Source organism: Bos taurus, chromosome 25 (genome assembly GCF_002263795.3).
Source record: "Bos taurus isolate L1 Dominette 01449 registration number 42190680 breed Hereford chromosome 25, ARS-UCD2.0, whole genome shotgun sequence".
NCBI lineage: Eukaryota > Metazoa > Chordata > Mammalia > Artiodactyla > Bovidae > Bos > Bos taurus.
Window position 1 is genome coordinate 34283682 of NC_037352.1, and position 131328 is coordinate 34415009.

The 131328-nt window shown below is 52.2% G+C and overlaps 3 protein-coding genes, 1 long non-coding RNA gene and 2 other non-coding genes across 7 annotated transcripts; 4 read left to right on the forward strand and 2 right to left on the reverse strand.

Annotated features, from left to right (window-relative positions):
• The first annotated feature begins 477 nt into the window (after window positions 1–477).
• SRRM3 (serine/arginine repetitive matrix 3) lies at window positions 478–53629 on the forward strand. Of its 2 annotated transcripts, XR_009492873.1 has the most exons (16): window positions 478–639; window positions 22856–23120; window positions 28275–28376; window positions 34981–35109; window positions 35230–35310; window positions 35815–35844; window positions 36311–36373; window positions 36477–36512; window positions 38568–38618; window positions 39165–39269; window positions 39843–40020; window positions 49811–50166; window positions 50803–51018; window positions 51109–51246; window positions 51578–52504; window positions 52830–52914. XR_009492873.1 is itself a non-coding variant. In XM_024985197.2 (15 exons), the coding sequence occupies exons 2-15, from the start codon at window positions 22888–22890 to the stop codon at window positions 53053–53055; spliced, it is 1944 nt and encodes a 647-aa protein (XP_024840965.1). In that variant the 5' UTR covers window positions 478–639; window positions 22856–22887; the 3' UTR covers window positions 53056–53629. The 2 variants fall into 2 exon arrangements, 1 of the variants encoding a protein (XP_024840965.1); XM_024985197.2 differs by lacking the exon at window positions 51578–52504 and having other exon boundaries at window positions 52830–53629.
• On the reverse strand, window positions 41132–49718 carry LOC107131840 (uncharacterized). Its single transcript, XR_001495122.3, has 2 exons — window positions 45711–49718; window positions 41132–45237 (listed from the first exon to the last, which is right to left on the reverse strand). It is a non-coding gene; the product is annotated as an uncharacterized lncRNA (long non-coding RNA).
• An 8109-nt stretch (window positions 53630–61738) lies between the features above and the next one.
• Window positions 61739–63341, forward strand: HSPB1 (heat shock protein family B (small) member 1). Its single transcript, NM_001025569.2, has 3 exons — window positions 61739–62133; window positions 62860–62923; window positions 63014–63341. The coding sequence occupies exons 1-3, from the start codon at window positions 61782–61784 to the stop codon at window positions 63201–63203; spliced, it is 606 nt and encodes a 201-aa protein (NP_001020740.2). The 5' UTR covers window positions 61739–61781; the 3' UTR covers window positions 63204–63341.
• Window positions 63342–86529: 23188 nt separating this feature from the next.
• On the reverse strand, window positions 86530–108898 carry YWHAG (tyrosine 3-monooxygenase/tryptophan 5-monooxygenase activation protein gamma). The gene is made up of 2 exons (NM_174793.2): window positions 108633–108898; window positions 86530–87681 (listed from the first exon to the last, which is right to left on the reverse strand). Exons 1-2 carry the CDS (start codon window positions 108717–108719, stop codon window positions 87025–87027), a joined length of 744 nt encoding a protein of 247 aa, NP_777218.2. The 5' UTR covers window positions 108720–108898; the 3' UTR covers window positions 86530–87024.
• Window positions 108899–116323: 7425 nt separating this feature from the next.
• Window positions 116324–116396, forward strand: TRNAG-CCC (transfer RNA glycine (anticodon CCC)). The gene has a single exon. It is a non-coding gene; the product is annotated as a tRNA-Gly (tRNA).
• A 1420-nt stretch (window positions 116397–117816) lies between these two features.
• Window positions 117817–117890, forward strand: TRNAE-CUC (transfer RNA glutamic acid (anticodon CUC)). The gene has a single exon. It is a non-coding gene; the product is annotated as a tRNA-Glu (tRNA).
• The last annotated feature ends 13438 nt before the right edge of the window (window positions 117891–131328 follow it).

Genomic DNA, 131328 nt, shown 5'->3' on the forward strand with positions numbered 1-131328 from the left:
CCACTCAGCCGGCTCACTGTCCAGCCAAGGAAACTCAGGCGGAAGCTGTAGGATAACAGGCTTCCAAAGTCACGAAGAGAGTAACCAAAGGGGGACTTGAACTCAGGACTCCAGACAGCCAACGCAGCACCAGGGAAGGTCCAGAGATCCCATTCTCAAAAACCTCCCTCCTTTGGGATGTCTCCCACCGCCCCGCCTGGCCTCGGTCAGGCCACCAGGATGCACGATGAAAGGGGGCATCCCAGAGGGATCTCTTGCCCCGCCTCCGACCCCTAAGTCGTGGAACTGGTCACTGCAGTGGAAATTCTTTCCCCCAATCCCCCCTCCTCCACGACAGACGCCCAGTCTCTTCCCTCGGAGGCGGGCGGCCTCCAGGACTGTGGAGGGCGCTGTAGGTGCTGGGCCGCTCTGGCCGGCAAGCGGCGGGCTGGGAGGCCGCCTCCATGGTGGTGCGCTGTCCAGCATTTCAGCAATCGGCGGCGGCGCCCGCGGGGAGACGGAGGGCGCGGGGCCGCGGGGGCCGCGGAGCTACCCTGCCGAGCCGAGCCGAGCCGAGGAGGCGGCCCGGAGGCCACCCAGACAAGCGGGACCAGAGGGCCTGGCTCCAGCACCCGGCGGAGCTCAGCAGTCAGCAGGAAGGTGAGAGCCCCGGCTGGGGCGGGGGCATTTCCCAGAGGGGTTGGGGCTGGGTTGGATCTTGGGCCTCTCCAGCTGGGCCAGGGCCCAGAGTCCACGGAACCCAGAGCGGACGGTAGCGGGTGGGGGACTGTCTGTGTGTTTGGTCGCGGGGTGCGAGGCACCTGGGGAACAGAGATGAGGAACGTTGTTCATTTCACTGAGAGGGATGAAGAAAGTGAGAACCCTGCTGGGTCACGGGCAGGACTCCACTGAGCTTAAATGACCACGGCCTGGTCCATAAGGATGCTAGAGAGGCACCCGACTGCAGTCTAATTGCCCTCTCGCAATTGAGAAGAAGGACCTGCTCCCTAGGGAAGGGAAAGACCAGTGAAGAGACCCTGTGGAGATGCTGGTCACTGGGAGGGATGAAGGGAGCAGGCCCCCACCTGAATGCTGGGCTTCTGTCCAGCACAGGGTGGCAGCATCAGGGACAGTCTGGCCCCTTTCCCAGCTGCCCAAATGCCCCTGGGGAGGCAGAAGCTGGCAACAAGAACTGGGTCTCACACAGGATGGCATTTACTCTCTCACTGGGGAGAAAGTGAAGGACACAGAAGAGATAATAACCATTAGGAGTTTGGGAGGGGGGTTCTCTGTGGTCTCTCTGGGTGCCCAGGGAGGGTTTCTGGGGCTCACAGTGAGTCCGACCAACCCCAGAACAAATTCTTGGTTTAAAAAGAGAGAGAGAGAGAAGAGACGCAGGCTCCTTCTTGCCTCCTCCTCACCCTCCCTGCCAGAGCTCCTGCCTGGACAGTGTGAAGCCTCCTGCAGTTCCTGCTCCTGGCGGCAGGTCCATTGTGGGGATGGGTTTGAAGGGGAGCAAAAGAAGGGCACCCCAGGTCTGACCTGGTACTCCAGTGTCTGTGCTCTATCCCAACCATAACTTCTCACTCTCCAAAGACCTCACTCACTCATCCACTTCTGGCCTCAAGGGGCCTGGGTTGACCTTTTGTCCCATGACAAGAGAAAAGGCAGGTTCTTCGATGGAGACCTGAGCAGGGTTTGGAGAATTTCTCTGTAGAGGGAACATCTTAAGGTCATGGTCCCAGCAGGTGTCAGATCCTTCCCCAGCCAGAAATAGGACCAAGCTGGCTCAGAAATTGCTCCCACACAACATCAGCTTTTCGGTTCCCTAACTTTATGCCCCATCCCACTCTCCTGTGAGCGATGGAGGAGGAATTCTTGAAGAGCGAATAAAGAGTGGTTTGGATTTTAAAAGGTAGAGCTGAGTGGGTAGAAAGTCATGGACTTTGAAGTGTGAGAGACATGGGTTCACATCTAAGCTGTGTGACTTCAGGTAAACCACTTAACCTTTCTGAGCCTGTTTCCCAATTTGTAAAACAGGTATAGCATTAACAGTATCTACTTTGGCGGTCAAAGAAATAATTCAACTATTTATTGGATAGGAAACTAGTTTTAAGCTGTGCAATGCTGGGCAAGTTTCAGCAAATCAAATGCAAGTAAGAATTTTTAAGGAGAAGCTACGCAAAGAGGGAAAAGTTTTCAGTATTGTTTGAAGCATATCTTCCTTTTCCCAGAGTGGGTGGACACTGGCTGATGGTCTCGTATCAGGCGCCATATAGGCTACAGTTAACTCAGCTCATCCTCATGAAAACTTAACAAGGAAGCCATCAATGTCCCCATTTCACAACTGAGAAATGAGACTTGAATGACTTTCGCAAGGTCATGAAGCCACCCAAGCTGTCTTCCCTGGGACAGGAGTGGAGCTGATATCCTGTCCTGGCCCCTTGATATCAAGACCCAGCTAAATGTCAGTTTCTTGATTCATGATGCCAGCTTTCCAGGTGAGAAGCCTGAGGCATATGGGTGAGGAGGTGTGATGCAGTGAGGAACTGACTCCCCCGAGGTCGCTGGGATATTTGGAGGTGGAACACGCTTTGAATTGTCCAACTGGGTGCCCCCACCACAACCTACCCCTGCCACCCTGACACCTGCCAGAGAGGGAGCCTGGGTCTGGCAGGCCCATCTGCTCACTGCCCCACCCACTCTCACCTTTTCTGCCTGCCAGCCTCTTGCTGACCTCGGCAAGCCTGTGGCCGCCTGTTCCTCTCTGGGTGGTCAGCCCTCACCACTGTGATGAGGCCATGGTCCAGAGCAACTGCCAGCATTGCTGGGGTCAGCCTCCCCTACCAGCTTTTCCTTTGCCTTCTTCTTGCTGCCAGTGGGGCAGAATTGTAGCTCCTCCTGTCCCAGCAGCCAGCCAGGGTGCCTCTGAGGTGATGGGGGAGAGCCCCCCCCCATACCGCCTTCCTTAACTCCTACACACAGTCTGAGCCCCTGCCACGGGCCTGTCACTTCTCACGCATTATCTCATTCCATGCTCACATAACCGGGTGCCAAAGCTGCCACCATCTCCCTTTCACAGAGGAGCAAGACGAGACCTGAAGGTGACGTGATGTTCCCAAGGTCACGGAGCGAGGTCTTGGCGCAATCCCAGGCTATGGCCTCAGGGGCCCAGGTGGCTCCCACAACGCCACTTTGTCCTCCATTCCCAAGCTCTCCTGCGTGAGGATCAGCCAGGGCACTGGGGCTTGGCAGGAGGTGGATGGGGGGCGGGGGAGGGGGGCATGTGATGAAGTTCAAGGATCTTCTTTCTGGGCCCATCTCTGACCCTGGCTGCTTGTGTGAGCTTGAACAGGTTCCTTCCTGTCTCCGGGCCTCAATGTCCTCAACCATAAAATAAAAGGGTTTGACCAGATGACACCCCACTCCGGCCCCCTGCTGAAGGCCCTACCAGCACTAAGATTTTAAGATCTCTCTGCTCCATAAATCTGTGTGTCGGGAACCCTATGGTTCCATCAGCAGAAGTAGAATCCACCCCCAGTGTATGAAGGTTAGGTTTATTCATTGGAACTGAGATTTAAAATTCACCCATTCCCCTCCTAGGATCTTCCCAGGTAGCACTAATGGTAAAGAACCTGCCTGCCAATGCAAGAGACGTAAGAGAAGTGGGTTTGATCCCTGGGTCGGGAAGATCCCCTGGAGGAGGGCATGACACCCCACTCCAGTATTCTTGCCTGGAGAATCTCATGGACAGAGGAGCCTGGCAGGCTATGGTCCATAGGGTCTCAAAGAGTTGGACATAACTGAAGCGACTTGGCCCACGCACCCACATCCCTCCAAATTACAAACCTGGGGTCTTAATTCAGAAGAGGAAAATGTGGCTGGAAGAGGCCCAGTGGTTCATCGGGAGATCGTGGTTCTGTGGCTGAGCCAGGATGAAGCCCTCCTGGCCCAAGATTTGAGGTGACCTGCAGGGACACTAAAGATGCTCTCCACACTCCTTCCTGAGTTGTTCAGGAAATCCCAGGAACCTCCCCCAACAGAACACATATACATGAGTCCTACATCCAGGGGAGCAGCCCGGGTACAGTGGTGGAGGCTTATTTTTAGAATATTGGGGAGAGGAAGAGACTTTGCAGCTGACGCTCTAAAGAAAGGAGGCAGAGCCCTGCCAGGGGAGTGGGTCGGTAGGGCCACTGGTTCTGGTTCAGGCTGTGTTGGGGGAGGAGCAACCGGGCAAGACATGGGGGAGTTCCTTCTCAATTCCAACATCTGGGCTCAGTGAGAGGGGAAAGGGATTGAGGAGAGAAAGGAAGAGGGCCCCAGCTGAAGGCAGGCAACACCGTGGGTCATGGAGGCTCGGGAAGGGGGAGGAGGCACAGGGAGGTGGTACTCAGAGAAAGGAGGGTAACCATGAGTGGAGAGGAGTTAGAAGAGGGGAGCGGGGCTCAGTAGAGGGGAGTGAGATCAGAGAGGAGGAGGGGGTTAGAGAAGGGAGGGGGCGGAGTGAGAGCACAGGAGGAGCCCGTGATGGGGAGGGACTGTTACCGACAGTTACAGACCCCAGCCTGGCCCAGCCGAGGTCTTCACTGGGGTCTCGGGCCCGCTGACACTGCTGGGTTCTTCTGGGTCATGAGAACAGGAGGGCTTCAGCTCTCTTGACTCTGTGTCATCCAGGACAGGGTTCTCAGGGGGCCTGGGCAAGCGAGCCAGGCAGGCCCCGGCTGCCCCTTGTGCCCAGGAGAGAGACCTCAGTGGCCACATGCGCCCAGGCTCCAGAGCAGCCCCCCAACCCCCAGGGTCTCCTCGCTTATAGCCAAAAGCCGCCCGCCCATCCGTCTGCGTCGCTGCTTCCCCAGCAGTCAGCCTGGCCTCAGCATCCTGCCGCCCCCGCCCTGGCCTCCTGCCCACTGCAGAGGCTGCTGTGCCAGCTGGAGCATCCTGCCGGGGCCTGGGAGGACTGGAGGGGGACCTGAGCCCAGGGAATCGGACCCTGAGGCCCAAGCAGCTTACTGAGCTGAGCTGGGGTGGGGTGGGGTGGGAGGGGGGTGCCCTCAGCCTGCCTGTTTCTAGCATCCAGAATGGCCTGTGGCTCTGAGATCTCTCCTAGGACTGAGCCCTATCCCCACCCCCATCCCCCCAAACTCCCTAGGATGGAGACAAGTAAGTTTTGTTGAATTCTTCTGATGTTAAGAATGGTGCATCCTCATTGGGTTAGACTCAGGAGATAGAAAAACCAAGGAGAGAAAGGGCGCGTGTGGTCCCACCTTGAACAAACGGGTCTTTCCTACCAGGACTTTGTCCGTGTGATCATAGATACACGGTGTTAAATAACTGGGAACACCCTGTTGAGCTAAGTGGGCGTGCTGTTTTTCACTCTATAGTGAGAATTTTCTGATATCTTTAAAGATTCTGCAAAAAGCCTACTTTTCGAGGCCAGATGAACACTGGGCACTGGTGGAGAGCTTCACAGGGAGCCAGGGAGAGCTGCGGGGGTGGGGAGGGACTTGCTCTCCTCCTACGCTCTTGGGTGGGGCACACCTTGGGGGTCTGCTGGTCATGGGTTTCCCTTGGGGAGGATGACGCTGGGGCCCGTGCCAGGGTCAGCTGGGGACTGGGGCGGGGAGGGGGGGGCCTGCCTCCCTCTGCCAGGGACCATGGCGGGGGAGGGCCAAGGCTGCCGGGGGAGGTGGAGCAGGAGACAGCCCTACATCCCCCTGGGCGGGGTGAGAACCTGGACCCACTCAGACCTTAGAAGAAGGAGCTCAGAACTGGGAATCAGGCGACTGCCAATCTCCTGGGCTCTGATCGCATCTAGATGCTCACCTCCACAGTCAGGTCTGTTTCCCTTCCCCGTGAAATGGGCACAATAACACCAGGGGCATGCTGACAAGCGATTCGGGTGGTGAGTGCCAAGGCACCCAAGGAGGGACAAGACCCAGTGCACTGCCCAGAGGTGGCGGTCACTTGAGTGAGACCACACTGTTAGCATCCACCGAGTGCCTCCTATTTTCCCGGCATCGTATGAACAGCGGGGACATAGCCGTGAAGCAGACACCCGCCCTCACCTTGAGGAGCTCCCACGCTAGTAGGAGTGGGAGGCGTGAGGGAACTGAGGGATGGCCGTTGAGTTTCTGCTGGGGACTAAGATGTCCACAGAGATGTGGACAGCCAGAGGAGGTGCTAGGGAGAGAGACCTTCAAGTCGGGCTTTGGAGAGAGACAGAAAAGATGCTAGACAGAGAAAGTAAAGATAAGGCACTCCTTATAACAGTGGGGGCCACGGCCCGGGGATGAGAAGTCCCAGTGAACTAAGAGGACAGTCGATGATCTAACTTAGCCATGGGATGCCTGAAGCTAGAGGGCAGCCCCAGGGGTGTGGCCAGCCAGGTCTGGTCTTGAAGGACCTTGAAAACCGCTTCGTGCTGAGCGTTGGTTTGGAAAGGGATGGGAGTCAGGGAAGGCTTTGAAGCAGTGTCATGATCAGACCCGCACTTAAGGAAGCCCGATCTGGCTGCCTTGGGCAGGAGGATGATGGAGAGAAAGACCAAGGGTAGGAGGCTAGGGTCAGGGGGCACAGCTGCAGTGGGGCGGGTGTGGGGGATGTGCCCCAGGAGGTTTGACAGGGGTGGATCTAGGCCAGGCTTACCAGGGGGTAGGGGTCTGGGCATGGTTGGAGTTGGAGTGGGGGGCGGGGGGAAGTGGCTGACACAGCTGTCAGCACCGAAGAAGCAGGCTGGGGAGGTGGGCTTCAGGCCGGGCAGAGGGGCCCAGCCACCTCTTCTCCCAGTGGGTGGCCAGACTGGGATGGAGCGGAAGCTGGGACTTGCACCAGGTCTCGCCTACAGGCAGCCCTGTCCCTGCTCCCTGCCTGGCAGAGTCTCTCTTATGCTTCCTTGTTCTTATGACCCATCCCTCATTGACCCCAGAACACCTCTCTTCCCTGCCTCCCGAATTCTCTCTTCCTCTGTCCTCTGCTCCTCATACATCAGAAAGTAGGGACAGTCATTCATTCATTCATCAAACATGAGCTCAGCAGCTCCTCTGAATTAAAACACTCAGTTATCATTGTCATCTCCAAGCCCCGTGCTCAGTACTGGAGAAAAGCAGGAGCAACCCTCAGTCTAGTGGGGAGTCAGGCCCAAGAGCTGGTGACTATTTGAGGATGGAATACAGGTTATGTGGGACCATCCAGAGAGCTGCTGGGGCACTGGCATTGAGGGCAGGGTGGCCCACCTGGTTGATGTTGGAGCCAGCTTCACAGATGGTCCCCAGAGGAGGAGGACAGGTCTGCCAGGGGGAAGAAAGGGGAAGGGCATTTCTGACAGAAAGAACAGTCTGGAGGTGGGAAGAGTCCCGGGCACTTGGGGAAGAGGGTGGCTGGAGAGGCTAAGGAACGTGGGATCAGGCGGGAGAGGGAGGCCTCATGAGGGGCCTTAATGCCAGGCTGCGGAGTCTGGGCTTTCTCCTGCAGGCAGCAGAGAAACCAAGGGAGGTTTCCCGCAGGTAAGCACATGGCCAGAGCAGTTTCAGGAAGGTCATCTCTGAAGGGCAGGCAGGACTGGACAGATGGAGTGGACGGGGGCCGGCGGTAAGCTTTCAGGACACAGATCACGTGGCCTGGGACCTCCCCTGCCGCAGCTGGGACACCCAGAACCACGGCAGCCACGGTCTCCAGGTTCAGAGTCCCGGCCTCGGTATTTCCAGAACAGTCCACAAACAGCAGGTTCCTGGGACCCGCCCATGTAGAGCCTGATTGTAGGGCCTGGGCGGGGTCTGAATTTTTTTGTTAACGTTTCATTTTATACTGGAGTAGAGCCGATTAACCATGTTGAGATACTGCCAGGTGGTCAGCAAAGGGGCTCCCCGGGGACTACCCATGCTAGCAGCGAGAATCGGGGCCTCTTTGCTTTGCAGATGCTCTTTCCTTTGCCTGCATGCTCTTCTTCCCGCTTTCTTTACCTCCTTGACCTTCAGTCTCTGCTCCCGTGTCTTTTGCGCCATGCCTTGTTCCAAGCCCCCAGGTGCCACCTCTTTCTCACCCCACCTTTTATACTCTGTCCTCCTGGCTGCCTCCCTCGGTAACCATCGGGGGCACCCATTTGGTATCTCGCATGTGCCAGACACCGTCGCAAGAGTTTCACACGTCCTAACTCATTTAGTCCTTGCAACATCTTACAACAGAGTCAGGTCACAGCCTAGGCTACTGAAGCACAGAGAGGTTGTTGATGTCACCAGCGTCACCCAGCAAAGAGGCTGCGCTGTTCTGTGACGTCCCAGATGAGGAGCCCTTTGAGGGCAGCGATCCTGTGCAGTTCCTCATCACAGGTGCCCAGAGCAAGCACAGGGCCTGGCACGTGGGAGGGGCTCAGTTTTCTCATCTGTAGAATGGGCAATTCCGCTCCAAGACTGCTCCGCAGCTTGGGCGCGTCCAGGGCCCTGGTGGGGGTTATAAACTCTGAGGTGTACGGACTGGGGTGGGGCCGGGCGTGGCAGCCGAGGGGGAACTCCTTGCTTGGACTTTGGGGTGGAACCATTTCCCGGACAGGATGCCTTTCTGCCTCCTCTGCTGTGCTGAGATTCAGCCTCTCGTAGAATCAGACTCATTCAGATCTGGCCAGGGGCCGGGGAAGGTGTTGTGGCCAGGGTGGGGTCGAATCCCCTGATGTAGATTCTGGGGCCCAAGGCAGAGCCAGGTGGGGACTCGGAGAGGCCGCAGCTGCCAGAGTGACCCCCATTTTCCCTGTGAACTTATGGGGCTTGTCCTTTCCTAGAGCAAGGAGGGCCCCCCACACCCCCCTGCCATCCCTGCCTCCCACCCACCATCCCTTGAGAGCCATAGGTTATTGTCAGTGATGTTGTTAATTAACTGCTTAATTAACTATTTAGGCTAATCAGATTAATTGACATTAATTGGCTACCATTTGTCAAGGACCCTGGAAAGCAGTGCCTCTCAGAGTTGAAGCATGTGACTGGGTCTGGGCAGGGGTGTGGGGCGGAGTTGTCGGTGCCCTGTGGAGCTGGGGGAGCAGGCAGCAGGCAGGGGCAGGACGGCTGCCCAGGTGCTGCCTCTGCCGGCGGCTCACGGGGACAGTCCTTGGACACCTGAGCCCTGGGTCTTCATGCTGGGAACTGCATCACCTCTTCCTTTCCCATAGTTGCATTTAAACAAAACAAAAAGTCCGATCAAGTACCAGAGGCAAGAGTGAGTACTTTCCATCCCCAAGGGCTGCAAAGACCTCAGAGTGGGGAGAGACCTTAAAATCCTAAATAAGCCGTGATATAAGTAGGTCACCACCTAACAACTGTGGGGATGACGTGCACACATTCGGTTTTTTAAAAAGGGAAAGATGAAGCAGTATAGGGTTTATCAACGATGCAAAATATTAAACTGTGATAAAATGATCCGATTCGCATTATTTAGTCAGTGACAGCCCCCAAAACCCACAGTACATTTTTATACCTGTTTTAAAACACAACTTACAGTTTTAAATTATAGCACTTGAAACAAAAAAGAAAAAACTACTATGAAATGCATCCTACGTTTTGGAGAAAGAAAAAAAAAAAAGGCAACCCACTCAAAACTGAAAGTGTGAATTTGTCTTCAGAGCCTTTCTTTCAACATTAAATGGCTCCCACATCTAGTCCGATGCTGGGCTGGAAGATGGTAGCCTGCAGCTTCATCTGGACTTTTTCACTGACTCCCCCCATCCCCCGCTACTCCAGAGGGTCCCTTCTCCTCTCTGGTGAATCCCTGGCCTAGCTTCCTGATGTGCTTGCAGGGGGGCATAGGAGGTGTGGGTTTCAAGTATTCTGGAGATGAATACAAATGTGAGAGGAGAAAGGAGGTCCATTTTGGTGGGAGAGTCAAGCTCCCGGGATGAGGGGTCCTTCAGGGCATGAGGAAAGCTCCGGGCTTGATGACAGAGATCTCGAGCTTGGTAAGGGAAGACTTAGAGAATGAATGTGGGGTCTCTCTCCCCCTTTACTGCCCAATCCTGCAGCCCCTGGGGAAGGAAGGACCAGAAGAGACTGGAGGCAGTTGCCTAGCAACGAGAGGCGCATCTGGATCGATGGGAATGGCAGACGAGGCTCCAGCCCCCAGCCCGACTCTCTCTTTGATCTCACCCGGCCCAGCAGAAACCTGGGGGGGATGCCCAGGGCAGCCTGCCTGATTAAAGCTGAGTCAATAGAGGGAATTTTCCATAATGAGATTGTGTGGGCAGCAGAGGCAGCTGCACTGTCTCCCTGCTGCACCCTCCCCAGTGGGTGGAAGGGGCTTTTCTGTCTGTCCAGCACACACCCTTCCTGCTGATAGCTCCAACAGGGGCGTGGGGTACATCGTCACCCAGCTTGGACTCCTCCAAGTGTTGGGCTGCCGAGAATTCAGAGCCCAGCCCTGCCCTGGCCCCACTAGTATCCAGGCCCCAGTGCTTAGTCCAGATGGAGAAACTGAAGCCTGAAAAGGGAAAGAGATCTGGTCATACAGCTTCTAGCCCATCTCCCCTTTCCTTAACCCAGCCCTCAGGTGTGAACCAGGGCGGGTCTGACCTTTGTGGGGAGAAGAAGCGGGTAAAGGAAATAATGAAGCTGATGACAACTCGGGGCACCTCTGGTTTTACTCCAGGCCTCCCCTGATGGGTCAGCTGGTAAAGAAGCCACCTGCAGTGCAGGAGACCTGGCTTCGCTCCCTGGGTTGGAAAGATCCCCTGGAAAAGGGAACAGCTACCCACTCCAGTATTCTGGCCTGGAGAGTTCCACGGACTGTCTAGTCCATAGGGTTTCAAAGAGTCAGACACGACTGAGCTACTCTCACTTGCAGCCCTAGAGGCCAGCTTGGGAGAGTCCTCGGAGAGCACGGTGTCCTGACACCTTAGGTGGCTCTCTCTAGGACACCACCCCAAGGCCATCTGGCTTGGACCCTCCCCAGGACACAGAGGTCACCACTTCCCTGGCAGCCCAGGCCATCAGCGACAGCTCAGCCATGATAAGGTTCTTTTCTCAGTCTCCTCCCTGCAACCCCAAATCTCCATTCGAGCTCAGGCAGCCACAGGGAATCTGTGGCTGTCTGTTCCCTGTCTAGAAGTCTACAGTTCTCTGAAGGCCACTGAGGGCCGTGAAAAGAAATAGAGTGGGCTGGGTGGGGGCAGGGATTCCTTTGTTCCACTGAAACACAGGGGAGGGGAGACTAAAACACAGCTTGCTTGTCTGATTCCAGCACTGGTCTGTAGACTGCTTCCTGGATTGACCTGGTCTGTATTGTTTTCAGTGGCCAGTATCGTGAGTTCTGTCTGCTCTGCGTTGGTCTGCATTGGTCTGTGGGTTCCCTACGTTGTTGTTGTTCAGTCGCTTAGTTGTGGCCCACTCTTTGCAACCCCATGGACTGCAGCATGCCAAGCTTCCCTGTCCTTGACTATCTCCTGGAGTTTGCTCAAATTCATGTCCACTGAGTCGGTGGTGCCATCCAACCATCTCATCCTCTGTCGTCCCCTTCTCCTCCTGCCTTCAATCTTGTCCAGCATCAGGGTCTTTTCAAATGAGTCAGTTCTTCACATCAGATGGCCAAAGTATTGGAGTTTCAGTTTCAGCATCAGTCCTTTCAATGAATATTCAGGACTGATTTCCTTTAGGATGGACTGGTTGGATCTCCTTGCAGTCCAAGGGATGCTCAAGAGCCTTCTCCAACACCACAGTTCAAAAGCATCAATTCTTTGGTGCTCAGCCTTCTTTATGGTCCAGCTCCCACATCCATGCACGACTAGTGAAAAAACCATAGCTTTGACTACACAGATCTTTATCAGCAAAGTAATGTCTTTGCTTTTTAATATGCTGTCTAGGTTGGTCATAACTTTTCTTCCAAGGAGCAAGCATCTAATCTGAACTCCTGGTTCCTCTATGGCCTGTCCTGGGTTGCAGTGATCTGCACTGGTCTCATTTAGGCTGTCTTGCTTTTACTGTGGATCACTCTGTAGGGAGCAGACAGCTGAGGCCTCTTTGTCCCTGGGGACCTGCCATCCAGGCCCTCTGCTCTAGGAACTCAAATCAGAGGCAACAGGAACAAAGACAGGGCCCAGGGCTGATGGGCAGGAGCCTAGTGCCAGGCAGGGCCTTCCTATCCATTGAATGACAGAGCTGGACTCCAGGGCTTACCAAGTATGTGACCATGTGGCCTTTGCAAATATCAACACATATAAAGTCTGGGCATAATGAGAGTGGTAACCAGGAAACTTTGCCACCCAGGTCCCCAGAGATGGAGGTGGTAAAAAACAAACATACAAAAAAAACGCAAGTAGTGAGCTCCCCATCAGTACAAACACAGGCTGGGTTTCAACAAATGCTCACAGATGGCTGCTTTGTGCCAAGCTCTGTGCTGAGCAATAGGGGTGCAAAGATGGACACAACCCAGTCCCTGCCCTTAGACAGCCCTCACCAGGTCAGGGGGCACATAGTCACAACAGCGCAAGGTAAATATTGAGGGTGGGGACCACAGGGTGAGGCTCTGGGAGGACCACAGAGGCGCATCTCCCAGTGGAAGTCTGGGAGGGCTTCACAGAGGTGATGCCTGAGCAGAGTCCTGTAGGATGAACCAGAAGGGGAAGAGCACTCCAGGCACAGGGAGCAGTTGGCCAGCATGTTCTTGGGTGGCTCAGAGCCCCATGTGTCTGAGATGCAGGGGGGCTGGACAGGTTGCCCAGGACACAGGTGCCAGCTAAGCTGCCCGGCCCTCTCCTGCAGACAGCAGGCATGCCCTTCCTCCCTGGCTTCCCTCGGACACCCCACCTTGGCTCTGGGAACTTCGCCAACCCGCTGCCTCCATTCCACAGCACAGTCTGAGTCTGCAGGGCAGGAGACAGCTCCAAGCCTGCCTGCCAGGCGCAGCTGCCCCCTCCGCCCCACCCCGCAGACAGTGCTGGAGCAGGGCGGGCGGGCAGGAGTGGGACGTGAGGGCTGCTGTCCCTCCGACAACCAGCCCTCCCCCCAAGCCAGCCAGACCCAGCCCAGGGGCTCTAGCCAGCCTTCCCCTGGCTCCAACAGGAGCAGCAGGAAGCTCGACTGTTGAATAATTGAGAAGGCTTTCAGCTCTCTCCCTGCCCCCTGCAGCGTCTTCTCGAGGGTTGGGTAACAAACAGCGGTGCCAGCGCCTCCCAAGAGAGACTCCAAGGAGGCTGGGAGGAAGCTCGCTCGGCTAACCCTCTCGCTTCCAGCCGTCCTCCCCGGCCTCGCCCCACAGCGTCTTTTTCCCTGTGAACGCTGGTCCCTACTGGTCCGTGTGGGTGGCAGTCTGCTAGTCTTCACAAGCGGATACTGATCTGATGCATTATCAAATGCATCAACCTCTGATTTCTACTGTACGTCTTCCTGATTAACTCATGCCTGTAGTGGTTTAGACGAGCTGGTGTTGTTTGTGGGTAGTATATCACCAACTCAACGGGCACGAGTTTGAGCATGCTCTGGGAGTTGGTGGTGGACGGGGAAGACTGGCGTGCTGCAGTCCATGGGGTCGCAGAGTCGGACATAACTGAGTGACTGAACTGAACTGATGGGTAGTACAGACACTAAATACTTCTACATGGAACTTCCTACGGTCCTGGGCACTGCCACACTGGGCGTATGTTCATTCCCTCACCTCTCATGGCAGGGGGTGCTTGGATTCACCCCATTTTACAAATGAGGAAACTGAGCCAAATGAGGTCAAGTCGCCTTAGGGCCCATAGTGAGTGATTTGAACCCAGGCTGGCTCTTCTGTCACTCGCTGATCCATCTTGGTTAATGCGGACCGAGCTGTCCCTGAGAGTCAGACCTTTCTCCAGGGCGGAAGCCACCAACATTGAAGGCTCCAGGCAGCCAGAGAGATCTTTCTGAAATGCAGAGCTGACCGTGACCTCCCCAGCCCAACAGCCTTCATGGACTCCCTGTGGCCTGCAGGGTATTCCTGGCTCCTGCGGCCCCTCCTGGCCCACTGTGAACAAGCCAGGGTTCTTCCCTTTTTCTCTCCAAGCCTTCTTCCCACACGCCCCACACTCTGCCCAAGACATCCTTCCTCCCCTTCTATGTCCACTAGCTCCTACTTATGTTTCATGATTCCTCCTCCAGGAAGACCTCCCAGCTATGCTCCTCCGTGAACACGCTCTAGCTCAGTTGATGTCTCTGCCGCCTGTCCCCTGCCCCAGCAGTTATCTTGCTTCTTCACCATGCCTCTCCCCCTGCATCCCCTCTGGTGAGCCTCAGACTCTCAGAGTAGCTGTGACATGAATAAGTGACCTGCCCTTAGGGCTGAGAGGCTATCTCCCATAACCCCAGCCCCACCCCCTGGGGCAGGGAGGGAACACAGGGAAGTTTGTTCTGGCCTGATTACCTCTGCCTCCTGCACACACCTCCTGGAGGTCTGGAGAAGGGTCCCCACAGGGAAGGGAGGGGTTGGTTGGAGAACCCCTCCACCGGGCACTCTGGGGACACTCACCAGCATCACGTGTGCAGCCTGGCTTCAGGGCAGGGACTGGGGTGGGGAAGGGGCGCACCCAGATTCCTCGGACGTACTGGAGATGGATTTTCTTTGCCAGATTCATCAAATATCTTGACAAAAACCATTGTTGTTACACACTCATTTCTACAAAGACCCAGACTTAGTTTCACAAGCTAAGTGCCTGGTTTCTTGTGTGTTTATCAGTTCCATCACCTTTGTGACAGTTACAAAGGACTTGTTTTTTTTTCCTCCAGGAAACTCAGGAAGCAAGTCCCTCCCACTCCCTGACCTTGCTCCACACTGGGCTTTTTCTCTGGAAGGGCTAACCCTGGGTTTGCAGTCCCCACCTTCACGGGCAGACTGGTCGCCATCACACACCCCGCTCCATCCTGACCCTCTTAATCCCAGGCCCCCAGACCCCACTATCCCTGAGCCTTCAGCCTGTGCCACACACCCACCCTGCCCCTGCTTGGACCACCCCCTTCCTTAGACTCATCCTTCACAGGACCACTTCAAACACCTTTGCTCTTGGGAAGCCTTCCCTGACCATCGCAGGCAAAGACAGACGCACCCTGGTCTCTTTTTTGCTCCCTTGGCATGGGACAGGGTGGGGACGGGGGTAATCAGGATCTGTCTTCAGAACAAGCTTGTCACTGAAAGAATGAATGATCCCACCACCCTATGAGGGGGGGAATTTTTTTTTTCTTTTTTTCGCCACTCCACGCAGCATGTGGAATCTTAGTTCCCCGACCAGGGATCAAACCCATGTTTCCTGCATTGGAAGAGCAGAGTCTTAAACACTGGACTGCTAGGGAAGTCCCGAGGTAGGGACTATTTTCTCCATTTTATGGATGAGAAAGCTCAGGCTCGGGGACATTTGGTAACATTCCCTGATCGCCCAGGGAGAACTGGTACAAGCAGAACTCTGAGCTCTAATCTTCTGATCCCAAACCGAATGCTGCTTGTTCCTGAGACAGTGGGAGACAACAGAAGGACCTCAGTGGCAAGAAGGTGGTTGAATTGTGTGTGACCATGAGTCGAGAGTTTACGGGAAGCTGTAGGAACCTGTACCTTTGAGGGTGCGAAAGCCCTGCATCCTCCCATCATCACTGGGGAGCTTGGTCTCTGGCCAGCAGCGGGGTGGGGAGAAGGAGCCCCCCGGGGAGTGATGCTGCCTGTTAGGGGAGAGAAGTTTCTAAGCTACAGGAGCAAAAGGGGTCCCTGGGCTGGTGCCGTGTGGGCTGGGGACTGAGACACTGCATGTGAGATGGGAGATGTTTGCTGAGGCCAGTGACGGGGCGGCAGTGGGGAGATGGTGGCCCAGGTCATCCTTGCCCTGGGCTCTGGCCTCTGCCCTCTTCTCCCCCAATAGTCAGCAACCTTGCTCACCCTTGGGTCTCAGTCCCCAGCCCTCAGTCATAGCTCAGCCTTCCGGACATCTGGATGTCCAGGGGCTCCTGGCCCCCTCCACATCCGGAAGAGGACGGTCACCCCTGACAAGCGCCACTGCTTATGAGGCATTCGTGGCATGCCAGGCGCTGTGCTAGCGTTCCACACGCATCAGTCCTTTACCACAGCCCTACAAGGAGGGTGCTGTTATTAGTTCCAGGTCATCAGCAAGGAGGGGCTTCCCTCGTAGCTCAGATGGTAAAGAATCTGCCTGCAGTGGAGGAGACCCAGTTTCGATCCCTGGGTTGGGAAGATCCCCTGGAGAAGGAAATGGTAACCGACCCCAGTGTCCCTGCCTGGAAAATCCCATGAACAGAGGAGCCTGGTGGGCTGCAGTCCATGAGGTCGCAAAGAGTTGGGCACGACTGAGCAACTAATACTTGTGACTTGTGTGATTAGCAAGGAAACCAAGGCACAGAGTTTAAGCTACATGATCAAGGTCACTCAGCTCATGAGTTCCCAAAGGGCACAGCCCTGTTTCCCGGCCTCAAGCCAGGTTCTCCAGGGCAGGACCCAGTCTCCTCAGATGCATGCGTGGCCCACTGTTCCCTCTCCCCCGACCTGGGCTGGTCACTCCCGCCCTCAGCATCTACCCCTCTGAGCTCCGGGGTGAGTGATGAGCTCATTAACTCAGAGACCTCTGTGCCTGTCAGCAGGCTGGACCCTGCAGGACAGATGGGCTGTTGCCCCATCAATTAATGTCTACCAGCAGGGCTGGACTTGCAGGTACCAGCCGCCAGACTGTTCCATCCTGTGCTCAGCCAGGCCTGCTCAGGGGACCCAGGCTGGGGTCTGAGGGAAGGAGGCAGGCCCAGGGACTCAGCTGTGAGGCTTGGAAGTCAGAGCTCAGGCCTTTTAACCACTTCCTGGCTGGCAGAAGGGAGGATGATCCGCCTCCCCCCATGACTCAATCTGCACATGGGTTTGGCTGGCCGGGCATCTGGCCTACCCGCGGACCGACTCAGTGCTGGGATGGCCCCAGGCTGAGCTCTGGGCGGAGCTGGTGTGGCTCTGGCCACTGGCTACAGATGCAGGGAGGAAGTGGGCTGAAGGCTTGGCTTATACCTACATTGCTAGTATAACCTAGACTTCCAGAGCGGGACAAGACTTGTGGGGTCTTTGAGTCCAGCCCCTCATTGTCCAGTGGCGAAGCAAGGGTCCAGAGATAGAAACAGACTCATTCAGGGTCTCACAGCCAAACGGGTAGAGAAAAGACTTCCCATGCGTTACCCTGTCTCCAAGGAGACGCAGTGTCAGTGTCCCCAAGCATCTTAACAAGTCAGGGTCAGGGTCAGGGTCATGGCTCGAGACCTCACAGCTGCCTGTTTGACCCCGACAAGCCCTTAACACAGCCGAGTTTGTCCTCCATATTCTCCATCACAGCAAATGGCTGCACCCGGTCACCCAAGCCGGGGACCCAGTACCATCCGAGGTCCTCCACCCCACATGCAGTCTTGCCCGGTCTGTCCATTTATTTCTAGAATCCTGGTCAGGCCCCTGCTGCTCTGGAGTCCCTGTCTCCAGCTCCTTCCGCCCCCTTCTGGGAAGCCTGCCCTGACCAACTGCCTGGAGATGCAGACTCTTCTCAAATTCTCTTGCGATTACCTATGGTTTCCCAAACAAGCCGGTGAGCTCCCAGGGGGCCAGGATAGGGTCCTGTTTGTCTCCAAATCTCCGTTTGTTGGTGGGGGAGGGAGAGGATGGCAAATGAGTGTGTGCTGTGTTTGTTGAGTAAACATAATAGTCCATCTCCTATTTAAGCAGCTCCTATAATGGGAAACTCACTCATCCTGAGATGAGCCACCTAGCTTTTATTTATATTAAAATATTTATTTGTTTGGTGGCTCTGGGTCTTAGTTGTGGTGCATGGGATCTTCCACCTTCCTTGCTGCGTGCAGGAATTTTTTTTTTTCTTAGTTGCCGAATGTGTGGGATCTAGTTCCCGGACCAAGGATCAAACCCGGGCCCCCTGCATTGGAGTCTTAGCCACTGGACCACACAGGGAAGTCCCCCCGCTACTTAGTTTTTGTAAAGTTTTGATTGTTAGGGGGGAAAATATCCTATCTTGGGCTTATGTGAAGTCCACGTCCTCACAGGAGTCCTGGCTTTGCCTTCTAAAACCATCCAGTTTGGCTAGGGGCTTGCTCCTTTAAGTGGGGTTCAAGGTCCAGCCAAAAGGAAACTTGTTAGAAATGCAGATTATCAGCACCCACCCCAGATCTACTGAGTCAGAAATTCTAGGGCTAGACCCTGGCCATGGGCTCTCCAGGTGCGTAAAGAATCCACCTGCCAATCAGGAGATGTGGGTTCGATCCCTGGGTCAGGAAGATCCCCTGGAGAAGGAAATGGCAACCTATTCCAGTATTCTTGCCTGGGAAGGCCCATGGACAGAGGAGCCTGGTGGGCAACAGTCCAAGGAATCTCAAAAGAGTCGGACATGACTTAGCAACTAAACAACAAGACCCTGTCCATCTATGGTTTAACAAGCCCTTCAGGTGACTCCACAAATAAGATTTGAGAACTGCTGTTCTAGACACTGGCTCCCAATTGCTGTTCCACAGATGGTCTGTATCAGAATCACCTGGAGAACACTGACAATTTCACCCTCAGAGATTTTGATTCAGTAGGTTTCGATAGGAATCATATAAAATACAAGACACTTAGTTTAATTTGAATTTCAGATAAACAATGAATAATTTTTTTTAGTATGAGGATGCCCCAAATATGAAATTCATGAAATTCAAATTATTTTAACTGTGTATCCTGTATTTTTATTTGCAAAATCAGGCAACCCAACCTACTTCTAACAAGCTTCTCAGCAGACTCAGCCAGGTTTGCCCTAAATCCTCCGACCACTTGTGTATTCTTATCACTTCCCCCTTCCAGACATTATATTTTTGTTGATGTGGGCTAAGATAACATGTGCTTTTGGCAGCCACATTATGATATTGACTTAAATTGAGCCTATGACCACTGAAAACCCCTAAATTCTTCCTAAATATGCTCCTTCTAACATATGTCTATCTCACTCCAATTTTAGAAAGTTCGTTTGGGACCCAGAGTCAGGATGTGGCATTTCTCGTGATCTGGTTTCACCTTTTCAGACTCCTCCCATCTTTTCCGTCTGTTGAGTCTTTTTAGATTCTGACTCTGAATTTCTGAACCTTCCCAAGTGGTGGTCTCACTGAATCTGGTCATCAGGTTTTCAAAGTTCTCTCCAGTCAATGGTGAATATACTAGATGGGACATGGGTGAAGACGAAGCCCTGCGGGCCTTCCCTAGATACCCCCATCTGATATGACAGGGACCCATTCATCAGCTCCCTCTGAGCACAGGTTAATCCGCCCACCAATTAAAATAGCACAGAATGTTAGTTTCCACCAACACAGTGTCTCTCCCTCCTTATGAAATCTCACAATTCTGTAATAGATAATATCAGATAAGGGCTTCCCTGGTGGCTCAGATGGTAAAGAGTCTGTCTGTAACGTGGGAGACCCAGGTTCAATCTCTAGGTCAGGAAGATCCTCTGGAGAAGGGAATGGCAACCCAATCCAGACCTGATGTCTGCAATAACTTCCTGGTCTGCTGGTCCAGCAACCCTGACTAGGAAAGAAGTGGGCTCAGCATACAATGATTTGGTCTTAGGGGCCTGGCCGCTCCGCTAGGGGCTCAGGAGTCATTCTTTTAATAACGTGCCTCAGATTCCTGCCTGGCGCCCTCCATTACCAGGTGAAGCTGGCAGAATTCACCATCTGTCCTAGTGGAAACCCAGACAGCATCCATCTTCTGTCTTCCCACCCCTCTCCTTTCCTTCAGTAGCTTCTGAAAGACTGCCCCCGCAGCCTAGCCATCTCGGCCAGGCCTTCTCCTAGTGCTGGAGATAGGATTTCTCAGGGTGTGGAGACCTGAATGCACTCAGAACTGCTCCCACCAGCTTCCCCTGCCCCGTCCTCAAGGAGCTCAGGCCAAGTTCTTGGCTGGGGAGCCTTGCCCACGTCGAGGGCAAGCATGCAGAGCAGCATCACTGAGAACCTGTCTCCACGGCTCTCTCGGGGCCCGAGCACTTTGCTCCCACACCCCCAGTGCATCTTTGGCATTGCCAGGCACTGGGTAGGCTCAGGGGAGCTGGAATGAAGGGCTGGTCCCCTCCCCTCGAAGGGCTAGACCAGGGGTCAGACACAGACAATAAATTGAGCCTCAGTATCTAAAGAGGTGAGGACAAAAGCTGTGGGGGCATAAGGAGGGAACGGCTCATCCTTCATCAGAAGCAGGGAAGGCTTCCGGGAGGAGATGACATTGGAACTGGACTCTGAAGGACGTGCTGGAGTTCCCCAGATAGGGAAGAGAAGCAGTGGAATTCTAGCACTGGGAACCACGTGGGCAAAGGCTCAAAGGAGTGGGAGTGCATGTTTGGGGACAGGTGACCCAGGCTGAGGAGCTGGCTGTTGGCTTCAGGATAAAGTATAGCACTGGATAAAGCTGCAAGATTGTATAAGAAGAAATACAAAGGGGTCTTGAAGGCTGTATCAGGGACCCCACCTATAGTCCTCAGTCCTATCTCCCTCTTTCTTCAAACTTTAAATTTGTACTTTGTATGGGGGTATAGCCGATTAACAATGTTAAAGCAGTTTCCGGTGAACAGAGAAGGGACTCAGCCATACATATACAGGATCCTTTCTCCCCCAAACGCCCCTCCCATCCAGGCTGGGCCATAACACTGAGCAGAGCTCCAGGTGCTATACAATAGGCCTGTCTCCCTGTTTGTCTCTTTATTCCGCTCATAGGCACCAAGCCCCCTGTGTTTCAGACGCTTTGCTGGCACCAGGAATTGGGGCTAAAAAGCCCTCGGCCCACAGGTGGAGTGAGACCTGTGAGCCCACAGTGAAGTGAGGGGGAGAGCTCCAGAGAGCGGAGGAGGGAGGCTCCCAGGAGGTGGCGATGCCTGTGAGCAGTGACTTTGAGGTCATGCCAGAGTCAAGTGCAGAGCATCCTAGGGAAGGGGAGCAGTTGGGGGGGGTGTGGCTGGATGCAAGAGGGATGGAGAATCTGTGTGGGCGTGGCAGTGGACAGGTTGGTCCAGGAAGCAGGTCCAAGCTGTGTCAGGACTGGGAGCCAGGGTGACCGGAAGCCACTGGAGGCTGTTAACTAGGGCATGACAGGGTCTGATTTGCTCCTGGCCCAGTCTCCCAGGTTGCTGATGGAAGATGAACAGAAAGAGGTCAGGGCAGGGGGGTGGGCAGACAGGATGCTGATGCCAGAATGGACCAGAGGCAGAGGCTTGAACTGAGGTGGTAATGAGAGAGAAGGAGATGGGTAAATGTGAGCAATGTCGAGATGGAATATGGGACCAAACTTGATGTTGGTGAGCTGTGGTGGGCCAGGACAATGGAGGTCTCCAAGCTCCATGCATGTCCCTGGCTCAGGGCATGAGACAAGCAGAGCTCTGTGTGGGGTTTGGTGAGTGGGTGATACTTGTGAGTTACCCTCAGAGAAAGCGTGGTAGAGCTAGGGTTGCAGGGCTGGGGTAGGGACAGGCAGGAAGCAGGCAGGGCTTAGAAAAACAGCTTTGTTCTGTAAAGCCCGAAGAGCCTTCCCGAAGAATCTGGATGATGCTTCCAGGCACAGGTTGAGAACAGAGGCTCAGAGAGGGGCAGGAACATCCTTAGGGTCACACAGCAAGGCATGGAGAACCCTGGCCTAGATCCAGACACTTGGGCAGATGAACATATGAAAGGAGCTTGTGTTCCCATTACCACTGTCAGCTCCTGTCACTGTCCCCTTCAAGGCCTTTTTCCTCTCCTGGTCCCCCTCTCTCTTCTCTGCCTTTCATACTCCATGGCTCTGGACACTTTGAGGCCAGTGAGGAGAGTATGTGTTTTGGGGGGTGGGGGGTATTGCAGGAAGGCCCCATCTGGGATGTCCAGACATGCCCGGTTCCTTCTCTTCCCACCTCCCTCCACCCCTTCCCTCCCTCCCATCCCACTCCCTGGGAAGGAGGCCTCCCTGTTGCTTAGCAACTAGCAGAGCCTTGGAGAAAGGAATTGGAAATAGCTCAGGAGGTGCCTCCCCTCTGTTAAGATAAGTCTTTGGTGTGCATGTGTGTGTGTATACATGCGTGTGCAGGGTGCATACAGGTGCACGTTCTACTTTGGGCCGTGGAGCCCCCACTTCTCACCTTCCAAGCCGTGCTGGCTCCCAACCCACCCTGCGCCGGCGAAAGGATGTAGCTGCCTGGAAAGCTAACGTCAGTGCCACTTTTGGTCACATCCTCACAAGCGATGTTTCCAGAACAAAGGAGGGGACGGCCCTGTGGGCTTCAGCCCAGATAAGGCCCCACCTGGAATGCTGACTTTAGAAAAGTTAGCCAGATCGAAGTAGGAACTGAAAACTGCATCTGTGGTGGGAATGGAGCTGAGCCTGGAGAAGGTTCCATCTTCTGGTCTCTGCATGGCTGTCCCGGAGCAGACTGGGATGGGGAGCACGTGTGGTCTGTGACTCCAGGGACCAGAGCCAGAAAAATGGGTACTGGGGAGTGAGAAGCCGGTATTAAACTTAGCCTGAAGGAAAAACAAGAATAAAACCTGGGGAATTGCCAGGAGGTGTGCAGGCAGGGAACAGGCAGTGACCAGGCAGTCAGGCCCAGGCATTGGAACCCGGGCAGAGAGCTTTGTCTTGGATGGTTACTAGGTCCCTGAAGGCGACAAACCTCCTTTAGAGGCCATCTAGTCCGCCTTGAATCCACCCCACGTTACCGATGGGGACAGCCCAGTGTCCGATGCCCCCTCATGCCCTGAGGTGTGACCCACAGGTGCAAACCTGCCACCGCCCGGCTCTGCAGCCAGAGTGGAAGCGGATTAGAGCCATGAGTGGGCCTTTAAATCTCCAGGATTAACCCGCTCCGAGAAGAGCTTAGAAGGTGGCCGAGAAGTGACCATCCCGCCGGGTGTCTGTGTCTGTCCCGCAGGGCCGAGGCCAGCCGCTCCAGGGGCAGCCACTATGTCATCCACCGTGAATAACGGGGCGGCCAGCGTGCCGTCCCCGCCCGACGCGGCGAACGGTTTCCCGCAGCCGGGCGTCTCGTCTGGGGCCTGGCCGCGGGCAGAGGAGGAACTGCGTGCCGCGGAGCCCGGCCTGGTGAAGCGCGCGCACCGCGAGATCCTGGACCATGAGCGCAAGCGGCGCGTGGAGCTCAAGTGCATGGAACTGCAGGAGATGATGGAGGAGCAAGGGTGAGCGGGGAAGGGGGCGGGGCGGGGCTGTGGGCGGGGCCGGGAGGGACTCGAGGCGGGGCCAGGGCGGGGCCAGCGTTGGGATCCCGGAGCCTGAAAGGTCAGAATCTGAGCTATTGCAGGCCCAGTTGAACTTTCATTCATGTATTACTTTATTCTACCAATAAGCTGTCTTGAACTCCTGCTCTATATAAAGTTCTCATCTGGGCTTAGAGTCACAGCAGCCAAGGAGACACAGTCCATGCCTTCGGGAAACATCCAGTCTGGTGTAGGAGAGGGGCATGTAAACGTTAATGACAACTCGAGGCCTCAGTTTTCCCATATGTAAAATGGGTGGTTCGAGCTGCCTGGTCTAAAGCTAGGTGCGGCAGCCAGGCAAGAACGCACAGCGGGCTCCTACTACGTGTGAGGGTGCCTGTGATTTCAGCAAGGGAATTCCAGCCAGCAGCCACATCCAGAAGCTTAGATTTCACCCTGTCTAGTTCGGAGAAGGCAATGGCACCTCACTCCAGTACTCTTGCCTGGAAAATCCCATGGACGGAGGAGCCTGGTAGGCTCCAGTCCATGGGGTTGCTAAGAGTCGGGAACGACTAAGCAACTTCACTTTGACTTTTCACTTTCATGCATTGCAGAAGGAAATGGCAACCCACTCCAGTGTTCTTGCCTGGAGAATCCCAGGGACGGTGGAGCCTGATGGGCTGCCGTCTATGGTGTCGCACAGAGTCGCACACGACTGAAGCAACTTAGCAGCAGCAGCAGTAGTTCAGAACCAGGGGCACACAAGTGGGCCAGATGCTGTGCTGGGCAACACTGGTCCCCAGAGCCGAACTGGAGTCACTTCCTCAAAGAACCCTCTCCCAACCCCTATTCCTTCCCCATCTCAGAAGGGAAACAGGCATGTTAACACCAACTCCACCATAAAATAGGTTAGAATCAGGATTATAGAGAGGACAGCAGGACAGGAAAGGGTCAAGTGCTTCAGGAGCTCAGAGGGGAGATTCTGAGAGAAGACATTTGAATGGGCCTTGAAGGATGAATAAGAGTTCGTCAGGCTGAGAAGGAAGGATTGTGCATCAGTCAGTAAGGATTTAGGGACCTCCCCTGAAAATCCAGTGGAGACGGGACAGCCATCATATGTGGAACTGGAGGCAAAAAAAAAAAAATAGAGAACAGAGTCATTCCCATCTCTACCACTCCAAGGAAAACTGGATTTCCCAAGGCTCCTTTCTGCATCTGCCTGAGTACTTTGAAACTACTGGGCTTGCTGTTGAGGGAGTCAAAGTGGGGAGCAGGGCCTGCCTAACAGGCTGGCACTGTCAGTGAGCTGAGAAATCAGGAGGGCCAGTGCATTAGTGCCTGGAGCCACCTGGGAGCAGACCGCCTGTGTACAGCTGTCCTTCCAAACCACACCTTTGTCTGTTCATCCCCAAGAGGCAGCCAAGACAAGGCTCACTCGTCCCTGTGGAGCCCAGAAGACACTGAGGCTCAGACAGAGATTGTCACTGCCACCACAGGCCCTTAGGAAGGCAGGGCCAAGGCTGCCAGGCAGGGCGGCTTGTAAGAAAAGGGCGCAGGAATTTGGTGTTCACCTCCAGCTGGAGACCAGGTCGGGGTGGGGAGGATCCCTGCAGAGAGGAATGGATGGGTGGAAAGCTGTTGGAGACAGACAGGAGACTTCCAGCTGGTAATGAAAACAGGCTTGATGAGCTGTGGATGTGACCGAAGAAATGAGATCCCCGGGGGTTAGGATGGGGAGTGGAGTATCCTTATACAGAGAGAGTCCCAGACCTTAATTAAACCTGCAGATCCTGCTGAATTGAGAGACTCCAGGAGTGGAGGGAGTGTGGGCGGATGGGCGTTGCTAGGGAACAGACGCCTGGGACAGACGAGAGCCAGCCTTCCGTGCTTCGTTCTAGGAAAATACCCCTTTCCCCACACAAGCCCCGCCCCTTCTCCCTCACAGAGCCCTGCCCACTTCCCCTCACAAGCCCCGCCCTCTTCCGCGCACAAAGCCCCGCCCCCCTCATGGGGCCCTGTCTCCTTCCTAAGCCCCACCCTCTTCACCTAACTTTCCCCATAGGAAAGCCCTCCTCTCCCCAACCTTTCAGAGAACTCCTAAGGGCCCTCACTCACGGCACCCCCTCCCCACAAGTTCCCTATCTCCCCCTGCCGTGGCAGGCTTATTATCTCAGGGGGGCAGCCTCAGGTGAAGGGGGATGGCACTTGACCGTGTCTAATCCCCTGGCATCAAAGGCACATTCCTCGCTGGGGTGTACCCAACAGGTCGTCTCCAGATATTCCATCAGGGGCCCTTCCGCCACCCAAGCCCTCACTCCAGGTGGTCCTTAGACTGGGGTCTCCTATAAAGCCAGCTCTCCGGTTATCAACCCTCTCCCTCTGCCATCTCTTAGCGGCTGCCGCGCCGGTAGACGCCACAGCCACTCTGGAACCCAACAGTCGGGGCTTCCAGCTCTGGCCTGTGACCTTGGGCAAGCCATAGCTACTGGCCTGTTAAATAGGGGGTTGTTCTGAAGAGCCTGTGGACTAAAGCAAGTACAGGGCTCCTGCACCCTACTCCAGTCCCCAGAAAGTGCTCCACAAACACTAGGGATCTTTGCTCTGCTAAAAATCCAGTCATTAATATCCATTTCTAGAAACACTGGTTCATTCGCATTTATTTACCAGGTTTGCAGGCATTTGACAAATATTCCCGCTAGTCATGGAAACACACATTCTTTGGCCCCATTAAAAAGCAACCCCTTTCTTAATACTGATGGATGGTGGCTAATTCACTGGTGATGGATGCTGCCTTTGGTGCCATCTTCCTGGGCAGTCTCTATGGGCAGCCCACAGTCCCTGAGGAGACGGGGACAAAGCCCCCAGCCTCTAGGAGGTGATGTTCCAGGCTTGGCCCCAACCATCCCCCTCCCCACATCCTACCCACCATGCCCCTTCTCATGAGGACCATTGAGCTGGGCTTGGAGCTTTGAGCCCTCCCCTCTCCCTGCTCTATTTCTTCATCTGTAAAATGGGCCACTACCACCACAAACATCCCCCGCCCCCCAGAGCCGTGATGAAGATCAACTTAATGACCAAGGAAGTGATTTTCTAGGAAATGCTGGATCTGGGCAAAGGCAGGCAGAAGGAGACATTTTCCACTCTGGAGACCTCTTTTAAAATGTATTGTCCCCTCACCCCACCCCAGCCCCAGAGGGCAACCCAAGAAGTCCCCAGAGCAAAAATGAATTTGATGCATTTTTCCCAAATGGTGGAAGTGGCAGCGAGGGAGCCAGACTGGCTGGGGAAGCAGCTCAGCCAGGAGGCTGGGGTGCTGAGACAGGCATCCTCGCCCTGCCTACCCTCTTCCCCGTCCGAGCCCTTGACTATTAGCCAGCCGGGCCTCCTGCATGCCCTTGAGTTGGCAGGTGCTGCTACACCCACAGGGCATGGAAGGTTTGGGTACCAGCCTCCTTCTCCATCTCAGCCTTTGCCTCCTGGGAGAGCAGAGGGGAGAGGTTCAGGTGATTATGGATCCAGGACCCTGCTGACCTGGGAGGGGTCTAGGGTAGAAAAAGGCACAGAGCCTGGGACAGTTAGACCCTCTGTCCCCATCGATCTGGGACAAATAATCCTCAATCACCACCATTTCTTGAGCACCTACTGTGTGCTAGGCACTGTGCAAAGTGCTTTTACGTATCATCTCCCTTAATCCTACAAGAATATTGAAAGGCAGGTTACTATCCCATTGCACAGATGTACAAACTCAGACCAAGAGAAGCATGTGGACTTGTCCAAGGTCACAGATCTAGAAAGTGGGAGCACTAAGATTCAAAAACTGTCGCACCAGAATTCAAAAGCATTTTTGGAGGCCCCATGTAGCAGGCAAGGTGCCAGATGCTGGGGACACAAGGTCAATTCAGACAGACAAGGTCCCTGTCCTCGGGGAATTCCCAGGCCAGTGCAGGATGCAAAAGAGTCAACAGATGAAGACTAGCCCAGAAACCACTCCTCCAGGAGGAACCAGGAGGCTGAGGTTGCTATGGAAACACAAATGTTAGCACCTAACCTGACTGGGGAGGCAGGAGGACTCGTCCTGCTGTAAACTTCCCATGAGTCACATCTTTGTGTTCAGCCATGGTTATTTCCACAGAGTAAACCTGGAAGTTAATTTATGAATCAAAAGCTGTATTCCTTTTTTTTTTTTTTAAGGTTTTTGAAAAGAATTGCGAAATTGCTCTCCAAAAAGGCTGAATCAATCCCAAATGCTTGTTGAAGGAGAGGAGGGAAGAAGGGAGAAAAGAGATGGGGTCCCTAACAGGGAAGGATGTACTGTTTTCATGGATAGGGTTGGGGGGTGGGCTTGCTGTGTGCACAGAGAGCTCATAGCCGCATGAGAGAGGAGGTGGGACTCCAGTTCCTATTTGGCCACCATCATTTCTGTCCAGGGCGGCCCAGGAGGAGGAGAGGGTGGGAACTTAGGAGACAAGACTCAGTCAGCAAAAGCCACTGACAGCTGGTGTGTGCTGGGCACAGGGCCAGGGGCTGGGTGAGCACAGACGCCCCAGGGGTCAGCATGGACATGGGCTGGGAGGCCTGGACAGCTGTCACACTGGTGGTGTGAGAGAGGTGACAGCGACCCCAGGATGCAGGAACAAAGTTGTGGAGTAGATGATTCTGGGCTTTGGTCCCCAGCCTGAGACTGGGCTCAGGGAGGGAGGGAGAGCGGAGGAGAGAAGTCAGGAGCCTCCATCCAAGGCCCAGACTACATCCACCCACAACCCCATCCCAAGCTGGGAAGCCATGGATCTACCCCTGGGATCCTGGACTGGCTACTTGGCAGCTTGACCTTGTAGAGGCGGGGATGTGCTGAGGACCTCCCCAGGAGGTCTCCTCACCTCTGGGAACACTCCCTTTAGTTTATGTGTTGGTTTGCCTGGTTGTTGGTTTAGTTGGTTGGTTGACTGGTATGGTGCAAAATGGGTTGGCTTTGAGCTTCCCCAGTGCTGAGAACCTTGTTGGTGGTGTGACCTTGGACAGGTCCTATCAAGCTGGAGAGTGCCCACGTGACTGAGAGCTGGGAGGAGAGGCTGGGGGGGCAGGTGGGGAGGAAACCAGAACCCAGACTGCAGCTCTCACCTTCCCTGTGCCCCGCAGGTACTCAGAGGAGGAGACCCGGCAGAAGGTCAGGACTTTCCGGCAGATGCTGATGGAGAAGGAGGGAATGCTCACCAGGGAGGACCGGCCTGGGGGCCACATGTGAGTGCTGCCAGGGTGGGGAGGCCCAGGGCAGGGGAGGGTGCAGCCTGCGGCCAGCCCTGGGCAGCCTTTCCCAGGGCTCACTCAGGTGGTCAGGGCTGGAGGTGGGAAGAAAGAAGAGGAGGCGGAGAGGCCATGGGTCTTGTCCACCGGAAGCTCTGGCCTGGCCCAGGGCACTAGGCAAGAGCCGCTGGGCACCTGGGCATCACTGAAGTCCTCTCCCTGCTGCCTGGGGTTCTATGTCTGGCCCAGCGGTGGGAGAGAGAGCCCAGATCTCATCTCTGGGAATCTTGGGCTGCAAACCAGGAGACTAGAGAAGTGTTCTGTCCTCAGTGTTGTTATTGGCTGATAGAATAGTCCCTCCGCCCCAACTATTATCACCTAGATAGTGGCCTGCAGAGTAAACACGGATGCTGGAGAGAAATGACCAGCACACCAAAAGCCATCACTGGCTCGGCCAAAGGCCCATCCAGTAAAGAGAGCACAGGCTCTGTAGGGGTGACATCTCTGCAGCTGTCACAGGACAGGAGGAGCACCGGGTGCTGTGGGCTTCAGATAAAACAAGGAGGTTACAGGGAGGCAGACTTCATCTCGGAGAACCATCAACCACTCGAAACCATATAAAGTGGAGCAGCTGCCGTAGGAGGGCGGGGCTGGCCTGTCCCTGCAAGTGTCCCGATGTGACGGCAGGGTGGGCATCTTGCTGAGACCCTAAGTCCCTGGGCACCTTTGTTGGCAGGAAAGTAAAACAGCAGCAGCACCTTCTGAATGCTTTTCCTTGCTGTTGTCTTGAGGGCAAACAGCATTGCAGAAGTAGATGGACCTCGAAGACAGGGAAGCCCAGCCTATAGAAATTGTAGACTGTTTCGGGTTGGGGGGTTCCCCTGCTAACCCCACTTAGCCTCACTTCTCTGGCTTGAGCAAGAGCGCGAAGCAGAGTTGGTGATGGTGATTTTCCCTGATGGTCCAATGGTTAGGACTCCACACATCCACTGCAGGGGGCACGGGTTCAATCCCCAGTCAGGGAACTAAGATCCCAGATGCCACATGGTATGGCCAAAAAGGGGGGAAAAACCCAAAAACCAGAGTCACGCCAGCCTCAGGCTTGTGGGGGTTTGTGGGTGCTCTAGGGGAGCCAGGCTCAGCCGGCCTGCTCTCTCCCCACAAGGTGGGAAGAGGTCACACCACTACCACCGTCTCCCGAGCCTCCCAGAGCCCACAGCACCCCCTCGGCAGGGGCTGTGGCTGACTCAGAAACACCCTGCAGGTTCATCCCCGCCCCCAGGCCAGGGTGAGCTCCTCCCTTCCTTCCCTTCTCAAACCTCCAGACAGCCAGATCTGTCCGCGCTGCCCGTACCACCTCCAAAACCATCAGGTCCTGCCTGTCTGACCCGTGCCCCCTCAAATGCCCCCAGGCCTCCTCTGGAAAAACAGCCACCCTCTCCCCTTCCATCCAGTGTGAGGGCAGGAGGCCTCTTCCAGAACCTACCTTTGCCACCTTTTCAGGGCCCTTCCAGTGATAACCGCCCCTCCAGCCCACACCTGCTGCTCTACCCTCCCCTGGGCTCCTTCCTCTTAGTCGGCTTCTGGTCCTTCCCCAACCCTGCTTTCTCCTCCAGCCACCAGCCCACACGTTTCTCTCTTTTCTCCATCAGATTTCTATAGAGCATGTGGTACACGTTGTCTCCACTTCCTTAAGCCACGGAGATCTGGCTTCTGCCCCCATGACTCGCGTGACCTGCTGCAGCTGTCTGAGTCTTGCTTGGCCTGGCCCGGGCACCTCTGCAGGCCTGGCCTCTCCTGGCACGTGCCACCACTCCATTTCCCTTCTGGAAACCTGCTTTCCCTCTCCCTGGCTTCCAAGAGTCAGCCCTTTGTGACTGTCTTCCTGCCCCTCTGATGGCTTTCTGCTCCTCCCTTCCTCCTGCCCACTTCTAAGGTCTTGGCTCCCCACAAGGATCTGCTAGGTCCTCAGGTCTCCTTCCCTCTTCTTCCTGGGGATCCCATCCATCCCCAGCTGGAACACTCTCCTGTTAGTGGATGACTACCAAGCTTTTTCCAGTAGTCCTAATCTTCTCTTTCCTTGAATGAATGAATAACGCATTTGAGAACCAGAACATGTTGGGAAAGAGGTCACAGAAAGGTTCCATCGTCCGAAGAAATGTCTTGAGGGTCTGTGCTGTACACCCAACCCTGTGCTATGAGGCGGGGAGGGAAGAAGAAAAAGACACGCTCCCTGCTCTCTGGGTGGAAACACAAACCTCCAAGGAGGACTCCTGCTCTGGAAACAGGGGAGAATAGACTTGGCAGGGTCCCAGGATCCTACTAAAATGTCAAAGACATAGAAGACAAGTTTGTTAGCAGTTTGGTTGGTGGCTCGGACAATAAAGAATCCACCTGCAAAGGAGGAGACCTGGGTTCGATCCCTGGTTCGGGAAGATCCCCTGGAGAAGGGATGGCAACCCATTCCAGTATTCTTGCCTGGTGAATCCCATGGACAGAGGATCCTGGTGGGCTACAGTCCATGGCGTTGCAAAGAGTCTCATATATTTGCCCTGTGCTATGAGGAGCTATAGGAGAGGCCCCAGGCCTGATTTATCTCTGTTCCTGCCACCCTTGCCCCCTCCCCCCAGCCCCAGTAGGCCTGGCACGCAGGCTGAGTGAGCAGAAAGGGCAGCCCCTTTGCCTGGAAGCCTCCTTCTCCTCTGTGTGAACTCAGTCATCTGTCAATTGGCCATTAGGCTCCTGGCAAAAGGGAAACAGAACTAGTTAATTAGTGAAACTGCTGTCAGGAGGAAGAGCGTGTGACAGGCATCTCTTCCCAGGTCAGAGCCCTTCCCGGGAGCACCAGTCCAGCAGGAGTCGCGGGTGATGCTGGGTTCAGCCCCGATTGGCCCTTGGTCCCTCTGCAGTGGACTCTGGCTGGGCCTGCTTTGGTCAGCTCTGTGGGGCTTGGTGTGTTCTGTCACTGGGGAAGAACGCCTCCCCTGCCTATTCCACAGACGTAGTGAGGAGTAAACTTGCTAACAAATGTGAACTTAAGAGCAGAAAACACTAAAATGATCTAGAATTCAGCGCAGACACTCACAACTGTGTCTACAAAGCAGGGAAGGGGTGGCTAAGCTAACGTCCACAGTGAGGAAGCCCAGCCAGTAGAGTCTAGGGCCGGCCTGTGTGCACATGAATCTCAAAGTCAATTGCTTAGGTGAACTTGCATTCTTAATCAAAGGTCCCCAAACCATAGATATTTCTTTCCCTCTCTGGGGCCTCAATTTTCTCATCTGTGAAATGGGATCATGCAATTTCTCTAAATCAGGAATTGGTTCTGAGTGGAATGTGAACCATGGAGAACCATTTATACATTAGAGAACATTCTCATGAGTGGTGTTATTTGTGATATATATTATATTATGAGCCAGGAAGGTCAGAACAGGAGAACCCAGTGTTCTAGACCTGAGAAAGCCTGCGAAGTGGGCGTGGTGGCACCAGCTACACAAAACCAGCAGTAGAGGCCTCAGCCTAAGTCTGTTTACATCCCTGGAACTGCCAGGACAAGTCTTAACCAGAAGGTTCTGAGACCTTGTATGTCTCTCCAAACATGCATCTCCTCTATGCCTGTCTATTTCTTTAAAATTTTTTTTATTTATTTGGCTACATCGGGTCTTAGTTGCGGCACATGGAATCTTCATTGCAGCATGCAGGATCTTTTTTTTTTTTTTTTTATCTGCAGCATGTAAATTCTTAGCTGTAGCATGTGGCATCTAGTTCTGTGACCAGGGCTTGAACCTGGGCCCTCCTGCATTAGGAGCACAGAGTCTTAACCACTGGAACACCAGGGAAGACCCCATGCCTGTCTTTCCATGCTTCCAGCAGATAAAAGATCCCAAGTCAGCCTCTTAGAAAGGTCTGGAAAGTAAGAGAGGTCAAACGATAAGGTCTCAGGGAGGGAGGATGGGGTGGGGCAGGGGTGGGGAGCCCTGTCCCCAGCACAGGGGTAGAAAGGAAGGACGTGTCTAGGGGTACAGCCAGCGCAATAAGGAGGGCCCAGTGAGGGCCTGGACTTAGTGGCTAACCCAGCTCGATGTCAGAAGGCAAGAAAGGATTCCCTGCCTTCTGTCGGGATCAAGGGAAGTTCCCTCCTCCCACCAGCTCACCCACACAATGTTTGTGGTGCCCTTAAGTTTTGCCAAATGGGATTTCTTTGGAAGGAATGATGCTAACGCTGAAACTCCAGTACTTTGGCCACCTCATGCGAAGAGTTGACTCATTGGAAAAGACTCTGATGCTGGGAGGGATTGGGGGCAGGAGGAGAAGGGGACGACAGAGGATGAGATGGCTGGATGGCATCACCGACTCGATGGACGTGAGTCTGGGTGAACTCCAGGAGTTGGTGATGGACAGGGAGGCCTGGCGTGCTGCGATTCGTGGGGTCACAAAGAGTCGGACACGACTGAGCGACTGAACTGAACTGAACTGAAGGTGTATGTTGTCAGGCATTTGTGTGGCTGAGGGCTGTGTGGGCATGATGGGCCCTGGGACAGGCTGTGGAGTTGGAGATTTCAGGGACAGGAAGTAGGAGGCCCCTGGCTTCAGGAAGAGGAGCGTGGAGAAGAGAGGAGAGGTTTGAATGAAGGGATGTGTGGGTGTTTGGCTCTGTGGGAGCAGAGCAACGACATGACCATCCATCCACCCAGAAAAACCTCTTGTAACACCTGTGTGACTTCTAGGCTGCCAAGGCCAGGACCATGTTTGGGATCCAAATAACATTCTTTTTTTTTTTGCCGCACTGTGAGGCATGTGGGATCTTGATTCCCTGACGGGGAATCAAACCTGTGCCCCTTGCAGTGGGAGCAGGGAGAATGGACCACCAGGGAAGTCCACCAAATGACATTCTTGACACAAGCCTCAAGGCTAGCTAACCTTGACCAATTTGGGTTACATTCTTCTTTCTTTTTTTTTTTTAAATACAAAAATCAGTCTTCAAAGAGCTACTTAGTGGGTGCTCTGCTGGAGTTTGTGCCTGAAAAGCTCACCTTGTAGCTGTGATCTTGCCCAGTCTGTTTCATGTGTCAAAACCACTTTTCTCCCTGGAAGAGGAGGTGTTGGTGTGTGAGTGTCCAACTGTCTAGCAATGGTGACTGCGCGGAAGACCACAGTCGCGGGCCAGGCCTCCTGTCAGGAGCTTCATAGCCAGACTCATACTTAATCCTCTCCTCAAAGCTGGGCTATTCTTTTCCCAGTTGTATAGATAAGGACCCAGAGGCTCAGTGAGCGTGGTCATGCCTGGATTCAGACCTGTCTGTGTGAATCCAAAGCTCATGTCACATCTTTAATGCTCTGCCATCCCAGCCCTGGCCTCCCTTGCTCTGGGCAGGAAAAGGATGAGCCTGGCAAAACTAGGCTCCATCTGGGAGGGGCGCTGTCTGAGCCGGCGCAGGAATGAAAAATGCAAGATGTGGGGCCATCACCCTGGACCTGGGCCTTTGGAGGGTCCGTTTCTGGGCGTGTCCAGTAAAAAAACAAATTTGGACAACATCAGGACTTCAGGGAATTGTCATAACCATCCTATAAGATAATTAGGATTCCCCTGTTGAAAAAAGAGGTTCAGAGAGGGAGCGAGTGTGACAAGCACTGGGTCACACAGCGACTCAGGGACAGTGCATAATTAGGGCACATGTGCAGCTTCAAAGCTCCCACCCTTGCCTTAAGCCCAGCAGCCTTTAAGGACAAAGCACCCGCTTGTCCAAGTGCCCTCCGGGAGCAAACGTCGGTGGCAGAAGATGGCTGGGGGCTCCTGAGCCCGGGAGTGGGGACCAGATGCCGCGGTCCCTGCCGAGTGAAGGGGAGAGCGCGGCAAGATGGATGGGGAGCCCCGGAGGCGGGCAGGGTGCCGAGGCCGGCGCCCGCTGCCACTGGGCAGTGATTGATGACAGCCCGGCAGCGGGAGAAGAGCCGCCAGGCCTCCGGAGGCGGCGGAGAGAAGGAGGAGAGGCTATGAATATTTCAGAGAGGCAGCGGGGCTGGAGGGAGGACCGGGCCGGGGGGAGGCGGGGAGGGGGCGAGGGGACCGCGGGATTAAGGAAGGACAGATATCAGAGACGGGGGAGCTCAGAGAGGGGGAAGGGTCTCAAAGAGAGAGCGGGGCTCGGCGGCGGAAAAGGGGTGCTGCGGAGGAGAAAGGGGCTTGGGACGAGGCCTCTGGGGTTAAGGGTGCAGGGGGGCTCAATGAGGGGGACTGAGGCGCAATGAAGGGGACCGAGGGGCAAAGAATCCGTGTCGGGAGGGGCCTCAGCGAGGGGAGGGGCACTGAGGAGGAGGGGGCGCCCAGAGGGTGAGAACCTAGAAGAGGGGGCTAAGTGAGGAGGGAGGGCTCGGTGCTCCTCTTTCTCTTCTGCAAAATAGGGCACGGTTGGTTGGTTGAGGATGGGGACAAAATAGAGCAGCGCTGAGGCTGGCGCCCTGTGAGGGAGGCTCCCGGTGTGGTTCCCCAGATCCCCCCCGCCATGACCTTCGAGGGGTCGGGGCCATCCCCACCTCGCCGCCCGGGTCAGCGGGAAGGCGCGGCCGCCGGGCAGCAGGTGCTGAGCGTCCTTGTCGCCGGCAGCGTGGCGGAGACCCCGCGGCTGATCGAGGGCGCCGAGCTGGGCCTGGAGTACGCGCCCTTCGATGAGGACGACGGCCCGGTGGACTGCGACTGCCCCGCCTCCTGCTACCGCGGACACCGGGGGGACAGGTCAGCGCCCGCCGCGGCGGGGGGTAGGGGGTGGGGGCGGGGGCCGCGGGGGCCGCCCCTCCCCCGTCACCTCTGCCCTCACCCCCCGCCCCGCCCCACCCCGCCCCCCTTCTCACCCAGGACCAAGCACTGGTCCAGCAGTTCCGCGTCGCCCCCTCCCAAGAAGAAGAAGAAAAAGAAAGGCGGCCACCGGAGAAGCCGGTGAGAGCCGCACCCCCCCCCACCCCCACCCCCCCCTCCCGGGCTGGAGGCGTCGGGAAGGGCGCGGGGCCCCAGGTGCCCATCCCCGGGCAGGCAGGGCTCTGACACCCCGCACTGTGGGCCCCGCCCCTCAATGAGCCAATAAGCCCCTCCCCTTCACCAGACCCTTTCCCCCACTGAGTCCCCCCTCCCCACCCCAATGTCCAGCCACCCCCGAACTGCACAGGCCTACGACCCAGCCTCACACCTCGGACCATCTGCTCTTGGTCCCCAGCACCCTTCAGCAGGGGTCCTGCACTCCTCCCCAACACCTCCCCCCCGCCTTCCCCCTCCCCCCTGCGAGTGCCAGCGGCAGGGGAAGAGGGGCTTGGCTGGGGTCACCTATGGCTCCCCATCTCTACACGCGCCTTCTCCCTTGTCCTAAGTAAGGCCATGGCAAATGTCTGGAGCCCACACTAATCCCATCCAATTGTCTGTCTCCCCTTCTTTCTGCCCCACCCTCAGCAAAAAGAGGAGACTAGACTCTGAGTGCAGGTCAGTGATGAGGGTGGGGCAGGGAGGGTCCAGCTGGGCGGGGAGAGGATGTCTTTGGGTGGGAGAGGGTCCAGAGCCATCCCCCAGAGGCTGGAGGCTTGCACCTCAGGGCCTGGGCACCAGCCCACATGCCAGCGCTTCCCCGCAGAGGCCAGAAATACCATCACTGGAGCCTCTAACCTTTGGGTTTGAAACAGTCCTGGCTCACAGTGCCTAGGAGCCTGGAAAGGTGACGAGGGGACAACGCAGGCAGCTCCATCAACCTCTCTCAGAGACCTAGTGGACCCTCAGGGCCTTGATTCGCTGTAGGATGGCAGTTGGCTTGAAGCCCTGGAATCCCCTTTCCAACTTCAAGGCCCCAGGTTCCTGGGCTTTCCCAGCCATCTCCACCACCATGCCACCCCCACCCATCCCGGGGCCCCAGTTCACTATACACACCCACCCATGCCTGTCACTATGTCCGCAGCTGTGGGAGCTCCTCACCCCTTCGCAAGAAGAAGAAGAGTGTGAAGAAACACCGCCGAGACAGGTACCCTCTGTCCCCAGGGGCCTCCGCTCACTTCCGTGGGACCGCCCCCCACCATGACCAAGGCTGTGCGTGGGCTCAAGAGAACCCTTCTGTGGCCCTACAGGTCTGAATCTGGGTCCCGGAGGAAGAGGCGGCACAGGTGAGTGGCGCCCCATGGAGGTGGAACAGGAGGACATGGACAGAGGCCAGTGGCTGCCCTGCAGGGCCCGAGGAAGCCACGATGGGAGGAGCGTTGCCAGGGTCCTGTCTGCTTCATCTTCCCACACCAGGGACTCCTCCCCAGAGCCAGACAGAGCGCTGGAGGGTGGGGGAGGAGGAAGGCCATCACAACTCTCATTTGCCCAATGAGTCAGCCTTGCCTTGGGAGCCCCAAGAATGTCCAGACAACACAGTATATCGATCCAGTGTCCAAGGGATATATCTGTGGAGGTGCCAGTCGGGAAGACAGAAACATAAGGACCCCAAATTCGCAGAGAAAGGGCCTGCAGGCAAAAGGATCTCCCTGAAGTAGAAAGGCTCAGTGAGTAGGAGATAGGGCAAGCAGGCTGTGCCTACATGTGAAGTTTCTGGGGGGCCGGTGCCAATCCCCAACAGGCCTAATTGCCAGAATGTGAAACCTCCACTCTGTGGGGCTTGGAGCCAGAAAGGGGCTCTGAGCACGACAGCAGGACAGTGACTTTTTCAGGACGGATTGCAGAGAAGGAGGCGTAAGGCCAGAACCCAGGTAGAGGCAGGCATGTGGAAAGTGGAAGAAAACTCAGCGCGGAGGACAGCAGGCTGTGGGGCAGTCACATCCCCACTGTTGGCATTGGAGCCAGACCCACCACCCCCCAGCACCCCTGAGGAGGGGCAGAGTTCTCAGTTCCATTTCCAGCAGTGAGCATTTGCCCATGGCCACACCTTAATCCCAGAGCTTCCCCGGTGGTTCAGCGGTAAAACAATCTGCCTGTATTGCAGGAAATGCAGAGATGTGGATTCGATCCCTGGGTTGGGAAGATCCCCTGGAGAAGGAAATGGCAACCCACTCCAGTCTTCTTGCCTAGAACATTCCATGGACAAAGGAGCTGGTGGGCTATAGTCCACGGGATCACAAAATAGTGGGACATGACTGAGCGACTAAACAATACCACCACCTAATCCTGGCTCTCCCAATCCCCCGGTTTCCCATCTCCCCCCTCCCCTGCCCTGCTCCAGTCCTTCTGGGCCAATGGGGGCCCCTCCTGCCCCTCAGTGGTCAGCATCAGCTTGCATAGATCCTCTGTCCCATTCCCGTCAGTCCTGGGAAGGACCTAGAGATGAGCTGGAGCCAGACCCGCTCCCCATGGGGAGCCTGAGGCCCAAAGCAGGCAGCCTGGGTTCTAGAACCCAAACCTCTAGAATCCTGGGCCTGCCCCCGACCCACTCTGCTCTGAGGTGAAACACATTCTGGCATTTCTTAGCATCACCTTGTTTCTGGTCAGAAGGAGGCATCTGTTCAGGGCTAGAGGGATTGAGCAGGAGTCTGGTGACATCAAGGAGAGTGGGGCTGAGAGACCAAAGGGTAAGACCTTAGAAGCCTGAGCAGAAGCTTCTTGGTCCATCTTGGTCCATCTCAGTCAAAGGCAGAAGGAGCTGGGCTGAGGGGCTCATCCCAGACAGCAGGATGAGATGGAAGAGGAGCCAGAAGAGTAATCCCAAAGCAGGAAGATCATTAAGCCCAGGGGAAAGCATTTCTTTCCTAAGCACCAGGCCTGGACCACATAAGACAGAGGGGCAGGAGGCCTGGACTCTGCCCTAGAGAGCCCCGTCCGAGGGAACCCGAGGCCCAGGGGACACAGATGAGGTCTGGAGGGGCCACCCTCACCATGGCGACTCATCAGAGGGGTCTCTCCCAAGACCAATGTCAGATGGAAAGGGCAGGTCACCCCTCCTTCTGGGGCCGTGGTCACATCTCCTATGGCACTCCTGGGGAACAGAAGTGGGGCCCAGATGCAAGGTGATCCAGGCCAGGACTTACAGGAGAAGGAGGGAAGAAGGCCTGGCAGAGTAACAGGGACCAAAGCAGTGGGGTGGGGTGGGCAGGTCCACACCAGCCCAAGAGAGGAGCACACCTCAGGACCACACCTGGACACAGCCCAGGGCCCCCAGGCCCCACCCTCCCCAGGCCAGCTCCGGGCTCAGGCTGTGCTGTCATGGTAGTCTCTGCTTTCTGTAGATCTCGAAGCCCCAAGAGCAAACGAAAAGAAAAGAACAAAGAGAGGAAAAGGTGAGTACCCTCTCCCACTCTCCAGACCCTCAGCACGCACTCCCATCCCCCTATAAAAACCCCCTGGCCTTCTGGAATCACAGAATCAGGCCCCTTGAAGATAGCTCATTTTTGTCCCTGCTGCCCAGATGGAAAAATTCAGACCCAGAGAGGAAGTGGAGAGTGCCCCCTCTCCGCCCCCATCGCAGTCATAATACCAGCTGAGGGCTGAGTGAGATCCTGGGAGGCTGGGATTGCCTAGAGAGAAGGACGCCTTTTTCCTAATACTGACAAATGACCCACATGGACTACCTCTGTACCCAGGATGGGCACGGCTTGTGTTATTTTTGTAGGAGACTATGTGGGGGGAGGTATGGGGGCCATGGGAGGAGAGGGAGGCTTTGGAGGTGGAGGTTATGGGAGGGGAGAGTATGGGGGTGCCCCCCATGGGCTATGGGGGCAGGGGTAAACTACATGAGGGATGGAAGCAGGGGCTTCCATCAGGCCTTCACAGGGATCCCCCAGGGAGATGGGGCAGAACGTGAGGGCAGCCGATTTCTCTCCCAGGCCGCACACAGAGTCCCCAGGCCGCAGGTCCCATCGTCACAGCAGCGGCAGCTCCCACAGCCCCTCCCTGTCCTCCCATTACAGTAATTCCAGATCACCCAGCAGGTAGGTGCCAGGCTACCAGGGGGCTCTCAGGGGTGGCCGAGCTTGCTTTCTGCTGGAGAGAGGGTGCCTGCAGTCCCCAAGGCTGGTTAGTGGCGCTGGTGGACAGACAGGAACAGCTCAGTGGGTAAATTTACTAGGACAGCTGTGCTGAGCACATGCGAGGTCGCTTCCGTCGTCTCCAACTTTTTGTGACCCCATGGACTATAGCTTCGCTATATCCCCACCAGGCTTCTCTGTCCATGGGATTCTCCAGGCAAGGAGACTGGAGTGGGTTGCCATGGCCTCCTCCAGGGGATCTTCCCCACCCAGGGATCGAACCCTCACCTTTTACATCTGCAGCTTCGGCGGGCAGGTTCTTTACCCCCAGCGCCACCTGGGACCGTGGTACTGCCCTTGCCCAAAGGCGCCCCCGACTGTGATTGGGGACCAAGGCAATGTGAGGGCTGGCAACTTGCTCTCTCCCTGGAAGGGTTTCCTGGCGAAGGGAGGGGGCAGGGGAGGGGGTGGGGGAGGAAGGAGGGAGGGGCGGGAGCTTGCAGACCGGGCGTCCCACGCCGGCTCCCCCCCATGCAGGCTAAGCCCCAAGCACCGAGACGACGGGCGGAAGACGGGTAGCCAGCGGTCCAGCGGGAGCCGGTCGCCGTCCCCATCCGGCGGTAGCGGATGGGGGTCGCCCCAGCAGAACGGCGGCAGCAGGCAGCGGAGCGGAGCGCACGGGGGCCGCCCGGGCTCGGCGCAGAGCCCGCTCGATGTACGTACGCTCGGCTTTGCGGAGGGTTCCCGCCGCGCGGGCTGCGCCGAGCGGGGTCGGGGGCGGAGCGGGGTCGCGCCGGGTCGCCGCGGGGTAGGGGCCAGTGAGTGCGAGGGGGCCGGCCGCTCCCCGCTCCCCGGGGCCCTGCCCGCACCAGAGCGGCCAGGAAGGCCGGGTGGTTTCGCCCAGTTGGCCTTAGTGTCAGGGTGAGGGGAGTCTGCACCCCTGACCTTGGTACACTGAAGGCCAGAGCAGGCTGACCACTGGGCATCAGCCAGTTGGGTAACGAGCTGAAAAGGAACCCAGGCCTTCGCCCCGCTTCCCGCGGGCGTATGGGGGTAGGAGGGGGCGTGGACTGTGGTAGGGGTCGCAGTTGGGATACAAGGTTCAAGAATCAGGACCGCCCCCCCCCCTACCCCCCGGGCGTCATTGGCGCCCTGAGTCTCCCTCTCCCCACCGATTCCTTTCCTCCTCTGGAGAGCCCTTCCTTCCTCAGCCCCCTCACAGCCCCTCTCCCTCTCTCAGATCCCTCCCTCGTCTGTCCCCTTGCATTTCTGCAGTCCCTGCTCCAGGGAAAACCTGTCCTTTGGGGGCATTGCTTAGACAGGGGTCTCAAACCTGCAGCTTCACTTCCCTCGGCCCATCCTTCCTAAGGCACCTCCCCACACACACGGCTCCCTCAGAGGTGCTGTCCCCACCCAACCTCTAGGAGGCGCACAGACTCCGGGAGACCCATGGGCGGTGTGGTGACTGGTGAAGAAGCCTTTCCTGGGTGGATGGGCTGGGCCAGGGTGGGAGGCTCTCCCAGGACCCCCCAGAGGCCCACATCCCCTTTTGTCTGTCCATCTTAGAGTCCAGGGTGGAGCCCCTCACAGGGAGAAGGGGACTGCAGTGCTGGCAGGGGCACCGGATGGGCACAGGGGACTTGGGGTGGGTAGGCCAGCAGGTCCCCCCCACCCGCCCCAGACCTCAGGTCTCAGCAGCAAACATGTACGTGTCGGTCAGTTTCATTTTGATTTTCGGCTGTTTCCTTTCACTCCTTTTCTTTTCTCAAACACCCTTACTCCCATGGCCTCAGCGAGCAAAGCCAAGGGCAGCTGACAAAAGGCTCTGAGTCTCAAGATGGTTTTTATTTAAGGACATCCCCTGTCTTGAAACTGCCCCACCTGGACAGGGTGCCAGGCTCCTGGGCTCCGAGGGGACTCGTTGGGCTACGTAGGGAGGATCACTCCCGTGTCCCTGGGTCTGTCTAGGTGAGGGGAGAGGGCTCACAGAGGTAGCTGAGGGAGGCCAGGAGAGGGACTGGTGCCATAGGCCACAGAGGAGACATCCAACTCAGACAAACCCCATAGAGCGTCCCCATCCCCAACCCCGTGGGCACAGAGCTGGATTAGAACAGCGCCCCAGACACCTTCTCCTGGAAACTTCCTATCTTCTGACAGGCCAGAAATGCAGGTTCTCTCCATCAGGGCCCTCCATCTCCCCCATCCCCCTACCCCCGGCCCTGGAGGCCCGAACAACAGCCAGAAAGCGCCCAGGGCCTGTACAGACTTAATGGCCAATTAAGTAAAACCCCAGGAGAGGGCAATCACGGAAGGCCGCCTAGCTTCTGGCCGTGGGGAGGAAGCCTCTACAGCACCCCAGTCCTGTCTCCCTATCAAACATAGGAGTTGGCACTGCCCTGGGAGTTTTCTAGAAGACAACACTTTGTTACTCTTCCCGCCAAGCATGCCCCCCAGATCCCTTCTACCCCTTGCATCCTAGGAGGTCTGGGACTTCAGAACATCCCAGGCCTCTCCCCCGAACCTCATCCCCTCTTGCCTGCAGATCCTTTCAGAGGAGTGAAATGACATGAGTTCTCATTCCAGGGAGGTGAGGTGGGCTCTGGGGTCACAGACTTTGGCCAGTAACCAAAAATGTCTTTGGGAAAAAGTACCAGAGGGTGGGGAGGTATTCTTGGATGCTACCTTTAAAAAAAAAAAGAAAAAGAGAGAGAGAAGCAAATGGGAAAAGAAAAAGCTCACCGTTTTTTAACCCCGTCTATGTTTTTGTTTGTTTTTTTTTAGCCTCCCATTTGAAACGTGGTAATACTGTGATTCCATTTCTTGTTTAGCCGGCAAGGGGAGAGGGTGGGGAAGTTTATGTAATTTTTCCTGTTATTTTGTTTTTCTTCGTATTTCCTTTCTTTTTTTCATTTTGTGACGTACAGAAATGCAAAGCATCTCTCGGGTTTTTTTTTCCTCTATCTTCTATGTTGTTCTAGAATTTTGCTTTTCTGTGTGTTTCTGTGGGGATTGCTCCTTCTAATGCAGAGATGGTTTTTGAATCTCAAGTGAACATTAGTCATATACATATCTATATTTTTTTCCTTTGTAATCAGGATTTAAAAGGGAAGATAACTCTTAAAAAAAAAGACTCCTGTACCAACAGCTCCTGCCAAACCTTGGGCACCAGCCAGCCCTCCCCTCCACCTCAGGGCATAAGCTGGGACTGCTTCAGCTTTTAAATTAACAAAAGATGGTGCATCCGTGTCTCAGTCTATAAGGAACCTTGATGAGAAGCTGAGAAACACAGGGAAGGCAAGAGGTCATCATCCATTGCTTCCCAGAGCCCTGAACTTTCTCAGTGCCATTCCTTCCAGGTCTCAGATCCTTAGGAGGCCCTGGAGCAGGGAGCTGAAGACACCCGATAGAGTTTAATTCAGGTGAGGGTTGCAAAGCCAGATACTCTCAGGCAAAAGAAAAAGTCCATCCTGGGCTAGACTGAGTGCTAAGCTCCCAACACATCTCTTAGTCGTCCCATTCCAGGGCAGAACTGAGCCCCAGAGGGATTTCTGGGTTCTGCTGTTTATTGTTCCCTGCGACTCAGAGAGGTCAAGTGACCAGCTCAAGGTCACACCGCTTTTTAGAGGTTGATCCAAAAGGAGACCGCAGCCTTCTAACCTCAAGACTCCCAGGCACAGCCAAGATGTGGGAGGGTTGTCAATAGAAAACCCACTCCAGGAGCCCTGAGCAAGGGGAGGAGGACGTGGGAGGTGGCTGCTGGGTGTCTCAGCTCCTGCTTCCCTCCCTGGGGATCCCACCAGGTGTCAAGGCCAGCTTCCAGCTCTCTCAGCTCCCCAGCACGGGAGCCTGCCCGCACCAAAACCAGGCTGTGGGTGGGCCCAACATTACACAGCCCAGTTCTACACGATTGGTGCCTCAGAGACCCACAGAGTCCTGCGCCCCCACAGTTCCCATACATGTGGGGAAATAAACAGGCACAGAAAGGGAAAGGAGTGACTCAAAGCACGCTATGTGGGACAGACGAGGAAGATGACTTCACGGGACAAGTCCTTCCACCCCATCTCGCCTGCCTCCCTCCACCCCCAAGAACATGCTTGCTAGCTCTGCGCTCCCCAGCACACAGGCTGCAGGTTTTGCAGCCTTAGGCAGTAGGGCCACCTGCCTTGGCTGTACCTGCCCCTAGTGTTAAAGGAAGCCTCGCTGTTTGGTGAGGATGGCAGAGGACTTTGGGAGCAAGGCCCCCAGCCTTTCTCTGGCCTGTGCCTCGGGCTCAAGTCTCATCATCTAATGGGTGGCCTAGAGTGACTCCAAGAAAACGTGCCCATGGATCTCCCCAACCTGCCTCATCTCAGCCTCCCCCTCCCACCCTACCCCCACAGGAAAGAGCAGTGACCACAGCTGTAGGGCGGCAGTCAGGATAGGAAGGGACATCTTGGCATTTCTTCCAGGATGAAGACAGAAGGGATGAATTTTGCTAAAATGATACTGAAGCCAGGGGTAAAGGGGAGTTGAGGCTGAGCCAGTCCTCCAAATTGAGTCCGTGGTTGCCTTCCCTTTTAAATGCATGATCCCTTTCACCCCATCAGTCCACTCTGATCGGCCTTGTTTAAACAGCTTTTCTCTTCTGTCTGGGTCCACCTTCCCCTCTGTCTTCCCCCCTCTGTCTGTGTTTCCTTCTGCCCTTGTTTCTCTGTGTCTCTTGGTCTGTCTGTCTCTATGTGTGTCCCTCTTTCTCTTCCTCACCACCTCTCCCCCTGACTTGGGCCTCTCTCCCCATATGCTGCCAGCCCCTCCTTCACCCGTGCTGTGGTTCTGTTCCCATCAGCTGCTTCCTGCATGCCCTCGGGAGGTTTTCTGTTGTTTAAAGAGTTAAGGAAAGGTTGACTCTTGGAGCGCGTGGGTTAAAAAAAAAAAAAAGCAAACAGAAATGGCTGGGCAGGATCTCACTCCCATCCCTGGGACTAGACCGAAAGCCGCAAGGCTGCCCCGTGCCGATTCAGAGGGGGAGCACAGCTTAGCGTCACTGTCTTCCCGGATTCTGCATTCCCAATGCGGAGACCTTCTTTTCTCTTTTATTATTGCATTCCCGTCCCTGACCACTGAGAAGGTAGGTATTCCGGCTCCGCTGTGCGCCGCTCCCATCTCCAGATAAGCCCCGCCACTCTGCTTGGTTTGAATGTGGTTTTCTTTCTCTCTCAATCTCTCAATCTCTGGTTGGTTTTTCTGCCCCTTCCATTTTCTTTCTTTTAGTGACTACTCATTTGTAACTTGCATTTTCTCCAAATGAGCTGCAAAGCTGTGTTTCCTGGTTTGTCCTTTAGTTTTCTTGACTTTCCACACCCCCCACCCCCACAGCTTTTCTGGTTCATTCTACCCTCCTTTCCCACCTTCCCCTTCTTCTCCATCCTGCCCCCAGCCCCTCCTTCGTGGCCCTCTCTCTCTCTCATTTTGTTGTCCGAATGCATTTCTGTGTGGTTTAGCATTCTGAGTTTGTGTTCCCTTCCTGAATTGTATGCTTCGGTCGAGCCAACTTGATTTCTGTTTTCTGGAGTAGCTGTTAAGCCCCTGACCCTTCAGCCCTGCCCATCCCCGGGGCCACCCTGGGCAATGAGCAGTGTTGGAGGGGGTCTGTGCTGGGCCTGTTGGCCTCCAGATCCTGGAAGAAGCTCTGGCTGAGGTCAGGTCTAAGGAAACAGTTCTGTCCCACCCTCCAGGGCCTGCTGGACCCCTTCGGTCCTGCCCTGGCGGCAGGTGGAGCTAGCAGGGAGCCACAGACTCTGGGGTGGTAGCTGGCATCAGGGCTGAACTGCCTCACTGCTGTATCTTCTGGGCATTAAATGGTAGTTGAACTGCAGGGGCAACACCAGCTGGCCAGGAACAGGTGCCGGAAGTACACAGTAGGATGCCTGCTCGGCAGTCTCTGTGGGGCAATCTGAGAGATGGAGAGGATGACTCTCAGCTCACCTGCCCACTGCCTGGACCATAACCCAACCAGACCGGGACTCCCTCAATCCCCCAGCGTCCTTCCATTCTTCCAAATTTGAGCTAAATGCGGTGCCCCAGTGCAGATGATCCAGAAGGGACAGTTAGCAAGGGCCAGGGTCCCCCCAAGATGCTGAGGCAGAACTAGGCCTCGATCCGGGGACCTGGGACTCCCAGCTCAGTGCTCATCCAGGCACGCGGAGGATCAGGAGTCTGTCCTCAGGGACCTCACCTCCCCATACTTGCCCTTGACACTGTCTCCTGTCCCACCTGGGAGCCGCTGCAGAAGTTTGATATCACAGCCCTTGGGAGGCCTCAGCAGGGCTCCATCCTGAGCTTTTGACAGGAGAAAGGCTGCCTATTCATCCTCTCCTTCCCACCCCCATGTTGGCCCCAGAGGTAGGTCCTGGGGAGGTCACCCACCAGAGCATCCCTCATTCCTGGGTGGTGCTGGAGGGCAAAGAAGGAAACTGCTCAGGGAGGGAGAAAGCACTGCTGGTCTGCTGGAGGAGACTCTGTCCCAGCCTCATGGGAGAGTGGAGGCCTCACTTTCAAGGAGTATCCGATGTGACCAGGGCTCCTGAAATGGGATTTTCAGATGCTGAGTTAGAGGGGGTAATGGTTTCAGATGCTCACTTGTTCTTGTCCTAAAGGATACCAGGATCAGATGAGCGCCCTCTCCCTTACTATTCTTGTCTTTCCCCCCCAAAATGTCTTACATAATAAGCAAAAGATGGCAGGTAGCAATTGGTACCAAGGAGCAGAGAGGCTCCTGAGAGCAAGGCTCAGAGGCAGGTGAGGTCCTTCATTCCTGCATGCACACACTAGGCCAGCACCTGCTGACCCTCCTCCATGCCGGGCCCCATCTGGGTGTCCATGCCAGGGAGAGGCAGGCAGACCTGGGTTCACAGCCCCCACCTGCCAGGCCGGAGGACTGACAAAGGTCACTCAGAACGATGCGAGGGAAGAGATGAACCATGGATAAGGAGCTAGTTCCTGCTGGTCATGGTACCCCCAGCCCTGGCACAGCCTGGCTCAGTCCACACCAAGGGAAGGAACAAGGATCTGTGGGATCATAGAAGAGAGCACCCAACTCAGGGTGAGGATCAAGAGAGGCTTCCTGGAGGGAGCGGCCTTGAGCTAGGGTAGAGGACTGATAGGAATTAGCCATGCTGTTGCCTGGAGAATCCCAGGGACGGCGAGCCTGGTGGGCTGCCGTCTATGGGGTCACACAGAGTTGGACACGACTGAAGCGACTCAGCAGCAGCAGCAGCAGCAGCCATGCTGTGGGAAAGAAAGTGAAGGGGAAAGAGGCAGGAAGGGACAAGAGTCCCTAAGAGCAGGCTCCTGGAGATGTTTGGAGGTCCTTGGCCACCAGTTCTGCCCAGCTATGAAGTTCCATGGTGTCTGGACTTGGATGTCCCTAGACTTCTGGGAAGAATAAGAGCCCAACTGGAGATGAGGCTTACCCTCTGGCAGGATCAGGGTGATTCTTTCTCCCCGGCTTCTGGAGGCATGGATGGATCAGGGTGAGACGGGCTCTAGAAGTCTCCCCAGGGAGGTGCTATCTGCTACCCTGTCCAGCACAGCCTTCCTCCTATCCTCTTCCATCTGGGGACTTGGGTGATACCTCATGGGACCCCAGGCTTTCCTGCCCTGCTCTGACCCTATTCATCTGTAAAGGGACCATGAGTCATTTGACCTCTGAAGAGAACCTCTCAACCCCTGTACAGGCCTACCAAGCAAAGATCCACTTATCCCCCACGATACCAACAGAGAAACTGAGGTTCTCAGAGTTGACCACTTCCTTAAGGTTTCGTAGCGAACTCAAATCAGAGCTAATCCCAAGGTGTTCCACCTTGCCGGTTAGTATCATCTTGGGCTCTGGCAGCCATTTGCCTTGAAGGAGGTGAGAGGGAAGTGGAGAAGAGCTTGGACTTCAAGACATGCTAAGCGGAAGGCATCCAGATCCATGCTGGGGTGTGGTCCAGGGGCCTGGACCTTAGTGGTTAAGATCCTGGAGACGTCTTTCTCATTTGCCTCCTCTGGAAGGAAAAGGATGCTGGATAACAGAACCTAGTTCTGGGAGCTTGGGCACTGGGGTGGAGGGGGTCTATGTTAGAAGAGATGAAGGTCTCTTGGTGATGTCTACTGAGAATGGACTGCCATTTCAGAGGGGCCATGGCTGAACACTCCGGTCTCCATGTCTCCCAGTAGAGGTGAGCTGGTGATCAGGAAGGTCAGGGTACTCAAGGGGCACCCCAGTCCCCAGTGATATCCACTCTGCCTGCCTATGCCTGCCTCTGCTCTAAACAGAAGCTCTCCCAGGCTTCATGGCCCATTTGGCTTTGAACAGCTGCTGTCCTCACTATGGCTGGTGTTCACTGACTGCTGCACCCACCAATCACGAGCTAGCTACGCCCTGCCCCGAGTGGGGCTGACTTCTTGGTTGATGGGTTCATGCTTGCACAGAGAGGTCTTGACACCCCCAATCCCCCACACCACCTCCATCTGGAAGTACCCAGGGCCATACCAAGGAAGCCACACTCCTTCTGGTCCCTGGCAGCAAGGTGCCCTGAGACGTGGCAGGTGGTTTTGCTTTTCCCTCCAAAGAGGCTGCCAAAGGAGCTTGGCCCAGAGCCTGCCCCTTTCCCAGGACTCCCTGGCTGGGCCCTGGCCCATGTAAGGGCCTGACTTCCTACCTCAGTAACTTGTATCGAGGCCGTATTAGATGCCAAGTTCTGTGATAAAAACTGAGGTTACAGGGGACTTCCCTGGTTAAGTAGTTAAGATCCTGCACTTCCAATGCAGGGGGTGTGGGTTCGATCCCTGGTTGTGAAATTAAGATCCCACATGCTGCTCAGTGTGGTACAGCAAAAAAAAAAAAAAAAAAACAACTGAGGTTACAAAGCTGACTCCTACACCAAATTGGCCCTGAAGGTACTCATAGTCAAGTTGGTGCTGGTGACTGAGGGATGGGGAGGAATGAGGGACAGACAGACTCACAGACAAGTACAATCAACTGTTACTGGCCAGAAGCCCAAGGACAGGAGGAAGGGTCAGTTCTGTGGAGGGAGGGGGATGGAAAGGGGAGTCAGGGAATCCTGGAACATTTGCTCTGGAAGGGACAGCCAGAAGCAAAGTCTGGTCCTGTCATTTCGTGGATGGGAAACTGAGGCCCAGAACGGGCAAGCAACTTGGCCAGGGTCACTCAGTGAGGTCGGTAGTGGCAGGCTCTCAGAGCTCTGGTTCCCAGCCAGGGCGCTTACCGGTTTTCTGTAGCCTGATCCTTGTGTCCTGAGTCCACTTTCGGAAAAACATTCCACATCTCTATCCAGCGGTCGCTCCAGAGGTGACCCCTGGGCACAGGCCCAAGGAGCCGGGCGCTGCCGATCCTTCCTCCAGAGGCGGCATGGCCTCCTCCCGGCCTAGAATGGGGTGGTTGCGTTTCTCTCTCTCTCTCTATCTCTCTTGCATTTTTGTGAATCTAATGATGAACTTACGCTACCACACTTTTCCCTTCTCTTACACATCTTACCTACTAAAGGAGGAAGTGCCACTTTATTGGTAAGTGGACGTTAACCAAGAGGGACTTAAAAAATCAGAACTTAAAAAAAAAAAGAAAAAGAAAGGAAAAAAAAGAGAGAAACAGAAAGACAGTCGGGTGCTACTGACAGCTCCACAGATCTCTGCAGGGTCGGAAAACAAAGAAAAAAAAAATGTTAACAGAAAAATGTCAGTTCCCCAGGAGTTCAGACATTGTTTTTGATTTTTGGTATCTAATGACATTTGTGGATTTTTTTTTATTTCTGTTTTTCCTCCCTTTCTTCGGTTCAGTTTTGAGTTCAGTTGTCCCGCCCCGCCCCCACCCCATCTGTGTGCCGTGTGCCCCCCACCTCCACCCCCCCCACCCCCACGCGCTGGGCGGCCTGGCCTGGTGGGCTGGCCCTGGCCCGGCCTCCCCAGTGCCCGCCCTCTCTCTTCTCTCTGCCGGGATCCTCCATCCCGTCGAGGGGCGGGGGGCAATGCCAGCCCCCCCATCCCCCGTGCCCGTACTGGATGCCCCTCCCTGTCAGCCCCCCCCCCCCGCCCCCACCGCTCCGTCCCTCTTGTGTTTGCATGCCGAGAACCTTGCATGAGCTGCACTGTTGAGGCCAGAAGGTGGACACTCAGGAGAGGCAGAGGCAGGGCAGGCGCGGGGAACCGTGTGTGCGATGCTCCGGGACTGGCAGGCCCCCGGCCCGGGCCCGGTGAAAGCTCCCTCTCCTTCTCTCCCCCCACCCCACCCGCCCTCTCTGTCCCCCTTCGCCCTCTGGTTCCTCCTCTGGATCTGCCCTCTCTCTCCGTCTGTCCTCTTCTTTCTCTCTGCTGCGCTAACCTCTCCCCTGTCTCTCCTCTCTGCTCGGCTCTGTCTGCCCCCCTCTGGACTCTCCGTCTCTGCCCCGTCTCTGCCCGCCCCTGTCGCCCCCGCCCCGTCCCCTCTCCACCCCGCTCCGTGCCCTCTCTGCCTCTCTCCCCGTCAGAAGCCCAGCTCGCCCTCGCCCAGGGCCCGCGACCAGGCGGAGGCCGGCGCAGCCACGCCGCCCGCGCGGGGGAAGGAGAGCCCGAGCCCGCGCTCGGCGCCGTCGTCGCGGGGCAGAGGAGGCCGCGCGGCGGGCGGGGCGGCCAGGCGGCGACGGCGGCGGCGGCGGAGGCGGCGATCGCGGTCCTCGGCGTCCGCGCCCCGCCGCAGGGGCCGCCGGCGCGCCCGGCCAGCGCCGCCCCGGGGCTCGTCGCGCTCGCTCAGTAGGGCCCGCTCCAGCAGCGACTCGGGCGGCGGCGCCCCCGGCCCCGGGCCCGAGCCCGGCTCCGAGCGAGGCCACGGCGGGCACGGGAAACGGTGAGCTGGCTCGGCCCCAGGGACCCGCCCGGGGCTCCCTTCCCCGCATTGAGCACTTACCTCCGCCAGCCCCCTTTCCCCACCAGGCCCTCGCCCCCGTCATTCTCCACGCACCGAGTTCCCCCCACCCCGCAGATCACCCTCCTCCGACGGAGCACTGCCCTCCCCGACGGAACACCCTCCCCCCACGGAGTCCTCCCCCTTCCCTGGTGGTCCTCCCTCCCCACGCACTGAGTGCCCCTCCCTCCTCCTCCCCCAAGCAGACCTCTTCCCCCATCTCCCCGCTAAGATCCAGGCCCTCTTCCCACGCTAGCAAACCCTCCTTCCTTACTTGCCCCTCCAACCCCAAGATCACTCTCCCTCGACGGCACGGAAAGGCCTCTTCCTCACTGATTTCCTCTCCCCGCTCCAGAGCCCCGCTCCCTCCTCCCGGAACCCACTCCCTGCCCCTCCCCCAACCCCCTAACCCCCGTCCCCTCGCCAACCCCATAGAACCCCTTCCCCTCCCAAGACCTTTCCCCTCGAGGGGGCCCCCCTCACTCCCTTTCCTGTCACCCGGGGCTCCCCCTCCCCTGCTCAGGGCCCACTCTCTGCCAGCTGAGCGTCCCCCTCCTGTCGCCGTGCCCCCTCCTCCAGGGCCAAGGAGCGGGCCCCGCGCACCCGGCCCGCCAGCACCTCGCCGTCCCCGGGCAGGCACGGCGGGCCCGAGGGGAGGAGCTCGTCGCGCAGCCCAGGCCAGCACCCGCGCTCCTGGAGCTCCAGCCGCTCGCCCTCCAAATCCCGCTCGCGCTCGGCGGAGAAGAGGGCCCGCAGCCCCAGCCGCTCGCCGTCGCCCAAGAAAACCCTGGGTCGGTAAGTCCAGGTCCAGGGGTGGCGGCGGCGGCGGCGGCCCCGGCCGGGGGCGGCCGGGCCGCGTCGCTCACCCCGGGCCGGGCCCCGCAGGGACAAGGACGGGGAGAGCCGCGCGAGGCACGCCGAGGCCGAGGCCGCCCGCGCCCGGCGCCGCTCCCGCAGCTACTCGCCCATCCGCAAGCGGCGCCGGGACTCGCCCAGCTTCATGGAGCCGCGGCGCATCACCAGGTAGTCAGGGGCCGGGCAGCGGGGGTCCCCCACCTGAACCTGGTGCAGGGACGAGGGGGCGCCGGAGGAGAGGAGGTGGGGGTTGGGGAAGGGAAAATGGGGGGTGGGACCCGAAGACTGGGGCAGGCTCGGGAGGAGGGAGGCCTCCGGCCGGGAAGCGTCCGGGAGGCCTGGAGGGGAGGGGCCGGTACTCGGTCTGGGGACAGCAGCAGGCAAGGAGTTCGGCTCTGGAAGATTCCAGCCATCCCTGTTGGAGCCCCTCCCTCCTCCTTCCCGCCCCTCATTTACCTCCTGGCAATGATGTCTCTCTCCTTTTCTCCTTCATCTTAAGGTCCAGCCTGCTGAGTGGCCTGTGGCCAGCCTGGGGGCCGGGTGGACCCCCTCTCCACAGGCCGCAGGGGAGATACCCATGTGAGCTGACTGGCTCTGTTCAGCTGTCTGTTTGCCTCTCCTTTTCTCACTAACCCTTTCTGCTCACTTCTCAGCCCGCCTCACCCCCGGGGAGGGAATTTGGAGGAGGGGGCAACAGCAGTCTGGTCTCTGGGGCAGTTGGGAGAGGAGCCAGTCCCTCCCACTGTGCCCACACAGTCTGTCAGGACTGGGGCTCTGGGCCTGGGTCTCCAGGTGAGAGGATGGTGTGCATTTGTGAAAATCACTCTGCAGCCCCAGGTCCCTGACATGGGATAAAGGGCCACAGGCAAAATGCTGAGCTGCCTCTGCTCTAGCCTTGCTGGGCAGCCTTAGGAGATAAGCCTGCCTCTCTGGGCTTCAGTTCTCCTATCAGAGCTAGAGGCCAGCCTGCCAGGCTTGGGATATCCCCCCCAGTAGATAACCCACATAAGCAGGGTGCCCAAAGACAGCTAGACCTCCATGCCTTCCACCTGGCACCCACTTCTGCCCGCTCCCAGGCTGCCTCCTCCTCCCCTGCAACTAACTTATACCTGTTTTCTTTCTCAGAATTAACCCCACGCAGTGGGACGCTGTCGCCTCCTTAACCCTATTTTCTTTCCTCTGGGTCCCAGTCTCCTGGCTTCAGACTAACTCCGGGCCAGGGGGAGGTAGTGGAGTAAGGTGTGGGGGGCTGGGGGGCTTGGGCCAGGGCCTTGGGCCTGGGCAGCAGTGGCCAGGGGCCTCCTCCTGTTCCCTCTGAGTGACCTGAAAACCAAAATCCTCAATTCTTTGGAGGAACAAGGAAGCAGGACTGAGCCATATTCACAAACCCTCCCAGGCACAGAAGCCGCTGCTTAGCTTGGCTGATGTGAGTTGACTATATTTAAAAGTTTCGTTTATTCAACAAATATTTATTGAGCACCTGCTTCAATCAAGCAGAGACTTGGTCCCCTTTCCCTGCAGGAAAAACAAAGTGATCAACATGAAATTGGCTAGGGACCACTGCCTGTCTAATCCTGTGGGGGCAGGGGTGGAGGGGGAGGCGGGGAGAATTCCAAGGCCGAGATCAGAGGAAACTGAGGCAGGCAAGCCCTGGCCACTGCTGGGGATGGGCTCAGGGCCAGAGTAAGGGCCCGGGACTGGCAGAGCTCAGGGCCCCGAATGGCCTGTAATCGGCTTTTCCCTCCCGGCAGTGCCCGGAAGCGTCCCATCCCCTACTACCGACCCAGCCCCTCGTCCTCCTCCAGCTGCCTGAGCAGCGACTACTCAAGCCGGAGCCCCAGCCACAGCCCCAGCCCCGGCCACAGCCACGGAAGCTACAGCAGCCGCAGTCGGACCCGCAGCCGCACACGAAGTCCCTCCCAGACCCCCACTCCCAGCTACCACAGCCGGAGCAGCTCAGAGAGTGGGGGCTTCTGAGCCCAGGGAACCCAGCTTCATGCCCCCTGGCACAGGGCAAGGCGAGGGCCCCAGGAGCCATGGGAGGCAGTGGGGCCTGCACCCCACTGCTACAAAGAGGTCCCGGGACTGGGGAAGACCTTGAGGGTGGTGGGTGCCCTGAAGACAAAGAGGAGCTGGATTCTGCTGCTTCTGGAGGGTCCCCACCCCACCTCCTGCTCACCCACGCAGTCCAGGGAACAAAGAGCCGTTTCGAACACAGGGATCATCACCCTTTCCTGCTTGATGCCAGCTCACCAGGCTGAGGACCTCAGTCCAGTGGAGCCAGGGACATCCTCTTAAAAGTGCCAGACCTGGGAGCCTCCCCTGCCACTCCCTAGGGCCCTCAGTTCCTCTCCACCTCTGGGTGGACACGGAGTGGGACAGCAGGCAGGAGCTAAGTTAGACAGAAGGAGGAACGGCCTAACCCTCGGTGCACCACCCTCCAGGCTGGGGAACCCCCTCCTTCTGAGCTGGCTGCAGAAGGACCCTGGCTGCAGGCTAGAGGCTGGCCCCACGGCCTCCACAAACCCCTTCCCTGGCTCAAGAGTGCACAGACTCCGTGGGGCCCCTGAGCCTTAGCTCACCCTTGGTCCCACCTCTTCAGGCCAGGCTCTCCCCTCCAGCCGTTGCCCTGTGCTCTTCTGGGCCAGGGCTTCCCCAGGCCCAGACAGGTCAGGCTGTCTGCGTGACCCGAGATGGGGCCTACAGACCCCAGCCGCCCCTGACTCTGAGATGAAAGGGGTCAGGTCAGGAGGTGGAAGAGAGAAGGGGGGGATGGAGGAGGAGCCTGCAGGGGGGAAAGCAGCGCAGTGGGAGGACTGAGCAGGCTCCGGAGTCCCGGCGTGCCCAGTGGCTGGGACCTGGGCCAGATGGCACGGGCATAGGATAATGTGCACTCCAGGGCATGCCCATGCGAGCAGGGAGCCAGGGGGAGCACTCGTTCCTCCTCTCCCAGAGTGGGGTGCTACAGCCCTTCGAAGAAAGGGTAGACTCTAGACTGAGGGCGGTGGCCTGGGGCACGGACGGACGGACAGACGGACGGGGAAGCAGTGAGCCCCCAGCCCTCTCCTGCTGCTCCCAGCCCCCTCCTCCTGGGGCCCTCAGGGATCTCACAAAGTCTTCCTTGGCCCAACAGGGCAGATGCCCTGGGCTCCAGTGGGGGGAGGGGTCTGGGGTCTGATCCGGGTTTCCTCCCCCCACCCCCACCCCCAATTTCCCCTTCCTTCTCCGCAGTGCGGATTGAAATCGGACTCTAAATAATAAACACTTGGAGCCCGGACGGCAGGTGGTGAGACCAGGCCTCTGTGGATTTGAGTACCTGGGGCGTGCAGGGAGGGAAAGGGGGGTCCTGGGGTCCTTCCCTCTGAGAAATGAGAGGGACCCAGGAGAAGAGCGGGCACCGAGCTTCCATGCATGAGTCTGCAGATCGGTGGGGAGAAAAACGGGGCCCCCAAAAGGCCTTCTTCCTCCCAGACTGGAGGCCCTGTGGCTTTTTTTTTTTTTTTTAATATTTATTTTTATTTATTTGGCTGCTCCGGATTTTAGTTGTGGCATGTGGGATCTAAGTTCCCTGACCAGGGATGGAACTCGGGCCCCCAGCATGGGGAGCACGGAGTGTCATCCACTTTACCATCAGGGAAGACCCGCCCTGTGGGCTTTGAACACCCCTGTTTCCCCGACCCCCCAACACCTGGCCTCACTTCAGCAGTGAATGGGGAAGCAGGGTCCACGTGCAGGACCTTCCTTACAGGTAGGGTGTTCAGAACAGCTGGAACACAGCTCAGAACAATACTGGCTGTGAATCCGGGCTCCACACGGGGCTGGGAGGAAGCCGAAAGGGGGGATATTGTCCTGAAAGTGCTCGGCACAGGGCCTGCCTGCCATACAGCAAGTCACCCATGGGTGGCCACTTACAGAAAACTGTGTGTCCAGCCCCGGCTGGGGGAGAGCTTGAAAAGGGAGAGCTTGGTGTGGCTTTTTGCTGTTGTTTTTAAGCTACTCACATTGTATTTATTTCTTTTACTTATGTGTGTGAGTCACTCAGTCATGTCTGACTCTGCCACCCTATGGACTGTAGCCCGTCAGGCTCCTCTGTCCATGGAATTCTCCAGGCGAGAATACTGGAGTGGGTTGCCATTCTCTTCTCCAGGGGATCTTCCCAACCCGGGGATCGAAACCAGGTCTCCCTCATTGCAGGCAGATTCTTTTATGTAGATCTAAACACACACATTCTGCTCATCTTCCTTCTCCTCTTAGAGTGACAGATTCTAACCTTGCTTTGAATCAGCTGCTCTTTGGGAATCTGAAAGGAGGCCGTCACGCCCGCATCTGCAGGCAGCTTGGTATCGCAGACACTCTTCAGTCCTTTAGGGCCCCACACAGGAGATGTCCTGGGTCTGGACTGGCTGCAGAACCGGGGAGGGGGTGCCATGCTCTGAAGCCTATGGCTGTGTCCACACATGACCCCTCTCTAGTTTCTTTTCCCTCAGGCTGGAAGGGGCACCTGAGGAGGCCTTTGGCCACTGGCTCTGTTTCTGATCTGAGGAAGCTGTTCAAAGAAGCACTGGTGATCTCCTTAACCCTTTACACCTGTCCAGCAAGAACTGGGCTTTGGGCAGGGGTTGGGGCTACAGGGAGAGCAGACTTGGTCCTACTCTAGAGATGCCACTTTTTGGAGGGGGCGGGCGGGGCACGAAACAGACCGAAGGTGGGCATGCAAGTCCAGCCTGTCTCCCACCCAGCTGTCCCTGCCCCTCCGCCTTCCCCCTTCCCTTCCCTCCCTGCCCAACCTTCCTCATCCACACCCCACAGCCAGGCTGTGACCAGATAATACCACTCCCTTTTCTACCCTGCCCCCGGCTCCTGGCCTCTTCCCATGACCCCTCCTCCCATGCCCACCTCCTCACTAGCTGGCCTGCCCCTTCCATCCCTGCCTGCCCCTCCCACCATATCTAAAATGCCAACCTGACCCTTCCCTCACTCCTCCCAACATGCTTATTGAACACCTACTATGTGCTCTGAGGACCCAGTACTGGGATTAATGAAGCAGAACTCCCTGCCCCGAGGATCCGAGGACCATGTCCACCGGGCATAGGGCTTAGAAGGCCTTCCAAATGGCCCCGCCTGAAACTGCCATCCTCTCCTCCCGCCACCCTCCAACCTCAGCTCCCATCCCTTTCCTGGAATCCCTGGAGGGTCCCTCAGCCCCCCACATGCCCTGTCCTCAGGTTCCCTGGGAGCTCCCGGTTTAGGTCCAGCTCAGCTGCCTCCTCCTCCAAGGAGACTTCCTGACTGCCAGCTGCAGTGGCCACTCACTCCCCCTGGTTTCCTCCAGCCTTGGGTCTGTTCCTGCTTTAGGGCATCAAGCAGTTGTTTTTTTTTTTTTTTTGGCAGCACTGGGTCTTTGCTGTGGTACTGTTGTTGTTTAGTCACTCAGTTATGTCCAACTCTTTGCGACCCCATGGACTGTAGCCCACAAGGCTCCTCTGTCCATGGACTTTTCCAGGCAAGAATACTGGAGTGGGTTTCCATTTCCTTCTCCAATAGGACTTCTTTGGGGGCCTCTATTCTGCTGACCACAGAGGGGAGGTGACAGCCCAGGGGGAACGCGGGGTCTGGGCAGACGGGGTCGCACCCTCACCCAGCTGCACCAGCCACTAGCTGGGAGACCACGTGCCCTCTTGGCCTTGTGAGGTCCGTCCTCTGCTGGTGGTCCCTGTACTCCAGCCCCCAGCTCCCAGCTTGGCTAGAGCCCCCATCTCTGACCTGCACATTTTCCTCATCTGTAAAATGGCATGAGCGACCAGGCGCTTTGGATGGAGGGTGATCTGATCCAGAAACACCTGTGGATCTGACAGGGGTTGCTGAAACTCAGTGCAACCTCCTCATCACTCAAGGGATGTCCCACTCAGTGCTGGGGGTGTTGCCCATTGACCTTGGACTGTGCAACATGACCGGCTCATTTCTGCTCTCTCCCCACCTGTGGTTCACCAGCCCCAGTGCTAAGGCTTCTCATTGCATCTTAGGGGCTTCTCGTGTTGCAGAGCCCAGAGACTGTCTGTGCTGAGTAGTTTCAACTTGCAGGCTTAGGTGCCCTGAGCCACGTGGGATCTTAATTCCCCGGCCAGGAATCGAACCCGAGTCCCCCGCATCAGGAGGCAGATTCTTTAGCACTGAGCCACCAAGGAAGTCCCAGGGCATCAAACTGTTGATTCAGTTATTTGTTGGCATGTCTCGCTCACCCTAAATCTGTGAGCTTCTGGAGCCCAAGCCGTGCCTTCTTATCTCTGCATCCCCCAAACAGGCACCCTTGCGATGTTTGTTGAATGAGTAAAGGGGTGAATGAGGGAACTGAGAAATGAGGACGGTGGAGACAAACAGTGAGGTGGCGGCAGGAAGACCCTAGAGGGCGACAGAGAGAAGGGAAAAAACTGCTGGTTGGTCCCCGGCCAGAAGGGATACAAAACTGGCCAGGACTGAGAGGAGAGATCCCTGGGGGAGGGTCCATGTCAGCCTGAAAGCCCGAAGCTCTCGTCCTCAGCACTTCGCTGGATACTTGGCACCTGTTCCCCTGAAAAGGACAGGGAGATACTCCACCCCCTCGTGCTCCCCCACCATCCTCCCCCAGAGGGTTGAGCCTGCACTCTTCTGCTCTGACCTTGGGAAAAGGGAAAAACACTGGAAGGCAGGCAGGAAAACAGGAAACTTGAATTGCATATCGGGTAGCAAGGAGGGGAGATGGGGGCAGGGGTGGGGGAACCTTCGGAAGATGTGGCGTTTGGGGCGTAGTAGTCCTCTCCTCTGCATGCGGGGCCTCAGGGACCCCTCCGTCCACTCCCTCCCAAACACACAGCAGCCAGGAGGCTGGACGAGGCTTTCCTGTGTCCTGGCAAATCCACCCCTTTTACTTAATCCGTCTCCTACAGCCCCAGACCCAGGATAGCAGATCACAAGTGGACATGCCCTATTTTGGGGTTCCAGCTGACTACCCCCTCCCCTGCCTCTCTGAAACGCTCTTGGAAGCCCCCTGGCCTCCTCCCCAGCCTCTCTTTAGCCGAGGGCATATTCAGCAAACCAGCTTCATCACCAGGCACCTGCCCTTCCCTTGCCAAGCTCCCCTCCACCTGGGAAAGGATTTTCAGGACACCCAGCCCACGAGGGTGCTCCAGCCACCGGGGCTCCCACCTCCAATGGCCACCACCCGCCGGGGATTCCAAATCTCAGCATCCTTTGGCCCCCTCTGTCTCCTCTCACCATGCGCACATCCCTGGGGGGAGGGGCTGCAGGACGGGGCAGGGGAGGGAGGGAGAGAGTGGAGGAGAATCTGTTGATTCACCAGCGCTGGAAGGAGTCTTCGAGAACATCCAGTCCGATGGTCTCACTGTACAGATGAAGCAAATGAGTCATAGAGACCGGCCCCTGGCCAAGGTCACAATCAGAGACATGGACGTCCCCTGCTGGATGGCAAGGCGGGAAGAAGAGGCTAGAACCCCAGCCCTCCCCCGTGGCCTCTCCTTGGCGCCCTCCCCCACTTCAGAGATGGTGGAGATGAGATGACCCCCCAGGCCAGCCAGAAGCCAAAGGCTCAGTTAGGAGCTGGGTTTGTGGAAATGAACTCCTGCAGGAGAAGTATCTAGATGCTTCCAGAGAGACCCAGTGCCTCCCACCCCCATTCTAATTACGGCTGCCCACATTTTTAGTTCCCAGCAGGCCCAGCGACTGGCAATTCATCAGCTGTCAGGCCTCTCCTGGGAGCTCCGGTAGCTGCCTGAACACTCTCGAGCTTTCTCTGAGGCTGGGCCAAGGGAAGGAGGGGCTGGAACAGCCGCAGTTGGCAAAGGCCTGCCAAGGGAGTGGCTAATGTGGCCGAGGCCTCTGGCACAGGGCCAGGAGGCTGGTCTCTGGGCTGCTGCAGGTTACCCCAGACTTAGAGGCTAGGAATGAAGGGAGGGGCCCTCTGATTAAGGAGTCCCTGCAGTGCCCACCTGCCCCCCAACCCCTTGGCATCTGGGAAATCCCTGGGGGTGGAGTTATCCCCTTAATCCCCAAAAAGCTACCCCAGGCAGCTCAGTCCCCTGGAAGAAGGGTGCTCTGCTTGGTCAGGGCTGGAAGTGAACCCAGAGAGGCCGGCCCCACCCTCCGTCCCACAGGTAACCCTGGGCTGCACCCCTCATCTCGCCACAGTCCACAGCCCTCCCTGGATGGACTTCCCAGGCTGGAGAGGCAGGAGGCCCCAGGTTCCAATCCTTCCACCCATCACCAGCCTTGTGACCTTAGGCTAGTCGTGACTCAGTTTTCTCATCTCCAAAATAAGACCCTGATAAGATTCTTGAATGTGCTGTAAAGTGCATCCACCCAGGTATTTCTCATTAATCTAAGTCTCAATATCCAAGATTAAAGGCCCTCTTTCCTCTTTTGTTATTATAACAATGAACACTTCTGAGCACCAGGCTCTTCACTGGAGTTATCATGTTATAGATTCAGCACAGCCCTGAAAGATGGGTGTGTTGTTATCTGCGGCTTGCAGATGGGGACGTTCCGGCTCAGCAAGGTCAGCAGGCCAGTGAACAGCAGCAGATTCATGCCCCACCCAGTCTGACCCCAAAACCCAGTTTCTCCCTCGCTCACCCCCTCTTACCACCACCTAGAGCCACCCAGGTCCCCTCCCTTGTGATTGGCAGCTCTGATCAGAGTCCCTCACGAAGTGACCAACCGAAGATGGACCTGGGGACTTCCCTGGTGGTCCAATGGTTAGGACTCCACGCTTTCACTGCCAAGGGCCCAAGTTCAATCCCCTAGTTGGGGAGTTATGATCCTACAAGTCCTGCGATGTGGGAAAAAAAGTAAGATGTGAAAGTTCTGTCTTCTGCCACTCCTGCCGCCATGCGCCGAGTGCTGGGGGAGGCGCTGTGGGTTGCACAACTTGCCCTGGCTGGGGCAACAGGGATGGAAGCTCCCCACCCTGGTTTCAGGCAAATGGAAGGAAGCTGTGAAAGGAGCCTCTGTCTACAAGGTACTGGTGGCCAGGCAGGCAGCCCCCACCCAGAGCGTGGCTAGGCTGAACTTGACAGCATCTGTGATTATACATGACAGCTCCCGCGAGGGTGGGGCACCTAGGCTCCAGTCTGGGCCGAGGTGGGCAGGCAGGGAGTGGATGAGGGCCCTCCCTGGCTCCTGACCTCACCCTGACTTTAAGAGCTGGGGTTGGGTGGGGCTGGGAGTGCCAGGGAGCCAAGGCCTGGGGCTTCCTGAAGCTGAGACCCTTGGTGGGGGGCAGCAAGCAGAGTGGGTCTCGGGAGAAGAGAAAACAAGAGGAGCCCAAGGTGGGAGCCCGACCAGGGGAAGAGCCGTGAGCACTAGAGATGAGAGCCTTACTCCGCTAGTGTCTTATGGGAGACCATGGGCCAGTTACCTCATTTCTAAACCTGTTTCCTCATTGAAAAAGGAGGGACACAGGACATATGTCAGGAGAAGGAAGGCAGGAGAGAGAGAGAGAGAGAGAGAGAGATTGTTAGGATTATGGCAGGAAGCTGGGAGCAGCATCTTTTCCCAGAGCGGGTAGTGGGGGCGTGGATCTCACAGGCAGTCAGACAGGAGGAGGGATGGGCTTCAGGCTCCAAGCAAGTTTGAAGGAACTGCCCCCTCTCCCTGTCTGTGGGAATATTCAACAGAACAGGCTCTGAGATAATAAACTGCAAACAGGGAAAGGAGCATTGGCCCAAATCACACAAACAGCAAAGCCCTGACTAGATTCAAGGTTGCTGCATTTCAAGTTCTCCTGTCTAGGGCTCCTCCAGAAAACTAGATATAATGGGGAGACTTGACCATAACCTTCCTCCTGACCCCTTCTCAGCACTGGCCCTCAGGGTTTGTGATGAGTCTACAACACTGGGGGTCAGGGGACAAACGGCCAAACCTACACACACCATTGCCTCTGCAACAGGGACACATTTATGCTGTCCTTTCTGCCCCCTCCTTCAACTTCAGGGGGCTAATAATAACAATATATTCATTATCCTGTACCCTGGACTAAAATGTTTACTTGCATTAAGAGGCTGAATCTTCAAACCAACCCAGCGATGAAAGCATTATCATCACCACCATCATCATCCCCATTTTCCCGATGGGGAAACTGAGGCAAAAGACTCTCAACTTGCACAAGTTCATCGAGTGAGTGGCAGAACCTGTATGTGAACTCAGGCGGTCTACCTCCCGAGACCGCCCTAACCACGCTGCTTCTTAAGGCATTATTTCACAGACACTCTGCCGTCCAAATCCTGGCTCGCTCTGCCAGCTCCTAGTTGTGCGGCCTGGGACTCACTGCCCGACCTCTCCCTCCCTCTCCCTCGGCTTTGTCCTCCCCGACTGTCTACAGATCGCGGCCCAGCGCTTTGCACCCAGGCCTCCGAGCTTCCGGCAGTGGGCAGTGCGCCGACACCGGGGCTCTAGTCATTTGTTTTCTCGAACAAGAGAAGGTTCCAGATGTGGGCAGGGCCTTCCTCGCCCCGCCCCGCGCCCTGGTATGCAGTGGGGGGGAATGCAGGGGGAGGGGCTGCCCCCTGGCCCGTCATTGCCATTAATAGAGACCTGAAACACCGCCTGCTAAAAATACCCGGCTGGAGACCCATAAAAGCGCTGCGGGGTCCGGCGCCCGCCACTTCTCTCGCTTCTCCGAGCCTCCTCCGGACGCACCCAGACCAGCCAGCATGGCCGAGCGCCGAGTGCCCTTCTCGCTCCTGCGGGGCCCCAGCTGGGACCCTTTCCGCGACTGGTATCCGGCCCACAGCCGCCTCTTCGACCAGGCCTTCGGGCTGCCCCGGCTGCCCGAGGAGTGGTCGCAGTGGCTGAGCCACAGCGGATGGCCGGGCTACGTGCGCGCGCTGCCCGCCGCAGCGATCGAGGGTCCCGCCTACAACCGCGCGCTCAGCCGGCAGCTCAGCAGTGGGGTCTCCGAGATCCAGCAGACCGCCGACCGCTGGCGCGTGTCCCTGGACGTCAACCACTTCGCCCCCGAGGAGCTGACGGTCAAGACCAAGGACGGCGTGGTGGAGATCACTGGTGAGCACCCCCGCCCTCCGCCCCAGGGACCCCGGCCCCTCGCTTCTCGCGGGTCCCGGGGAAGAGCCCCGGGTTGAAATGTGGGCGGGGAGCGGGGAGAGGGGAACGCTGGAAAGTGAAAACTTAGCCGAGGACGGACGGTGGGGGGTGGGGAGCCCCCGGAGCGGAGCCCGGCCTCTTCGCCCAACCCCTGGTCTGTATTCTCTGGAGTTGGGGTTTGCTGGGAGTTCCTAAGGAATCTTTTAGCCCTAAAAAGTCTCCACTAAGGAAAGCAACGCCCCCTTCCAGCGGAGACCCCCCCCCCGCCTCAACCCCAGCCCTCCGACCTGAGGACCTGGCCCCCAAGGGACCAGACCCCCCCCCGCGCCCCACCCACCCCGGCCCGCAGTCGGTATGAAGAGGGCGTCGCCCTCCCCGCCCTGCTCCCCATCCCCCCCCCCCCCCCCCCCCCGTCACGGTCCCTGCTCCCAGCCCGGGTCCGCGGAGGGGGCGTGTGGGCCTGCTCCGAGCCGCGCTTCCACCCCCACCCCCCACTCGCCAAGCCCCTGAACCCGAACTTTCCAAAAGCTTCTGAGTTCCCGGGACAGTCTCGGGCACCCAGATCCCTCCGTCAGTCTTGCCAGCCCGGAGTCCTGGCCACCAGGTGGGGTGCGTTTGGCTGCGAGCCAGCGGCGAGGCCGCCCTTTCCCGCCTCCTCTGACCTACTTCCCCTCCCCCTCCTCCCAGGCAAGCACGAGGAAAGGCAGGACGAGCACGGCTACATTTCCCGTTGCTTCACTCGCAAATACACGTGAGTCCTGGCTCCGGATCTGGGGGGCGGGGGCGGGCGCGCGGGGACGCCCTTGTGTGTAACTCTCGTCTACCCTCTTTGCCCGTCCAGGCTGCCCCCCGGTGTGGACCCCACCCTGGTCTCCTCCTCTCTGTCCCCTGAGGGCACGCTCACCGTGGAGGCCCCGTTGCCCAAGTCAGCCACCCAGTCGGCCGAGATCACCATTCCCGTCACCTTCCAGGCGCGTGCCCAGCTTGGCGGCCCCGAAGCCGGGAAGTCCGAACAGCCGGAAAACAAGTAAAGACCCTTAGCCCAGCGGCCCAGCCCACAAGTAGCCATCACTGACCATCCTCACCCGCCAAACCTCTATGTTCTTTTGATACGTTTACCTTCTGTTTTTCTCAAATAAAGTTTGAAGCCACCGCCAGTCACTGCCTCAGAGCCTGGTGTTTTTGTGAAGGAAGAGGGGTTGGTGCTGGTTTGACGTTTGCTGAGGGCCCGTTGGGCACCAGGCCCCAGGCTGGGTCCTGTGGGTGCAGTGCCATCCGTCACTGGGCACAGCCCTGGCCTCCTGTGCCCCTTGTTCATTAAGAGAGAAGCAGTGATTGTTCACCAGAGTTAAAAGGCCCAGAGCCTGCAGGGGAGCAGGGGAAACTATGAGAGGCACTTGACCCAGGCTTGGGCACTCAGGAACCACCTGGGCAAGGGGGCAGGTGAGGGGAGATAGGGCAGGGCTGGGGGAGAGGGCTTCCTGGGAGCTCAGACTCCGGACTTCATCATAGAGGGGCTGGGCCAGGTAGACGGGAGGGGAAGTGTGGCCACCACAGGAGGCTTTCTGAGGGGCAATTCCCCCAGCCCGTGTAGGCAGCATGGGACCTGGGTCCTCAGGTCCGAGAGTGCCCCGTAGAGAGTGATGAGCAGGTGTGGCTTAGGTTTTGGTGGGAGAGGCAAAGACCAGATGGGGGAAGCGGTGGCCGCAGGAGGGCCTGCCTTGCCTGTCCCTGCCAGGAGCGGCCATGCCTGCCTTGGCCCTCTCCTTTGTCTGTGCCCTCCCCACCACCGTCTCCTACCCACTCACTGTCTCCCTGATGAAGCAGGGTCTGGGAAGACCTCGGGGAGGGAGTAAGAAGATGGAGGCTTTGGAGCCCAGTCTGAACTGCTCAAGGTCTTGAGAGACCTTCCAGTCTTCTCCACCAACAAGGTCCTAGAGCCTGGGGCTGTGGCCAAGACAGACCCTGTTCTGATTGCTCAGCCAGGCTTTGCCATGGTTTCTGAAAGGAGCAGCACCCGCAGGGCAGGGCCTTGAGCACCCACCCACAACCATCTCCCCCCACACTGCCCAGCTTCCCAGTCTCTACTCCCTGGGGCAGGTTCCATGTTCGGACACCATGATCTGGAGCAGGCATAAAGCCAAGGCAGGTCCCGGCCCCGCCAAACCTGGAGGGAGGCCCACAGAGAAATAAACACCTGGAATAAGGGTGGTGCTGGCCCAGCTGGCAGCTCGGGTCTGGACCTGTCAGCCAGGGCGCTGCCCAGTCCATCCACCCTCCCACCGCTGGTTCCCTAAGCTCTGATCTCAAATCTTCCGCTCACCTCCCTGACATGCACACCCCCCACGTCTCAGGTGTCTCCTGGATGCCTCCACTCTGCTGGGCCACGACCCAGAGTCAGCCCGTCTGCGTCTCACCCTCGCTCTGCTGGCCGGCGCCCTTGCAGCTGGCAACAGGATGGCCCTGACTTCCACGGGTGTGTCTGGGTCCTCCTGTCTGGTCAGAAAGAGCGATCGCGAGGCTGCCAGCTCCTCCACCGGTGCCCTTGATGAGTGGCAGAGCTGGTGCCAAGCCTTTGACAAGGTAATCCTCAGGCCAGCCCTGAGAAGAGGTGCTGTTACTCCTGCTTGGCAACTGGGCAGCAAAGCCTCAAAGAAGTGAAGAGACCTGGGACTTCCCTGGTGGTCCAGTGGCTAAAACTCCAAGCTCCCAGTGAAGGGGGTTCAATCCCTGGTCAGGGAACTAGATCCCATGTGCCACAACTAAGACCCAGTGCAGCCAAATCATAAATAAATAAAATTATTATTTTTAAAAAAGTGAAGAGACCTGCCCGGGTGCACCCAGTAGTCCTGGAGGGCCATCTGAGTGACCACAGGCACCGGAGAGCAGACGAGTTCAAGACACAGGCCGGGGCAGGGGCGGGGGTGGGGAGCGGGCCTCCACAGCTTGAAGTGCTGCCCAGGGAGGCTCCGTGGGGCCTCAGGAGGAGACGGACGGCGATGGAGGTGAGCCTGGGGGCCAGGGCCACTCAAGGAAGCCAGCCAGGTTGCAAAACAGAGAGAGCTTCCGGAGCTCAGGAAGACCCAGAGTCCAGGGCCATGGCCGGGGTCAGGCAGGGGTCAGCGCCTGGGTGCAGTCAGTGCTCCAACTGGAATATAGGTCTAGGGGCTCATACCGTCCTCTAGGACACAGCTGGGGTATGAGGTCCATAGGAGATGAAGAATTGGGGCTGCAGTCTCCGTTGGAAACCCAAAATAAGGGATGAGGAAGAAGGGATGGAAGCTCAGTAGGCTGCCTGGGTCGTACTTTCGGGAGCAGGGCAGAGACAGGACCAGAGTCTGAGGCTGGGCTGGTCCTACGTATGCCCTGAGCTCAACTCAGATGTGGGATCTGGGACTTCCTTGGTGGTCTAGTGGGCTTCCCCAGTGGCTCTAGTGGTAAAGAACCTGCCAATGGAGGAGACGCGGATCCATCCCTGGGTTGGAAAGATTCCCCTGGAGAAGGAAATGGCAACCCACTCCAGTATTCTTGCCTGGAGAATCCCATGGACAGAGGAGCCTGGCAGGCTGCAGTCCGTGGGGTTGCAAAGTGTCGGACACAACTGAAGCGACTTCACACTCATATTCGCACTGGTGGTCCTGAAGAGGAAAAGTTAAAATTTTACATCACCTCCTGTTCCTTCTGCTTCTGTAACTCAGCTGGCTCCTTGCAAAGTCTGGATCATGTAGGTCATGTAGTCTCAGAACATGGGGACTTTACTAGGCGCTGCAGCTTATCTCACTCACCCTTGTCCTGCTCTTCGAAATTGCTCAGCCCCTGCAAACCTGCTTCATCATGCCTGTCCGTGTAAAGGTCAGGCGTCCCCTTCCCTTAAACCAGCCTATTAGCAGCTAGTGTTGCCCACTATAGTCTATCTATAAAAACTTTGTAACCCCTTTGTTCGGGACTCAGAGCTTGGAGTGTTAACTCCTCTGGGCCCGCCAGCATAATAAACCTGAGCTCTCCAACTCTCCGAGTGTGGTGCTTAGTTTCTCGATTACCTGTTTCTGCAACATTTCTGGAGGCCCCAGCGAGATTCCAAGCACGCCAGCCCGTTGAGCCACCGGACTGGTGGATGGCTCAGCCTGGCTGGAACGAAGGAACCCCGAGACCAACAAGGACGCACGCCACTTGACGGTATTCAGGGTTCTCTTTCGGACCGGTGTTCTGACCGACTGTCCGGACAGCCAAGCCCTGACCAGACTCGGGAGAAGGAAGGCCTCGTGACTGATAACCTGCTTGGAGCTCCCAGGAAGGCAGCAACAGTTAAGGAAACCTGGGGACTCTGGAGAAGGGAGGCATTGTGATAGCCTCTGAAGGATTGTGAGTGCATGATTGCTGATTGAACAGAGTGAGAGAAATTTTTCTTTTTGGAAACTGCAAAACCAATTCTTTTTGCATATGCAATTAAAAATAACTAGCTTGTTAAAAGGCCTGCCTAGGAAAAAGCTTGAAGTTAACCCTTTCCATGTCCTTGAAATACACAGCCCACTTTGCCTGAGACCTTGGCCTTGAGCAAATTAGAACTTCAAGCAAAGAAAAAAAAAGGAGTCAAAGAGATATTTTAAATCCCAGAGAACTATAAGATCTCTGTCTGTCTGGATTTATGTATGTCTCAGTGTATGTCTTTTGTTTTTTTCTGATAATATTGTTGAAGTGGTAAATGAGTTCTAATTTAATTGGCCTAAAAAAAAGTAAGCGCTTACAAATCAAACAATTCTAAATACAAGAAAAGTTAACCTAAATAAATGTCAGATTCACGTGAACTGGGAAATAGTCAATATTAAATATCTAGTATTAATGTTTGTTTGCTAATCTAATAAGGATGTAGGATGTATGCTTTTAATAAAGAAGGTATAAGAAATAAAATTACATTTTATAAAGGAAAAGGAAAGTAGGTCTGACTTACAGATGGCTGTTATAGAAGTGATTAAAAAGTTTGTGGAAAGTGGACCCTAAAAAAAGTTTTGTGCATAGTTAGGACTAAGTTTAAAATAAATTTAATTAAGTTTACCTAAATGAGTTTAAAGTAAGCTGGTGCAAAACTTGAATTTGGCCTTTCTCTCTGTTAAGAGGACATACCTTTCTTCAGATGTTGAACTGCTTTTAATAATAGATTTAAGTTTCTTTACCTCTTAATTGCTCTGTTCTGAATTTACCTTTGAAATCTTTTGTTAACTTTGGCTAAGTAAATAACTATTATTTCACAGTAACTTATGTGATCCTACCTGACTGAATGTTATAAACCCTTTTGACATTTATTGACAAAACTTCCTAAATAACTTGACTTCTAGCTAACTTTGGGATGCTTCAGAGGGCCCCTGAGACATCCCAAAGAGCTATTAAGCTACCTGGGTTCGTTGGACATGTTAAGTTACATGGGAAGTACTGTTAAAGGGGTGAAAAATCTTTTCAGGTTATACCGTATGGTTGATGTTACTAATATAGATATCCTAAAATTATGTGAAATTCATATAGATCTGATATGCCCTGATAAAATATAGTCAGTTATAATTCTAGTTATCATATTAAAGTGTTATGACAAGGTTTCTTTGTCAACTGCAAGAGAATCAGATTCTAAACATGCCTTCTATGGTTTTACTCTCATACCTTTAGAAAAATACTGCTAGTTCTTCAAGATTTATGGAGAAGATTTTCTAAGATTAAGCAGATAAACAAATTTTGTTATTAACAGTAAGCTGGTACCAGACTGGAATTTGGCCTTCTCTCTGTTTAGAAAACAAAGTTTTCTTAGAATGCAGCTTTTGATACCAGATTATTAATTTCTTTGCCTTTAAGTGATTTATATTTGTCTTTAAAATCTTTTTGTTACTTTGCTAAAGCAAATAAATATTATTTAAAATTATGGTACATGTAGACAAAGTTCATTCTGCTTCTACAAAAAAATAACCCCTTATGGTTAGACTTTTGCTATCTTGAGGTCCTTAAAACGTGGCAATAGTCTGCTCCTAAATCAGGAAATTAAAAATGGATAAACAACAGCTAAAACCAAAGAGCCAGGGCTATGGGAAATCCAAGAAGGCCCCTGGGCTTTTCCCGGTGCCCTGACAGACCTCATTTTTATCTGATGGGATTAAGCCTTCCCTGCCTATAGTGTTACTGCTGTCACAATGAGTTCTCCGAAAAAAGAAAAAATTACGTTTCACTAAATTTTAAATTCTAGTTTTGTTAATTAAGGTCTGTGCTTACTAAGACTCACTTCTGAGATAGTTCCTTGTTATGCTTTATTGCTAAAAGGTTTAATTAAGTTATTAAAAAGGACACTCTAAGATTGTTTCTAAAGCTTAAGTCAGTAACCAGTCTTTGGATAAAGGTCAGATGGTCCATGATGTACAACCAGGAGATTAACACTTGGCTATAATCATGTAACTGAGTCAGATGACCTGGGGTATACCGGGCTATACCCAATGAAAGTTCTTGACCTAAATTCTTGCTTGTGACCTTACTAATAACTGCTAGCTATATTATTTTTTCTATGTAGCTTGTTTCAGAAGATTATTTCTTACGTTACCAAATGTGTGACTGAGCCTGAGATAAAATGCTGATATGCAATTCCATATGAGATCAATAATTGTAATAACGTAACTCTAGATACGGGAAGAAGCAACAAGAGGAAATATTTTCCTGGACCAAGAGGCTAGTAAGACAGGTATGGTCCAGAGACTTGCTACTTACAAGGCCTGGCCTAGTGACAACACAGTGAGTGGCCTGTCAGTGGAATCTTTGTTAGACTGGGAGTGAGCCTTCCCAGCACCGCGGGACACAATGACCTTGAAATGCCCCAAAACATGGTCACATATGTGGCTATGAAGGGGCCCTGCTGACTGGAAGCTGGCCCTTGCCAGCTGCCTCTACAAAAATTAAATTGTGACCACTATAAGATGCTGACCTTCAACACCCTCTTGAAAGGAGTTCAGGGTGGAGACAAAGAAATAAGACACTCCATGCTCTGGGAAAACCCTGGAAAAACAGGCCTTCAGATAGTCAGATGTTTTCAGGTAAAGATTTTTATGAGTCCAAATTCTTACCTCTTCTCATACCTAGAGAAACACTAACATCACAAACCAATGTCTGGACCTGGTTCTCCTGGCTAGCCCCCCAGCAGCTTTCCTACTTCTATTAATCTTTGGGCCGTATATCTTTAACTTTCTTGTTGAAGTTTCTCCAAATAGTAGTACGACAAGAATATCCCCTGGCCATCACCCAGACAGTGCTAGGACAAGCTGCCTTATCATTCTGTGCACTATCATCTCCCTCCGTAAATGCACCCTGAGGTCCTCAGGCTATTCTCCCTTTGAGATCTTATACGGGAGACCACTGCCAGTGATAAAAAAGCTCAAGGGAGACCACCAACAACTAGCTGACCTGGAGATGTCCCGACACCTCCAGGCCCTGGAAAAGTCTTCCGCCATATCGCCCAAGAAACCTTAGAAAGGACACCCATTCCTTTGGGCAATCGGGTTCATCCCTATCAGCCAGGAGATGAGGTATGGGTTAAAGACCAAAAAAAAAAAAACCCACTTCAGCCAGTTTGGACAGGCCCTCACACGGTCATCCTGGCAACCCCTACTGCCATTAAAGTTATAGGTGTTATCCCTTGGATCCACCGCACCCGAGTCAAGAAAGCAGCAGCTTCCTGTGATGAGGACACCTGGAAAGCAGTTTGGGACCCCAAAAACTTCCTCAAGGTCCAGTTCCAAAGACAATGGCCTTCAACCACGAAGGACGCTGAGCCCTGCTCTAGTCATTCTGAAAGCTAACTAGTCAACGCTTGGCAGAAGCTTGAGGATTGTTTCTTCAGCCTTGCTCCAGCCACACACTGGCAGCTGGCTGGTCAACGCACGGCGGAAGCCTGAGGATCCGGCTATCAAAATATCAATGGATTTTCATTGTCAACCCTGGCCTAGATCCCTAATCAGTATTATTGCTGTACTTTTCTTTACAGGACCAACTAGACTCCCTGGCTGAGGTGGTTTTACAGAATAGGAGAGGGCTAGACCTACTGACAGCTGAAAAGAGAGGACTCTGCCTCTTCTTGAATAAAGAATGCTGCTTTTATGTAAACGAATAGAAATAGTCAGGGACATGGCCCAACAGCTAAGCGAACAAATCATAAAAAGGAGAGAAAAACTAGCTAATTCCTGGGGTAATTCGAGCAATATCTGGAGCTGGCCCTTGTGACTTCTCCCTTTAACAGATCCTCTCATCACGCTCTTTGCAGTGCTATTGTTTGGCCCTTGTATTCTCAAAGCAATTACCCAGTTCATAACCTCTTGGATTGAATCCATAAAGTTGCAAATGGTAATAGCTCAATGAGTGAGTGAGTGAGTGAATGAAGTCGCTCAGTCGTGTCCGACTCTTTGCAACCCCATGGACTGTAGCCTACCAGGCTCCTCTCTCCATGGGATTCTCCAGGCAAGAGCACTGGAGTGGGTTGCCATTTCCTTCTCCAGGGGATCTTCCCAACCCAGGGATCGAACCCGGGTCTCCGCATTCCAGGCAGACGCTTTAACCTCTGATCCACCAGGGAAGTCCAATAGCTCAATACAGCCCCCTAAATGATGGGGAGCTCTGAACGTCCTACCAAAACATGAGATGATGCTTTCTGCAACGAGTGATAGAAGCATCAAGAAGGGGGAATGAAGAGGAAAAGCTAAAATTTTACATCACCTCCCGCTCCTTCTGCCTCTGTAACTCAGCTGGCTTCTTGAAAAGTCTGGATCACGTAGGTCACGTAGTCTCAGAACGTGGGGACTTACAATACTAGGAGCTGGAGCTTATCTCCCTCACCTTTGTCCTGCTCTTTGCAATTGCTCAGCCCCTGCAAACCTGCTTCATCATGCCTGTCCGTGTAAAGGTCAGGCATCCCCCTCCCTTAGTTTAAACCAGCCTATTAGCAGCTAGTGTTGCCCACTACAGCCTGTCTATAAAAACTCTGTAACCCCTTTGTTCGGGGCTCAGAGCTTGGAGTGTTAACTCCTCTGGGCCCGCCGGCATAATAAACCTGAGCTCTCCAACTCTCCAAGTGTGGTGCTTGGTTTCTCGATTACTGGTTTCTGCAACAGTCCAGTGGCTAAGGCTCTGCGCTCCCAATGCAGGGGGCCTGGCTGGGTTCGATTCCTGTTAGGGGAACTAGATCCCGCATGCTGCAACTAAAGATCTCATGTGCCACAACCAAGACCTGGCGTAGCCAAACAAATAAATATCTTTCAAAAAGAAGAAGATGTAGGCCTGGCAGCGCCTCTGGGCAGGCTGGCTCAGGTCTGGGTTCTCCACTGGGAGAGACTGGCTCTGCGGTGTTGAGAGACCCGGTGAGACTCCGCCTACTGCTGTTCCCGCCTCTCCAGGCCTTTCTCTGATTTCCAGTGGGCTGCTCTCTAAAGGCCTCCCATGTCCTTCAGGGCTGCAGACTCAGACACTGGCCTGGTTCAGTGAACGCTAGGATCCAGGCCCCTCTGCTCAGCTGAAGAGCATCTGGGGGGCAATGCCCCTGCTCCAGGTCAACGACAAAGGCTTCCTCTCAGACCTCAAACCCCTGAGGCTGCCGCTCACCCCTCCCCAGCTCCCCTAGGGACCCATGGGGTGCGCAAGCCACTCTCAGCTCCAGGTCAGTGATCCCTGGGTCTCTTCTTTCCTCTCTCCCTTCCAGTTGTGAAATCTGCCCTCCCTGTTGGCACCTTCTCTGGGCCCAGCACCCAGCTCGTCAGTCCAAGTCCCTGCTTGAGCCCACGGGGCAAGTGGAGGACACAGCCTTGTGACGCACAGCATAGACAGGAGCCTGCACAGCCGGGGGGTGGGGGGCAGGGGGTCTCGGTGGAGTGGGAAACAGGGATTTCTGGAAGTGTATCTTATGTGACAGGTAAGGCAGGAATTGCATGGGTGAGGGTTGGAAGGCTGGTGAGGTCAGGCTGGAGGAGGGGCTGCCAGCAGACAGGGCAATGGAGGGAGAAGGGGGGGACTGTCTTGGGAGGCAATTGAAGGCCACACTAAGTGCAGGCTGATCAAAGGGTTTAAGCATCCTTGCTTTAGAAAAGGGGTTCCAGATCTCAGAGAATGCTCGGCAGGGGCCTGCCAAGAGGCAGGGGGCAGTGTGCGGCTGAGATGCAGTGGGCACAGGTCCTGCCAGGGGAGGGGGGAAGGGGGCCACAGGCCAGGGGGTGGCAGCAATCAGGCCTCTGCAGGGTGGGGGTGACAGACCAGATGTGGAGGTGCTGGGGGTGGGAAAAGGAGGGGACCTCTGAAGTCCTGAGCTCCTGACTGCCATGACGCCCTGTCTGGGGCTTGCTGACCTCCCTGTCTCCGCAAAGTCAGGCAGCCCCCAGACCTTGGCTGCAGGAAGAGTGAATTGTTTCCAGCTGTTCTCATCTTCCCTGCTACTGAATCAGCCCGGGGGGGGGTTGCCAGGCACAGACTGCTCCTGGAGAGGGTGGGGTGGAGAGTAAAAACTGCCCAGAGAATGGCTGCAGAGGACCTCGGGGCTGAGTCCAAAGGGCACGGCCAGACCACTTTTGTGATGGGAGAGGGGCAACCAAGGGAAGAATGGCGAGGAGGGTGGGGTAGGTCTGGAGTCCCTCGGCCAGGAACTGGCTTGGCCAGGAAGTTGACAGAGAGCCCAGGGTGGGGCGGAGTTCAAGCTGGAGAGGTCCTATTGAGGTAGGAGATAGACTGGCTCAGAAATGGACATTTACAATCAGCCACCCTTCTGTTTGCATTTTCTGGGACAGGAGATAAGTGGGCTCCAACGGAGGAATTTACAATCAGCCTCCGGATTGCTCTCCGAAATGGAAGTAACAATAGGTAAATAGCCAGGGTGAAGAACAGGCTAAATAGCCAGTCTTTGTCTCTTGTTAACATCTCAAGGCAATAATCATGGCAAGGACAAAGAGAGGCAAGACCCTGTCTGAGTGAAGGATTACAGGTTCTCCACTTCCCCGTTTTTAGGATAAGGGAGGCACTACACATGCGCAGAAAGGCTCCTTAGAGTCAGAAGTCAGAGCATAATCCCAGGCCATAATGAGTTTGCTCCTCCCAGAAGCCTTCACTTCGAGATCCATCTTGGCTGACCGTGCGCACCCCAGGGGAGGGTCCTGAGACAAATTAACTGTGGGGGGTAGAGGGAAGGACAAAGCAGGATGACTGGCCTGAGGGAAGACAGAGATCTGGAAAACTGCCCCCTTATAAAGGATTTAAACTTTCCGAAGGCTCAACTCTCTCTCTGAACTTGCCCAAGTGCCTTTCTGCATGTCCTTTTCTTTTCAATAAACTTTTTACTTTACTCTTTACCTTCTGCCTCCTCGCCTGAATTCATTCTTGACTAGTCAGGCAGGGACTAGGGACTCTAGCCCTAACTGCTGGCTCCTGCGGTCCAGGGGTTAGGAGTCCGGGTCTGGGAGACTAAGTCCTTACTTCAAGCTGCTGTTTACTGCTGCGAGTGCCCGAGATCATTATCTGCTGGCCTTACCCTGGACCCTCTGTCCCTCTACATTGCACCCAACCCCTACATGCACACAGAGGAACCTGGGACAACCCTGCAGCCAGGGCTTGGCCCCGGGTCCAGACTTGCTCAGCAGTGACTGAGTTACCTCTTAGGATCAAACCAGGGATAGAGGATGAGCATGGCTGTGGGCAGCTGGGCGAGCCTGGGCGGGCCTTAGTCGGACTGGCACTGGGCCCTGCTGCTCAGACCCTGATGTCATGGGGGCTAAGCCCTGCCTTCACGTCTGCTCTCCTAGAGAAGCAGCCCCTAGGAATGTGTGCTCCCCACCCCAAAGTGTGTACCACCTGTCCATCTACCACGTCCCTGGGTTCCAGCCCTGAAGAGCAAGAGCCCGGAGGCGGGAATGACGCCATCCATGGCAAGTTCCTCTTAGTCTCTGGGCAGTTTTGACTCTCCCCTCCCTCCTCCACCTGCCCAGGTGACTCTGACTTCATCGTATGCATCAAACTCTGCCTCCTGAAGATGAACTATATTCTCATAGGCCTCTCATGAGACACCTCTGCTGGGAGAGCTGGAAGCATGAAAAAAATCTGACTCACTGGAAGAGTCGACTCATTGGAAAAAAAAAAAAACTCTGAAGCTGGGAAAGACTGAAGGCAGGAGAAGGGGACCACAGAGGATGAGATGGTTGGATGGCATCAGTGACTCAATGGACATGAGTCTGAGCAAGCTCCAGGAGGTGGTGAAGGACAGGGAAGCCTGGTGTGCTGTAGTCCATGGAGTCACAAAGAGTCAAACACAACTGAGCAACCGAACAACTTACGAGACAGCTCTGCTTGGAGAGCTGGAAGCATGAAAAATCCCAGGAACCCCAGGTTTGGCTAAGAAGGAACAACTCCAGATTAATAACAGAATCTCTGGATGGCCTTGGGCAGGAGCATGGAGGGCGGAAGAGCCTCACTGGCCAGTTGTCAGCACCTCCATCTCTTCTGAAGGGCAGACTGAGGGCAAGGGAAAGTCAAGCGTTCAGACAGGCCTCCCAACTCCCAACCCAGAGAGAAAAGGTCATGTCTGGGGACCTAGGGGAAAACTGACCTTCCCTAGGAGAGGCCCCTGCAGTTTCATATCCGCCCCACCCCGCTACCCTTCCTTCCAGCCTTGCACGCCAACCAGCCTGGAACACCTCCCTGCACAGCCTAAGTGGCAATGGTTGGGTCAAGATGCAGCCCTGGTGGTCCAGAGGCCGCGTCAGTGGAAGGAAATCTACCCTCACCCCCACCTCAGGGCTGAACTGGGCAGAGCCTGCCAGGAATAGGGCAGAGCCTGCTCGGTTTAAAGAACCGACAGAGGTTGCAGGAGCAGCTTTGCATTCAGGAAAATGCATTGAGCTGAGGCCAGGTCCGAGTCTGAGTCAGCTCTGTCCCTTTTGGAGGCATGGCCTGGGGTCCAGCCCTGGGCTGGGCTCAGTTTCCATTCTGAGGGGTCTGGGTGGCTCCTGAGGCCCCTCCTGTTTGGATTGTCGGTGTTGCCAGCTCTGTGCGAGCTGGGAATCAAGGGAGAATGGCCAAGGTTGGCGGCTACCGAGGATTCCCTAACAATGGTAGGAAGACCAAATTCCCAGGGGGGCCCAAGGGTATAAGGATGGCTTTCTAACTAGGCCAACCAGGACCTGGTACAAGGAAGGCCTTCAGTCTTGGCCCTGACCCCGGGGCAGGTCTAGACAACCACTTTCATTCCCCTTCATCAGATGGGTTCATGAAAGTCCTTTGGAAAGTCCTTTAGGGACGGCTGTGTTGAGGCTGGGAAGACAGCGGGGCAGGGGGATTGAGAACTTCAGCGGGTGAATGGATGACCAGAGTGGTCCCTGAGCCCCCTTCCCTAGCCCCCTCTGAGCCCCCATCCTCCTTGCCAGGTCTGTGTCCCTCTCTGATCCTCCACTCCCTCACTACAACCCCCTCCCAGCACCAAGCCCCTTCTTCCACACTGGAACTCCCTCCTTTCTGGGAGTTCTCCCACTTCTCTGAACCCCTACATCCATCACCAAGCTCTCCCGCTTTTGGAGCTTCCTCCCCCACCTCTCTGGGCCCTGGAGGCAGAGCTATCCTTCCACAATCCCCTTGGTGGCCCTGTTAAAGATCTCAAAAAACAAAAGAACAAAAACAAAACCCTTCTCTAGGTGTGACCAGCCTGAAAGGCTTGAACCCTGGAAGGGGTCTCAAAGGCCAGTCCCTTAGCTGGAGCCCCAAGGCTCTGGGTTGGGTGGGGCAGAACGGTTCTGGAAGAGTAACTGGCTCCCACCAAGCAGAGAGCAGGCCTCTAGGGTGTCAGGCTGTTATTGACTCCAGAAGGGAAGTCTCAGCCCCACCTGTCAACAGGGTGGAGCAGGGCCAGGGCAGGCCCTGACGGCCCCTGCAGGATGCCCTGGGTTCGGCCTCCCCAGCCTCCCTCCTCTCCCCGCCCCAACCCCAGATAGGATGGTAAGTGACTGCCCCCTGGTGCTCTCCCAGAGATCCCCAGATACCTGACACCACCCACCCCAGACAGCCCTGGGGAATCTCTGCCCAGGCCCAGAGCAGAAATGGGGGCAGAAAACCCAAGTCTTGGAAAACACTGACATGCCCTAGCCCTGCACCCCCCATTCCTCTGGTCCTGTTCTCTGCTCTGGGCCTCAGTCGCTGAAGCAGCTCAGGCCTCCCTCCTGGAGCACCTAGCTCACTTCCTAGGTCAGCCTTTGCAAGGTCTGGGAGCCTACTCCACCTTCTGCTCCTTTGCCACATGGGTGTCGTGTTACGAATCACACCGGCCCAAGGCAGTGTGCTGGGCACCTGCTAGCTGCCAGTCACACCTTAGCTTATTAAACCCTCATAGCAACCCTGTGCCATTGAGAGGCAGCAGAGGATTACAGCCGCGCTTGTGGCCACTGGTCACACTGGGTTCAAATCCCCACCACGGCACTTACGAGCTGTGGGACCATGGGGAAGTTACTAAATCCATTTCTTCCTCTGCAAAATGAAGTTGGTTATATGAATTAATACATGGGAAGTGAAAGTCGCTCAGTCGTGTCCCACTCTTTGAGACTCCATGGACAAAACAGTCCATGAAATTCTCCAGGCCAGAATACTAGAGTGGGTAGCCGTTCCCTTCTCCAGAGGATCTTCCCAGGAATCGAACCCAGGTTTCCCAAATTGCAGGCGGATTCTTTACTAGCTGAGCCACAAGGGAAGCCAATACATGGGAAGTCTTTAGTTACTTATTTTTCGAGTAAGAAACACTCATGAAAATTATGGGAAGATAACTTTGATCTTATTAAGAATGGAGATCACCCTTATTACAAAGTGAAATCACTGGTGATCTTTGTAAGTCAAAGGTTGAGGGAGGAATTCCCTGGTCGTCCAGGGGTTTAAGACTCCGTGCTTCCACTGAAAGGGGCACAGGTTCTATCCCTGGTCTGGGAACTAAGATTCTGCTTGCTTGCTTGCATCTCAGCCAAAAGGAAAAAAAAAAGTCGAAGGCAATATGAGGAAGCAGTAACTGTTCTTTCAGTTCTATTACAAAATGGAAGGAAATGGGACTTGAGCTTTAGAAAATAATCTTCTTTAGAGAAGATTTCCATTCAAGACTAAAGACACTTAACGAGTTTAAATGATGTGAGGATGGATGGAGAGAAGCAATGGAGCAATTGATAATGAGATTTAATTTATAACCAGGAACATAAAGTTCCAAGAAAGAAAAGAACAGACTGTGAGGGAATTCTCAGGTGGTCCAGGAGTTAGAACTGGGCTTCCATTTCACAGATATGGAAACTGACTTCTGAAGGACTAAGGAACTTGAGAAGTTATGCCTCACAACTAGAACAGGATGGGAGAATTCAAATCCTAAACTCTTAAGCTTTCTACCACTGAAATCCCTTCATCTGGAAAACGACACATGTTGCTGGGGACAGAAATCTCACCTTTCTAAATAGCCAGTAGCCACACTGAAGTTGGTCTTCAATTCCTCACTCCAGATTTGACACTGCCTCAGGCAACCCATCTCCCCTCCTAGCCTCAGATTACACAGCTCTAGGTTGGGAGATGAGAAGGGCGGAGATTGGGGTTGTCTGAGCTTCCTAACATTTCTGACATCCGCTTCTTGGGGGAAGAACTCTGGCTGGCCACCGCTCAGAGCGGCCACCCCGGAAGTGTGGGGGAAAGAAGGGCGTTGAGTGGGAGGGCATTTTGCAAGCGGCAGGGAAGGCTAGAGACCTGGGCGGGGGCCTGGCCATGGAAGGCCTTGATGTCCAAGGCAGCAGAGTCTGGCCTCGGCGTCCTCTGGACCGTGGGGCCTGCGTGTGAGGTGATGGAACTCGGTGGCCAACCCCTTGAGTCCCGCCAACTGCTGGGAGGGTCAGGCAAGCAAGTGGTACAGAGAGACCCCCGGCTTTCTCTGCAATATGAAAATAACGGAGACCTCCAGGGGCTGGTTCCAGAACAAGATCCACGTAGGTTAGAAAGCATGGCGAACCCGCCCTGGACTTGACAGGCTGCGTCGTTGTTCCAGAAGGGAACTCTGAGGGTCAGGCATTGGGTCGCGGGCCCCGCGGGAGCCCAAACCCCGCCCTTCCAAGCCAGCTCCTTCGGCCGACCGATCGCGGCAACGGACAAGGCCCGCAGAGGTCGCTAACTCCCTATAAGGCGTTGTAATGCCCTACAGAGGCCTGGCCAGGTTACTCCGGGTGACAAAGGCCCGCGAGGAGGGCGGAGACCCGGGGAGGAGAGAGGGGAGAGTGAACGGAGGCGGGGTGGGTGTGGCTTAGGACGGCCCGGCGGTGGGAGGAGAGCCCGGGCGGAGCGCAGCGGTTGGGCTCGGGCAACCGCCAGGCTGATTCCGGAGCAGAGCCCTAGCGACAGGCCGACCATTGGACGAGCGGGGCAGGCTGGCTGTGATTGGCTCTCGCTGCTGCCCCCGATTGGAAGGCGGCCCCGTCTCCGCCCTTGCTCACATCCGGGGTGGTCTGGCCTGGCCTGGCCCCGTCGCCGATCCCAGGTTGTCGGGTTCCCCTTGACCTCCAGGGGCAGCGCCCCCGGAGACAAGGCTGACCGGCGCGCGGGCTCGTGCGGCTCACCCATGAGGAGTCGCCGGTGTCGACGCGCGCCTGTGGTGCCGGCGCATAACAGGCCCCGGGTACACGCAGGGGGCGACATCCTGCCCCCCGGGGCCTAGGTGTTTGAAGATAGGTGACCCGAGGGAAGCCCGAGGATGGTTCTCCCCGATGGGTTGGAGCTGGGGCGAGACGGGCCGAGCTCCACGGCCCTGCTGCCGTCTCGGGGTCTGGGCCCAGCCGGGGGCGCGCGAAGGCTTGCAGGAAGCCGAACCTGGCCGCACCCGGGTTTGGCTGCAGAGCCGGGCAATGCCCGGCGGGGGGCAGCAGAGGATGGAGCCACAGAAGCAGGCCCCTAGGTGAGGCGGGGTCGGGCCCCGGATGGATGCTGAGCCCTCCTAACTCCAGGGCCCCGCAAACCAAGTAATGGGTCAGGAGCGGCCAGACCAGTCGCAAGTGCATTCTTGAGTGCTGAAGCCCTGAGGGATGGACCAAGGCCGTTTGTTTTCTTCCCTTGGTTGTTACGGCGCTGTCACCACTGGGCTAAATACATTGTAGATCCTTAACCTTTAGGATACTGGGGGGGAGGGTGCTCCTTTTGCCTTTGCCCAGCAGTGTAATGAAGTGTGTGTCTGATTTTGAGGATCTGGACAGCACTTAGGGAAATTACAATGGAAAGGAATTCACCCACAGTGCTTGCAGTCAGCGACAAGCTGCTCCCCCTTTATACATGTTACCCAGCCATTTACTAAATCTATTTTGTGTATTCAATGAATGTAATCCCTAATTTAGGTCAAAAGAATATTTTTCACTTGGTCCACCCACTACCCTCTCCAACCTAGCATTCATCACTGAGGGACCACAACATTCCCCCCAAAGAATTTTTTTTTAAGCTGAGCAGGGAAAACCACCTATAAGCTGTTAACACCTCCATATTTTCAGAGGCAAGGACTTTTGGAAGGCAGTATACTTTCATATTTCACTTTCCCTTTTCACTTGCATGCATTGGAGAAGGAAATAGCAACCCACTCCAGTGTTCTTGCCTGGAGAATCCCAGGGATGGCGGAGCCTGGCGGGCTGCCATCTGTGGGGTCGCACAGAGTTGGACACGACTGAAGCAACTTAGCGCCAGCAGCAGTATACTTTCATAAGGGAATCCAAAATGAGCTGTCAGTCGGGCTTTAAACAACTGAAGGGACCATCCAAACTCCCCATCTCAATTCTGGCTTCAGGAGGCTAAGAGCCAGTAAGCAGTAGGGTAACTTGTCCATCGTGGAGACTGCGTTAAAACAAGTCTAGATTCCTTCTCCCAGGTAGATCCAGTGTGAAGGCAGCCTGTCAGACGATTGCGGGTTCCTGACAACTCTGGGAATATGGTGGGCTGCACTATTTCACTACCTAGGCCAAGCATAGGGGCAGAACAGCTGCAGAGCACCAGGACTCACCAAACCTAGTAAATGGTTGCTGAGTCAACACAAGGGCTGAGTGGACACCCACCTTGTTTTTTTTTTCCATCCAAGGGAAGGAGATGGGTGTGAGGAGGCAAAACGCCTTAACCTAAAGGACTAGTCAGAAAACAAGAGTTCCCCTGTGTAACGGGCAGGTAACTTTGTCCTTGTGGACTCGGGTCACACAGACCCTGGTGCAGACTGCTGCTTAAGAACACCTGATTCTGAAGGATGAGCCTTGGGCCAGCCATCATTCAATTCAAATTCAATTCCGTCTGAACCAATGAGAAGGCTAGATGGAGGGACAAAGAAAAACCTTTATGCAAGACCAAAAAAAAGTGCCCCAACAGAGATGGGAACAAATTAAATGACAAAGGAGGAAACAAATGGACAAACCCAGAATCTGGCACTTTCTGTAAGACCACCAAGTGGCCTAGTCTCTGGAAAAGTCAGTGTTACACAAGTAGTGGAAGGAGTAGAGGGTTTACAGAAACCTAATAATGAATTCCAATTGATCCATTAGATCAGAGGAGGGTGGTTATAAAGTGCTATCAGAGGCATCCTGGGTACGCTTTGGGGAGACTGGAATATGGGCTGATATCAGGAAATTACTGTAATTTCCTTAGGTGTGATGACAATGGGATCGTCCTAAGAGAATATGCTTTTTAGGAGAAATATGAACGTAGGGAGTGAAATGGCATTACTTTCAAGGTTCCACAAGACAAATATCAAGCAAATGTCGCAAAGCAGTAGATATTTAGTTATCACTGCACCATTCTTTTCAATTTTTGTGTTTGAAATATTTCAAAATAAAAGGCTGGGGGCAAAGTCCCCTGATACCACCTAGCTATCCTTTGAACAGGGTTAAATCTAACACAAGAGGCAGTAACCGGGACTACCAGTTCCAAAACATTCGCATTTAAAAACCACAAGGCAGGGAATTCTCCAGTGGGCCAGCGGCTAGGACTCTGCACTTTTACTGTCAAAGTCCCAGGCTCAACCTTTGGTCAGGGAACTAAGATCCCCAAAGTTACACAGTACAGCCAAAAAAAGACAATCACAAGGCAGAACCTTGTTATGACCCACAGGTCACTCAAAGCTCAAAAGCAGCAAAAATCCTCCCACCTCAAACTGATTCCAACTGAGCCAGATTAGGGACAGTGGTTCACTACCTGTGGGAAGGGAAATGGGTGGCTGGGAAACAGTCAGGAGAGACTTAAGTGTTACCTGATGTTGCCAAACTACTGACCAGATAGGAAATTTTAAGTTTCATGGGCAACATACTGTTTCTTTGCACTTTTTTTATCCCCCTTTACAGCCCTTTACAAATATAAAGCTAGGTATGGGTTAAGTATGCAGATTAAATACCAAAAATCCTATGGGCTGGTACTAGGGACTCAGTCGGTGTGACCCAGCCACTCTCGCCACAATTCTTCACTGACCACAGGTATCTGGTTAATCAGAGGTAGGGTTTGTGGCCATTCAGATCCAACCACAGCTACCCATACCAGAACTGGAAGGTTCAAACCAGCAGCTAATTACTAAGTTGGTACACCACATTGTATTGCTGATTAGGCTGGAGACCACTAGGATCCGTCAGCTGTTAGAAATCAAGAACAGTGTTAGCCCGGGTAGTGTTCAGAAGGCCGATTCTCCAAGTTTGCTTTGAGAACTGTGCCCAGTTGGGAGCTGCCATTCTTGGCCACTCAGGTCAACGAGTATGAGTCAACACACATACGTTCCGCTGACCGGCACAGAGGCCAAAGTGTGAGGTCATTACATATAAATAGAGCGAGGAAGACTACACTCCCTCCATCAGGCAACTTATTTGCTAACTAAAAGGCTCCTTGCCACCAAGTCCCAACTGATGTCCCCCCCACTCCACCTGCAAAGCTCTATTTAAAGCAGGAATGGAAAGCCCTGCTCTGGAGGCCTGAAGCCAAGTAGATCATTCACTCCTTTACAATTACCCTCCTGCCCATCACCTTTACTGAATTCCTTCTATCAGTTTTCTAAGTTCTAGAATGCACTGAGGAAGAGGGCCTCTACCACTGGTGCCTAACCCATGGTATCATTCAACTCCTGCATTAGGAGAGCTTTCTTAACCTCAGCTCTTCGGGGCCGTTCTTTCCAAACTACTCATCACTGTGATGAAGGGTCATCCCCTCCTTCTGCCAATACTTCACATATGAAATCCATCAAGGGAGACGAATGCAGGACCAGCTATGAGAGTCCAGATGACTTGTAAGAGATCTGCGAAACTGTCAAATAAGGCTACTCTTCTATTTTTTGTTTTGGAAAGCAATTACTTTTCATGAAACTGTTACATATCATAACATGTAATAGGTTTCTATTAAACAAATGAGTATTTTCAGCTTCGGGTTTCTGACATAAACTAGCCTCGAAACTTACACTTTGCGTAAGAGTGATGTAAAGGGGTCCTGAGATGAAGTTTAAGAAACACCTGCATTAAAGAACTCTTAAAACTGGGTAGAAATGCAGCAGTAGACAGCATTTCATCTCAAGAGAAGTTTTGTCTGTGAAAAATCCTCTCAGCAAATTCCAGGCATTCACAATGGGCATGCCTGTGTGCTAAGTAGCTTCAGTCGTGTCCAACTCTTTGGGACCCAATGGACTGTAGCCCGCCAGGCTCCTCTGTCCATGGGCTTCTCCAGGCAAGAAATCAGGAGTGGGTTGCCGTGCCCTCCCCCAGAGGATCTTCCCAATCCAGGGATCAAACCTGTATCTCTTAAGTCTCCTGCACTGGCAGGCAGGTTCTTTAGCACTAGCGCCACTTGGTAAGCCCCTTCACTATGGGATGCTGTTACACCAAAGGAACAAGGGTGGATTTGTTCATTCTGGGTTTTCCATAGCATCTTATGGAAAACCCTGAATGAACTTGGTTGCCAGTTAACTCAATACCCTTCTTTCTGAAGAACCTTGGTGAGCCTGTTCTCATCTTGCCTGTATTTCTATTCCCCTGTTGGCAAGACATGTCTGTCTCTACCCTAGTGACTCCCCCAGTCCTGAGGTCTTGCTTGGTCAGTGCGTGCCGGGTGCTCAGTTTCATCTCCCAGTTGAGCAGCACATGGGTCATGTGAGCTGTGGGCCCTTAGGCACAAAGGTCACTTCTGTGTCCACAGCTCTATTTGCAGTAGCACTCTCAGGGCGGTCCTGAGGGACAATGAGCCAAATCAGGTGAATTCCGTTAACACGACAGGAACCTAGTCACACAGCGTGGCTCGTAAAACGTGAATTAAAATTTCTCAAAAAATTGAAAAGCTGTCTTCTTCCACTGCCATGAACCAATGCAGCCCCCTCCCTTCCTTGCTAGAGCATATCCACACTGGCGGGGGTGGGAAGCCTTTGCCCTGGTGTTTCCTCCTGTAAACAGGAGGGCAGAACACCCCACATGTCTGGGGGTACAACTCAAGCCTTGAGCTTGTCCTGACAGCCACTGTCGCAATGGCAGGTCGCTGAGTGCCCAGCTCGTCAACTCAGGTTGCTGACCTCCTCAGAAAAGACTTCCCTGGCAGTCCAGCTGCTAGGACACCACGCTTCCACTGTAGGGAGGCGGCATGGGGCAAGCAGGTTCAATCCCTGGTCAGGGAACACAGATATATCATGTGCCATGTGACTTGACCAAACAAAACAAAAAATACCACCCAAGACACTACGTGAAGATTTTAAAGTGTAGAAACCCATCTCATGTAAGGCATAATGAGATATCCAATGGGCACCTAACAGAAATATCAAGCCGGGCATGTGAGCCAGTTTTCATTGAGACCTACCTCCCCCACCCCCAGGGCTTGGAAGTTTAACAGTCATTCACCCAAGAATCACAAGGAGCCATGATTTAAATTAAGGGTTCATTTCCTAAGAGAAACGATGGAGCCCCAAAATGTGCAATCCTTTTTCGAGGTCAGTAAACCCAGGCCTGATTCCCAGACAGAGGCACTTTCCAAAATACAGTTTTGCCCCTCCCCCCATCCAACCACCTTCTTTGAGTGGTGAAGGGGGGAAAAAACACCAGGTCCAATCAAACCTTCGAAAGCAAAGGAAAATTTCAACTCGTTAAATAAAACTAAGCAGCACTGACATCAGATCTGTAAGTTTATTTGCTCAATGTACGACAGCTACATAATGACTCACATTCATGATATTCCATCACTGAGGAAAACTGCTAAGAATGGTCCGTGTGTGAAAGAATTCCTTAGAGAAACACGGAGTTGGAAAAAAAGAACCACTGATTAGACCTTAAAAATAGTTCACTGCATAACATGACAAAAAGCACAAAGGCTCATTCAGAGAACATATTCAGTGTTCTCCTACACTGTAATAGTTATAATTTCACCATGACAAACACCAGACATTAAGATTAAGCTAACACTGGTGTTTCTTTTGCTCCCCCCCAAAAAAACAAAATGTATAACTGCATGTCACTATAGCAACATCCAAAACAGATCAATTTGTTACGATCACTATTTGGTAGAGCAAACTTTACCCCCAAAAGGAAAAAATTAAATTAAAAAAACTTTAAAAAATTTGAAGACTTAATTTTTTTTTGTCATAGGAATACATAACACCTACAGTATAAGTTAATAAATTTCAAGCTACTGTATAGAAATACAACACTAGCATGCACAATATTGTATCAATAGAGTAATGGAGGAGTAATCATTTCACTGGAGAGACAGTATCATAGGCAAGTGCATTTCTTTAAAAATAAAGAAAAGAAAAGAAACCATTCAAGCTGCTTAAATATCAAGTCTCCTATTCCCTCTTCATTTTTTTTTTAGCCCTCAGATGTGGTTTTTATCTTGCATTATTCTAAAAAGCAGCCAGAGCCAAAGCTGAAATTTAAAAGGAAAATAGGTTTTGTAATTCCAGTAAATCATTCCCAAATGCTACAAGGGAAGGACACAGCACTGCTCACTGGACATGAAGATAGAATTAAGGAAAGTCCCACCTACCCCCCCGCCCGCCCCAATCTCTTCCCATCCATGGCATTGACCTTAGGCCCCTGCTAGGGCGCAGAAGCTATAAAGCTCTCTTCTCTTAGTTCTTCTGGTAGGCTCGGTTAATTGGGACTCGCTCCAGAGCACATGGAGGGGGCCTTCTAAGGAAAGTCATGCTGGGTAGACTGTGCCACGTGATGGCATCGTCACTCTTCTGTCTTCACTGTCACCTGGACCCTGGGCACTGTGCATTTCACAACTGGAAGCTCCATTCTGGTTTTAACAAAAGCAACTGTCAGGTTTTTCCTCAATTATGACTCATTCCTCTGCCTGCCTAAATAAAACAAAGAAACAAACAAATCTGGTGTTGTTACCTATCTCAGCAGTTCATGCTATTACTTGTAAAAAAGGCTGAACGCACATGCAACAGGTCGTGTTTTCAGAAAGACTTATCCAAAATGAGAACGAAGGACCTAAGGCTGATTGAAACAAACGTGTGGAAAGAGCGTGGTGGTTTCCATCGATTCTAAAACGTGCCAAGATGGCACAATCCAATCTCCAACTTCTATATTTTCATTAAAAGGAAAAAATTAGAAAAAATTGTGGTCAAATAGGAGTTGAGGATTTATTATCTGATAATGATGCTATTTTCCTACAACAATTCTTTGGGGAAGGAGTGTTTTCACGGAGGAAAAACAGATACACGAGGTTCCCAAAACTGGACAGAATGTTCATGGAGAGAGCTCTTCCTTCAGGATTTTTCTACCAGTAAGCTCCTAGCACCTGAATTTTCACACACTGCACCACGAACCTTCTCAAAATGACCGCCAGCTTCTACAACCCAACAGCTTTTCAACCCATCCGTGTGCATGCTGTGGGAACGAGGTACAATGAGGAAGACCCAAGAGAGGAGACAGACGGCAGTGCCACCCGAGGAAGCTGTGGCAACTGAAAAAAACCCAGCATTTCTCTGGAAATATCAGCATGATAAATGACATACAGACCTGAATTTTCTCTAGTTTTGTGGTGTTCAATGCTTCTATTAAAGTGATTAATCGTTTGTTGTGGTGGATTTAAGAAGAAAGAAGGACAAAAATCCCACAGCCACCTGCCAAGCACCTATTAACCAAAACCTAACAAGTAGTTCTGATTCTCCTCAGGCAAGCCTGTTGGCCTAGGAGACAGAGAACAGCAAAACCGACCTGGATAAGGCTGAACAAGGATGTTAAGAGCCAAAATAAAGAAAAACACACAATCAATGGCTTGATGTTAACATATGGCTGTAATGTAGAAATACTGTAAACTGCAATTTAGTGTTAATACTGTCAACTAATCTGAAAACTGGCATGGCCTAAACCATAAACAGACCTTACGTTCTATCAGCTTGGGATTTAATATTCCATGTCTGCTAAGAGTACACCCTGAAAAACAAAATGCACAGCTAAAACAGATGAGCTAGGAAGTACCCAAAACTTAAAAGACGAGAGCATATGTACATAAAAATCCTTACTGGAACCACAGAACTTACTGAATGAGGGCCATTCCATTTTAAGTTTTCTTTTCATCTTAAAACCCTATTTTCTAGCAATAAGTTAAATTAAAGACAGCTCCACTTGCATTAATCTACAGAACAGTCCATGTGCCAGTGTGAGGCTGCTATTCCAAAACCAGCACAGCTAGCCTGACTTTCCACTAGTGGTATTTTGGCAAAAATGTCAAAAGAGGCGATCAAAGACAGGACAGGTCGTGGGTTTCTCCCTAGGAAGGTCATCCCTCCCTTTCCCTCCCCCACCCGACCCCCGACTCATGGGAAAAAAATAAAGACTGCAGTAGTAGCATCAGCGTGCGCTGCCAGTCCACCTGGGGGCCTTAATTGTTGCCTTCGCCGCCGTCGTCGTCTTGCTGGTCGCTCGTCCAGAGCGTGAGGTTGTCACGGAGCAGCTGCATGATCAGCGTGGAGTCCTTGTAGGAGTCCTCGTTGAGGGTGTCAAGCTCGGCGATGGCATCGTCGAAGGCGGTCTTGGCCAAGTGGCAGGCTTGCTCCGGGGCGTTCTGGATCTCGTAGTAGAAGACGGAGTAGTTAAGGGCCAGGCCTAATCTAATGGGGTGAGTGGGCTGCATGTGCTCCTTGCTGATCTCGTGGGCTTCGCTGTAGGCCTTCTCAGATGACTCCACGACGGTCGCCCTCTTCTCGCCGGTGGCGACTTCGGCCAGGTAGCGGTAATAGTCCCCTTTCATCTTCAGGTAAAACACTTTGCTCTCATACTGGGTCTCGCTGCAATTCTTGATCAGGTAGTTATCCAGCAGGCTCAGCACATCCTGACATACGGCCTCCAACTCCTTCTCTATTTTTTCACGGTAAGCACGGACCATCTCTATTTTCTTCTCGTTACCGTCGGCAGATGTCTTCTGCTCGATGCTACTGATAACCCTCCAGGAAGAACGGCGTGCCCCGACTACATTCTTGTAGGCCACAGAGAGAAGGTTTCTTTCTTCATTGGACAGTGGCTCATTCAGCTCCGTCACCTATTGAAGAGGAAAGAAGAAAGAGTTGTTATGGTACAGGTGATGGCAAGTTGGGCTAACCCTATCTTTCATGCTACTAAAACACAAAGATGGATCAGCTGATTAAAGTCATCAACACACAGACTTTAGGCTGTGTGAGTACATGGGAGGGAGATGGAGAGGGAATGAGCAGCAAGAAGGGGAGAAACCGCAGCTGGCTCAATGGTGCATGAACCCCCGCCTCCTCCCTAGAGGACACACGTGCTCAGCTGTTTCCGGTAAGAACTCTCAAAGTCTAACGCTTAGATGAAAAGCCAAATTTTGATCTAAATTACAAACATCAACAGTTCTCTTGAGCAGCATTACATACACACCAATGCCAAGGATTTTAATTAGAGGTGCCTTTTATACCTCATCAGTTTGTTTGTTTGAAACAGAAACCAGAATGACAGCTTCCTCCTACTCTTGCCCTGTCTGGCAAACATGAGTCCCATTTCTTTTGGGTGAGGGTATCTTGCATACTTGGTGAGAATAGAGTCACCGTCAACTTGACTTTGAGAAATACGCTTTCTCTGCTCTTAAGAAGATATAAATTCCAGGCACGGGGCTGATTCTATCACTGAGGTATTAGCAACTTGGGGAACACGTGTTTTAGTGTTTGGATACAATTAGCAACAAGATGAAGAGAGGAGCAAAGCACTTCTGAGCTGAGGTGGCCAACAGGAATTAATGTTTCTTTCAATCATGCATTTCTAAAGGGTCTCCATCATCCCAAACACCAAGAGCCTTGAGCAAACCAAAGCGACAGCACATCTATGTTGCATATTTTTATGACTACCAAACAACTGCATGTAATCAAGAAATTAGATCAAATGACTAAAATTACATTTTCTTATTATATTACCTGATTTCTGTGATGTCAGAGCCATACACTTTAGGCTCTTGTTGCTCTTCCCTGTTTTTCCTCCCTCTTCTGAGGTCACACTTTTACTTGTCTGGTTGACTACCACATCCAAACCGGTACATACACAGTCACCGGCAGTATCAGAAAGCCCAGACCATGAGCTCTTTCCTCAGATTTTCAACAGAGATGTTTCCCTGCCTTCATCCTCTCAGGTACCTGCACTCTAGTGGTAACCTACTAATTGCAAGCAGCTTCTGCTCTTTGTTCTACTTCTGCTTTGTTCTGCCTTTGCCTAGAGCATTTACCAGTGTTCCTGCCTGGAAAATACTTACACAAGAACCAGGTTCTATCTTCTGTGAAATCCTGCCCACTCCACTCCTCCCACCCCCAGTTAAACTGGCTACTCTCTGTTCACCGTGCAGATTACAGCATCCTCGTAATGTTCTATTACTGCCAGATATGAAAGGTGGTGGGACACAGTCCAAAAAGATATGCTGTGCTGGGATTCCAGGAGACTTTACTTGTGTATGGATCACTTACATGGGGTATACATATCCCTCTTTTATAAAGGAAGGAGTCGAGTGGGAGATGGTTACACTTAATGAAATTGGTTATGTGACTGAAATAGTTCCTCTCAGAATTAAGGCTTCCCTGGTGGCTCAGACAGTAAAGAATCTGCCTGCAATGCAGGAGACCCAGGTTCAATCCCAGGATCAGGAAGATCCCCTAGAGATAGAAAAGGCAACCCGCTCCACTATTCTTGCCCGGGAAATCCCATAGACAGAGGAGCCTGGAGGGCTACCATCCATGGGGTCACAAAGAGTTGGACATGACTGGGCAACTAACACACTCTCTCAGAATTAAATCAGAATGTAAACCAGACTTAGAGGTTTATATGCTTTGCTTACTAATTCTCACAACATCTGGCCAATAATACATACTCAACTTCTTTCTAAACTTAGGGTTTTCTTATGTTACCTTTTTATTACGCCTTACTGATTCCCCACTCTAATGTGAAGCACAAATAGCTCTAGCAGAGGTGGCCGAGGGGAAACAGATGCACACTGGGGGACGAGGTTTCGGTACCTCAGCAGTGAAAGTGCGGTGTCCTAACTACTGGGCAGCCAGGGACAATGTCCTGCACTTTAGCTTTCCGTGTAGGAAGGCTCTGCATTTCTTGTGTCATCCAGCCTGTCTTCCCGAATCAAGTCTCGCTTCTCTGCTCCAGGTGGTTCTCCAGTCCTTAGCTCCCTATATCACTTCCTTTCCGTGAACTTTAGTATCACATAGCCTGGAATAACTCCCCAGACTAGCGTTCCAACAGGCTGCAGCCTCTGTAGGCCTGAGCCCTGTACACCACAGGCCACCCGCCCATAGTCACTGAATGTGCAGATACTGAAGACTAGCCGCCTCTGGTGTAACCTGAGAACTGTCTCCCATGCAAGAAGCCCCAGTACCTAAGGCCACTGGGGTCGGCTTCAGGCCTTTCCCCTAAATCATGCCGTCCTTATTTCAAGAGGCAGGGACTATTTAAAGTCCCAGTGACCTCAGCAGCTCTCTATACTGTTACGTCTTCCACTGCGGGGCTGCAGAGCCCAAAGCTGGCCATTTGCACTTATGTAATGCTTGTCCAGTTGCCTCAGACAAACTGGACATGAAGATTATGAAATGCCAACATCACCTTTAGATACAGTAACTCAACCACATTTGGAACATACCCAGATGTTCTCTGCTACTGCAAAACTAAGTTAGAGGGGAAAACCTTTAACACTTAAAAAAAAAAGTCTGCTCAAAGGCACTAAGATGTCTCTAAAAACCTTAAATCAGGGTTGTTTTTTTTTTTTAAATCCTTAAGATCAAAATGACTTGTATGAGAGGTAATCTGTGGTTTCTAATTAAAATAGAGATCCCAACCATACTAGTTTCAAAAGTCAAGATAACTTTTAAGGTCAAATAAATTATTCACATAGTGTCCTAAAAAGGTTTAACCTAGATAGAATGAGTATTCAGTGTGGGAGGGTGTGAGATGTGCATCATTTGGAAAGGAAGGTAGTGTTTTTCAAAACAGCCACTGAACTGTCTCTAAGAACAGACCATTTGCATATATGGTTCCCCAAGCATGCTGTCATGGCTACTGGAAAACGTGGCAAATTCTCCAGTTTTACATTCTGTTTAAAAATAAAATTAAGGTTTCTCTTTTCAACTCCTATGATACTAGCTCAAGTTCAAATTTCTTTAGTGAGTTAAAGACAGCTTTTAGCAGAAAGGTTAGAAAAATCTGTTATTCGCACCAACAGTTTAAGAAACAGAACGCCCCAAATCCTAGCTGCTAAGGCATTGAGACATTAATTAGCGTCAACTGTTCTCCCCTAACAGTTTATGAGGGGAGAAACCTTCTCTCCCTAAGATTAGCCACTCTTGAGATTCTTGGAATGTTACTTAGATGACTTTCTGACCCCTGTGGTCTTGGAGCACCAACTCATTCACAATTCTTCAACTTATCTATTGAGAACCTTAAACTGTAATGAATGCAACTTGGAATGTTTAAACTCCTTAAGTAATAACTTCAATTAAGCTTACTTTACTTAAAATACGAAAAAAAAAAAAAGGATTCCTAAAGCAGCGAAACTATTCTGCATGATATTAATACTCCAATGGCCGCACACTTGTAAAAAAATGCCCAGACAGTGCTAACACCAAGACTAAGCCTCAATGGAAACCATGGGTGGTCTGGGCAGTAATGATGAGTCAGTGCAGGCCCACGAATGGTAACAAATGCATTCCTCTGGGATGCTGACAGTTGGGGAGGGCTGTGCATGGAGGGAGGGGGCAAGGGGCATATGGGATCTCTGTGCCTTCCTCTGTGACCCCAAAACTGCTTTAAAAAAGTCTATTAAAAATATATATATATATTTGCAGACACCAGGTATAACATTTGGCCCCCTCAAGCATTTTTGGTCCTCCTGCGTTTGGAGTGCTATCACCTCAAAGGGCCAAGAGGCTATGAAAAGGGTAGATGAACACGCTACACCAAAAATAAAAGAAAAACACGAGAAGACACAAGACGAGCATCGGTGTCCATGTTATCTATATTCTGAGCACAGGGAAAAATAACCCACTGCAAGGAAATGTGACACTGCTGTTTGCATACAGTTAACCATATATTCTAGAGACGATCTGGTGGTTTAGTCACTAAGTCATGTCTGACTCTTGCGACCCCATGGAGTGTAGCCCGCCAGGCTCCTCTGTCTGCGGGATTTTCCAGGCAAAAATACTGGAGTGGATTGCCATGCCCTCCTCCAGGGGATCTTCCCGACCCAGGAATAGAACACCAGTCTCCTGCACTGCAGGCAGATTCTTTATGGACTGAGCTATGAGGGAAGCCCAGAGACGACCTACTAAATATCAAATTAAAATTTCTGAAAACAATCTGAAGTTCATGTCATGCATATCCGGACAAGACGCCTTCAACTTAAAGTACAGTGTGTGCAAAAAAAGAGTTAACACAACAGGCTTGAGATTGCTATCTTTAGAAAGGTCTGCTTGCGAAGCTGACCCTTGGCTAGCATTTGAGAACTAGGATTCTGGAAGGGTTCCCACTAGCCCCGATTAAGAATGGCCCATTGGCCCTAAAAAGTTTGTCCAAACAATGTGTTCCTTCCAGAAGTCTTGAATTTGGTATGTGCGAGGCACAAAGTGCTCCTCGAACACGCCTCAGAAAGACCTCTGGGAACTGAGTCTCTAATGAGCTTCCTTCCCAGCAGACATTTCACACACAGTCCACCTGAGTCTCCAGAGAGAGGAGACTCTTAGACCTGGCCTACTCTGATCTTCACCCCAAGGACCTTTCCTCTTTGCTGATTTAGCTTTGCATCCTTCCACTGTAATACATCATAGTCAAGAGTATGGCTCTGGACTTCCCTGGCAGTCCAGTGGTTAAGAATCTGCCCTGCAATGCAGGAGACTTGGGTTCAAATCCTAGTTGGGGAACTAAGATCCCACACGCTAAGGAGCAACTAAGCCCGTTCGCCACTAGAGAATCTGTGCACCACAATTAAAGATCCTGCGTGACCAAAGATCCTGCGTGCTTCAACTAAGACCAGACACAGCCAAATAAATAAATAATTAAAAAAAAAAAAAAGTATGGCTCTATATGCTGAGTCCTGGCAAACCACTGAACAGGGAGGGAGCCTTAGGGACGTCAATTACCTATTCATTCTGGGAAACTCGATAACATGTCACGTAAGGTCTGATGACAAGAAAAATACAGTTAAAGGCCACCGCTTACCAGATAAGTCACCAAGCATTCACCAAACACCTAGCGTGCGTCACATCATACCTCACTGTACCAAAGACAGAACATTTGTGAGATGCCCTCAAGGTGCTAGTTCATGAGGAGGAAACACAAATGTATTCACGTTAGATCACCAGTCACAGAGACTCTCAAGGCAGCCAAGTCTGCCTGGGAATCTCATTCGTTAGGCTTTTAAAAGGCAGCAGCAATGATCTTGGATAAAAATTGTGCTGCAGGGAAACATTCCAGGAAGAGGAACGTCCCAGAAGAGTCAGGGAACTTCCACGGCATATTCAGGGTTGAGCTCAAGGCCTCAGCGATGAGGGGAGCTGCCGGAGAACCTGCGCTTTTCTGACAGCTGTCAGGTACCGTGTTCTTCTCGCAACTACCCCGACATGGTGGACCTTATACTCGACAGGTGTGCTGCAGAGCAATGAATAGACTTTCCCCTCAAAATCAGCCCACTGACAGACAGCAGGGCAGGGACACGAACTCAAGTCCTCTGGTTTCAGATCCCAAGTCTCTGATGATGTAAACCCTGCAACGTATCACAGAAAGAAACAGTTTCTCCAACACAGGCAACACCTTGTTTCACTGCACTTCACAGTACTGGGGCTTGGAGACTGACGGTTTGGGGCAGCCGTGTTTTGCCAGACTGATGGCTAGCAACTTTTAACGATAAAGTACTTTTTTAATAACAAGAACCTACTGTACAGCACAGGGAACTATACTCAGTATCTTATAATAACCTGTAATGGAAAAGAATCTGAAAAACATACATACATATGTACATATATATATATCTTATAATAACACCTGTAATGGAAAAGAATCTAAAATATATATATATAAAAAAAACTGAATCACTTTGCTATACTCTTGAAACTAACACAAAACTGTAAATTAACTATACTTCAGTAAAAAAGATGTACTTTAAGACATGCTACTGCTGGGAATTCCCCTGGCGGTTCAGTGGTTAGGACTCCATGCTTTTACCAATAAGGCCCAGGTTTGATCCAACTAAGATTCCACAAGCCGCACAGTGTGACCAAAGACCAAAAAAAACACCAAAAACCTCACCCAGTTGCTAAAACGAATTTAAAACCAATGGGTAATAGAAAAGTGAGCAAAAGGAATTGAAAAAAAGGAAAAAATTATATACATAGTTATATATCTATAACTCAAAGTCATTCATTTTATAAATGTTAAGTTTTCTCCAATCAGACTGGCAAAACTTAAACATTTTGATGACTGACTGTGAAGGCCGACAGTGCGGATAAACAGGCACCACCACCATCCATTGTTGGACATCACAGATTAGTACGAACTTCAGGGAGGGCAATTTGGAACAACTATCAAAATTAAATACTAAAAAACCTGACTCTGCCATTCCATTTCTAGAAACGGATTCACTGTGTCATTTCTAACAGTTAAACTCTGGAACCACCTAAATGGTGGTCAACGGGAGTCTGGTTTATGAACATCCATACAAGGGAATTCTAGGCAGTCATTTTAAAAGTATTGGTATATTCTCACTGTATCTCTAGAAATGTTTCTAGATATTTCTGTATCGCTGAAAACAGAGTGGCTGAGAGGCAGTCAAGGTTGATGAGGTTGAATTTTTGACCTGCTACCAGTAGTACCTATTCAAACAAAACCTCTCCATAATTTACTCAGTTAATCACATCCACCAAACTTTTTCGAACCAAGTTTAAAAAAAAAAAAAACAACCTTAAAGCCAGTAGTTTTATATGAGCAAGTTTACTAATGTAATAAATGACTAACTCAAGCCCACATCTGCTGCTTTGCACTCACCACCTCACTTCTACCAAGAATACCTTTAAAAATAAACTTAGTTGCATAAAAATCTTTCATTATATCTTTACACAGATTAGGACTGATATATAGTACTATATATACCACAGATTTTCAGCCCTGTTTCATTGAACTAATTACTAATTTAATTCTAATATTTTCCCAGTTTATTCACTACTAATCTTATGATTCCCAAATACCACTGATTCAAGGATATCTGCTGCAAAAACAAGGACAGTATTATTAATGCTATAATATGCATCTTCGTTTCGTTCTGAGTTTAATACAATACTTCCAGGGTTTCATTCTTAAATCCCGACTCTTTGTTTAAAAGATATTTAAGAAATACTCATATATTCTGTATTTTTCTAAATAACTTTTGTAGTATCAGAAATGAGTTCTTTGACCAAAATTATAATTCCTCTTTGGTCCTTCATATAACTCTTTATGATTCAGTATTGTTATTTCCATTTTAAAGAGTAGAAAATTAAGGCTCAGAGCCAAAGAGTGGAACCCAAGTCTCATGGCTTAAAATCCCATATGCTTTCCACTGTATGACCAGTTCTTAACCTAGGAGGAGCTTCTTGTAAATACTCTCCTTAGCAGCCCTAACCCTCAAAGACTCAGTACTGCATGGGATCCATACACGTCTTTCTCCAGGTGAAGAACTGCAGGTCAACGTTCCTCAGAATGTTGAGTTATCGACTCATTCATTCCACTCCTGGGACTGCTAAGTCTCTTCAGTCGTGTCCAACTCTGTGTGACCCCATAAGACGGCAGCCCACCAGGCTCCCCCGTCCCTGGGATTCTCCAGGCAAGAACACTGGAGTGGGTAGCCATTTCCTTCTCCAATGCATGAAAGTGAAAAGTGAAAGTGAAGTTGCTCAGTCGTGTCTGACTCTTCTTGACCCCATGGACTGCAGCCCACCAGGCTCCTCCGTCCATCTTTTTTCAGACAAAAGTACTGGAGTGGGGTGCCATCACCTTCTCCCCATTCCACTCCTAGGGATACACAAAAGAAATGTGCCAAGGTAGAAAAAACCCTGCTCCAAGTCACCAACACCCAGACCCAGGTCTCATAGTCTTCCTCATACTACACACTCCTCTGCTCTCATGTTTTTCCTACCACCCAAAAAGCACTTCCAGAACTCATGAAGAAAAATTTTCTGTAAGTCATCCTTTAAGCCCTAATTCAAATATTGCACTTATTTCCTGAAGCCTGAAAAATTCGCAGGCAGAACCAATTACTGTTTACTCTAAGTTTCACCATGCACTTGTTACACTGCTTATTTCTCATGCCTCAGGGTGTAACCCTGTACCTTTTTTCCTCCTCAAAAGATTAAAGTCCTTAAGAGCAGGCAGCACACTGCACTCGTCAATGAATCACCACACAACCTAGTCACTTCCCAATGTTTGCTAAGTGACATGAATCTCACAGGATATATCCAGCCCAGACTAACTGCATAAATGGCCCACAGAACTCCTTCCAACTGTGTGTATGCGTGTGCGCTTAGTTGCTCTGTCGTGGCCGACTCTTTGCGACCCCATGGACTGCAGCCTGCCAGGCTCCTCTGTCCATGGGGATTCTCCAGGCAAGAATACTGGAGTGGGTTGCCATGCCCTCCTCCAGGGGATCTTCCCACCCTAGGGATTGAACCCAGGGCTGCCGCACTGCAGATGGATTCTTTATCGTCTGAGCCACCAGGGAAGCCCAACTCCGTGTATAACCTCTTCCTTTTAAGTATGACTCTGAGGCTCCTTCCATCAAGAACAAGCATGTACTTCACCTCTGTCATCTGAATTTGATCGTGCGACTTGGTCAACGGAGCATTAGCAAGTATGAGGCAAGCAAAGGCCCAAAAAGTGCTTGTGAATCGGGGCTTGCTGCCGGGAACCAGGCCAAGGAAGCCTGGTTCACCTGGAGACGAGAGACCGTGTGAAGAGGCCTTAGCCTCTCCATAGTTCATCTGGCCCCCAAGGAGCCCCCAGCAGCCCCCAACTACCTGGCCAGTCCACAGAACTGAGACAAATAAGAAACATTTGTTTCAGGTAGTTTGATACAAACAAAAACTTAACTACTATTAAGCTGGCTATTGTTAGGTGCCACCAGCACCAAATACAAGAACAGTTGAATTTTAGGGTCAAGGTACAGGACTTGAAGCAAAAACAAGGCCACTTCATTAGCCCAGATTCCACCCATTGCTCCAGCCTGATCTCACTTTTCAACAACTGGGACATAAGCCAAAGCTCCGCAGCACGCCATTTAACCCCACACGTCAGGAAACAGATATGCTATGCTCCAGCACACCCTTGGCTAGCAGTCAAATAACCCTATTCTAAAAATTAGCTCAATCAAAATTAGCTTAACAGGTTTTTATATATATAAGCCCATACTGAGTCCCTCACAATCATCTCCTCTTTCTTGCCTTTTCTTTGCTTCTCAGATTTCTCCTGGAATCGATGTCATGTTCCCTTTCTTTGGGATTGTTGACTTGTGTCCAGACCTCTGGCCGGCCATGCCCTCAAATTAATTATAAACAACAGTTCGCTTTGATCTCATCAATTCTGACAACTTATCCTCAAACCACACCTTTGACCTCATTCACAACCATTCATTTTAAAATTGCTTTATACTGGATTATTGTTAACTCCCCATGTGTTAGTTGCAGCTATACAGCAAAGTGATCCAGTTGTACGTATACATATATCCATCCTTTTCACGTTCTTTTCCCAGAGCTTATTACAGAATACTGAGTTCCCTGTGCTACAGACTAGGTCCTTGTTGGTTATCTATTTTATATACAGCAGTGTGTATATGTCAATCCCAGACTCCTAAGTTACCCAACCCGCTACAACCACCACCGTTGAAATCCAACTCCTGGGAGTCTGCGGGCTGTCCAGTGATTAGGACTCAGAGCTTTCACTGCCCTGGCCTGGGTTTCAGTCCCTGGTCAAGGAACTGAGATCCTACAAGCCATGTGGCACAGCCAAAAATAAATAAGTAAGAAAATCAAACTCTTATCCTCCAATATTACCAGGCCTCACTCCCACCAACTAGATTTGCTCTTAAACAATCTCCTTTTTCTTTCAGCCCCTTCCCTTTAGGCTTTATTTCTTCCTTGTAAGGCAGATCCATCAAATTATTTCTGCATGAATATCAACTTTCCTAAGCCTCATCCTGCTGCTGCACCATCCCTAAATCCTCAATCAATACAACCACCCAGCCTGCTTTCTACTCTTACACCCAAAACAGAGGGGAGAGGAGAGGATGAAGAGAGACCAACAAAAAAAAGCCAGACTGTAGTCACTAGGAATTAAGGCTTTTCTTTAAACCTCAGGCTGGGCCCCTCTTTCCTGTACTTGCCCATTAACATGTAGTCCAAGTTCAGGTTTACAATAAGTAAACGATCCCTTTAAATTACATCTCCTACTTTCTGCAACATCAAGTTTCTGAAAACAAGTCTAACTTGTTACCATTTCTCCACCTTTCATTCACTCCTCAGCCCATTATTACTGTTACAACTGTCTTCCTACTTCACATATCCTGTGTTCTCCTGTCTTCATCTTAAATCTTGTTCCAGGCACCACAGAAGTGTGATTCCCTAGGGTTCACATTTTGACTCTGACTCTCCATTCTGCCTGGATGACCTTATTGTGCCTGGTTTTAACTAGCATGGATTCATAGGAGATACCCACTAGAATCTCAGTTCTATGAGGGCAGGGGATATTACATTCTCCAGGTCTGAGAGTAGTCTGGTCATTAGTGGTTCCTAAGTAATTTGTTTCCTTTATGAAGGAGTAATAAGTAACTCTGAGAGCTTAACCTGTGCCATGCACTCTTCTAAGGGCTTTTCCTGAGTTAACGTGTAGCCATGATGTCTCTACTGATTGCCACTTAAATGTTTCCTCAAATTCAGCATGACAGCAACTGACTTCATCTCTATCATTTCTCCTTCCTCGTCTTCCTATCTCCAGCCATCAAATTCTCTCTCATATCCGTCCTCACCGTCCCTGCCCTGGTCCTCATCCTTTTAGACTGCTGCTGCTAAGTCGCTTCAGTCGTGTCCGACTTTGTGCTACCCCATAGACGGCAGCCCGCCAGGCTCCCCCGTCCCTGGGATTCTCCAGGCAAGAATACTGGAGTGGGTTGCCATTTCCTTCTCCAATGCATGAAAGTGAAAGGTGAAAGCAAAGTCGCTCAGTTGTCTGTGGTTGCTCAGTGGTCTGCAGGCCGCCGGACTCCTCCATCCATGGGATTTTCTAGGCAAGAGTACTGGAGTGGGGTGCCATTGCCTTCTCTGCCTTTTAGACTAGACTCTGCAATTATTTATCAGTCTTGTCCCACTCTCCTCCTATTCAATTTCCACACTGCTGCCATGGCTCTCAACAAACCAAAAATGGGATGAGGATCCCTTTCTGCTGAAAATCCTTCAATGACTGTCCATAGCCTAAGAAAAATTCAAACTCTGTAAGGCCCTTCGTGAACTGGCCCCTCTCTGGCCTCATTTCCTAACATTCTCTCAGGGCAACCAAGAGTAAGGGTGTGAATCATGCAGCAGATTCAGCTGTCTGTACATTCTGAACCTGAACAATGCCAGGCCCTCTGCCTGAACACTCAGGCCTCCAGCCTTCTCCCCTCCACACCCCCACCACACCCCTACCTCTGCTATTGTTTCCAGGAAACCTCCCGACACCCAGGGTGACTTCAGTTGTCCTCGGACTCCACAGCACTGGGCTATCCTTCTCTTCCTGGGTGTTGAATATTCCCACCCACTGATGTTCAATAACCCCCCCTCACAGCTCTGTTTCCCCTGGGTGATTTCTGGATCAGTCCACTCTGGCAGTTCACTTCTCCCACTGCCTAGAGCACCTACAAAACATTCAAGTTAACATTCTTTTCTTCCTTTGATCTTCACTGAAACCCCCTAGAAATATATTTCCAAAAAAAACAAACCAACATGTTTCCACACTCCTGCTTGTGAATTCCACACAAGATAGTATTACTTTTGATGAACAAAAAAGTCACAGCTTCCTCCCATTTCTTTCAAGTGAGGAATACTCTTGCATTCAGCCTAAGCGGCATCCTTTACTTCTGGGCAATATCTGTAAGATTCCAATGGCAAAACCATGGTACTTATCTCCTTATGCCAAAAATTACAAGTTCTCCTTCGGTAAATGATACTTAAAACATACCAAGATCATGGGACCAAATATTTTCTAAAAGAAACCAGGTTACATTCATATGCAGTCTTAGGGCTCAAATTTATTTATGATAAATACACTCACATTTATCTTAGTGATGTCCTAAAGAAGTTTGTTCTGTATTTAAAATCTACACTAAACAACAACCCTCTCAGGGACAACTAAATGGAAAAGTATTAAATATACAACAGTTTGAAAGAATTTCAAAACTTCTGCAAACAATGGAACACTGACTAAAAATTAATGAAAACAGGTCATTGAGACAACAGCTAAAAGATCATCAGTCTCCATATACACACCTTACCTATGACTCTTTTTTGAAAACTAAAAAGCCTTTTAAAGAGGCTGAGATTCAGAGGGAAAAAAAAAAAAACAACTTTAAACTCAAGCCTTAAGCATATTAAACATTTATGCCTATAAAATGGGACCATCACTTTTATAAAACTGTTGTGAAATTAAATGTGGAAAAATACAGCCAAAGTGATAGTCAATGTTCAATTATATTGCAATATTTTTATTTAAGAGTGGGGGTAACTTAAAATATTTTTGTCTTCTCAAAAAGATCATTGTCAGTGCAGAAATCTACAGAACAGATGTGAAAAGTCACACCAAAAAGCACACTAGGTTTTCCACTGTGGACCAGATGCTTAGTTTAATGCACCAACACTTCAGGGTAATGCTATGCCGTAACAAATTATAGTACTCATGTGATTTTCACAACATATATAAACACCTGCTAAAAAACTGGTCTTAATCAGTCTTTATTAAAAAGTTTATTATGTGTATATACAGCCAGCCAGATTAGGAAGAGAAAAACATGACCAAAATGCAAGAGTACCATAAATCCAAAGAAAGAACAAGTGATAATATCTGTTTTGGGGGGAATCTATACGCTACACATAATTCTAAATAAGTAACACCAATAGAAATGTATTTTTTTTTTTTTAGAAATGTATTTTATGCAAGTTTTAAACTTCAATTTGTTACTACAGCTGCTTGAGATTTTTACCGTCTTGTTTTTTCTTCCTCAATAAATGAGTCTAGTTCCAAAAATCTAGCCTTTTTCTGCACGACTTTCAAATGGTAAAAAATAAAAAGGCAGTACACTCACCCATTATTACTGATGTCACTAAATTGGTCAACTCCATACTTCTGAGCATGGATTCGAATTCAGGATGTCTGGGCCCAGACGGCTAGTGTGTATACTTTTTGCTGCTGCTGCTAAGTTGCTTCAGTCGTGTCCGACTCTGTGCGACCCCACAGATGGCAGCCCGCCAGGCTCTCCTGCCCCTGGGATTCTCCAGGCAAGACACTGGAGTGGGCTGCCATTTCCTTCTCCAATGCATGAAAGTGAAAAGTGAAAGTGAAGTCGCTCAGTCGTGTCCGACCCTCAGCAACCCCATGGACCGCAGCTTTCCAGGCTCCTCCGTCCATGGGATTTTCCAGGCAAGAGTACTGGAGTGGGGTGCCATTGCCTCCTCCAATGTATACTATCTACCTACCTACTTTTACCTATTCACACATACAACCAGTAGTAGCTGACTTTAAGGCAAAAGTGATTTTTAAAAAGATGCTTGGCAAGCAACGAGATGGAACAAAAGTAAAACTTGTTTCCCCACATCATTCTCAACAAATCAACTGGGTTTTAGCACTCCTATCGAATTGGTGGGACTTCCCTGGTGGCTCAGTAAACAACCCGCCTGCTAATAATGCAGGAGACGCAGGGTTTGATCCCTGGGTCGGGAACATCCTCTGGAGGAGGGCATGGCAACCCACTCCAGTATTCTTGCCTGGGAAATCCCATGGACAGAGGAGCCTGGCAGGCTATGGTGCAAAACTCTATGGGTCGCCAAAGAGTTGGACACAACTTAGGGGCTAAACAACAATCAAATTGGTGATAATAGTCAGAACTGAGAAAAACTATCAGCCTCTCTTGTCCCCTTCCCAAAAAAGGCAATAGAAAAGAAGTCCTGTAATGAGAGAACCCTTCTGTAAACCTACAGCCACAGCATCCTCTTTCCCCCTCAAGACCCATCCGGCCTTTTTCTCCTCATGAGCAAAGGCTGATGGGAAGCAGTGAGTGCTCTGGATGTCAACCGAAGAGAAACACTCCTCTGAAAATCTAGGAAAAACTTCATCTGCCATCTGGATTAAATGCTTTAAGCAAGAAACTACACTCTGAGGTTGCCAAATTTGAATGTAAAGCGATCTTGCCGGTATCTGGAACATTTGTGGGAAATAAGGGGTAATTTTAGGTCAATAAAAAGCCATCATGAAAGATGGTAAATACCAAGGGAACCAGAGAGTAGTAAAGTATACAGATGGATGACTGGCCAATGTGCTGACAAATGGTGAAATTGGTTATATGGGGTTATATCATGCTATTTATCTTTATTTTGCATATAAAGTTCCCATACTAGTTTTTATTTTTTCAACTTCCTTTTTAAAGGCACTCATTCCATCCATCCTCACTAAAGCAGCAAAAGGGAGGCTTGCAGCACATAAGCTAGCAGTCAAGCTTTCCTGTTTCAACCATATTTTTTCTTTTTGGAGCCAAAAGGGCAATAGAATATCCTTGACCTTTGAACCATGGGTATGTAAACTCTGGCTCAACAATTACATCTTCCAAAACTTTTGAGATAAACACCACTACTGGTGACAGTTTCAAGTTCCTTAAAAATTCTCAGCTGTTCTTGCAACAATTCCACTTTTGGGTCTCTGTCCTAATATGCAATATGTGTTGAAAGCTTTAGCCACAAAGATACTCATGGCAATATCTATAAATTTGTAAACAGCTTAAATGCTAAACAAAAAATACTTAAAATTGACACATCCACAGGTCTCTTCAGCTACTGAAAATACTGATTAACAGAAGAAAATATCTTGAAACATCAAGGGAAAAATTCAAGGTACAAAATCCTGTAGAATGACATGATGGGAATATCCCTGGAATATGGATTATGGATACTTGTCATCCCTCCAAAAAATTTTCTAGTGTTCTGAAGGCCAGACATTTTGTCATCAGTTGTCAGTTTCAATGGTGACAGCCTTCCAACAACCAGACTCCCTTAGAAGATCAGAGCATGCCCAAATTCAAGCTGGACATACTCATCCTGCTGTCCTTGTCTCAGAATGCTATTCTGCTGTTCTTATCCTATCCTGGTTAATGTTCCTCATCCTCATGGATTGGGTCATTTTCAACCTACTTAAAAAAATAAAATAAAAAATCCAGGATCTGAACTCAACATCTGTTTTTATTACACAGATGTAGTGAGAGAGTCCAGAGATGAGTCATACGTGGATCGCGGAGTATGATTTGAAAAGAACATCTATCCGTGGGTCCAGCCATGCCAGACAGGCCCTCAGGTAAGAATGAATGTCCTGGCGGGAGTGTGGGATTGGTTTGCAAGTTTCCATGCCAGGCATCTGCTGCAAAGACACACTCATTCGCTACTTCACGTTAGACCCGCACAAAAGGAACACTGTGCTGAACTGAATGGCACTGGATTGCACCCATCAGTCGAAAAATTTTAAGCTGATTTTGACGTCCTTTAAGTACCTCGCTCATAGGCAACTTTTTTCCTAGATCTTGGTTAACTGAATATGGCAGCTTAAGTGTCGTATTAATAACTCCTTTCAGAAAGCTCAAGGGGTTTGAAATGATCTCTCTTCAAAACAAACCTGTGTTTTTCAAAGCGTTCCTCCTGTTACCTCTTAGGCTTCTCTCACTTCTCACACGGCCACAGCTGCTCTTCACACTCGGCCGTGGGGAGGGGGGAAGGGGATTCCTCCCGCGCTACCGTCATTCCACGTTCAGCTGCCCACCGCCGTCACTGTCACACGCCCAGCTCTGGCACCCTGCTTCTAGTAACAGAACTTTCAAGAGGGAAAAGCTGACACTACACCTGGATCCTGCTCACCAAGTCTGGCTTTACACCTCTCCAAAAATAAGACATTGCTACCAAGATTAAGACCAGTGAGTTTGCTTGGAATTTTTTTCATGTCTTATATGTAAGAACACTCTCATTTCTACCTACCTATTCACAACCCAACTAAAGCTATGCACCCCATTAACTGTTCAAATTAGGTAAAAGAAAAATCTACTTCTTGGGACACTCTTCTAAGTAATATGCTGACAAAAATTTGGTTTAGACTTATTCAGTTCTTTCAAAAGAGCGAGAGAAAAAGACTAGTCTTAAAAGATTTACAGATTTTTATTGTTTCTGCAAAATCATGGAACCAATCCAATGTAACCATTTATTTAAAATTAAAGCTGTCCTTTGGGAATTTTTGTTGATCGCTCTTCCTGTAACTATTTTTTCCCTCCTAAATTAGTAAAATCAAAATTTCAAGGATCTCTGCAAGTGCCAATCTAAAGTAAGATAACAGGGTTTGGTACTAAACCAAAACTAATACCTAAAAGGGAATCTGGGGAGGACAACAGAAAAATGGTTATGAGAGCAAAGGCAGCTCGCATTGGTAGACTTTATAACCTGGAAAGACAATGGGTGCCCCATAATCACAGTTGTTGAGTCTAACAAAAAGAGCTTAGAAAATAAGACAAAAGACAATGGCTTATATATGACTTTTTTCTCTATTAAATGTATATAGGGCCTTTGCCTACTTTTCTTCCTCATCTCATGGAATCTGGGAGGAATACAGAAATAATCAGATGCCCTGCCAGATAAAAGGGTTAGGGCTGATCATACCAGAGGCAAAACATTGCTCCTGACTGCCTCAGAAGCACCAAAACAATGTATTCAGCGTCTTATTTATGGGAAGCCCATGCGTGAACAGACTCTCAGAACTGCAGACTCTCAGCGCTGCAGAACCGCCGCCACACAGCAGGGCGAGCGTGTCTAACACAGTCAGTCTGTCTTGGGGTGGAGAATGAGTGATCATAAGAACACCAGCATAACTCCTATAATCTCCAAATAGTTAACAATAGTTTGCTCAGATTTCAGGTAAACTGTTCTTATTTGGGTGGGCATCACACAGTTTTTAAGCTCTGGAACTTTTAAAATGGAAATACGAACCAAGCCAAAAGAAGTCCCCCCTCCTTTTTTTTTTTTTTCCAGTTTAGGCTGAAAAGGTTCAGATGTTAGAAAACAAAGACAAAGGGATACTGATTACCACTGGCTGTGAGCACTTCATTACTGACACATTCCTGAATCAGTAATCCTGAATCAGTAATCATGTGCTGAAATCCAGCCAGCTATGGCCAACCACGGTCACTTTTTAAAAATATCATTTTTCCCTTTTCTAGAGTGCTACTGAATAGTACACTTGAAAATGGTTAGTTCATGCCCTGTGACTGTTACCTCAACAAAAAAGACTCAAATCATTTCCTCCACTCTTTTTAATAATTTAACTAGAGTTTGGTTTAATAAATAAATAAGGCTTCCTCCAAGTACCAAGGGATGAAATCCTCCCAGGGTCTGTAGTTAATCTAATGAGCTGTAATGAAGATACACATTCAGCAACATCTTTTATCTCGATTAAAAAAAAAACCCATATGAAATTGTTTAAATAATTAGAAAAGGCACTTAGTAGTCATTTCAGTTATTGGGAAGGTGAACATAAAAAGCCAACTGTTATCTGTATTCTTCCACTCCAAAGAGAACAATTGAAGCCACATGATTTCGATTATAATAATGGCTGGCAGAACTCCACAAAGAGTCTACAGAGGTGTCATTACTCCATTAGTGATAATGGCTATTGATCTAGCCTCCTGGAAGAGCTAGTAGAAAAAACAGAATATTTAACATAGTTTAAAAAAAAATTTTTTTTAAGTATATAGATTCTGCTAGGAATGCATTTTTACGTAACTAGGATAGCCTTTTGCCACTAATGCCCCCCTGCCGCCAACACACCATCAAATGTTTATCCCAGTAACTTCAACATTAGTTGCCTAGAACCTTTTCTCCCCACCCCCTCCCAAGGCAAATACCAGTAGCTCAAGAGGCTGTTAAAATCCAAAGGACAAGTCAGTATTGTCTAACAAGTAGGAAATATATAGGTGTTCGCTTCTTTTTAGATACAAGCCTACACATTTGTCTTAAAAGACTAAACTTCCTTCTTCCCTCTTTTTCAAAATACTCACGTATTTATTTCTATCTTGGTCGCACACCTATAACTATCACAGGTCCTGTTTATTACCTAGGGTACCTTCACTAGATAGGAATAAATTTCACCACTCTAGCATCTGGAGGAGTTAAACCTTAGAACTCACTTAAGTGGTAGGACTGAGTATTTTCTATCTTCCTGTGTTTTCCAAATTCTGTGGTGACTTATATAAACAAACAAACAAGTCTTATAGTTACCTTTTTAAAGCATCTACATTTTTTATTTAATCCTCACAACTTTTCAAGTAGGTGTTGACCCATTTTACAGATGAGAAAAGGAAGGTCAGACGTAAGACCAATTCCTCAAAATCACAGTGAACAGATTTGCTTTGAAAAACGTCTGCTTTATTTTATAAAACTGTTTTCTTTCCTCCATACTCCATTAAGGAGCATAAGCATGGCGAGAGAAGTTTTCCAAATCTCAAGCTGAAATGTCTGTAGCAGATTCTCATTCCCTAACGTTTATTGAAAATGCCCTAGTGGGAAGTCATAATCTTTTTTAAGGTTTCTATTAAAACCTGCCAAGTTAATAATTTGCAATAAACCCACATATACCCCTACACTATGAGTATAAAACATATTCTTGTTTTAAAAATTTCCATCTCTATCCCTTCAATGCCCAAGATTATTATTGAGATGAATGTTTAAAAACATGACTGTATCTTATAAACTTTCCCGAAAATTGGAAATAGGAAAGGTGAACAGGCATATCTACAGATCCCTGGTGTGTCTGTGTCAGGATAAAGGACATTCTTCTTTGGGGGACCAATTCTCATCTGGCGGAAGAGGAAGTGCTCAATTCCACCTGGCTTATCTGCTAACTTCTGCATTACCCTGGACAAATGCCATTTGCATACTCCCTACCAGCCCTGAGGTGCATTGCAGCCTCTGTGTCATTGTGTGTGACATCACTGGGTTGCTATGGATATAGGTGCGAGGTCACTCGCTTTCCTGTGAAACTAGAAATACGGAAAAATTAGAAGAGTCTAAATAACGTGAACTAAAGATATTGATATCCACTGAAGTGCAAATTATCATTTGCGCCTTATAAAGACAGCAACTGTGACAATATATTAATACAGCAGTACTCCCAATTTCAGAACCAATCCTCTTCCTTAATGAGATAAAAATCTTCTGTGTTAATGTAGCTGGTTTAAATGTAAAGGCATCAGCTTTGTCATCTCCTGTGAACCAGTAAAGTTATTCGAGAATTAATTAATCTGTAATGCCTATACTGTTTCATTAAAGGTTTCACGTGCAAGGTACACTCCTGTATCCGCTGCACACTGGAGATGCATTTTAAAACCTTTGTTACATAAGGCAGGAAGTTAGATATTAAAATAGTGAGAGACTGAAATCATTAGATGTATGTTTCATGTAGTAATGCTCAATACGTCCCCCTCCTCTAATATCAAACTGGTTGACCGCCCATCAGATAAATGTAACATTACTGACAAAATGGTGCAATACAGGCAGGAATCTGCAAAATGCGACAACTGGAGATCAGTATTCTCTTTTCATCAGCATTGAGGATGCGCTAGATTTTTTTTTTTTAAGCTTCAGATGTGTCTAACAAAACAAATTAAAAAAAAAAAGACTTTTTCCCCTTTAAAATAACTCCTCCCCAGCCTCCACCCAGTCTAGGCTCTCTGCAATATGACAAATGCAGAATCTTCTGGAATGACTTGATACTGCCTCCCACCACCGCTTTGTTTGCAATATCAGATTAGAGAGAATATTTTTTTCAACTTAAAGGAATTTCAACAGATGTGTGCCTGTATTTAAAAAAGAAACAGCATATGTCACAAATTGAACCAGTCGGCTAAATTCATAACCTTTATTTTAGAGACAATACCTACCCTTTCAATACGAGCACACTAAGAAAAAAATGGAGATGACATATCGAAAACAATCAATGAAAACGCTAGCGAGACAAACGTGCCCCCCCTTCCTAAAGGCAAGAAGAGGGCTTGCTTTGGGGAATGGAGAGAGGGGAGCCTTTTGTTAAGAAAAACGTGAGCAAGGAGGTTTCGATTTTGCACCATTGAGTCCAGATTTTCAGGAGAGCCTACATTTTTTCTCGAAGAGGCTTTAAAGGATCTGTCTGCAGAAGGCAGTGGGAACATTTGGGGAGTGGGGTGGGTGGCAGGGGGGAGTATTAGAAAACCCGGAGACCTGCTGAGTGAATGGGAAAGGCGCCGCCCAGACATCAGGGAGAAAAGAGGAACCGCATCCATGCGGTCCCCCGCCCCCACACGCCCAGGCTCTGGGAGGAGGGGAAAGTGGGGCACAAAGGATGCGCACGGCCCCCCGCTCAGGTCCCCAAGCCGACCCGAAGGCGCGGCGGCCGGAGACCCCGCTCCCGAGCCCAGCCCCGAAAAGACCCCGCCCCAACCCGGGCGCGCGGGGAGGGCCGAGGCGGCCGGGCCGCCGGCCCTGGGGGACGCTCGGGGAGAGGCCGCGTCACACACCTGGTCCTCAGTGTTCTCGGGACCCTCCCCGGTCCCCTCAGGGGCATCCAGAACTGCAGTCGCCGACGGGCGACTAGTCCCCGGGCAGAGCCCGTGAAGGCCCGCGTCCGCGAAGGGGCTGGGGCGAGGCGGAGGGGGAGGGGAGGGGAGGGGAAACTCACGTTCTTCATGGCCGCGGCCATGTCGTCGTAGCGCTCCGCCTGCTCCGCCAGCCGGGCTTTCTGCACCAGTTGCTCGCGGTCCACCATCTTCACGGGCTGAGTCGGGCCGGACGAGGATGATCCGGGGCGGCCTGGAAGGCTCGGAGGGCGGCTGCGGCGCGGCTGGAGCCCGTGTGCCGGAGGGACCGACCCACACGAGACGCGAGCGGCTCGAGGCGACGGGCGCGGAGGCTGCGACTCGAGCTGCGACCGCGGGACCGGGCGCGAGGCGGCTGCGGCGGCTGTGCGTGCCGCGGGCGGACAACCCCCTACGGCCCCGCCCACGCCGCGTGACGCAGCCGGCCCCGCCCACCAGCCCGCGCGCGGCCTCCGCCCCGGCCCCGCCCCGGCCCCTTCCGCTTCTCGGGTTTCCACTCCCCGGCTCAGCTTGCTACCGCCTCCTGGGTATCCCCTTCTTCGCTGGTGCCCCTCGACAAGCCCCGTGCTTCACTTCACCCGGCTCGCTGCGCCCTAGCTTCTCCAGACGATCCCCCACCCACCCTGGACCTGCAGACCCCAGCCCTGCCAGGCCACCCGACGCGTGGACCCCTGGGAGTTGTAGTTCACCCTGGGATGGGGTGATATGTTGGGGAGATCAAGGACAAAGGGGCGGTCAAGACTACATCTCCCAGTGGTCATAGCGGGCAGATGAAGGACGGTTGAGGAGGAGGTGTGGGGCGCGGGGGTGGGGGGGAGGTCTAATTCCGCGGCTACTGGGGACCCCTGGCGGGGACTTAAGGCTGCCCGAGTCCGAGCGAGTGCTGATTCACGGCCCCGCCCCATATTCTCCGGGAAATTACTGGGGGAGGGGGCCAGGACCTCAGCCCTGGACTTTGTTTCCGAGATAAAGCAGCAGGCCCCCGGGAGACTGGGAAGATGGGACGCATTCACTATTGATCCAAACTGGCTGGGTGGTACCCACCTCAGAGATGGTTGAATTAAGAGTCAAACCTTGGGGGGGACTGCCACCCTCCCCCACAAGGTTCCATCTCTCCTTCCCCGCCTCGAGGTTCTTGGACCTGACAGGTGGAAATGGTGGAAAGATAAATACTGGCCAGGCATTCTGGTTAATATAAGGAAAGGATGCAGCTGTTTGCAGCCTGACCCCTGGGGAGCCCTTTCTTCCTCTCCAGGGTGGAGCGTTAAAGATTCAATTCAGTTACCAGAGCCAATGAATGCTTACCATTGGGTTGTGTCTGGGGGTTGACCAACACTTCTCTCCCCGCGTAGGATATACACGCTGGGGTCAGGCTGACTAATTCTTGCTTACATGCTTCCCTTTTTTTGATATTCCATGTAGCTCACATACCCCAAAGTTTTGAGTGCACATTTTATTTATTTGGTACTTATCTATTGAGCACCTACTATGTTCCAAGAGCTGTTCTAAGCAATGTGGTACACCAGTGAACAACAACAACACAAAATTCTGCCCAAGAAAATAGGCTAAAGATAATGGGTAGAGTACGTTAGAAAATTATACCTAGTTAAAAAAAATTAGTGGGCATGAAGTGTTGTGTATGAGAACTGAGAATGAGGGAATTTCTGTGAAGGAATAGTCCAGGCTCTATGCTGGGCACTGGAGGAAGAGAGCATGGAACCCTGCCCTCAAGGAATTCAGAATGTGTTAAGTACTAGTGTTTTGTTTTTTAATTCTTTCATGCTAGATAGAAAAAGGTTTTGTTTTTTGTTGTTTGGTGTGTGGTTTTTTGGGTTTTTTGTGGGGGGGGGGGCCTGCTCCTAGGCAGCTTCCCAACCATGGATTGAACCCTGGCCCAGCGCAGCAAGAGAACAGAGTCCTAACCATTGGACCCCCCAAGGAATTCCCAGGAAGAGGTTCTGAAAAGCTGGTAACATTTCTAACCCACTCCCTTAAAAATGTATAGGATTTAAAATAAATTAATTAATTAAAGTGAAATGAAAGGCAAAAACAAAAAAAAAAACTTTTTAAGAAAAAAAAAGATCTGTAGAATTTGAAAGCAGGCAGAGGGGACAAACAAGGGACTCAGAGGCAGATTTCTCCCTGACATATGTATTGTAAGACAGAGAATCCAGTGTGTTTGGTGCCTGAAGTGATGGGTAGTAGGGACTGGGGACTGAACTTGGGGAGTTCCAGAACTTGGGGAGCCCTGAATGGCAGGCCAGGGAGTGAAGTCTTTCTTCCCAAATAAATAGAATACCTGTGAGAGATTTTAACCAGGGCAGAAAAGGACTAGGCTTGCATTTGGTTTCCATCATCATTGCTTCCCCAGTGCTGAGTACAGCGCCTGGCACAGCATCCATATGTAGAATGTGTGAAATGAAGAAATGAATGAATGCACGCATGTGTTCAGGGAGACTCCTCTGGCAGGAGTGGAGGAGATGGCCTGAGTGAGAAGAGCCTAGAAATAGCTCTCTTCACCCCTCCTCCAACATGGGATCTGGTCCCTCCTCTCTTACTACACCACCTAGCAACATGAAATCCTGCTGGTGAATAAACCCTCCCACTTCCTTCTGTCTCTTACATGCCTATTTGCCAAGTCCTTCCTCTTCCTTTCTCTTCCTCCCTGCAGGACAGGCCTCAATCTTTCTGGCCCGGGCATCCCAGGTCTGTAAGAAGGAACCATTACAGCCAACCGTGCTTGTCCGCAGGTAGATTAAATGGATCAGTGATTCAGGACCCAGTCAGTGATGCAGGACCCAGAAGCTAAATCTCAGGAACTTTGGCACATTTCAGGCTGCCTTTCTCCACCTCACTTCTTTCCCTGACCAGTTCAATGGAAAGGGGAAAAAAAAAAAAAAAAAATCCAGGCCAAATCTGTTTGGGGAAACAGTAAAGCTGATGCAAAGAAAAGGATTTTCTAAAGGGAAACAGGAATGATATCAGCAATCTCCATGTTGAGACCCCTCTCTGATGGCCCTGCCTTCCTTTCCCTTTCGACTCTTTTTAAGACTCTAGGCTTACTGCTGCAGCTGCCCAGTGGCCCCAGCTGTTTAGAGGGCTGCTTTACAGGCATGGAGACATGACATAGAGCAAGTGGCTTAGTATTCTGGTTTCCTCCTCCACGCTGTGTGGTACTGCTGAAAGAAATGTGGAGCAGGGACGTGGAGAGCCAGCCATGCTGCCTTCTGCCTGGCCCCCAGCTCTGTGTGCAAGACCTGTGTTCTCTCTGGCTCTTAATTTCCCCACCTTTGAAGTGAGGAATTAAACTCAATGCTCCACCCAGCCATGATGAGTTCTAGATTAGAGTCAGCCTGTTCCTCATCTGAAATGGAAGGCTGTTCACATTCTTTAGCTGTGGAAGCAGGGAATCTGTCTACAGACCTGGGAGCTGCTTCAGTGCCAGAGCTGAGAGGCTCAGAGTCATCTTTGTTTTTTATTTTATTTTTAAATATTTTCTGGCTGTGCAGCTTGTGAGATCTTGGATCCCGGCCAGGATCAAACCTGCACCCTGTACAGAGAAAGCCCAGAGTCTTAACCGTTGGACCACCAGGGAAGTCCCCATCTCGGTTTTTTTTAGACACAGAGATATCAGCTGTATGACTGGCCAATGGTCACACATCAGCGACCCCTAGAGCCTGAATTCAAACCCAGGCAGATCTTCTGGACTTCAGGCAGTAAGGGCACCCTTTCCTGCCCAAACTGTTGAGAGTCTACCTCTCAGGAAAGGAGGAGCCTTGTCCTCTGGGGACCGACTTGACACAGGGGCACTGGGCAGGTGCCCTGTGTGGCTAACCCTTTGCTCCATCTCCAGTGCTGGAGGATATGACCTTTAGAGGTATCTTCTTGGGGCTGAGTTGGCCGACAAACAGGCCAGCTGGAGACATTAGTGTCCTGCTGTTTCTGGGCAGTCGTAAATCACTGCAGCCCCATCCCCTGGCTCCTGGCTTCCTCCTGCGGCTAGAAAGCTCCCTGATTGGTGTGGAGGCAGCAACAGCAGCAGCAGCAGCAGCATCTTCTGAAGCAGACCAGCAACGCTCCCCACCCTGTCGTCTGGGAACACTTTCCAGCTGCTGCCCTAACAGGCAGGTCTGCAGTAGGGGCAGGGCGAATGACAGATTCACAGGCAAAGGACGACAGGGAGATCTCAGTGGGCTGTCTCTCTCCCTGAGGATATGGGAGCCACTAGTGGAGGAAGCCTGTGCTGCGAGGCAGGACCCACCAGTTGAAGCCTTGACTTTGATATTGATCCTGCGGAGTGACCTTGAACAAGAGGCTTTACCTCTCTGGGCCTCAGATTGTACATCTGTAAAATAACAGAATTGGATGGATGCTTCTTAAGGTCCTCCAGCCTGTCAATTACCCTACCTGAGTGTCTCCCCAGCGTCTCCAGTATAAGAACTGAAAGATGGTTCTCTATGTGCTTCCCATCTTCTCCTGGGCTTCCCTGGTGGTTCAGATGGTAAACAATCTGCCTGCAATGCAGGAGACCTGGGTTCAATCCCTGGGTTGGGAAGATCCCCTGGAGAAGGAAATGGCAACCCACTCCAGAACTCTTGCCTGGGAAATCCCATGGACAGAGGAGCCTGGCGGGCTACAGTCCATGGGGTTGCAAAGAGTTGGACACAACTGAGTAACTAACACTTTGATCTTCTCCTTCCCTCGCCTTGGCTTTGCCATGCGTGCCACTCCCATTGCATATGCATCAAAATCCCTGCTCCCTAGCCTGGAGTTCACAGGCTTCTCCCGAGGTTCCTTCCTACCTCCCTGGCTACATCTCACATAGGACACTTGACTGGCATTTCCTGACCAGGCAGTGCCCTCTTCTTACTTTGGGCCTTTTCAAAGGCTGGGATAGGAATGGGAGGATGGGACAGGAATCAGGGGTGAGGGACCAACAGAGAAGCAGGGCCAGAACACTGGCCACGCAAAGGTGTTGCCCAGCAGTGGATCTCAACTCCTTCAACTCTTACCCCCCATACCGTGCCACCTCTTCAGCCTTTAGACACTGCATGTTGAACTGACCACTCCCCCAGGAGCTCCCTCCAGCTCCCAGCACTGGTTCTAGACCTTGTCACTGCGTATAGGACTTTGTCTTCCCCTGTGGTCTTACAAGTGGATTTCTCAAAGACAGATCCATCTGAGTCACCTCAGAGCTCTGAGCCTGGCATGGAGCAGATGCTCAAGGAAGTTTTGTTCAATGAAAAAGGCTCTGCTTCAAGAATGAATCACCTGGCGATGGTCTTACCTCTTGAAGAGGACTTAAAAGGTTTTGCCTCCAAACAAATGGCCGTGATCAAATTGTGGCCAAAACTCAGGAAGGCAGAAGTGTAGACAAATCCAGGAACAGATAGGGCCACAGCCAGACAGGACGGTCTTTAAGAAGAGCCAGACAGGATTTCAAAGACAGCCTCTTGACATGGGGCTGACAACCACAGAAATTCTCTGTTCCGTGTGTCTGACCACTGCTCACCAAACCAGCTTCCCTAAATCTAGGGTCTCTCAGATCCTCTAAAACTGATTGGGCTGAAAGGAGGGAGAGATTGAAAAGTCTGATACATCTTTCCATTTCAAGTTTTGCATTCCCCTAAAGAGGCCCACTTCAAAGTTTACCACACCAAGGGAATGTTCATCTCCATTAAAAAAAAAAAAAAAGCAAAATAGGCCTTTGTTGGATTTCCCTGGTAGTCCAGTGGTTAAGATTTCATGCTTCCACTGCAAGGGGCACGAGCTGGATCCCTAGTCGGGGAAGTTCCATGTGCTGTGTGGTCTGTTTCCATTAACAAGAGATGGACTTTCCAGGGCAGGGGAGCCTAGGATAGAATCGTCTCCTCAAACTCATCTGTGTGAACTTGGGCCAAGTGCTTCTCCAATATGGACCTCCCATTACACCCCCCAAATCTCAAAGGGAACTCTCCATCATGCCCCCTGAATGTGTTCTTGACTCTGAATGTGTTCATGCCCTCTGGATGAGTAGAGGGGTCTGAAGTCAAGGTCTTGATGCTTGACTCCAACAAAGAGCAAATGACTCAGCGGGGAGCCACAGTGATGGGGCTGGTGGCAACCTACCTACCACAGGGAATGAAGCAGGGGCTTTCTGTTTTTAGAAAACGCCAAGCTTCCCTGGTGGCTCAGACAGTATAGAATCTGCCTACAATGCAGGAGACCCGGGTTTGATCCCTGGGTGGGGAAGACCCCTGGAGAAGGAAATGGACACCCATCCCAGTATTCTTGCCTGGAAAATCCCATGGACAGAGGAGCCTGGCTGGCTACAGTCCATGGGGTTGCAAAGAGTCAGACATGACTGAATGACTAACAAGCTGCAGAGAGCCCATCAGTTTCGGTTCATTTCCAGGAGGCAATTTCTCCACCAGCTGGAGCTGTCCAGTGATGGCCTGGGCTGAGTCTGGGCAGGGTGGGACTGGAATCAGGGGTGAGGGACCAGTAGAGAAGCAAGGCCAGAAGACTGGCCACTCGGAGGTAATGCCCAGCAGTGGTTCTCAACTTGGCTGTGCATCGCAGTCCCCCAACATCCAACGGAGGAGAAATAAAACCCGTTCTGAGAAAGCCCTGAGGCTAGGAATCTCAGAACAGATCAGCTTCTGCCCTTTGGATTCTTCAGCCAGAGCAGATGTCAAGCAAGGGAGAGATGGGGTCCGATTTGCATTTCAGAATGGCCACTCTGCCAATACCCAGACAAGGGGAACTTGTCTAGAATCCAGAGTCTCAGGTCCAATAGAGTGGATCAGAACCTCCAACCATGGGGCCTGGGAACCTGAAACTCTCTGGGGGATTCTGCCACCATCAGCGGTCTGCCAGAATGATCTCGAAAGACCCTGGGAACACTGAAGAAGGCCAGGCTAGGCTGCTCAAAGAGGAAGTGGCATGGCCATGAGGCCTCAGAGAGCTGGCCGAAGAGGTACAGAACTGGCATTTTCTTGCATTGGCTACTCTGCAGAGTCAGCCCAGCACTAATGCTTCCAGACTGCAAACCCCACTTGATCATGTAATAGGAACGCGGGTGTGCTGACGCAGCGGGCAGACTGGAGCCCAGGCTGCACTAGGGGACGGAAGGTAGGCACAGACACTCAGCACCAACTCCGCGCTCTGAGCCTGGGGATAGACAGGAGCAAAAGGCACTCCCTCCGCAGCAAGCCTGAAGTGAATTGAGATGACTCAGGAACATGGGGCTTGCCCTGTCTTCTAGGTTTCAGAACCAACCAGAGGTTCCCTCCCTGACTTCCCAGACAGGTTGGTAAACCAGAAGGGACAGCAGGAGGACCTTTGTTCATCCAATAGAGAAATCCCTTATATAGCACCGCACCTGCTGTGCATCAGCCCTTGCCGCACACCTCTGGCCACAGGTAGTTTACCGTTTCCTGAACCCTCGCTTCCTCTGTGGGACAACACTCAGGTTCCCACGTCCTTTTCCCCATTGTTCCTTATATTCTACCTTTGGACATCATAAGAAAAAGGAGAGCCCTTCTTCTCCCCCAAAGCCTTTTACATTTAAGGCCAGAACAGATAAAGCCCTTTTGTCTCCACACTGAACAAATTTCTCCAGGAACAAAGAGTAGATTTTAGCACGTTCCTTCCCCCCACCCCCCCTCCATCTATAACGTCCGGTGCATGACGGGAATGGAGAGATGGCCAAAGAGATGGATGACCAAGATATATGGTACTGAGCTCCTGACCTCTCTCCTCGTCCAAGCCAAGAAACCTGTGCCCAGGGACTTCCCTGGTGGTCCAGTGCTTAAGACTCTGCATTCCCAATGCAGGGGGCCCAGGTTTGATCCCTGGCCAGGGAGCTAGATCCCATATATTACAACTAGGAAAAAAAGAGAGTGAGAGAGAAGAAAGAAATGTGTGCCCAGAGGGTTATACAAGGCCTAAGAGCACTTTATGACAAGTGGAGATTGGGCCAACCCCAGGCAGGGCAGTCACACCAATTTGGGCTGAGCCAGGTGCCTGTATCAGAGGCTGCCTCAAAGTCTATAATCTCTCCCCCTAAGTCTTCATCTTGTTCTAACACTCAGATGGCAAGGAAAGGCCACTAAGTGAGAAAACACAGGAGCGCATATGCATTTATCCCCATTCTTCCACGCTATAGATGAGGGGTCCAAGGCACAGAGAGGTTACGTAACCTGTCTAGGTCACACAGCTAGTAAATGGAAGGGCTGAGTCATGAAGGAGGTTCACATGTCTCCTGTACTTCACTGGAGGGGTGGAGGCAGGCCCGACTCCCCACACACAGCTGGGTTTAATTCTAACCACTCCCATGGGAGGATGCAGATCAAGCTGGGTAGGAGGAGGAGCCTGACAGAGGAAGTGAATGACCTGCTCTCTCATGAGAGTGGGAAGGAGTGTATTCCCCAGGAGGATGAGTCCAAGCCAAGGCCCTCCTGGAGAAGTTGGAGGGACAGCAGTTTCCAGGCATCCTGCCCAAGGCAGTGGCTGTCCATGCTGGATTCAGGGACCTGGGGCTGCAAACAACACTGGAGACTGGCTGAACCAATGATGGGCTAAATAACCTTAAACAAATCACACATCTTCTCTGGATCTCTGTTAATTCTGGAACACAGAACTAATGATCCATCAGCACAGAAAAAGCCACTTGGGTTAATACTAAAACCTTGACACTTTCTGCTCTTTGTTGAAATAACCTGACCTCTAATCACCCTGTGCAAATCAGAAGCCTTCAAAGAAAACTTTGGGGATTTCCTGGGTTTGGGGGCATCAGGGAGGGGAGGATAAATAAAACCAGTCCCAAGAAAGTCCTGAGGTTGGGAATCTGAGACTGGATTGGATCCGATTGGACCAGATTCTGCCCTTTGGATTTTTCAGCCAGGGGAGATTTCAAGCAAGGGAGAGGAGGAGTCAGGTTTGCATTTTAGAATGGTCACTCTGGAAGCTGGAGTAGAGGGTGGGCCAGATGGGGAGACCAGAGGAAGGGAGACCACTGGGGTGGGGGTGTTCCTATAACAGCCACTGTGGGAGGTGTGGGAGTGAGGGTAGGGCAGCAGTGGTGACCGGAGGAAATGCCCAGCACGACTCCTAGACAAGTGGGTGGACAGGGAGAGTCCCATTCTCCTCGACAGAGCAGGGTTAAGGGAAAAATGACAAGTTCAGTTTGGGAGGTGAGATGCCCAGATTGGGTCCCAACATAGAAATTTGAGTTTGCAGTGGGTGGTGGACCCATGGGCCTTTAAAGGATATAAATGGGGGACTTCCCTGGTGGTCCAGTGGCTAAGACTCTGCACTCTCAATGTAAGGGGGCCCGGGTTCAATCCCTGGTCAGGGAACTAGATCCAGTATGCTGCTGCTGAAGATCCCAAGGGCCACAACTAAGACTTGGTGCAGCCAAATAAATAAATTAAATGTATTTTTTTTAAATGAAGAGTATAAATGAGCAGGGAGTGATGTATGGGGTTGAGGCAGAAGGCAGATGGGCCCTGCCCGCCCCTTCCTCCCACAGTAAAGCTATTGGAGATTCATTCCCTATGGACTGCAACTCCAAGAATAGCAGGACAACTAAGGGAGGAGGCTGGGCCCTGCCCAGACCACATATTTCATTTCTCAAAGTCAGGAGACCTCCCCAACCACACGTGTGCAGAAAAGGCTTCTTGGAGGTTAAAGGAGAGTCATGTCAAGGGATGTTCCTTACCCAGACGCCTTTTCGGTAAAATCCATCTTGGCTAAGAAACGCGTGCACACACGTGGGAGGATCCTGAGATGGACCAAATATAGACTGTGAACCAGGCAAATCAAAATGATTGGCTAAAGGAAACCCAGAAGAAATACCCCACAAAAGTAATTCTAACTGCCACGAGGGCGCAATTCCAGAACTCTCCCTCTGAGTCTGTGCATGTGCGTATCTATCCACACATACTGTACTTGTTTCCTCTTAATAAATACTTTACTTGCTTCACTACTTTCCGTTTTTATGGGAATTCTTTTCTGCAAAGCTGAAGGCCAGGGCCCTTGTCACTGATCATGGGTCTAGTAGCTAGAGTCTGGTGCTTTCTCCATCGTGACCCAGCTTCAATCTCTGGCTCAGAACCCAAGCCCGGCTCCAAGCCAGTGCAGGCCGAGGCCACCCGAGATCAGGGTGGGCCAGTGAACACGGGCTCTGGAGACCTGGAGGGATCACCAGGAAGCACTAGATGTGACCATCCATTCCTCACGGTGCCAAGTGCCTCCAGAAAACTGGAAGGACACAGAGCAGGCCTTTGCTGAGCTAGGGCATCTTTGTCAACCTTGGCAAGTGAGATTTTAGTGGAGTTGAGCTGTAGTGGCTCAGGATGGCAGGGGTTAGCAAGGTGGTGAATCAGAATTTGGAAATGACTGTTGTCTCTTTCTTTTTTTCAATTTAATTTTAATTTTATTCTAGAGTACAGTTGACTTACAATACTGTGTTACAGAAATGACTATCTTCATCAGTCATTTAATAGATGAAGGAGGGAGAAGCTGATATTGCTGGTGGCTCAGGACCGAGGGAGGGTTTTCTTTGTATGCAAAAGGCTGGGGGTTGTTTAAAAGCCTCGGGGAGAGTCTGGAGAGTGAGAGGCTGGAAGGATGGGGGTAAGGTGGGAGGAGCGGGTAGATAAATTGATGTGGGAGAGGTCTGGAGCCCTGGAGGAGAGGCCAGCGGGGAAGGAAGGCAGGTGGAGACTTTCGAGTGGAGAGCAGGGAGGTTCCTGGGAAACTTCTTCCCCAAGAAGAAGCTGAAGTCATCTGCTGAGTCATGGGAGGAGGAGGGGAAGAGGCTGGTGAACAGGCTGAAGGTTTGAGGGAGCCTCTGGGGAGGGTGGGGGAGTGAGCTGGGAGAAGAACCAGCTGGGCCTGGAGGCCGCGTGCACCGGAACCCCATCTGCTGGGTCCTGTGGTTTTCTTCAGCAGTTCTCACTCAGCACTGTGGATCAGGAGCTGCGAAGGTGGAGGTCAGACCACCCAGGGCAGGCAGTGGTCGGCTGTGGCCAAGAGACTGGGGGCCAAGAGGGCTCAATATATCAAAGGAGTGGGTGCTAGGACTGGCCAAGGACATGGATGGGGCAAGGTGGGGAAATCAAGGCAGGAGGAGGTCAGAGGCCGGAAGGCTCAGGGACAGGGAAGAGCAGGTAGAGGGAGCAGTGAAGTGGGGGTGCCAGAGCATCAGGAGAGTGGGAAGCCCCCCAAGAGCAGCAGGAAATTCTGGAGAATGTACAGGCTCTAGAGCAAAGACTCTCTTGAGAGGCTCCAGTTGAAGACACCATGTCCTGTGGATGCTGGAAGTCCCCAGGATGAGGCAGGGCCTGGGGAAGGAGGAAAATGACCACTAGGGGTCAAAGGCTCAGGAAGGCCACCCAGGACCAGGCTTTGAGGGCACAGGGATAGTTCACAGAGCTACAAGCTTTGGGCCCCAAGGAAGGGGGTCTGCCCAGGGGGCTTGGAAGAAGCAGCGTGGCACATGGGGCAGCTAGTGGCTTGAACCTTCATGTCTTTCCATTCTGCCAGGCACAGGGCCCTGCCACCCTTGCATCTTGCTCCCGTAACTCTGATCTCTGGGCCAACACTTCAACCTCGGGAGGAAGACGGGATGATTTGGGCCTCCTGAACTTCACAACCAGAGAAGAGGAAGCCAAGGGCTTGAGCAAAGGGGAGTGTGGCCACGGTATTCCCCTGCCATGTACTTGCTTTGTCCACTGGGTCACGCAGGTGGCTAAGAACAGGCAGCAGGCAGAGTAGGGGCCGCCGTAATTCCCCAGGCGCTGAAGGTCCTGGGGCTACTCCTGGGGCAGGGAAAGATCAAGGAGGAGGCCGCGAGGCAGGCAAAAAAAAAAAAAAAAAGAAAAGAGAAATAAACAGAGACAGAGGGACAAGGATCCGACAGGACAGAGAGACAGACAGGAAAGCAGGATGGCTGAGACAGAATCGTGGAGAGAAGGTGCTGAGCTCACTGGCCACGTGCCCATGGCTCATTCCGGAAGCTGCTGGGATGGACCCAATCAGTGCAAGATGGACGGCTGTTCTGGGAAGGCAGAGGCCGCCAGGCCAGGCAGCCACAGCATCCCTTCCATCTGCACCACCTGCTGCAGGAAGCCCAGTCAGGTGACTCTTGCTGAAGACTGATGAGTGCCCCCAGGGTTTCCTCAAGGGCAGCAGGAAGTGGGAGAAGAAGGGGTCTGCTTTGGAGGCATGAACACAGCACTCCCCCCCAACCCCAGTCTGCCTCTCACTAACTGTGAGGTCTGGCAGCCATTAACCTCCCTTCATCGCCATCAGTAAGATGGAAAGAGCCACCCAATGCTCAGCGGTTGTGACATGTCTTCACCTGCCCCACAGGGTCCTGAGTAACCTGGGCGTCAAGGCTGTCCTTCAGGTCTCACAAGAACTTGGAGGCAACTGATGTCTTCTGTTCCTGGCATCGTTTGAGGAGAGTTCCAAAAATCTGGCCAAGCCGTTTGGGCCAGAGGTGGGGAGTCAGGACATTAGGTTGTGACCCCAGTTCCCAGGGCTGCACCACTGCTAAAAGTGAAAGTCACTCAGTCGTGCCTGACTCTTTGCAACCCCATGGACTATACAGTCCATGGAATTCTCCAGGCCAGAATACTGGAGCAGGTAGCCTTTCCCTTCTCCAGGGGATCTTCCCAACCCACGGATTGAAACCCAGGTCTCCCACATTGCAGGCAGATTCTTTACCAACTGAGCCATCAGATCAGATCAGTCGCTCAGTCGTATCCGACTCTTTGCGACCCCATGAATCGCAGCACGCCAGGCCTCCCTGTCCATCACCAACTCCCGGAGTTCACCCAGACTCACGTCCATCAAGTCAGTGATGCCATCCAACCATCTCATCCTCTGTCATCCCCTTCTCCTCCTGCCCCCAATCCCTGCCAGCATCAGACTCTTTTCCAATGAGTCAACTCTTCTCATGAGGTGGCCAAAGTACTGGAGTTTCAGCTTTAGCATCATTCCTTCCAAAGAAATCCCAGGGCTGATCTCCTTCAGAATGGACTGGTTGGATCTCCCTGAAGTCCAAGGGACTCTCAAGAGTCTTCTCCAACACCACAGTTCAAAAGCATCAATTCTTCGGCGCTCAGCCTTCTTCACAGTCCAACGCTCACATCCATACATGACCACAGGAAAAACCATAGCCTTGACTAGATGAACCTTTATTGGCAAAGTAATGTCTCTGCTTTTGAATATGCTGCCTAGGTTGGTCATAACTTTCCCTCCAAGGAGTAAGCGTCTTTTAATTTCATGGCTGCAGTCACCATCTGCAGTGATTTTGGAGCCCAGAAAAATAAAGTCTGACACGGTTTCCACTGTTTCCCCATCTATTTCCCATGAAGTGGTGGGACCGGATGCCATGATCTTCATTTTCGGAATGTTGAGCTTTAAGCCAACTTTTTCACTCTCCACTTTCACTTTCATCAAGAGGCTTTTGAGTTCCTCTTCACTTTCTGCCATAAGGGTGGTGTCATCTGCATATCTGAGGTTATTGATATTTCTCCTGGCAATCTTGATTCCAGCTTGTGTTTCTTCCAGTCCAGAGTTTCAAACAATACTGGAGTGGGTAGCCTATCCCTTCTCCAGCAGATCTTCCCAACCCAGGAATCACTGATAAAGATCTCACTAATTAAAAGCTCCTCCCCAGGCTTCCCAGGTGGCTCAGTGGTAAAGAATCCACCTGCCAATAAGGAGACTCGGGTTCCATCCCTGGGTTGGGAAGAGCCCCAGGAGAAGGAAATGGCAACCCACTCCAATATTCTGGCCTGGAGAATCCCACAGACAGAGAAGCCTGGCGGACTACAGTCTATAGTGTTGCAAAAGAGTCAGACACGACTGGAAGACTAAACAACAGCAACTCACCTCCCCTCACCCCTAAACCCCGGCACTTATGCTGGCTGCCAAGCTCCAACGACACAGGGACAAAAGGACACGTATCATCGCTCTGTCCCACCTACCTAAGAGCTCTGCCCCAGATGGCAGCCCTCCACAACTGGGCCGGAGGAGACCCTCCTGATCATCAGGGTTGCCGGCACACTGGCCTCATTCTGCCTCCCCACCATTTACTTGTCCCTCCATTGATTCAAATGTTGGGTACTCATTAGGTGCATCATATCTGGCGGGTGAGACAAATAAAGACATGTGATGAGAAGACGAGCCCAGGATGCTGGGAAGGGACATCAAGGGGGCTCTAGTCCCGTCTATCCAAGTCCTTGGCCTCCAACTCCAGCTTAAGTGCTTCCTCTTCCAGAAGGCTTCCCAGAACTTCTTCTAGGAGTGACTTCTTTAAAAAAAAAAAATTATTTATTTAATTTGGCTGTGCAAGGTCTCAGTTGCAGTACAAGGGCTCTTCGATCTTCCTTGCGCCATGGCGGCATGCAAACTCTTAGGTGCGGCATGTGGAACCCAGTTCCCTGACCAGGCATTGAACCCAGGCCCCTTGTATTGGGAATGCAGAATTAGCCCCTGAACCACCAGGGAAGTCCCTAGGAGTGACTCCTTCTGCTTCTGAGCCCACATTTCTCCAAAGCTGCATACACCAGGGTCTTACTCAAGGGCTAGGAATGTATATGCACAGTATCCTTACAGATTGTCTCCTCTTTGGGGTCAGAGTACAGATCCTATTCATCTTTGCATTCTATGGAACCCAGCACAGTTGCAGGGGATCAGAGGTCAATGGATACATATGTTTTTGAACCTCAGCAGAGTTCATCAGATGCATAATAGTTTATGTCTTTAAACCTTAGTCTCTTCACTTGTTAAGTGGGGATAATAATTTTCACTTCCTGGCGAGGCCAGATGGATCAAATGAGATATTGCATGTGAAGTCCCTTGGCAAGCTGGAGGCTGCACAGCTCTGTGCAGTCGTGGGTTGTTGCTAATAATACTGCAATCTCGGGGCCGGAGTTGGACGCAGAGAGGCAGGGAGCAGGCGCCCCTCTGTCTGCAGCTTCTCCTCCTGTCTGACAGTGGCGGAGAGGCTCTCGGCGCCTAAAACAACCCAAATGTGGGCAGCCAGACTGTGGTGGGAAGAGAAGCCAGTGGGAGCCTGGATACTCAGGTTCCAAGTCTGCCTCTAGCTCAGGGTGGTGACCTTGGACAGGTCAGTCCCTTCTCTGAGCATCAGTTTCTTCATCAGCCAAGTAGGAATTGAATTCACTGGCTGGCTGGCAGCAGAGATGAGGTGAGGCTCTAGTAGGAGCTGGAATGCAGAGGAACGCCACACCAATGTCCCGGTATTGTACAGCTGTGGGGTCCCAGTGAGGTCTGTACCAACCCATCTGCAGACATTACCCTTTCCCTTCCAGCCCAGTTGGGTCAGATGGCAGCCTCTCTCCCTGGGAAACCAGGCATAATTTCTGACTAGAGTGGTGCTCAAGTATTTGTTGAATGAAAGAATAAATGAGTGAATAAAGGGGACCTCACAGAGGGAGTGCCACTCTTAGGCTCCAAAAGCATTACAGCCCCCCTTGGACAGGTCAACAGTTCATCCCTCTGCTCATGGTCTGTACCGCTTCTATCAGAGTTTGAACCATCATCACAGCTCCCCTGAATTAATGCAGCTGGTTTTCCTGTTTCCATCTTCTTTCCCTACTATCTACCCCTTCTCCACAGGATGCTTAGAGTGATCTTTTTAAAACTCAAATCCTATTATGTCTCTCTTCTGCTTAAAATCCTCTGGTTAGCTTCCTAGTGCCATCAGGATAATCTTCCTAACCATTAATGAGCCTACAAAGGCTCTTCTCCCGTCTCAATCCACTGTCTCCCTTGAGCCTCTGTTCCAGCCACCTGCTTCTTTTCCCATTCCTCAAAGAAATCCAGGCTCCCTTTCATCTGGTTAAAAGCTATTTTCTTTCAAAAGCTTTCCCTGGTCCCTCCTAGACTCAATTGTTTTTGTTCAGTTGCTAAGTATTGTTAGATTCTTTACAACCCCATGGACTGCAGCATGCCACGATCCTCTGTCCTCTACTATCTCCCAGAGTTTGCTCAAACTCATGTCCATTGAGTCAGTGATGCTATCTAACCATCTCATCCTCTGCAGCCCCCTTCTCCTTTTGCCTTCAATCTTTCCCAGCATCAGGGTCTTTTCCAATGAGTCAGCTCTTCGCATTTGGTAGCCAAAGTATTGGAGCTTCAACTTCAGTCCTTCCAATGGATATTCGTGGGCAATTTCCTTTAGGATTGACTGGTTTGATCTACCAGCTGTCCAGGGCCTCTCAAGTCTCCATGGAGTACTCATTTAGTTTTAGTGTTACACTGCTCGGTCATGTCTGACTCTTTGTGACCCCATGAACTGTACAGCCCACCAGGCTCCTCTGTCCATGGAATTCTCCAGGCAAGAATGCCCTGAAAGCTGCCCCAGACTTAGCACTCTATTCTTCTCCCATCCAACTCTCACCAGTATTTCATGGAATCATTGGTCTATCTCCTGCCTAGACTGTAAACTCTACAGGAGCAGAGACCTGGTTGGATGCGCTGTTTGTTCCAGTTTGACACAAGGAAGGGCTCAAATATTAATATTTGCTGAGTAGCTGAGTGAGGCTGAGAGGAAGAAAGGCTGCTAGCAGTCTTTGAGAGCAAGATAAGCTTAAGCAGACCAAGACCAAGGGCAGAGGCCAGAGACCGGCAGAGGCCAGAGACGTGCAGAGCGGTGGAGGGCGGTGCAGGGGAGGGGGCGGGGTGGGGGTAGGGAGAGACAGGGCCTAGACTATGAGTTTGATGAACAAACTGCTGAGATCCAGAGACCACCCTCCCTGCCCCTTGTCTATATCTCAAAGACCCTCAGGACCAAACTTGCACGCCCAGGCCTTTGTCCGGGTGCCCCTAAGCGGCTGGTCGTGAAACTCTCAGCCTTGTACACCTGTCTGCAAGTACCTGGGCCTGCCTCTTCCAAATGCCAGTTTTAATAAAAACTGGCCTTATAATTTTAATAGTCCTCTGCAGGGTAATCCTCCCCTAAACCAAGAATAAAGATCCCAGCCTGGCCCGATTGTGGGCGGGTGGAGTGTCAAACGCTCTTTGTAAACTGAGAATGGCCGCACAGACTAGAAAAGCTCGCCTTCACCCCAGGTTCTTGGGCGCTCTTCCTGACCTTTTTCTCCTGACCCCGCATAGGTGGCACCAGGCTTCCACCCCAGTTCCAGGCACAACCCCCTCTCCAGTAGCGGAGCCCAGCACGCTCCCCAAAGCCCCAAGGGGCGCGCCCGGAAAGGGCAGATTCTCAGATAGGAGGGGAGGTGGTGCCTTTGCCTTTGGCTCCGCCCCACCCGCACGCCGCAGCTTGCTGTGATTGGCTATGTCAGTCCAAGCCTCTCCAATCAGGAGGCTACCCCGGAGCCAGAGGTGGGGCTTCGGTTCTCACGCAGGGCGGCTCCTAGTCTCTCTTCTCTTGGGGCGTCCACCCCGCCCTGCCCCTCCGCCATGACTCAGCAGGAAGGCGCGACCCGACTGGGCCGGAAGGGCCGAGCCAAGTCACCCCCTCCAGGTCCACGCCACTGAGCGTGTGGGACTGGGAGGAGGATTTGGGGGCAGAGGTGAGAATCCCTAGACCTGATCCCTGATCTTTGTGACCCAGAAAAACTGATCCTTCTCTGACCCTGCGTTTTTCTTTTGTACAGCAGCGATAAACACGTCCAGGAGAAGTCAGGAGACACGGTTGTACTAGTTAGTAGGAAAAGCATGGGGCTTCTCTGGAGTTTGACAGTTCAGGGAGCGAATCTCACCCTCTTAATTATGTAGCTGTGTGATCCTAGCCAGTCCCTAAATCCTCCTGTGTAAAATCCTAGAAAGATTTTTATCTCCATCTCTTAGGTTGAGACAGTGAGACAATGAATACAATGTATATGAAACCACTTAGTTTCATAGGTGGCTGCAGAATTAAATTGGGAGAACCAGCTTTGATTAGCAAAACAAAAGGGACAGTTTTGGAAAGCTAGTCCTGGAGGCTAGGCAGTAGACAAAATAAACAGTTCTGCCTAAGAAATGGGAAAGAACCCAATCGAAAAATGGGCAAAGGACTTGATAGACATTTCTCCAAAGAAGATACACAAATTGTCAATAACAACAACAACAAAAGACACTTGACATAATTAGTCTTTAGGGAAATACAAACCCAAACCAGGAGATAACACTTCACAGTCACTAGGATGGCTAGAATTTTTTTAAGGGGATGGGGATGACAAGAATTAACAAAAATGTGGAGAATTGGAACCCCTGTGCAGTGCACGTGGGAATGTAAGATGGCCCATCCACAGTGCAGAACAATTTGGTAATCCCTCCAAATGTTAAGCATGTTATTATCATTTGCGCTATTGTTGTTTAGTTGCTAAGTCATGTCTGGCTGTGCAATCCTATGGATTGTAGCCCACCAGGCTCCTCTGTCCATTGGATTTCCCAGGCAAGAATACTGGAGTGGGTTGCCATTTCCTTCTGCAGGGATCTTCCCGACCCAGGGATCAAACCTGGGTCTCCCATATTGCTTGATTGTATGTCTACAAAATGTCTAGAAGCCATCTGGACAGAAAGTGAATTAGCGGCTGCCAGATGCCCCAGGGGTGGGGAGATGGCGAGTGACTGCTAATGGATATGAGGTTTTTTTGGTGGGGTGATGAAATGTACTGGAATTAGATAGTGGTGATGGTTGCACAACCTTGCAAATAGCTAACGGACCACTGAATTGTACACTTTAAAAGGGTGAATGTTATGATACGTGAATTATATCTCAGTAATGCTGTTGTTTAAGAAAAGGCAAAAATGTAGGAGTCAGAGGGCTTGCAAACGTTGGGGTAGGAGACAGGGAGGGTCTCATTTGGGGTAGGCTGTTAGGGCTAGAGTAAAGAAAATCAAAATAAAAATGATGTGGGAATGTGCCTGTGTGTGCAGTGGTGGTGATGGTGGCCCTGTGTGAATATACAAAAGAGCTCTTTAAAAACAGGATATGTAGGGACTTCTTGGTGGTCCAGTGGTTAGGACTCTGAGCTTCCACAGCAGAGAACCTAGGTTCCATCCCTGGTTAGAGAATTTGTATCCCACAGGCTGTGTGGCATGGCCAAAATAATAATAATGGACTTGAGTTTAAAAAAAAAAACAGGGTATCTAATTTTTAATTTTCAGTTGTTTGGTTCTTTAATGTTGTTCTTTATATTTATTTTTTTGGCTGTGCTGGGTCTTAGTTTTGGCACACGGGGATCTTCGATCTTCGTTGTGGCGTGCTGCATCTTTATTTTTTAACATTTATTTATCTATTTATGGCTGTGTCAGGTCTTAGCTGTGGCACGTGGGATCTTTCGTTGCTGTACGCGGGCTTCTCTCGAGTTGTGGCACTGCATGGGTTCCAGAGCCCACGGGCATGAGGGCTTAGTTCCCCCAAGGTGTGTGGGATCTTAGTTCCCAACTTCGGATCAAATCCGAGTCCCTTGCATTGGAAGGTGGAGTCTTAAGCACTGGACCACCAGAGCAGTCCCTCAGCTGCTTGTTGAATGCTTGCCCCCAATCAGTGGCCAAGCGTGCACTGTGCACAGCCTGGAACAGGTGGAACTTTAGGGGTGAAGGGCTTAGTCAGTGAACAGGTAAAGGGGGAGTCACAAAGGAGGTAAAAGCAGATGCTGCTGCTGCTGCTAAGTCGCTTCAGTCGTTTCCGACTGTGCGACCCCATAGATGGCAGCCCACCAGGCTCCCCCGTCCCTGGGATTCTCCAGGCAAGAACACTGGAGTGGATTGCCATTTCCTTCTCCAATGCATGAAAGGGAAAAGGGAAAGTGAAGTTGCTCAGTCGTTTTCGACGCTTAGCGATCCCATGAACTGCAGCCTACCAGGCTCTTCCGTCCGTGAGATTTTCCAGGCAAGAGTACTGGAGTGGGGTGCCATTGCCTTCTCCAAAAGCAGATGGGAGATTCAGAAATCAGCAAAAGTCAGGGGGACTTAGCAGGACCTAACCTCCATAAGGGGCTTCCCTCATAGCTCAGTTGGTACGATGCAGGAGACTCCAGTTTGATTCCTGGGTTGGGAAGATCTGCTGGAGAAGGAATAGGCTACCCACTCCAGTATTCTTAGGCTTCCCTTGTGGCTCAGCTGGTGAAACAATCTGCCTGCAATGCAAAAGACGTGGGTTCGATCCCCGTGTTGGGAAGATCCCTGGAGAAGGGAAAGGCTATCCACTCCAGTATTCTGGCCTGGGGAATTCCATGGGCTGTGTAATCCACGGGGTCGCAAAAAGTTGGACCCAACTGACTTTCACTCACTTCACTAACCTCCATAAGAATTCCTGAGATTTTTGGTAGGGATCCTTGGTATCCTATTTTAATGGGCCCTTTTAATTAATCTCAAGAGGCAAGGTGCAGTCAGGAAGTTGAAAGATGCGGAAGATGGCCAAGAGGCTCATTGCCCTTAGAATAGAACTCTTCTCTGTGGCCCAGAAAGCCCTGAGCGGTCTGACCCTTACCAGCTTTCCTGACTTGTCTCTTGGCACTTTGCTCCAGTCACAATGCCCTGTTTTCTGGTCCTTCTGCAGGCCAGGCTAAATCCCTAGTGACAGACCTGGAATGGTCTACCCTAAACCTTTTCATGGTCCACAGAAGGCTCATGGCTGGTTCCCACCCAGGCCCAGCTCAAGTCTCACCTCCTCAGAGGCTTTCCCTCACCATCCATTCCCTCCCATAACACCCTGCTTCATGTTCTTCCTAGCACGAATCACTGCTCCAAATCTCTTGGCTGTTGATTTGTTCAGTGGCTTATCACGGGACTTGCCTTGAAGGTAACCTCTGGGCCCTGCAAACAGAAACGGGTCTAGATCTTTCTGGGGCTCTGCAGCCCCAGAGTCCAGCCCAGTGCGCAGACTAGCACACGGGCGCTCCAGAAATATTTGCTCAGGTCCTCTGTTCACTGGCCAACTATTATTTGAGCACCTGCCGTGTATGAGGTCTCGCACACAAAGTTGAACACAACAGCCCCAGCCCCAGGAGGACACAGCCGAGTCAGAGCAGTCCGCTGAGATGCGTGGGTCGGTGCTGTCCCTGGGCAAGTGCATGGTGTGATGGGGGCTCCTAGTCCTGACCGTGGGTGCGGGAGCGGGTACCCGTGAAGGCCTTCTGGAGAAAGGAAAGCTGAGCCATGAGGCTAAATAAGAGTTGACTAAGGGGGAAGGAGGGGAGAGGGTGACGTGTATTCCAGGCAGAGAGAACAGCATGTGCAGAGGCCCGGTGGGAAGAAAGCCCAGACATTAGAGGAACTGAAAGTAGTTCAGCCTGGCGAGATCCTGGCACCAAGTGGTGATGGATGATGTCAAAAACACAAGCAGGGCCAGTCTGTGCAGGAGACTTTGTAGACTGAACTAAGGAGTTGAGCAAATGGCCTTCCCTGGAAGTCCAGTGCTAAGACTCCTTGCCCCCAATGCAGGGGGCACAGGTTCAATCCCTGGTCAGGGAATTAAGATCCTGCATGCCATGTGGTGCAGCTAAGAAATAAAAGAAGCTTAACTTCCAGTCCTGCATCTACTCTGCAAACCTGGATAAATCATTTCCGGTCTCTGAGCCTCAGTTTTCCCTGTCTGTAAAAAGGGATGCTAATACTTCCCTTGAGTTGAGCACCGATGAAAGCACTTTGTTAGATGGGGAAGGGGAGTCCAGGGGTGGGAAGCTGTGATACACCTCAAGACAATGAATGTGGGTGTACCTCAGTCAGTCAGTCAGTTCAGTTGCTCAGTCGTATCCGACTCTTTGCGACCTCATGGACTGCAACATGCCAGGCTTCCCTGTCCATCACCAACTCCCGGAGCTTGCTCAAACTCATGTCTTATCGAGTCAGTGATGTACCTGGAGAGGTAATAACCATGGGCTGTGCAAAATAATAGCGTGCTGCGCTCAGGTCTGAGGCTCTTGGTAGCTAGAACTTCCCTGTTTCTCTGCCTGACTCCCTCCATTCTTTGGTGCTCTCACAGGAGGAGATGAGCACACATCCTTCTACTTCACCATCCTGAACCAGAAGCCCCAACTCCCTGAATTCTTCAGCATTGTCATTCCTTTCCCTCCTCCAGCCCGCGTCCCTCCAATGACACAGTAGGTTGCAGGGTGCTCCCTGACAAATGGAGACAAAACCAATACTGCCAAGAGCTGATGGAGTTTGGAGCTTAAGTGTCTGCCTCGCTTTTTGGCTGGCAGCCAAGACTTGGGTTTGGAGCCTGTGGGAAGCAGAACAATGCCTTCCCCTCAAAGATGTCCATGTCCTAATCCCTGGAGCTGGTGAAAATGTGACTTTACATCGTTAAAAAGATTGTGCAGATGTGCTTAAATTAAGGACCTTGAGATGGGGAGATTATCTTGGATTATCCAGGTGGGCCTGATATAATCATAAAAGACCTTTAAGGATGGAAGAGGGAGGTGGGAGAGTCAGAAGAAGAGATGAGATGATGGAAGCTGGGGTCGGAGTGATGCGATTGCTGACCAGAAGGAGGTCTTGAGCAAGCATGGAATGCAGGCAGCCTCTAGAAGCTGCTAAAGGTGAGGAAATGGATTCACCTCTGGATCCTCTAGAAAGAATATCGCCCTGCCAACACTCTTGAATTTAGACCGGGGAAACCCATTTCCGACTCATGACCTCGGGAACTGTAAGATGATAAATTTATGTTGTTTAAAGTCACTAAATTTGTGATAATTTGCTACGCAATGAGAGAAAACTCATACAGAGCCTGCAGGCTAATGTGGAAGGCGGGGCTTTTTTGGTCAGACAGTTGCTATTGGCAAGTCATGCACCTTGGGG

What these genes read in the sequence shown, in the direction of transcription:
- SRRM3 (XM_024985197.2), top strand. Translation starts at nt 22,888, where the DNA reads ATGTCATCCACCGTGAATAACGGGGCGGCCAGCGTGCCGTCCCCGCCC. An exon ending in GAGATGATGGAGGAGCAAGG is followed by an intron (nt 23,121 to 28,274) that starts GTGAGCGGGGAA and finishes TGTGCCCCGCAG; the next exon opens with GTACTCAGAGGAGGAGACCC. An exon ending in CGGCGCAGAGCCCGCTCGAT is followed by an intron (nt 40,021 to 49,810) that starts GTACGTACGCTC and finishes TCTCCCCGTCAG; the next exon opens with AAGCCCAGCTCGCCCTCGCC.
- HSPB1 (NM_001025569.2), top strand. Translation starts at nt 61,782, where the DNA reads ATGGCCGAGCGCCGAGTGCCCTTCTCGCTCCTGCGGGGCCCCAGCTGG. An exon ending in CGGCGTGGTGGAGATCACTG is followed by an intron (nt 62,134 to 62,859) that starts GTGAGCACCCCC and finishes CCCTCCTCCCAG; the next exon opens with GCAAGCACGAGGAAAGGCAG. An exon ending in TGCTTCACTCGCAAATACAC is followed by an intron (nt 62,924 to 63,013) that starts GTGAGTCCTGGC and finishes TTGCCCGTCCAG; the next exon opens with GCTGCCCCCCGGTGTGGACC.
- YWHAG (NM_174793.2), bottom strand. Translation starts at nt 108,719, where the DNA reads ATGGTGGACCGCGAGCAACTGGTGCAGAAAGCCCGGCTGGCGGAGCAG. An exon ending in TGGCCGCGGCCATGAAGAAC is followed by an intron (nt 87,682 to 108,632) that starts GTGAGTTTCCCC and finishes CCTCTTCAATAG; the next exon opens with GTGACGGAGCTGAATGAGCC.